The following is a 112,500-nucleotide window of genomic DNA, read 5'->3' as shown; positions in this document are numbered from 1 at the left end:
TTTAAGACTGTTTTTTTTGCTAAGAAACACCCAATGAATGAACACGATCTAGTGAATGATGAGGATTTACAACTTTCTACCTATTTGTTTTTTTTCTTTTTAAATAGTGACATTGACATTGCCATTCACAAAAATTGTGAAATAAAGTAGCCTCTTTGCCAAAAAATAAACGATTAGTTGAAGTTAAAAAATATGGGGGTAATACAGTCTCAGACAACCTATTTCCCCTCCCCTAGCGACCTGCACCTTTGGCTTCGTTTGGTCCGTTACCACGTTGGATCGCACCTGCCCCGTGAAAATCCTAGCTACGGGCCTGGCTTTTCTGCACTGCTAGTGGCAAAAGGACCATTCAACATGAATTTACTTTCATCTCCTCTTTTAGAGAGATTTGTATATTTATTGAATGTGGACCTTTCTTGGCAAGCAGGCTGACTTGCTCAGACATTCAATATCTTACAGCAAATTTTGTATAGCCATTCATCCGACTTTTTCTCGGCTTTTCGTTTATTGTCTTCTTTTCACTTCGTCTTGTCCCTTTGCTCGTCTGGGTCCCAACCTTGATAATAGGCTGATTTAGCAACAAAACGGGAACTACAGTTGACAACGGCGCGCTCAAATCAAACAACTGACTTGACCAATGGCAGAGCGCCAAATTGGGCACCGGAAGTCGTGTTTAGTCCTTTCCGCGCGCTTTGTCGTCGCCAACTGACGTTCCCGTCCTGTTGCTAAATTAGCCTAATACTAGGTATGATTGCACTGATCAACTTAGTCAAAACTGCCGCATGGTCCCGGTGTGCGATTCAGTTCCCAGTAATTTTTCCGATGAACCCGCCCCCTGTAGCCATGATACGTAACGAATGCAACATGATTATGCAGATTGAGAAGGTGTTTACAACCTCGTTCGGAAGAGAACCCTAGAAACATGATAATAGGCTGATTTAGCAACAGAACGGGAACTACAGTTGACAACGGCGCGCTCAAATCAAACAACTGACTTGACCAATGGCAGAGCGCCAAATTGGGCACCGGAAGTCGTGTTTAGTCCTTTCCGCGCGCTTTGTCGTCGCCAACTGACGTTCCCGTCCTGTTGCTAAATTAGCCTAATACTAGGTATGATTGCACTGATCAACTTAGTCAAAACTGCCGCATGGTCCCGGTGTGCGATTCAGTTCCCAGTAATTTTTCCGATGAACCCGCCCCCTGTAGCCATGATACGTAACGAATGCAACATGATTATGCAGATCGAGAGGGTGTTTACAACCTCGTTCGGAAGAGAACCCTAGAAACATGATTGGGGTGTTTATCGCCGAGGTTGTCGTCAGGGTCGGTGGATAACAACTTCGGAGCTGCATAAATCCCCATACCATACGAAAACCGAGTTCAATAATTGTTCATTCAAAATATTTCTTAATTCTTAAAGAGCTTACCTCCTCGTAGCCTTTCTTCAAAGCATTTGCCTGTTTTTCGGCACGGTTTCAGTGATATAAACAATTTTTTTTCTTGCAAATACTCGTAATATGTAGATGACATCCAAAGGGAAATATGTTTTGCTTATTCGTGCAATTCTTCCCTTCAGTTTTAGTCCCAAATTCGGCTGTTTCGTCTTTATTTAGCAGTGATAACTCTTTCAGGCCATTTCCTTGAGTTAAGGCTCATGCTAGAACAGCTAGGCGGCGGATCAAAGCCACTGCCTGAGCCACTGTTGATGCGATTTCACCCAAGATATCAGTATACGATTTCTCATAGAGCCGAATTTTTATGTTTCATCTTGTCTAGTAAAAAGAAACATTTAGGGAGACTGTACTCGCCTTATTAGCAAAATGGGCAGTAATGTACAAAACAGGTTGTTGTTAATTTATTCTTTTTTTTAATCAATATTTATCCAGGTGCATCCAATTTAGCGGAGCTAGTTTAAATGGAGCCCTGACATAACACAAAAACAAAGACATTAAAACATTAAAACTAGACAATTAATTAAGTTACGAAGGCAACATGTACCGCAGGCGTTACTGTTTAAAATGGAGCAAATTATGCAATGTCTTTTTATTTTACTCACAATTATCATGAGCTTCTCGTTGAAAGGCACTTGGCGCCTTCGTGCAAAATTATGACTTTAATCAGTGAAATTATCACCCTTTATCTTTGGCCAAGAGAGAATGATCTAGGCTTGTTCGTTTGACTGCGGTTTAATGAGGGTTTCAATGCGAGTATGAGGTATTTCGGTTGACGATTAATATTTTGGACTTTCTTCGGCTTACGGTTAAAAAATTCTGAGGTTTTCGTTGTATTTTAAAAAAATTCAAAATTTTTTTTGCCATTGCTGCACCGTCAACAAATTTTTAGGACTAAGGACCTTTTAGAGCCTTTAGAAGTCCTTTTAGATTTTTCCACTTACAATCAAATTTTTCACGATTTTGAAGCCTTGCGAATATAATTTACCCCGAGTCGCAATAAGTGTTACTGACTAAAATTTGGTATTGAGCAGTCTGTTCGATCTTACACAAATAAATATGGGTGCGCTGCCAGTGAATCTCCACTGAGTTTTAAAAAAACTTATGCGAGCGGTTCTTTTGAGGGAAAGCTTGACGTCGAGATTTTGTCTTAGGCGCAGTGGTATGAGAAGTTATAATTCTATTCTTCGTTGCGGCTCGAGTTGCTAAGTCAAAGACGTTTCAAGGGTTCTTTTAGCTCACTGGAAATGTGGGTGTAAAAAAGATATCGCTTGCAAATTACGCCCACTTCACGTCGCTTTCGAAAGCATTGGGGACGAAACGAACACACCTGGCAGAAACTCTTTTCAAAGATCGTACTGAAGACTTGTTAGACCGAGAATTTAATTTCGTTGTTAGACCAAGAATTTAAGTTTATTTTTTTTTAATTTTAATTGAATTGAATTTTAATTTTTTTATTCTAAATTTTCATATTAAATTTTCTTCAGACACTAGTGAGCATCCCAGGTACAGTTCCAGTGAACAGGTGGTAAACATTTTTACCTAGGAGAAAAGAAATCATACACCAGAAAGCTTCGAAAAATTTCCGTGCCCCAGTCGAAAATCGAACTCACGACCTACGAATTCTAGATCGGAAATGCTACTATACCAGCAGAGTGCACTACATCCGTTAGAACTCGGAGGTAGTTAGTTCGATTCTTGCCCGGGGCAAGAAAATTTTTCGTAGCTTTCTGGCCTATGGTTTCTCCTTCTTCCAAGTAAAAATGTTTACTGGTAGTGTACGTGTGCTGCTCACTAGTGTCTGATGAAAAAAGGACAATTTAAAAAATAATAATAAATTAAAATTTTACCAGTCGATAACGGTAAGTAGCAGCCATCTTTAAGTGGGCGTAAAAAAAATTGCCCGGGGGAGGGGCTGGGCGCAGGTGGAATTGACTAATGCATTACATGAAAGTAGTCCAAGAAAATTAGGAATATCATACACATAGGAAAACCTGTCCTTTTTAAAATGGACTCCATCAGTTTTGACACTTGAAGCGAAAACCGTCACTCAACATTGATCCTCAAAAGTCGACTGTAATAAATGGATCCTATACGTGCGTAGAAACTCGTTTTACTGATCTGATCATTGACAAGCATTATAGTTTCACCGTCTTGTTCACCGTCAGTAAAGGTGTATGTTTTTATACTCCCTCTTTAGCGCAGAAATTATAGCACTTTTTAAAAACCTGGTGGTGCCGCCTTAACATATTGCAAGCGATAACTGATTGATAAGGAATACAACGCCTTTTTCAGTCCAGTTTGAAAGAAAATAAAAAAAGGATAAAATTAATATATTTGTAAACAACTGCTCACCGTTTGGAAGGGTAGCTACTGCAAAAAAGCAAAGAAAATATTTCTTCATTGTGTTTTAACTTTAAGCCTGACTTCACGAAACGAGAGCCGTCTGGTTTTTAATCAAGCAAATTGTCAGAGTAATTTTTTATTACACATTTTTTAATGTCATTCATACTTCATTTGCATTATAGATATGGAACACAGCGGGGGGGGGGGGGGGGGAAGGTAACTCTACTGTTTTCCACCTAAGTTTCTTGGCCCACTTCGCGTACCAGTATGACGTCACATAGTAACGGGCAAGAACCTGGGGTTGCTTGTGCAAATAAGCAAGGGATACGACAGTTATTTGGACTAGTGAGGTCGAGGAAAAGCTAAGAAGCTAGCCAAATATATATCGCTTGTTTGATCGAATGTGTGTGAGCTTTGGTGTTGCTATAATAATTTTGTTAATTTGTTTTGCGGGCCGTGTTGCGGGATCGCCATCTATTTCACGGGACCGGCAAGGTCATCAAAACTTTTAAAATAAGCAAGGTCTAGTCTCCAGAATAGGAGGTTCTATTCACAGATCACACATGTTTATATTTAATCTATTCTTTTGTTAATTAACGGGCCTAACTTCATATCATTCCTTTGTCATCTCCTAATTCTCCGCCAAATCCAGTAAAGCTAGTTCAATCGATTATTTTACATTGAGTCGGCCCGTTGAACCAGAAATAATGCGAAATAGCTTTGAAATACGCGCTTAAGCTAATTTTCCCCTCAAATGTATATTTGAATTCATGATAAATACAGCTCCACCAGCTTCAAACAGCGTCTATGGTAGAGAAAAATTGTTTTGATATGACAAAATTAATTTCAAACCATGTGCGTCACTGTGGTGCAGTAGTCAAGTAGTTGCTTGAACGTGCAGATAAACCAGGTTCGGCTCCCGGCGTTTTTCTGTTTGGTCTCTTTTTTAAAAACTGTTTTTAATTTTGGCCTTTTTTTCTTTATTCTTACTGCTGACCCTGCTGGTCATGCACTTCGATCAATATATATTTTAAGCCTAAGTCCAGAGTTTTATTTTGGAAAAGGGATTTCAAAAGCTCTTGATCTGCATACTGGCCAAGCTTACGACCAGAAAAAACCATAAGATGTCAAGACGTGTCCCTCCTCTGAAACAGCTGAATTTTTTTCAATGTTAGTTGACATCATGATAAACAATACACAGTACACCACAAACTATACTAATTTACACCCAACATCCACCACTGACCCACTGGCGAAAGTTAAACAAGGGCCTTTGTACATCGTCTTTGGGTCAGTTGCCCCCAAAAAATAATAAAACGAAACCTTTTATTGGATTTCGGGATTTAATTACAGAATTACAGATGTATACTCAATGCAGAATTAAAGTGCGGTAAAGCAACAAGATTCAATGCTCACTGTCTCTCACAAATACCTGTCATTTAGCTTCCTCTTTTGAGCGGAATGATATGGGGTTCCACTAGCTCTGAAGAGCTGAAAATACGCACAATGTAAAGTATAATACATCCTTTGATGAACCTCCTATTGCTGTGTCTAGACTCCTCAATCTAGCCCTCAAATGTGTGACCGGTCAGTATAATTGCCCGTAAAATTTTCTCGACGATAGAAAGGAATCTATAAAATTCGTTACTCCACTGGACATTTCATGCCGAAAAGTACTTAAGTCTTCTTTTCTATGACAAAAAATCCAAAAAATCGGATTTCCTTGGAGACACCTCCCCCCCCCCCCCCCCCACCCCTTGATATGGAAGATTGTTTTAAATCGCGCGAACACAGTTCCAGTTAATAAAATTGTGGAGGAGGGAAAATAATAAAATTGAGGGAAAATATTAAAACCGTGGTGGAGGGAATAAAAAAATTGAGGAGGGAAACGTGGTAAAAAAAAAATAAAGCTTGCTTTCTTTGACTATTTTAATAGATTTCTTTCAAATCGCTGTGTATTTGACTCTTTTTGTTTTTAATAAAGTTTTTAAAACGGTATCTCTCTTGTGGTTTTATTGCTAGCAATTATTAGTCTCGTGTTTTAATTGATCCTTGTTAAGTTATTTGTTTATATAATAATACGTCAAGGTGCTTCCTTGGGGTTTTTCCTGTAGAGCTAATTTGTATGCAAAGGTGAGCATGCGAACTCGCATAATTAACTGATTAACGGTGCGTGAAACGCTGAGACCGTAATAGTTTTTCATTTCCTCGAGATAGATAGGAGAAAACGTCAGACAAACTTGAAATAGAGAGTTTTCAGCTCCCCTTTGTGTATATGTGTTTTGTTTTTATATATCCGAGTTTTAGAGCTAAATAAGAAGACATAAACTAAATTGAAATAAAGACTTTTCAACTCCACTTTCTGTATGTGTTTTGTTTATATGTCTGAGTTTTAGCGCTAAATAAGATATAGGAAGCCGTTTCGGGCGTTGCTAGGTGATTGCTTCTCTTATTCCTATATTTCTCTTTTAATAGACGGTCTGAAAACCGGGTTCAAATTACTTAACGGGCAAGCCCAGGCAAGCCAATTGTTCCTATTGTAGTAGAGTGACGCTCATTAGTAAACCTGTACCGAATAAGTATGCAGGAAGACCCTTATTAGTATGGAGGAAGGCACTTTTTTCCTAGGTTATAACAATGGGTGACGTCATGGACTCGACCGTTATACATATTAATTAAGGGAAGGCATACGGAAGGCAAGGGAAGGCACCAATGGGGCTTAATTTTCAACATAGTACACTACTCCACGCGATCAGCGCCTACCTCAACGACTCTAATTGACAACATAATCAGCAATGTGCTGAAGCCAATCACATCCTTGTCTCACCATCAGTGACCATGATGCCCATACATATGTATTAACATCAGGGTTAATCTATTTGAGCCCCGATTCAAACTTGTTCGAAAAGAAAAACGTTTTGACGAAAAAGCGGACTTTTCTACACTTCCATTTAGCCTGGACATCTTCAATTCGATGTTGAAGTTATGCATAGACACACATGCTCCACTATGCAGAACGAAGATCACCCGTCCCCCTGCCCCGTGGTTAAACACGGACGACATTGAGCAGCTCCAAAACGAAAGGAACGAGCTATCTTACCTTACCTAGCTACGAAATCTTGCTCGTAAGAGCAATTCAGTAAATTTCGAGAAGCGCGAAACAATTAAGGACAAAACTTAAACAAGTAAAGTAGAGCGGTTGTTTTATCGGAGAGCCTATTCATCGAGCCAATCCAAAGAGGCAGGTGGTCAATCGCATTCTTCATTCTAACCTTTCAGCCCCTGAAATCGGACCCTGATCTGTTGAACAGCCACTTCACTTCACACCTCACAACGCTTTCTAGGATCAACACCAAACTCTCTGCACGCTTTAAAAAAACATATCAATTCACTATCTAAAAGATCCACAAGCTCACGCGACCTTGGTCCTGTCACCTATTGTGAAGTGCTGAAACAGGTTAAAAACATGACATCTGATTTTTCTACTGGTGCTGACCAAAACCCGCCAAGTATCTACGGATGGCTGCCGACTACATTGCCTCTTGGCTGAAACAAATTATTAATATTTTTATTTTAAATAATACCCCGCCGCTTGGAAAATGGCAAGTGTCTCCAATACCTAAATTTAAAAGTCGATTCCCAAATCAATGCTGACCAGTATAGGCTCATTGCTATTCTTCTTGCGCTTTCTAAGGTCTATGAGCGACTTGTCCTGAATCAAATATTGGAGTTTATCGAACAAAATCACGTATTCACTGAAAGTATGACAGGATATCGCAAAGGACATTTTATTACTACTTTTCTGCAGCAAATAAGGGATGATATAATAAGAGCAATGAAAAAAGGTGAAGTCACTCTCATTACTTTTGCTGATTTCTCCAAAGCGTTTGACACTGTTGACTATTCAGAGGTTCTAAGGAAACTACATGCCATTGAATTTACCCATTATTCATACAATACTTGAATCATACTTTTCGAGGACCACAATCGATTTTCAAGGACTACCTACCAGGAATTTAAATCGCAGATTTGTACATAAATGCACATTCCTTCCCAGTCCAAGTTAACAGGACTTCAAAGCTTGAACTGTTTGTTCCACCAGTTTCCCTACATGTTTCAGGTTACTTGTCTTAAATTGATAGGTAATTTTGCATGAAACACAAAACACTTTATGTAAATCACCCATATCTTCTCTGGGCTATATGATTTATACTCTTGGACAACCAAAAAGCATTTTAAAAAACAGTTATCACGCCAGTTTATTCAAACTTGAAGAAATTTCAAAGACTATTCAAGGACTAGCACAGAAATTTAAGGACTTTTCAAGGAAAAATTGTTGGAGTTCAGTAGTATGGTACTTGGGTTTGCGAGACCCCCAAGTAATAGGTTTTCATAGTTTTCCTTAACTTAACTCAACTTAACTCAATCAGCAGCCCGTCAAAAGGTCCAAGATAAGCTCCAAAAAATGGATTTGCTGATTTGAGTTAAAGCCTATGAAAACCTATTACTTAGGGGTCTTTGAGCAAAAAAATTGGAAAAAATGTTCTCGTACCCCCAAGTACCATACTACTGAGTTCAAGCATTCCCCCTAAAATTTTAAAGACTTTGCAATCTCTTTCAAGCCTGCGCTAACCCTGAAAAATGTCATTGTTTAATTCATAACAGGCCCCTGCAGCAACATTTTGTCTGAAAACATTCCCTTCTCGATCTTGTAAACCTAACAAATGATTCTGGGCTTTCACGTACAGAGTACATCAACCTCAGCGGTTTTTTACGTGTATTTTCTTGGTTTCAGCTCGTTTACCCCTGAGAAAAAGTTTAAAATGCAACGAATAGCATTTCCTTTAATTCAAGTTTCACTCTCCATATTTAAGCTTACATCGGTGAATATTTTCCCAAACTTTCAAAGGCGCAACTGTTATGATACCTGCGAAAGGTTCAACATATTTACCGATAAGGAAAGTAGAAATGAAAGTTTCCCATCTAATGAAAGCTTCCAGTTCTCGAGGCAGGTTACTTTAGCTGCTTTGACATCACACTTGCAATGGATAAGGCTAAATCCCTTGGGTGACTAGTTTTTGTAAACTGATCGATCAAGGTTCCTCTGTAGGCTACAGCACTTTTACGTTTTGAATTAGAACACCGTGGTCAAATACAATTTATTATAATAGAAAGGTACTGACAAAGAGATGGCAAATAGCAATAATTAGGGTAAAAAAGATGTAAGGAACTGCATTTTAGAGGTTATACTTTAGTGCTTTACTTATGACGGTGTTATGATACAATAACAAAAGTTCAATTATATAATCAGAAACATGCCATGGTTACCTAAAACCTCACTCAGCTTTTGCCTTGAAAGGCAATGTCAACGCTATTTTTAACTTTATATGTGATAACATCGACTCCCTTCTAGTTAAATTTGGGTCGACGTCGTCTTAGACAATAATGATAAGAGCAAAAATCACTGCCAGATTCAGAAATGTAGTGATCAACTGAGCAGATGTAGCCTCAGACGACACGGAGGTTGGAGCAGACTGAGCAGTTTTGCCTATTGTCATATTCAGTGCGACGCTTGTTAAATGAATTTTACCAGGCTGAGGGTCAGGAGCGTTACACTTGTCTTTGGAACAACAGCTGTGGTCGCATTTATTCACAGTCATTCTCAGAGTTTTGAGTGCCGTTTTATCGCAGTAACGCTCTCCTTCAATGTCGCACTTGGCCTGCATATAATAGAAAAACATTGGTAAAGAAAATTAAGTTCAACACACAGTGGAAACTTGTCTTAAAAAAAGATTGAAAGATGAGCTCTTTTCTTTTCTTTTAGTACTATGCTCCTGATGCTTTCTAAGAACGCTTAATATAATGTCATATCTGTTCTGCAGGTTATTTTTCAAAGAAGCTGTTCGGACTGACAAAAATTTAGATTTATCGACTGGGTTGATAAAATAAATGGCTTCGACAATGAGATAGAAACGCTGACATTGGGGAAAATACCAGTACTGTTAAACTTCCATCCTCGGAGACCCAGCCGCAGTTAGTCTGCATGGTCGGCTCTTCGTTGGACTATTTCTACCGACCAAGCTAACTACCAATGCATCTCCAAGGACGGGTACTTCCAGCTTTCTTGTGAATCAGAACCAGAAAAGCAGAATTTCAATAGGAGAAGAGAAACAGGCGAAAATAAATTGTTCAAATCATTACCTTGTTTTCCAGTAAAAACTAAAACGGGTCTGTGACATAAGTCTCTGGCGGGTTAGCCTGTTCCAGGCTCTAACAACCATTTTTCAATGATGCCACTCTTTCTATGTCTTAAAATGTCAAAATTGAAAGCGTTTTTTCTAATTTCTAATTTCTTACGGGTTAAGAAAGACTTACAGGGAATACAGACACATGCTCAAGTTACATTTTCCACCGTGAAGCGTCCCTCGTCCGCTGGCTCGAGAACACTGTAGGTAGCAGACCTAAACTCGTACCAGATCTCACTCTGTCTTAAGATGAAAAGTGAGATCTCCCTTTCTCTTGGCCGTGGGAGATCTGGGTACGAGACTATAACAGACGGTCATAGGAGAAGAGCTTTGGGTTCGAGAATAATTCATGTGAAATATTAGAATACCTTAACTGTGCATGTCAGGTAGTACATGCCTGTCTTGTGACCGTCATGGTCAATTTCAAAAGTAGTTTTGGCACATGCGTCATACTTTGGCGTATCCGTGTCATTATTACAATCGATGACATTTTTCGCCGAAGGACACAAGTTGCAGTCGTAGCAGCGGATTGAAGTCACTAAAGAGAAATTGAATACGTTATTTTAATAAGTGATAGTTTCGTGTTTAACAAAACCGCTGGATGAAAACTGATGACGCATTTTCAATTGGTTGAAAAGGTATTACAGTCTCAATCTGAGGTAAATATATCATATACATCATAAGAAGTTCTTATTATGAAGTTCTTCCTTTGGTGATATGGTTAAATTCTTTAACATGAGAAGTATGGCTATTTCTTGGTCTGAAATGAGACTAACCGCATAAAAAATGAGTCGGTTTTGTTTGCTTTTAGCCATGGAAGAAAATGGCATGCCTGGATTTTTTTTTCCAAACTTATATTGTTCTATTAGTTTTTATTGTAAGTTATTAGCTTGATGAACTTGTGCCTTTTGGTTGAATTAAGGTAAGTATATAGTTAATTGATTTTTTGCCACAAAATTCAGTCATAAATTCAGAATCAGAATAGCCATTCCCTCGGTTTCCCCGCAAGGGTTTTTGGAGTTGGTAGCTCCTTTTAATTCACTGGAACGACCGTGACGTACTGTATTATTAAATTAAATCCGTTTAGTTTCTGTGTTCATCACTTATTTTCAGTTCACTTCACAAGGTTTCCACTGAGCTGACCCAGGTTCTATAGAACGTTCATGCACTCATTTTAGGCATTCTACTAATGAACAGGCATTGCATTCAGAAATTTGTACAGGCTGTTATTTGCAATCTGTTTCCGCCTAAGTAATCTTTTGAAAAGAAACTACAGTTTACTTACCGTATGGCAGAGTTAATATTGCACAAATGCAAACAAAACAGCACTTCATCGTGAAATAAGAGAAACAGTTTTAACTTTAATCGTTAACCAGCCCTGTCAATGCATGCGGAAAATCACCACATAAATATACAAGCAGCTTTTCAGTCATACATATTCATGCAGCCACACTGACAATAAGTGATTTTTCGATGATGTAGGTGAATATATCACCACTTTATTTTTGTTTTCTTTCTTTATTTTTCCAACCGTGGCTCCATTTGCCGTACGGATGAGTTTACTGTTTCAAGTTTAAAATTTGTTACTCAAGATTTTACTGATCCAGGTCTGTCTACTAAATATCCGGCGGATCCTCCGTCACTGGTTTGTCGACAGTTGTGGTTTTGTCTTAACAAGTGTTGGTAAATATACCAAAACGAAAGTTTCGGACCGAATTAATGCATTTCTCGCAATCTTCTGAAGAAAATGTTTGGATGGGAAGTTTTGGCAAGAACTGAAAAAAAAAATTGTTGTTGCTGTTGTTTATATATATATATATATTTTTTTTTTCTTTTTTTTTTTCTTGTCCTGTGGTTGTTGGTGGCAATCAAGACCGTGACCACCGCCGGTCTCCCGGCATAAGTGATCATTTCAAGGAGTCAAGGTTAGTTGAACCGGCACAGGTTCTCCATTATATATCTCCAGAAATGAGAATTTCAATTCTGCCTAGGACATGGCACTATACGATCGTTTATTCGGAGTTCGTCCGACCATAAACTCATCTAAAAGGAATGATCATTGGGCAGCTCAGTTCCAGATGACTTTCAATTATTAATGACGTACATACTCGTATTTATTCGTTTATAAATAAGAAAAAAAACCTGTTTGTGGGCATTTTTATGTAGAATTTGCTAGTTTAAATTACCTCTGAGTAAAAGTGCTTTTATGCTCCACTGAATGTCTTGAGGAACTTAAAAGGAGAAAGACTTAATACTGCCACGAATTCAGTACAGAAGATCAATTTTACCGCACAAAAAGAAAAAGAAATTCGTGTAGTGGTAATCATATCTAATCTTGGGAGTATTTCTCATTTTTACAATTTTATTGTTTCTTGGTTGACTGAGATTTTTATATTATTAGTAAGAAAAAGTTACTTGAAGCAGAGACTGGCTGTATTAAAGCAAACACAAAATCACGGACAGAAGCAAAAACGCTTATGTTAGAAGCTCCTTGATCATGCACAATCTTTCCTTTCTTTCTTTGTGGACAAGTGTCTATTATTAACACATTAAGTTCTTAGGTTATACGGAGGGCAGCGCCAAACTAATTTCATGCACCATTAGGTTACCTGAATAGGCAAAATATCTACATACCAATCTAAATACGACAATATCTTGCACAGGATGAATGAAATGAATAAAGTTGTAGCTCATTCCACCGCATGGTTTAAGCGCTAGTATACAACAAGACAGTCTTTTGCACGCCTAGTAACAAGCTTTTTGCGGCAGTTGTCCGTGCAGGGTTGTGAGTTGCTCTCACATCTTGTTATATCCTCAAAGGACATTACTTTATTAATAAAAAAATTTAACCAAAATTAGTCTTTCTAAGTTTAGCTCCCACAATTTTGTACATCATGTGGTTTTCCGCTCTCCCGTATCTTCCCTTTTCCGAATTTTCCCCCAACTCAGGCATGCCATCTTTATTTTTTGATATCTTTCATCGTCTTGTCCGTAACTACGAGATCTAGGCGTTCCCCTCCGATCACTCTGCTAGTGCGCTACAGTTGCTATGGAAAAATCAGACGTTACTTCATGTTACTTGTTTATTACCATAGGCCCTTACAAAATAAAAGAGCCTTTCAGTTTCAGAATGAAACCTTTTTCTGTCTTGGCTATGAGAAACTCATTTAAAACTTATTTTAGAGCGTCATTAGGCCAGTAGAGGTATCGCCTTTGTGCAGCTTTGGACACCCGGATAGAATACTGTGAATATAGATGTTCCACTGATTCGGGGAACTTGTGACATTTTTCGCAGGTCCTCTCCATAACATAATGTTCACAACACTCGTTACAGTCGCAAAACACGTCAGGTTCACAACACTCGTCAGGGTTACACACTCGAGTCCATCATTGTTCTGTGAGTTGCTGATATACATATTTCGTTCAGTGCGCAAAACGTGTAGGTTGGCGCCGATATCCATTTGCTGCTCCAATTCTGACTAAAAAAAAACCCGTTTAATCTTCGAGTCTGTGGAACACAATTTTGACGCTGTTAGGTCTTAGGCAATGTGACTTCGCCCTTCTGTTGTTTCAAATGAAAGTCAGTGTCCATGGCGCATTTAAAACCATCGTTATTCTATCTTTATCCTCCTTAGCTGGTTGGAATTGCTCTAACGGCCTGCAAAATTTTGGATCATTGGATGTGGTGATTCTCAAAGCCCTTAATCCGGCGGCCACCGACTGGATGGGATGCCACGGTAGAGTTGAGTTGTTAATGTGTTGGGGATATTTCGCCGCTCCCCTCTTAGCCAAGGGACATTTTATTTTCAGACCAGCTTCATTCTGATCTTCGTGAGAGAAGTAAAGCACTAGCATGAAAAACGTGAGCATGGGCAAGGTAAATGTGATGAATATTGGCGTTAACTTTGTTCTGGTCGCGTGAGACTACTTCTTTTTCTGCTTTCTTTACAAAGACTTTGTTTTCTTGCTGCTCAGCTTGTCCCACACCAAAGAACTTAAACTTTCTCTCTTCCTTTTTCCTTTCTTTCTTTATATTGTTCAAATATTGTCGCTGAATAACTTCACACAACGTTTGTAATGGTCACTTCTTCTAAAGTATAAACGGAAAAGCTAAAAGCCATACAAAGAAAGACTTTAGGCTTAATGAAAAGCGTTGTATAAATCACAGTAAGTTAACGAAATAACGCCGCCTGATGCCGGAGCCTTGAATTATAATAGCCCACAATTCTAACATAACTCCGAAGTTTTCCGGTCATTTTTCTATATTTGGTTTTGTTTTCTTTGTGCTCAAGTCTCTTCTGGGAATTGTGAGACAATGGAATCTTGAAAAATTTGCAATTTTGACCCTAAAACCTCGGAGTCATTTTAGAATTATAATAGTGAGTTTACGCAACAGGACAGCGTGAAGTAGAGGACGGCAAAACACTTGTGTGTGACATACGTGGCAGGGCTAGGCAGGGCTATTACTTGCGTGTTTTGTCGTGATCGTCACTTAACACCAATGTTTTCTGGTCCTTTACAAAAAGATCTGTTTAAAGGAAGGTGAAATTTGGCGAAAAGTTGTTTCAAACAAAATTATTGTCACGCTTGTCACACAAGGTTTGCCGTCTTCTTTCCTCTCCCGTCTTGTTGCGTTTTTTTTTTGAACGAGTGGGACGTTGTCGTTTTTGTTGTTGCGAAACACGTTCGCGTCGCACCGATCAAGAGCAATGACGGGAGGCTGTATTCACAGACTGCTGATAGTGAAGAAAATATGTTTGATCAGCTAACGAGGTCTAACGGCAAATTAAGTCGTTTGAATTTGTTTTTCATTTCTTCTTTTTTCTTTCTTTGAATTTTTCTCTTGACCGTGGTACACTGGGCGTCAGTTAAAGCTAATCACGTGACGAACAAAGGCAAAAACTGTTTTTTGTTTCCAGTTTCCACGTGCCATCGTACAAGTGACAAGTCTAATGATGGAGAAGTCTCTGGCAATTTGTTTTGTTGTGGTCCTTGTCAACTTTTCTGCCTTTGTCAGAGGCAAGTGTCCTTGTGAGGATAAGGCTCTTTGCGAGCCGATCGCAAGACCCCAGGGAAAAGAATTTCTGATGTTTTCAACGAAACCAAACGATTGGAAAAAGTACGATTGGACCAAGGTCACCACAATCGCTCTTTTCAGACCGTGGGATGACGAGTTAATGTGCGAAGCTCATAAAAGAGTGAGTGCCCTAGTGAACTCTTACCTAGTTGCTTTTTTTGCACCAGTGAGGAAACTTTTGCCCTTAAAATCGCGAAAAGAAATAGCATCTTTTCGAGCGTTAAACTTTGGTGCCAAAATCCTCTGACTTCATTTGCGTGGAATTCGTGCCAACCAAAACATTGTTGTCTTAAAGCTTAACAGAATTTTAGGCCCTACGAAAGTTTAGCAGTTTTCGCTTATTTTTTCAGTTTTTAAACTTTGTTCATTATAATTCAGTTATTTCTTCTCATGAGTAAGTATTAGTTTACTTAGCGATTTGCCGCGGTTTGGAATCATTTCAGACGTTGTGACCGATAGGTTTGTTCAATGTAGGTTTTCAATATTCTATTTGTTCTGGTTAGATGAACCGACTAATTATGGATTAAAAAATTATTCACCTCTTTGAATCGTTTGAAAAAAAATCTTCCCATTAATTGTCGTTAAGAGTATAATAACATTGTAGCTATGTAGTTTGGCCCATATCATGTTTGGCTGTAAGATGAGAAGAGCTGAGAAGACGTTTTCGCTTTATAAAACCCCGTAACGACGGGGCAGGTGACTGCAGGGAAAGGTTTTCAAACTCAAACTCCAAACCGTACATTAATAGTTATTGGTCTAGACATAATTTTGAAAGATATTTTAAAATGACCAACTCCCCTGAAATAAGCACACCCATGGCTTAAACCTCCTTAATTGAACACTTCCATGATAGAGGTGCTAAAGTTTCAGTTATGTGAGCCTTCAGTCCTAAATGTTAACAGTCAAACCAGTGCAGATCTGTGACAGATGTGACGGGATCTCACTGGTAAGTGTTACAGCTGTCACTATAGTTGTAGCACAGAGATGGCATTGATCTGTCACATTGTCATGTACATGTATAGACTTGAAATGCTAATCCAAAAGTAGAATTTGTGATATCTAGTTCCTATAAGTGATATTGATATAAACATTAACTTTCTTCGCTGGTATACATAGGAAAATCTTCATTGCATAGATACTCTGGAAAAATGTTCCAGATATGACAATAAATGGCTGAAAAATTAATACATAGTTATCTTGCAGTCGTTTTCATGTGTGTTTCTTTTTTATTTTTTTGAAATTGGTTCTTGTTGTTTTTAATTTACATAAAAATGAAAGAACATCATTTCCTTTGTACACCCCATTGTTTGATTGAAAATATTTGAATAATTGAATATATTTTAGAAGTATAATAAGTTTTAGATATCGTAATTTATTTTATACACTGTATTAATATTGTTTGAGTATACAGTGAAACCTCTATTTATAAGCAGACCCCCAATTAAGCAGACACCCTCTCTTAAGTGGACTTTAAGCTGGGTCCCAAAATTAACGTCTTCTATTTTCCCTTTATAACGAACCCCTATTCAGCGCCCACCTCTATTAACTGGACACAGACACCAAGCAGACACCAGACTGAACTGACAGTCGGCAGTATTGGATTACATCCTTGAAATATGTACTGTAGTCTATTAATAGCGATAAATCATTACATTAGCAATAGCTTTCAATAAACTGTAGATTAGACTGATATCCGGCCATATAATTGTCATTCGTGATCAAAGTTCACCTAAAAGTCCAGCACAAAGTACAGCACAGCTTCCTTAACAACATGGAACTTTATCACTGTACAGAGTAACCATTGATTGTTAAAGGTTAACAAACATTGCACAATTTTTACCAGCCTCTATAAGCACACACCCTCTATTAAGTGGAAAGTCCCAAAGGTGTCTGCTTAATAGAGGTATCACTGTATTTAAGTTTTTAATTTACACAGCTTCAATGGAAATCAGTGCTCAACTTTTTGAGTTCTTTGTTAAAATAAGTTTCTATTCTATTCTATTCTATTCTATACAGGGCTCGAAATAACGGCCGGTCAACGGACAATGTCCGGACTGATTGTGGATTTGACCGGTCAAACTTTCGTCTTGCCGGTCATGTTGACCGGTCAAAATTCAATCGTATTGAAAATGAAATAAATTTAAGGCTCCTGCTGTTCAGTTGTTTCAGTTGTTATTTTAATATCGAGTCGCTGTGTATTGCGGAACTTTGATATGTTTTCCTGGTGACATGCAACTAGAGCCGTTGTTCACAATTCGCGCATCGAAACAGACATCGGGATTCGCCCACTTCCGGTCATAAAATTACCAAATATTTCCACTTTTATTAGTAATTTTCAAGTTGTACATTTGTCCCTGCATATAAATTAATTCCTTTAAAAGCGGAATAAATATTATCAAAAGCAGTGTACTCCAAAGGGACTATAATTCATTGCAACGTTACAATAATTATTTCACTCTTCGCAAGTTTATCGATGTGTTAATCGGCCGCGTGCATAATGTAAACATGAAAGGTTGTACTACGTGCTGTGTACAGCGAAACATTGTCCTCTGAGATCGCGTAAACCTAAACTTTACGGAGATATGAAAAGCAGTTACTCTAAGATAACGGCAGCTATGGAAAAATTATTATATTTGAGTAGACATATCTGATAAACGGGCTACAAATTCAACAGGAATTAAACGCCCGAACTGAATAAATTGTCTGTTGAACATTTTAAAGGTTCTGCTCAACTTACACAATTTTCCCTTGCTGAACATAAACTGTACCGAGCCGTACCTTGGTCCGCTATATAGAAGCGACATCATCGTTCAAATTTTAAACTGTAAGATCCCTGAAAGAAGTCTCCTCAATGGAGCAGTATATAAAAGGTTTCAAAGGTTTCACGCCGGTGAAGATGTGCGGCCTGTCACCTCTTGCAAGTTTTTACTCTGGTTTATGGGCCCCTAAAAGAGTAATTCATCATATACATTTGACCGGCCAGAAACAATACGTGACCGAGCAAAAATGAATTTGGCTGGTCATCGTGACCGGAGACTATCCGAAAATTATTTCGAGCCCTGCTATAAGAAGACTTTATTTAAAATTCATACCAGTATACATGTAGGAAGCAAGTTACTTAGCAGTAACCTCTTCTTGACACACCCTAACCCTTAAATTGTCCGAACTGTGTTGTGTTTTTTTTTGGCAGGGGGTACGGGTTGTATTGGCAGCAAACTTTCCTACAGAAAAGCTTGGCAACAAAGAGTTGCGAACAAAATGGATTAAAAACCTGACCAAAGAAACCTTAGCAAGGCATGCAGACGGAGTGAATATCGACATTGAGTCACCAATACCCAAGAGATCAAGGGAGGTTACATTGTTAACTAAGCTGGTGAATGAGACAAGAACAGCATTTCGTCAAGTTATGAAACATTCACAGGTATCTTTCAAAAATAGTCTAGAGATCATTTAAGCTGGGAATTGTTATAAAGGAGTAAGAATATCCAAGTGGGTTTTGAAGCCTTCAGAATTCCCATACAACTGATTGTTGTATACCAACCAGGATAACAGATGTTCCAGTACAAAGTTTTCCTTTGTGCAAGTAACTTTTTTCTCAATATTCCTTTAATGGCAGCCCTGGGTGGATCCAGAAAATCCAGAAAGGGGCAGCTAGGACACCTGCAAACTATATAGATCCTATTTATTTTGCTGAGAATAATTCTTTAAAACTAATGTAGAATTTCACAGAAAAAGGTGTGGCCACAGTCCACTTAGCCAAACCCTAAATCTGCCCATGTATTGTATATTGCAACCAATTGAATGCAACCTAAGAATAAGTATTATTGATGTGTTTTGGTACCTACTGCTCTTCCATTGCTGTTATGACAGACACTGTCAGGTAGACATTTCTCACTGTTCACTCAGTACCAGTCCCAAGTCTTTGAGGACTTCTCTTTCTGTTATCAGAAATGGTGTAATATTAATGAATTGTAGCCTGAAGAACAGCAGACATTTTACAACACCACGATCGATTTTCCTTCAAAATGACTTTTGAGTAACGATTGCAGAAATTCCATAGTGAACTTACGCAACAGAATGAGAGATCAAAAAAAACAGCAAACCTTGTGTGACAAGCCTGACAATAATTTTGTTTGAAGAAATTTTGCCTCAAACTTCATCTTTCTTTAAACAGATCTTTTGTAAAAGAGCAGAATACATTAATGTTAAGTGAAGATCACGACAAAACACGCAAGTAATAGCCCTGTCAACACAAGCATTTTGCTGTCCTCTTCTTTCTGCCGTCCTGTTGCATAAATTCACTTATGATGACATTTCTCTACCCAGATCTGGGTAATGCTTCTTATTGGCTGAAAATTTCCTTCATTTAAAATTATCAGAAGCACTTCCCAGATCTGGGTAGTGGCACATTACCAGTACGGAATTTATTTACTTGTTACTCAGATGCTGTTTTACAGGGAAACCAGTGGTGCTGTCATGAAATGTCAGCTTTTTTCTCAGGTTACAAAGAATCGCTGCTCATTGCCAAGGTAAAAATAGAACTATTATCCTTTTGCCAATTTTCAGGTATCTTTTGATGTTGCATGGTCGCCAGATTGTATTGATGGACGGTGTTATGATGCAGAGGCTCTTTCAAAAGTTGTGGACTTTCTGGTCATAATGGCATATGATGAACAGAGTCAGATCAAAGGAGACTGCATAGCAAAGGCAAATTCACCTCTAAATCAAACAACACATGGTACATCCTTTTTATAAATTTAATATAATTTTTATTTCTAAATTATTATTTTTTTATTACTATTACTGCGCTTTTCACAAACATGAGAATTCTGAAGTTCAAAAGCCAACTGACGATTGCGTTTTTCGCTGCCGTCAATCATCTTAATGGACCTCTTAGGAAACAAAACTTTACTTTAACGGGTTCAAAAGGTCAAGGTTTGTGATTTGTGATTGGTGGATTTCGATCCATTTTGTGTGTTTCTGTGTTTCAAGGTTCGTTGCTTGTGATCGTAATTATGATTGACGGCAGCGAAAAACGCAATTGTGAAGGCGGCTTTTGAACTTTAGAGTTCGATGTTTGTGAAAAGTGCAGTAAGGCTGTACTCTGAAAATTATTGAAGGAAGCCCAGTACTTTGAAGCTACAATGTGTTAGTGTGAAATTCTTGCTGCCAAGGATATGATTTTTGTGAAAAGAAAATAAGATTTCTGAGTTGTCCAAAAGCAAAAGTAAGGTGCCTGCATGGGGCCTGTGACTGGGTACCAGTACTTCTAGAGCACAGACCTGATTATTATTTTCAAAAATTATTCATCTTCTCTTATTTTTAAGCTGACAAGTGAGTTACCTTAAAAAATTTGGTCTGACATGAAATCTCAGAAATTAAGTTGCGAAATGAAGATGCTAGTTAATTACAGGCCTGTTTCATCCTGCTGGATAAGACTATAATTTCATTCTTTTTCTTCTTTCTTTAGCTGTGGGAGAATACCTAGCATTAGGAATCAAACCAGAAAAGCTTGTCCTTGGATTGCCTTGGTATGGTTATGACTACCCCTGCATTGAACTCACAGATGATCGAATTTGCAGCATCAAACATGTTCCATTCCGGGGCGTGAATTGTAGTGATGCTGCTGGGAGACAGATAGAGTATGCAGAAATAGAGGATTTAGTGGTTAGCAGGGCAACAGTTGGTCCTCAGTGGGATGAAGATACTGCCTCATACTTTTTCAACTATGAAGACAGTGTTGGTGGAAAGCACCAAGTGTGGTATGACAACCCGGACAGCCTCAAAGCCAAGTACAAGTTTGCAGCTGAAAATGGTTTGAATGGTGTGGCCATCTGGAATGCTGATCTGTTGGATTACAGTGACATCCCTAGAGCTAGAGAGGAGACCAAGAACATGTGGGATGCTTTACAGCATTAGTTTGCTTGGCATGAATGTACTGTCTAATGAAACACCATCATTTTCATCTATGATCTCATCACCTACAAATGCCACTAAATATGTTAGTAATAATTTTATTAATCATCAAACAATGGGTATCAAGTGAAGAACAGCTCCTGCAAAATATCTGTCAGATGACAGACAGATGCTCAACACATAAAATCTTTTGGCCAATTACATATAACTGTTACCTGTAAGGTATGGTCTTATCTCGAGCCAGCTGACAACCATGCAGTGATAATAACATGCAAAAGGATCCAAGATTGTAGTATGATTTAATCCGACGAATTGTGGTGAGCCATTTTCCTGTGCTGGTGTGGCATTACTTGTCAGACAAGTTTGGCTAACCATATTACTTTTTTTCAAATAACTGAGAGTGGCTGACTGCAAGTAACTTTTTGCAACCTATTAGGTTAACTGTTGGCGATCAGTTTTGTGACAGATGTTTTGGGGAGCTGTTATTTTCTTCACCATTATACTAATCAGTACGTTTGCCTTCAAAACTTGGACGTTTCACAGGACATTATGTCATGTTTGGCACTGAAAGGATGTTTTTGTTACAAAGCTAGCTGACAGTCATGATTTTGTTGTGTGTGTGATTGATCAGGTCAAACTCAAGCAAAAATATAATAGTTTAATTGTGTTTAAAAATATAACATGTCGTTTAGAATGACTTTCCTTTTGCTGCTTCAACATTTCTAATAATTTTTTACTAGCGTCAAACAGCCCATGAACTTTCCTCGTTAATTTTTCTGATTGGAATCTAAATCTTTTATTTCTTCCTCTTGATGGCTTAAAACATAGTCAGTCTTTTTTTGCAGTCTCTTGAGGTTTGCAAGGGAATCATGACATGAGTTTTTAGAGCTAGTTTGTACTAAATCACTATAAAAATGACAGAAAGGTCTTGTGGCCTACAATGTTAAAAAAGTGCTTTGCAGACCAATAATGCAATTAAAATGCAAGGAAAAGGCTCAAAGCAACTTTACTATATTTGCAGTGTGCCACCTTCTGCTACCAAAGAATTTTACGTGTGAAAATTAAACTACGAACTCTAATAGTTACATTATTTTTGACATCCAACAAATTTATAAAATACAAATATTTTTAGATGTGTATATCAGATATCTGTAAGAACATCACTCCCATATAGTACTTAGTCTATTCAATACAGATCTTGCAGTATATTGAATAAATTTAATATATTTTTCTCATATTTTTACAGTGAAGTGGTTGTGAATCACAGCTGTGCGTAATAAAGAGGATTCATTTCCAAACAACGTTGTTTCCTTGTTATGACACTTAAGACTCTCTGTCTCCTCTCATCTAGCTTTTACTGCAAAACCCTGTGAAGAAGATTAAAAGCTCTTCAAGGGTTAATCTACCTCGCAGCCGTTTTTGTGTGTATGGTTTCCATAGAAACCATAACACTATGCAGTTATGTCATGTCCATAATGTCTGTTATGTCTTTAAGGAAGAAAAGTGATAATTTTGAAGGTCAGACACAAAGTACTGTATGATTCAGTTCGCAAACAGGGGAGTTTATTAATACTCTCTGGTTGTTGCTTGTCATTTTATCAATTTATTTTTTTCTAGTCAAAAGAAATTTTGCAAAAAAAGGGGTAATGGTGGTCATTGGTACCCAAGGGGTGGACTCCACATATGAAAGGGGTGAGGATGCTCGTCGGAAATTTTGAATTAAACCCCTAAAGGAGACTGATCTGGGTGTGGCCCATGCTTTTTTTGACCCCTAAAAGAGACCAAAAAATATACATATCAAATTTACCTGTGTATATTTTTATATTTTTGCGCGTGCAACCCTAAATGAGACCTTCATGGCTAAAAATGAAGGCGTTTTGCCCAAAACACCCTAAGCAAGACCAAAATCCGAAATTTTCACTCCTTAGGTGAGACGACAAGCATCCCCACCCCTTTCATATGTGGAGTCCCCCCCCCAACCCGTGCATCGGTGGAGTCTAAGCATGACCTGTTGCATTGAAAAAAATATTTATCTTCACAGTTGGTGCAAGAAGTCATGCTTTATTTTCTCTTTGATGCTAGTCATCGTCATGCCATGACATGAAGGTGAAGCATAAACTTAATGCATCAGATGAATAAGCGTCACCTTGTGTGCCGAAAATTTTTTCTTCTTTGCAAGAAATCATGCTATATTTTCCTCGACAAAATAGCTTACATTTCATGCTCATGTGACATGGTAAGTCGATAAAATGGCAAGTGCACAACACACATCAAAAACTATAACACGTCCTTTCTCTCTAGAAAGCTATTCTTGTTTTTTTAATTTGGTCAGACTCAATAGTTACTAATATTAAAACTGCATGCCTGATCCTGATGTCTGACTGTAGGTCTACTGGTTTTTGCCTAGACCCTATAGGGCCTAGGCCTCACTATTCAACATGGCCATTTCAGTCACACTTTGACCATTTTGTACTGGCCCTGTCACCGACTCAGAGATACATTAACTGAGTAGGCCATGCCATCTTTCTTTTGTCATTTTGGAATGGATTTGAAACAGGGTGATGGCACCTCCACTCAGTTTCAAAATACAGTAGATTCAGGCACATTGGAAACTGGAGCTGTAAGTTTAATTGCCATCAACTAGTGTATTAATAACGTTCTCCAGGAGTGAGTTTCGGGCTTCACTTTTCTCGTTTTTAACTCAACATTCAACTTAAACGACAACTCCTGTTTTTGATACACCTGAAGCGATCTTAATGTGATTTTGATTTTGAACAGGGAAACTGTCAGCCTGATTCTCAGACGTCCGAGGTCGTTCGCAGTCCCTTTCGCTTCCCTCCTTCTAGGGAAGCAAAAGGGACCGCGAACGACCTCGGACATCTGAGAATCAAGCTAGGAAACTGTCCTCTCTCTGATACACATCCATCAAGAGCTACTTGATTTAACTGCTTGAAATTGACAAGTTATAAATGGTTCCAGCTGGTGCCTCCACCTGTAAGCTAAGGTTTAGAATAATTCCATATCCTCCCCACACCCCAGGTCCCACAAAAGAAAAAAATATGACAAAACGAAGAAGGAAAACCCAAGTACAACAGGGAAAAGATCAACAACAACAAAAGCAAGATTATAAAGTTTTGATCTTTTTAATTTTGGTTGACAAAAATGTGTGATTCCAATACCTAACTTACAAAAGATACATCAATCAGTGGTAGTAAAAAACCCTGTGTAAAAAAAAATGGCAAAGAGGATACAGACAACAGGATAAATAGCTTCAGCCCGGGTGGGGGGGAGGATTCCGCATATGAAAGGGGTGGGAATGCTCGTCGGAAATTTTGAATTAAACCTCTAAAAGAGAACGATCTGGGCGTAGCCCAAGCTTTTTTTGACCCCTAAAAGAGACCATGTTAACACACAGACAATACACATATTTTCATATTTAGTCACGTGCAACCCTAAACGAGACCTTCACAGCTAAATATGATGGCATTTTACCCAGAACACCCTAAGCGAGACCAAAATCCGAAATTTACACCCCTAAGCGAGGCGACAAGCATCCCCACCCGTTTCATATGCAGAGTTCCCCCCCCCCCTCCCCGGACTTCCGCTTGTTGCAAGTTAAGCAAATAGATTATCAACATTATTTTGACAAGTATCATCGTTACAATATTTTTCTGTCCAAGGAAAATATTGGCAAACAGTTCTAAGCTACGGAAAATGTGGGTTGCAACTATACCTCCCTGTAACACAATAGTAGCTTGGTTGCAATAAATACTATATAAATATTATTATTCTGTTTTTAGTTACCCATGACATAAATAATTTTATTTATTATATAGTATCTGAGTGCATAAATAAAGGTAACCACAAAATTGAAAGATTTATCCCTAAAATTCTATTTACAGTAGAAATAATACTAACATTTTCATTACAATTTTGACCATAATTAAGAAAATCATTTTTTTTGCAAATTATTATCTTTGTCATCTTTTTTTGATGGGAAAACTGTGAATATCAGTTTAATACATGTAGTAATTCATTATTCTGAGCGAAATTTGACCTTTTAAAATAGTCTTGAATTCTAACTTTTCAAAGAAGATATTTTCACTATGTTTTAAATACCTGATCAGTTTTCTCCTTTGTACTAATTTGCAAAAATATCTGGAAAATGTGAATGTTGCTCTTAGCTAAAGGTTTTAAAACTGTTTGTTGCATTTTAAAGGAAATCAACCTCAACATTAATATGAAAGCTTACAGTTATTTGTTCTATGGTGCTCACTATTTAAGCTCTTATGGTAATAAAAATCAATTTAAGTTTGTTATTTTCTCAGGATTAAAATTGCACATGTATTACTGCGGCATATTCTCTCATTTGCCATTACTCACACATTGCTCTCTTTCAAGTTAACTAGTCCCTCTGTGATTTCGGCTAAAGATTTGTCACCACTCATACTAGGGTCTTCGGCAAGTGTCTTGGCAAGACATTTAGTAACAGCTTCCATTTGCTTCATTACAAGATGCATAGTGCGTTCAGTGGTGTCCAACCTCTTCTGCAGCTCTGTTAGATGTTTCTTAGCTGTCAAATAAGAAAGGCCAAAAATGATAAAGCATAGCTCAACATGTATGCACAAGAAATATATAACAAATAACTTTTTATCCTTTGGAGTTATATTAGGCCATCCTTTTTCTTTCCATTTAGCATATTGTCTGACTGACCCAAATTTTTGGCATTTTCAATATTTTTTTTATAAAAACAAAAAGTAAAGACGTAGTTAAACCATTTTTCACTTCAAATACTTCTTTTAATCTGAAAAATGAGCATAGTAACAGCATAGAGAAAAACAAGAACAAAAACAGGAACATTTTTTTACACTATATTGTGCATTTTGTTAATCCAAATATGTAGACATTAAGTTTTAACATCATCCTTTTCCGCCATATTGAATTTGGATTCACGTCTTGTTGTTTCCAGGCTCCACAGCAATATGATGCTGTGGTACCAGGCCTACTGTTCTGAGACTTCTTGTGTTTTTTTTTTAGTTTTTTTTTTTTTATCTGACCTACCAACCCAATATCAGGAAATGCATATTATTTCGAAAAAAAAAGGGGATGCCCTTGTGTACAAACAAATAGACAACTACTACAGTACAGTGACACAACACCAAATAAAACTATAATAAGACGATATTTATTTATAAATAACTTTGGATACTACAAACTGAGAAATTTTTTACGTTCACTGAAGATTTTTTGGAGGGGGTGCAGGGAATGGCATTGGAATTAGAACCAAAAACCTTCCTTGGGGAGATGTATCATTACTTTCTACAAGGACACAATCTTGATATACAGTCATTAGAAAGATTAAACAATCTCTGTTTTAATTGTTGTTGTTGTCATGTTGTGCTCATGATCCCAGTTTATCACCTGAATCATGCATGAAGCTACATGTAGGAACACAGGGCCGATTTTCCAAAAGGAAGCTACAGGTATATAACATAGCCCTGCCTTCACACAAGAATTAACAGGCTTATAAGCAACACAAGTGGTTGCAATATTAATGTCTACACTAAGGAACTTCTTTATACCACTCATTACCCTAAGTCTCATCCATAACCCTCAATATGTACCTACCTGGCTCAACTCCAGATGCTTTACTCTGGAGAGCGCGCAATTGTTTCAGTCGATACCCAACTCCTTCACAGACAGTAAGCAGGTCTTCCAGTTGGGTCTGAGTATTAACTGGCTTTTTTATTGCATCACATGCCATTACATAAGGGCAATCAGGGTAGTATTCCTTGTGGCCCTCCATTGGGTCATCGCCTGGTTTCCACATTTTAAGGGTTCCCTTGCATTGAAAGCATTTTACCACATCATCTATTCCGGTAAACACAAAGCCTGCTCTTGCCAGTTCAAACACATTTACAGAGCTTGTTGAAGGCCAATACATGAAAGTGCGCACTCGATTTCCTGGCATTGATATATCTGACAGGTTGGTGGGTGGGGCTGGAAGATCACCTTTTTCAGTATTTTCAACATGGTTTGTGGTATGCACATGTTTTTCTGAAAGGGGAATGTGGAATTTACTTTAATGGAGCTATTCAAGAAAGAAATCATTGTCCTGGTGTAAGGTTTTATCATCATAGACTAAGATGAATGACAGGAAAATAACTAGAAAGAAGTGTTGTCAAAACAGTGCAAAAAAAATTAAGCTTTGAATAGCACCTGACAACTTTCACTTCTACAGAAGAAAAAGGTTGTTGTAACAGAAAACGTGCAACCATTCATGAGTCTAACTTGTGCAACATCTCTAGTAGGTTAAATTAGTGTGGAATTAATGTGAAGCAACATTATTCCTAAGTGCGATTAGTGAAAAGCCATACATTCCCCCTATTACACAAATTTAAGTACTGTGAATTAGAACAAAGTAATAATGCATATTAAAGCCGACATTAACAGTTTTTCAACTACAGAAATGGAACTGTTTCAACACTTTAAATGAAAAATGATGCACATTAATTAGTGGAAAATGAATTAAAACATTTTAATCCAGAAATGCATACCACAAACCATCAAGAAATTCTGAATTGCAACAGTTGAAGGGGGAAGGGTTTTCTTTCACACCAAAAGCCAAAAATTATTATTTACATGTAGGCCCTGAGTTAAGAGGAAGACTTTGGCTACACTGGAACACATGTAATTTGGATCAGAGTTTCAGAAGATTTTTTATGAAAATGTCAAAATAAACCTTTTGGCCAACCCGAAGGATTCCTTAATCTAACGGGACGTATTTTCACTGTACAGGTTGTTCTTAAAACTTTAAAATTTCATACATTTCTTTTAATTCCTTTATAACATTCAGGGCCACATAAATGTAAACCTTTAACTTAGACATAGATTGATCTATCTCTTAGTGATGCTCTTCATTTAGAGGTTGTCACTCATGATCAGAACCCAACTGGAAAGACCTGCCAACTGCAAAGCCAAGGGTGATCAATAATACATTATGTTAGATATTTCAAAGTACTATTTATATCTGTATAATTATAGGGAGAATGTAGGCTGTGCAAATTCAAACAGATTGACTTGCAATGATTCCATAATATTCAATATATCAAATAATTCTGTACAGCTTCATTACCTTACTAGCAAGGCAATAAGGGGTATATCGATGCTGCTTCTTCTAATAATACGAATTTTGCAACTGTTGCTTAAGACATCACTTAATGCCCAAATTATACATGACAAGAATTAATGTCACGTCAATCGCAAATAGAATTAAAATATAAATACATGTATCAGGACATCACTGAAAAAACACCCCCCAAAACTGGCTTCATCTATTTCAATGTAACAACAAAGAAAATGTATAACAATGGTAGCAGCTGATCATACTAACTATAACATACCTTCTTCCTCTGTCATGAAGGTCTGGCCCTTCTTCTTTTGTTCTTCGGCCAATTTCTTTAGTCTACGGCGTCTCTGTTGTAAAAGTGTATACAGCGCTTTAATTTACAATTCCTCTATGACTTTCTTGATACGGACTTTACACGTATGTATCCCTCTAAATCATGTACCTCTGAGATATATATATTTAATATATTATTGGTCAGGGATAAAAAAAATGAAATATCACTTATTTTCTTTTTGTTAATTTTGGTCAGCTTTCAATAGAGTACCTTTTTAACTTTAGACTGTTCATGTCTTTTCTCTTGTACTATAAAAAAATTATGATATAGTCACTCATTATATGCTGCCAGTATTTGCTCATCACACAGTACAGAGTAATGTCAGAGCCAATGATTCAAACAATCAAAAACTAAACTGAGCGAGGAATAGCCTACTGTGCACGGCAACGTTTTTACTTGTGAAAGCACCATGTTGAAACTCTAAAAGTCAGAGAGGAGGAGCGGCTACGACAATACAAACATAAAGAAGCAGCTTTCGTCTGCCCAAAATATGCCTGCACTGCAGGCTAAGTCAGGAGTAAAATCAAAACACACTTTTCCACAAGTGTTTTCCTATGCATATGCCACATCCCAGCTCTTATGCAACTTGAGCTGACCAAGAATGTGGCTACTAGGTAGTGCGATACTGTTTAGCCCCTTATCTTAGATGCTGATGAAACAGGGCTGCTATTCTGCCTGTGATAGGAAGCTTTAAAGCTTGAAAACAGAGCTGGCTAAGAACCTCTGTTCATGAGGAAGCCAAATTCTCAACTCTGCAGCCTCTGACTAAAATTATACTTGATCTTTATTATCCTCTTCCATCTTGACAGTCTTACAAATGTGTTGATCCGGAGTGTTACCTTCTTTATATATCACATACAACTTATTGCAAAAACATTGTCGTAGAAAAATAAAAAAAGAATAAAGGCACATTCCCAAGGTTCTCACATTCTCATTTGCAGCCATTGCATTTCCTTGCTGGAATTTTTTTTTATTGTTTTTCGGCTTTAAAACAATAGCAAATTCCAACAGGCCGTTACGACGTCCATGTGTGGATGCTGTGAATGAATTCATTAGGCTTATTAGCCTAATTAATTCCTATTTGGCTTTTTCCTTTTTTCATTTTTCTAAGTATTGCAATTAGGTGTATAATACTTTAAAACGTTGTACCAAGTGAGCACTCTGTATACATTTATGTGCTCCTATGCAAAACGTTTTGATGTCAGAATACAAACACGAGTCAGTAGAAGCTGGGGGATACAAACATCCAGCATCCTACCTATAACTCATGAATTTAATTATCCTTCTGGGGTATAAATAATTTAATTACCCATCACAACAAAAAAAGGCATACAGTTTCACAACACTCTAAATTTTTTGCACAAGTTAAGACTTGGTCATTGGAAAGAACTCAGGAAGGATTATGAACAGACTTTGTACAACTTGGGAAAACATTAATGTCTAGGAGTAATAAGCCAGTTGGTCAATAAAATTTAGAGTAAGGAACTTAACTTTGTGCTTACTGGAAGTAAAATTATTCCAAAATCATGCTTAGCAGCACAATCAGGTACCTGTTGAAAACTGCAAACACTAGGTACCAAGGTGTGGTTAAAGCTGCTGACTGGTTTTCAATTATTCACAAACCAGTTTTTATCATTTGCAATTTACCAAATCAAACTATAGGACCTCAAATAATTCAAAACACATTTAATTCAAATGTCATTTTTCATGACATCTATTTAAGTTCTAACTTATCTTAAAATTGATAAACGAGACGTTATTTTAAAAAGGATTTTTTTACAGTTAATTACCCCACCCCAGATCTAACATGATCTAATTAGCATCAGTCTGTTAGCAAAACTTTGCAACAAAAGGGTTGATGGTATATATCAAAGGGAGAAAACATATCTTGTTTACTTGGACAGAAATTTTACATTATTTTATTTTTGTTAATAAAGAAAGGTTACAATTACTAAATTCTCTGCATACGAAACTATGTCCTCAAAGGAATTATTAAAAATAAATGCGACAACTTTAAAATAATTATTTTTGTCAAGTCTGGAAAATGCCATGTTAATGGACGTAAGAGGTGAGATTTCATTCGAAATGAAAAAGAAATTATTATAAATATATTTTTTAAACTCTGAGGGTGATAGCGCTAGAAGAAAAAAATTGTGATAAATTTTTATAGTGACAGTTCCTTAAGAAGGTTTTAACGTGACAGACAAGAGCACATCGCTTTCAGCTGGAAAGGTGAAAAAGAAATGAGATGATACTTACCCTAAATAGCTGAACAGCAAGAAACAGACCGAATCCTGGAAGAACATACTTCCATGGGACATGATAACCAAAAATGTGAAAATCTTTGATGACTCTTAAAATGTTGGCAGCGATGTCTGCATGGGGCTTAACATGTTTTCCATAAACCTTCTTTATCTTGGGATAAAATACAGCTAAAACGACACCTAGCACAGCTACAATCAGCAGCTTCGTTTTCAACTTAGCCATTACCGGTTAAGAGCAAGCTGCAACAAGACAGCTACTAGGAACACTTCATCAACTGCTGGAATGAAACTCCTCTGTCATGGCTGTTGTTTACATGTTACGGGCATGCGTACTTTGAAGTCATATGCACGTGCCTTGGGTGCCTCGTTTTTATGCGTCCAATGCGCATTCAGAATTCAGGCCACAATCCCCAAGATACCACAACCTGACGCGTTAAAACGCTTTAAAATTTATGAATTTCATGATTATTTAATGAAACTACGATATAATGCAAAACTACAAACAAGAAGTCCAAATGGAAAATTTCCAACCTGTCATTTCACCTTATCTTTATCTAAATCTTTCTTTACCTTTCGGAATGGTAAGAGGCTGTTTAGATAAACGTGAAAAAAAGAAATAGAAATATTTAATACACCTGTTAAAATCGCCAAAAAGTTTTCTCAGTGTCCCAAAATTTATGAAATCATAAATGTTTTAAGCAGCTTAATATATTTCCTAGGAAAGTCAGTGTTTAAACAAGCCATAATTATCAAATGTGCCCTTCAAAGACCGAAATTCAAAGTCAATCTGTTGAGCATGTGCCAAGAGCTTAGCACAAATACGTTATTTAAATTTTTAGATTAACAACACTCTAACCACATTGATGTGGTAAAGAAAGGCCAACATAACAAAGCTGCCCGCAAAAAGTAGGCTATCTGGGAAGTCAATGCAATACAGTAATTGGTCACGTGCCTAGTTGTTCAGAACTGTTGTTAGGTGGAAGGAGCCTACTTTTTTCACCTTTCTTGGACATGACTAAAAGGTGTAACCATTTGCAACTAAAACAAAGGCAAAACCTTCTCGCCTCTGTAATCCTGTAATATTTAAAATTTAACTTCGTCCCCAGGGGCTTCAAAATAGCGAAAAGCCTGGGCACGAGGGAAGTCGGGTTAGCGGAAGTAACCAGCATGCATACTTTAGTTTATTTGTTATGTAGGTCAATAAAATGGCATCTAATAGCTGATGTAGACCTACCAACGAAAGCATAGTTACAAAAACAAATAAGTAAAATATGTACAAGGCAATAACAGTATACAAGAAATAAAAGCACGATATGATGTAGCTAACTATATTGAATTTGTAAGTTAATTGTAAATAATGCATAGGAAAAATTGTGTTAAATTACAATCTTTACTTTAATATAAGCAATTTAAAATTTCCAAGATTTCCATTTCACTACCGCAAGAATTAAGAACATCAACATTGCGAGTGGAGTCTTTAATTTTAAAAATTAAAACGGCGGTTTTTCTGGTAACAAATCCAGGCTTCCTAGCCCTTTGAGCTCTTCAAATTCCATGACTTTCCATGACCTTTTCCAGTTTTCAATGACTTTAGTTTCAGCTGTCACTTTCAAAAATTTTCACAACTATTATTGTTTTTGGTGATATTTTCTACCTGCCTATTTAATTACGTATCTCTATCCATTCTCGACCCCAGTGCTTACGGGTTTGGGAATCCTCCACATGCGCAGAAGAGCTCTGGGTCGAGATTGATCTCTATCTTACCTTGTCCTTGCTTTGACATCCGCAGTAACTAATCTACCAAACATTACTTCAGTTTTCCATCACTCTCCATGGCTAACAATCAAATTCCATGACTTTCCAGGGTTTTCCATGACCTGTACGAACCCTGCAACTCACGTGCTCTTTTCAAGTAGCAAGAGAATGCGTCAGTGTGGATTAAAATGTGGCACATCACCACTCTTCCTAAAGTAGGTGGATTTTTAAGATTATTGTATCCTTAAAGAGAAGACTCGTTGACCTCTTTCATGAATCAACTTGATTATTACTTTTCGAAAGTCGTAAAAATTGCAAAGGACCACTCAACGCTGGGATCGTATTTTCTATCCGGGCGGATCTACTACAAGTGGAGATAAGTGTGTTAGGTAGTTCAAAGTCTTTAACAACAAATGAAAATAATGTTGTTCTTTAGTTTTATTCGTGGTAACAAGTTTACCTTTCTTTGTTTCAAACTCATCATTAGACAATAACGCACAAATTTAAAGCAAAAATAAATTGTTTGCCAGTCAAAATACCGCATTTTTAACAATTTTATTCGGCCATAGCTTATAACAATGAGATCTTACAACTTGCTCATCTTTCCCATCTTCTTTTCTTAAGGGAGTCGAAACGAAACAAAGAACAGACATTCGATCTATTAATATTTATTGACGAGCAATAGAAATTACTGATCGTGAGGGCAGCTTCCGAGAGCATAAATAAAGGGGAGAAGTGTAACGCCACGTTACCATGGTAGCAAATGGTCATTTGCATTGCTATATTTTCAGTACCACGGTTTGTTAAGATCCAGAAGATGATTTTTCTACCATGAAAACGTGACGTAACGACTTCTCCTCTCTATTGTTCAAGGCATTTCCCCCTTTCGCACAAGTAATATTATTTGTAAGCTATGTAATAAAGAATGGTTTATACCGGGGAGGGGGGGGGGGGGGGAGAAAGTATTACGAGCGGATAATTACGTATTTTTTAGGGTTACTACTTGTTAACTGAAGTCATCAAACATGCGTCCCAGAACAAATCGGCTTGTTGCTTGTTGTAATATGCATAAAACAACAATAACTTGTAAGCTACTGGAATAAACAATCAAGAATCTTCGGACAGAGGAACTTCCTGACATATTGTTGCCCGACAATGAATGGGCGTAACATTCGGGAGCGAAAAGCAATCACAAGCTTGCGCCATAGCTGAAGGAAGATGCATTGTTACACTTTTCTCGACTACAATGACATATTTTATTGCTAATTTTAAACAACTTTAAACTAAAAGAACCGAACATTCTTCAAATCAGCCTGAAAGCTTCACAAAACGTTTCCTGGATTCCTTGTGACCATTTTTAAAAAGCATAATCGTAATTGGTTTCCTGTGATACTCTAGTTAGGTGTGAAACTAGACAGCTGTTACGAAGCCTCTTTGCTGTAAAGAAACGCTATCAATGTTTTCTGTCTATCGTTACGCCTTTAAAGCGTTACTTAACTGGTGTAAAGTTCGCCATTAATCGTTTTGAATGACCAGAACAAAAGGACAATTGCTCAAGAGAATCTAAATATTCGTGGGCCCCATTTTAGCGAGATATTTTAGCGGTAGAATCTTGAGTTGGTCCGTTTGATCCATTTTAATAATTCCATCAGGATCGTCGATGTTGATAAGGGTCCCTGTGCGCTCGCGGTCGTCTCCTAAAATCACTTTGACCTGCAAAACAGAACGCAAGTGTCACTGTCTGAACTGGACTCAAGCTAAGAAAATGGAACCGCGATTACTAGGAAAAATTACGACGGAAAAGATGTTTTATTCCGCACGCCACGCGGAGTCCCTCAAAAGGAAACGAACCTATGGCTCAAGCCTAAAATACTATTTGGGGGCTGCGGTCACACCATGCGAGCACAGCATCCTTTTGTCTTCTTCTTGATTGAGGAGGAGAAAAGGAGGCTCTGCCTGAATCACGTCAAGCCTTTGACGTCGCCGCAGCCCGGAATTCTGGACTATTCAATCTTGTTTTCCCCCGTCAAACCAGCCTGTTGTACCAAAAGCATGGTTATTAGGCCTGGGTTCAAAACTGTCTCCTAGCAACATGCAGCGCATGCTCAACAAAGATCTTACTCGATTCATGCAGAGTCTTGCTCAAGTAAGCCAAATTTGAGGAAGCGAAAGAAAGGCTCTGCTATAAGGGTGGGGCTGTCACCACTGATTGACGGAGGAACTAATAACGTTAACTGGAGATAACTAGTCAAACAAGATGTACAGGTTACCTTATCCTGTTTAATTGGTTCACCAGGATCCACGTTGTGAATAGAACTAATAACGTTAACTGGAGATAACTAGTCAAACAAGATGTACAGGTTACCTTATCCTGTTTAATTGGTTCACCAGGATCCACGTTGTGAATAGAGACACTGACGTCACGCTTTTCGTCGTATAAATAGACTGTGCAGGTTCCTCCAGTGACAGTGCGCACTACACCTTTCTTGTCCATTAGCTTAGGATCCTGGAAACAAACCACGTGGAATACACGTGATCATTAAGATTAAACAAGTGATAGAATGAACTTCGAAAAACTTCTTTCGAGATTTTTGTAAGGCGGCAATAAGAAATAAATGAATTTATTATATTAGAGACACCGATGAAATACCAAGATTTTTCCAGTGACGAAAATTTGGTATCCAGTGAAGATACAAGTTTTATCCTTCACATGTGAAGATATCGCGGTTGTCATGGCTACTTCAGTCTCAGCCAATAGGAAAAGACCATCACAGCATCTCGCCCTCGGTGTCTATATAATGAACAGAATATTACATGCCTGCTTGTGGATACGAATTTTATCTTCTCGTGTTCAACTCTATATCTCACACGAGAAGATAAAATTCGTATCCACGCGCGGGCAGGTAATATCCTCTATAAATAAAATTCTGATCAACAGTGATTTAGTGAAACAGAAACAAATAAATAACAGCGTAAAAAATTCGACGCTTCGGCGTTATCGTAACGCCATTATCAAGACTATCCAAGTAACAAATTATGCAAGTGTATTCTAACGAGTTTCGAGTCTCAAATAATTAGCATACTAGAAAAAGGGGTCAAAAGGACATTCTTTACACAAACACATTAGGACAGGCAAAGTCAGTTTGCACGTTAAGGGATGTTTTAAACTTGCCAATAAAAAGTATCTGTTTAATGAGGCCGTCGAATTTTGTCAAGCACGTGGAACTGCTTCATAAGGCATGTTGGTGTTGTGGCATTGTGTTCATTAATTTTACAAAGTGTTTGTAAACGGCGGCAAATGATTTCTGCTTGTTACCATCAACAATGTGTTGTTTATATGTTTCAATGTAACCTGTGTGATGCACTATTTGTGGGATATACTCGGCGCCATCTGAATAAACGTAGCGTACCTCGTCTACTGACGTTCGTCAAATTATCAACATGCGCGAAACTGTGACTCAGACACAGGTGGCCCAGAGCCTGGGTTACCTGTGCTTATATTGTTAAAATAACTAAGCTTACCTCGTGATTTTCGTTGATTCGCACTTCTATGTCAGTGGTGACCCAGTCTCCTCCAGCGTGTGTCTCCTCCATACCTGTCCCTGGGGTAAGCGGGTTAAATGCCGGGGATACCGGGGCTATACTACCGGGGGTCATTGGGTTACCGTATCCAGCGGGAGATGGGGACTGAGTGTAAGGAGAATAACTTGGTTCTGAGCCGTACATGCCTCCCCCTGGGGTATTGGGAGTGTACGGTCCTCCGTATCCTCCGGGAGTGGCTGGGTTCGGTGTTCCATAAACCTAAAGAAGGAAGAGTAAAACGATTTCAAGTATAATTCAGCCAGTTGATTACGTAAAACTATTACTAATGGAGTTGGTCGCTAAAAACCGTTTACTGTTCATATAATATCAGCATAAGAGAGATAAGAGTCCTTGCGTCAACAGTCGGTAAAGACAAGTGCTTCTCACAAGGCACTGCCGCTTGCAATAACAAGGACAGGGAATTGAACGTATAAAATCTCCCGAGAACGATTATGGTTGTCCATAGCAACTTCCAACGCTGTCTTACCTCTCGAGTTCGAGGCTTGAATCAAGAACCTTTAGGCCAGTTAACACGTCGTGCTTCTGCAGTGCGGAACTTCAAAGCGTCACAAGCACGGCAAAAGCACGACGTCTGAATTGAAGTCGTGCGTCTGCCGACCCAAATTATAATTTGAGTGTAATATAGTTGAACCTTCATGTGCGACCACCTCTCGTAAGCGATCACTTATCCAAAACACTAACATTTTCCCCATCAAAGCCTTATGGTCGGAACCTTTCTTAAACGACATCCTCTCGAAAGCGACCGGTTTAAGAATTTTCCATTGTATTAATCCTCCTCTAAGCGACCACCTGATACAATGGTCTGATCCTTCTGTTCGCTGTATGTAGTAACAGAGAGTATGAACGTATGATTGTATCAGAACAACTTTTAGAAACAACAAGGATTTACATATATTGTAACCTAAAAATTGCATGTAATACATTCTCTCCAAAAACTAGATGTATCCGGACTTCTCCTCCTGCAGTTTGACTCTTAGTGGTAAGCGACCACCTCCCTTGAGCGAACGAACACTAACTCTTTGCATTTTGGGTGGTCGCTTACGCGAGGTTTAAGTGAATATGGATCGAAAGAATTGACGATCAACCATATAGTAGTGTGTATTTCCAAGCAAGTGTGTATTAACCTGCATCAGAAATAAAACTTACCCCTGGTGAGGGGGTGGACGTATCAAAGTTGTAATCAAAATCTTCATTGCGTGCTGGTGTATTTGGCTGAGTTGGATCCCAGGCTCCTCCGTGAAGTGGGGTGCGTGAAGGATCGTGGGACGGCGTCATTGAGCCATAATGAGGGGTACGACTTCCTGCAAAACAAGGAAACCGAGTTGAGTAAGTTCGCGAAGATAAGAATTTCTAGCTAAGGTTAGTATGAATAAGGAGTAGACGATTCCTTTGATTAACGTAACAGGAGCCAAATTAAAGCGTTCAAAATAAGGTCAGGGATCCTAGAAGGAGAACAATATTGCTAACCGCTAAATGCCAAAAGAACAAAGTTGATAAGGAAGATTTCACAAAGATATAAGTATATAATTCAAAGTGGCGTCTTACCATCGCCGTGAGTTGGCGTCTGGGAGCCATACATGGGCGTTCGTGAACCGTGCATAGGGGTCTGGGAGCCATACATGGGTGTCTGAGAACCATACATGGGAGTCTTGGTATAAACAGAACTGCCACGACTGGATGGACCCCTGAGGAATAAAACAGCAATGTAAGGATACAGTACAGTACTACTTAAACACAGTATGAGGCAAGACAGACGTCTATGACACACATGTTTAGGGGAAGGAGAGAAGAAACGAAAGCAACACGCTACAAGATCGGTTCCACCCAAAACAAAATTCAGAGTCGCTTCCACACAATTTTCCTCCCTTTCCCGTTTTAGATGCAGTTTTCAAGTATTTATTTCTTTCTCTGATTATTTTATGTAAGCCGGTGGTAATAAGCCGAAGTAACTGGTTTAGTTTTAAGAGAAAAGGATTCAATGTCGTTTAGAAAAAGCTATTATAAGAGTTTACCCAACAATAGCAAGCCTCATTCTGTCCACGGAGATTGTTTTACAGCTACTGTGAAGTTCAACACGAGCTGTAGTTTCTGTGGCATCTTTGACTATACCAACATATCCTGAAAGAAAGGAAGAACAGTATGTTGGTTAAGTTGGGTTTTCTGTCAAATGCAATGCAAACCAGCGAAACAAAGCCATAAAACAAAACATATAGGAGGCAGCGTGGCCGAGAGGTTAGAGCGCTGGATTTTTGATTCAGAGGCCCCGAGTTCAAATTCCGCTCTGGGCCGGGTTGTTCGAAGCTGGGTTAAGATAACCCAGGGTTAGTGCAAAATTTGAACTCAGATATGAGAGCTTAAAAAGCAAATTCAGTTTAATTCTCTTTGCCTACAATTTGATGACTGGATACTCTAAAAAAAATAGAGAAAAATTATCTGAGAGTGCTTTTGAAAAAAGATAAAGAATCCCGGGTTACCGCTAACAGCCGTTCGAACAACTGGGCCCTGACCGCTAGCTGAATTGGTTCACGGTAGTCCCAAGTTCAAATCCTCGGTCACGCTTGTGAATAGCCAACTGGGTGCCTCCTGCCAGTTGGGATTCTTAACTCTGTCATCTTTGATTTGAATTATTTGTTTCAGGCATTTGCTCGGTCCCACTAGCATTAGTGCTATAAATACTGCCTAGGCTAAACAGAGGAATTATGATTATTATTACTTTAGTTATTGTCATGAAATAATACATCCTAAGTGCATCACTTAAATCTAAGTTAAAGAATCAAAATAAAAAAGGAAAAACGTAACTAAGGAGGCATCTATTTCTGAAACTGCCTTTGTATAAGTTATGTTCAGTTCTTAGAAATGAATACGGGACTCAACAAAAGGAGGAGAACACTCGCGTAACTATCAAAGAAGTTATAACTTTCTCTTTCGGTAAGTAAATGTCTGGTACAAGTGGACGTTTTCTCTCATTAAAGCCAAAACTAGAGAACAATTACGTCTACTCATTGTACAAGATTGCAGATACTACATAATTTGCTACGGTTCGGAAAGACTAAAAAGTGTGACCGGGATTATAAACGCCACACGTTAGTCATATCCAGCTTTAAGAATAATGCGACTTGTCCCCGACGAGTCCTTTGTTCACTTCTTCGAATGAAGGTTACTCGACTAGGAATCAGTAATTTCACCTTCTATTCATGCAAAGTCTTTAAAAGGAAACATTGCATTAACAGCTCTTTCGACACAGCTGAATAAAATATCGGTGGGTGTAAAATGCATTTTGCGGCTTGGACGTCTTTCGGGCATGTTTGAGTAGTAAGTTACCTTTATAAGGTCCCTGTGAGATACGCACAGTCTGTGAAATCAGTGACATATCACGACCGCCACGGCCACGACCCCGTCCTCGACCCATTCCTCCTCTCGGAGCGCCTCGGCCACCACCGCCGCCACCAGCTGTTACAAAGAGGATTTGAGTAAGAGATGGCATTTTACTTAGGCTGATGGCAGGTTTTTGTTTTTGTTTTGTCTTACTGGTTTTCATATAGCGCACGAGGGGAACAGGCGAGGGGGAGGGCCTCCTCTCCCTTTTTCCTCCCCTCGTGCGCGCTTGTCCTCGAAATTTCTCCCTTGGTAAGTTACTATAAAGAGAAGAATCGCTTGAATAGTTACCATGATAACTAGCGGACGCCTTGTTTACCACCACTAATTAAGCCTGGAGTAACCTGCGTCCAAAGGGGTAGGGGAAGGGGATTAGGAGAAAGGGGTAAAAGAGAGCCCGCCCCCCTGCCACGTAGGCTAGCCTGGAGCAACAAGGCTCAATATTATATCTGAGGGAGCGGTTTGTTGAACCTCTTCCTCATGGACGTACACCTAGCCATGGTCCCGCGGACCACATAAAAATGCTACATTTTATCTCTCTTGGATGAAAAATCTTCTAGTATCATGGTCCCAAAGGCGTCCACCGATGGGAGCCGATATATAGCATGCAGGAAATCTAGCAAGATGTGTATTATATCTATTTAAAAACGTACTGATTCTGTATTGGATTAATGAATTAGAATAATGAGGGTTAAATTTTATCGGAGCTAACGGGAGATAACGGTTTGACACTTGACTGAAACTAGTAGTCTTCTGGGACAGAACGCCGTTCTTCGCCAACCAAAGCTCACCTCCTTCTCTGGCAGGACTTGTTATTCGTGGTGATGCTGGCGCAAACCCACTGATGCCTAAAGTATTTGATATCGCCTAAAAAAGAAACGACAAGGAGAAGAATATTAGGTGTCGTTTCGCAGCACGCATAACAAGCAAACTCTTTAAGCAAGTTATTAGCCTGCGTAGCAAGCGTTTCTGTGCGGTTCAGGAGCAAAGAATGAGGAACAGGAGTCAAAGACCGCGCGAAAAATGGCGGTCATAACCGAAAACCCCTTTCCACGGTCGTTTTTTCTCCGAAATCAAACGGAAACACGTGAAAAATGGCGATCATAACCGAAAATCTCTTTCCACGGTCTTTTTTTTCTCCGAAACCAAACGGAAACGCTTGCTACGAAGGCTAGCGAGTTATTTAAACAGAGTTTAGCCAGTGTTTAACAAAACTTCGTTCTCAGTCATTTTTAGTTTGCAGAACGCGTTCATGTGAACACCATTTATCGTGAACAGTATCATGAAAGAATATGGAGTAGACAAGAAAAGCATTTGTCTTCAGTCTTAAAATAACCACTAGAGCAGAGATCTGGAGGTCCAAAGATTTCCTAAACCGAGGTCTAAGTTAAACTTAGTTGAAATAACCGACCCTTTGTTGATTAAGGCAGCGTTCACACTTAAAGCTTGGGAAACGTGCCTGAGTGAGTAAGGTACTTACTAAGTACCTTCGAAAGAATTTGAACAAGGTGGCGGCGCCCAAATACAAGGTCAGCAAGGTCAGGACCTTGAACTCGGGCACAAAAGTAGGCACCGGGTCATTGGGTCCACACTTTGTCTGTTAGTTCCGAAGCCCAATCTACTGCTTTGCGTACCCAAAACTTCCTGCGACGCTCACGTATGAAAACGGCGTCCGTCAAGGCGAAGTAGAGTAAATATTTACACTGCAGTTAAATGTCGGGTACCCCAAGGTGTTAACACAACACCATTTGGGCTGGTACCTAACCAGTGGTACTCGAGCACCAAGTAGTACCTAAGATAAAACAGCTTAAAAGCGCATGCAACAGAAAGCTTGTTTTATTTGAACATGAATACGTGCCGCCAATAACGTATACATTTAAGGTCCACAAGAATTAATCGACTCATGGTTGTGATCTTTACGGTGAATATACCCTTGTATACTGCTGAAAAGAAAGCCTAAAGATTCAGGCGTGATTCTGACTGCGTTTCGAACACTTGCGTCCCAGCAGAATAATATTTTCCTGGAAATATCAAATAAAACGGAAACAAATTTGCTTTCATATTTACCTTGCCTCCCCCGGCCAGTACCAGCTGCTTTGTCTTACACACAAGCATTCCGCCGTTCTCTATCACCATCTTGGAAGATAAGAACGCAAAACTGCGATAAAGATGCTTGATTTCACCTTGCAAACCCTACAAGTAAAACACGCAAGACAAGTGTAAGAACGGGACAATGGAACAGCATCGTCATGTTTTAGGTAAGTATATAAGACCGGTACGAAAGCCCATAACCCTGCAATTCAAAAACCACAACTTTCCACAACTAGGGTTGTTTCAGGACTGTTGGCAAAATTCAAGGTCAGTTGAAGAACAGTAATGGTAACACGTCAGTATACTGTACATACAGCATGTGGTCCTTCTATGACTTTAACGATGTCCCTCACTTGCACAGAGTTCTAAAAGGAAAAAAAACGATGAATGATAAGCAAATCAAATTCTAAGTTCTGTAAAGTGAATGATTCAGAGGAAGCTACCAAACCCAGTAACCCGGGGGCGGGCCCAGTAATGAGATAAATGATTTAAACACATGATCCTTGGAAGCTAATGATACACAAGCGGTTGGTAAGGTCTTCTACACGTTCATTCGACACGGGTCCTACAAAGGCGCAGGGTTAAAAAAAAAGGGAAAGATGGTATTTTTGTCAGCTATTTCATTCCTAGCCTGCGAACCGCAGACGTATTTCCGGTCGTCGCTTGTCTCACTGGTGAAACTAAAGCCGAAAAAACCGGATGCTCTCGCAGGCTATTTTATTCCAAACCGCCAGCTCTATCGCTGTGGAAGTGTTAAAACAAAGATTTGTAACCTGCTCTGAATCCAACGCTACAGCATTTTTGTTCTCTCGCCTTCTTCCTACAGCTTGGTGTTTGACTTGAATGACCTAAAAAAGGACGCAATTTATTTGAGGGCCAATGTATTTAGCACGAAAGTACTAATTAATAATTAAGGGAATATTTTTTTTTGTCTCCTTCTAGTAGCCTGCGAGCATAGGTTTCTTATTTCCTTTGCTGCGCAAAGAAAATAGGAGACTTCTTTACGCTGGCTCACAAACGGAGACGAGACCGCCACTTGACGTGGTCATCAGAGCCACGCGAAGGTCCAGCCTTTTGCAAAGCAAAAGTAGTAACTTCATTTCTCAGTTATTTTCAAGACGCTGAGTACTGATCTAGCCCAAGAGAGAATGATCTAGTCTAGCCCCAGGGAATGAACCCACAACCTCCCGCTCTACAGTCAAGCGCTCGGCCGCCAGAGCTGATCCTGCAGAGTACAGCACTTGAGTTATTAACCACAGGAACAGTTAATATCCCTGAGTCTTTGGATGATGACTAGGATGACAAACGAATCTAAACAATAGTCTGATGCAGATCACATGTCTCAGAAGGTGATTCAAATTTTCACATTTTCAATGATGTAAGGAAGAATATGTGTATTAGGTAAAAGCCGTTCGCTTTTTAAACCACCATTCATCAAGCTACAGACGTACTTTGATTCAAAATTCCCTTGTATTTTCTAGCCCTAATTATTCAAAGGAGACAAAGGAAATTCTAGTTGAATGAGAAGAGATTTTACCTACAAACTATCTTCACTCAGACCATACTGACAAGACTTTAGGGTTGAGAGTGAAAAAGTACGGCCCTCTTGTTTGATCTCCCGGCAAGAACGTTAGCGAGGAGCCTTTTTACTTTAAGCTGTTAAGTTTTTGTTACTTTGCTAAACAAAATGAATTTGGTGATAGATAATGAGAAGATGTAGCCTGTGAACAGGTTCTGTTCTGGGAGATACGGCGAAGAGAAGTCAAGAAAGAAAATGAAAACAAGGACGGGGGCAGAAGGGGGAGAGTTCACGAGTGTCTCCCCTTCCCTCAGAACGAAGTTCCCTTAGAAGCCTGTTTGCAAGCTAGAAAAAGATGGAAGTTACATTCGTCATGTCTCTTTGAAAAGCCTGAGTCCAACCCATGATGGTTACTCAATGGCGGTTCTGTAGAGATCCGTGTTAAAAATTTTCATCCTCCTATTCAAATTCAGTTGATCGGCAACTTTCAGATCAGATTTTCGTAGTGGATTAATTGATCGTAAACAATAAGCTCGTGAGAGCAGAAGGCAGCAGCTTTCATGCTGAGAGTATTCTAGGGTACTTTTTTTGATGATATTGTACTTAGGCAGTATCAAGGTAATTCAGAACTTACCTTTCCATGTTGATTCAATACTGAAAACATGTCTCTGTCCAAACGAATGATAACTCCAACAGTCTGTGGACTGGAAATAACAAACAAGCAAAGACTTGATGCATTTCTCCAGTTATAGTCTCTTTATGGCTAGACCCGTAAATCTGTGAATTGCAAATGCTAAGAGACCCCGGCGAAATTATTACATGCAAAGTTTACAAGGAGCCCGGAACAGATAGGCATGAAATTCAACAACAAAAGAGTGGCAGTAGGTATTAGCTTACTCTAGCTGCACCATATCCCCCCACTGATGTTGTCCCATGGAATCCACTCCACTGCTCCTTTCTGTACATAACTGAAGATCTTTGGGCAAAACCTTGAGCTGCAACACAGTAAGGTAAAAGTTATTATCATGTTCTTCTATCAACTGTGCAGAGTCATCAGAAGAAATGATACACCTGGAATAACTGTCCAACTAAAACTGAAGTTGAAATACATGTACATGTAGGGCAGGAACTTTTACCATGTGCACATAACCGACATGAATAACTAACCCGGCATAATGGTTCCTAAATGGACATCATGGCTCCCAAGAAAGTTAACAGAACATTAAGGACGAAAATTTGAACAAAAAGCTTATTTCCTTTAGGGAACACAAAGAATGGCTCGATTTCTGCTGCTCACTTGGATCCAAAATTCCTTTGTAATGAGAGGTGGGCAATTGGTAGGTCATTTCATAAACAGTTGCTAATAACCAAGCCTTAAGGTGGCTGAACACAGTTTTGCGAGCGGTCAGCGGCAACTCGCGTGACGGCGAGTATTTTAAATTAGACAAACAAACATTTGCGGCGAAAAAGCAATGGTACACAGAAGACGATTTCACAAAATCTTCTCATTAAAATTTTGTGATATTTGGCAGAAGTTTTACTTTTATCGTATTTTAAATAATAAGAACTTTAAAATGGAAGTTGACAGAAGAATTTTGTGACGCATTTAATAATTACAGTACCATTATATTACTGATTATCTAAAAACCCGTCTGTTAAAATTTGGTCAAATAAGTTTCAAATGGTAATGATTACTTATAATAAGCTGTGTGTAAGTTTATAGGAAAATCTAATGAGCGAATTTTATGTAAACTGAGCAAAAGTGAAAATTTAAGGTTGTATTCAGTCGTTCATGTTGCCATTGAAACTGCGAAAACGTCACATTTAACCTGTCAATCAAAATTTTTCATCAGTATATTTTTCAATTGTCAAGTTTCAGCTCGTGATTTGCAACCATTTTCTTGGCACCGTGATTTGACAAATGACATATACTCACAAACTGCCTAAACTGTGTCCAGCCACCTTAAGCTAAGTCAAATTATCGTTAGTAAAACATGCCTGTCTTGAGCAACCAAAAAAAAAACAAATAATAAAACATTTGCTTGAACTATTTCCCTACCTCATGCATGGTTAAATCTGCAAACAGCACCACCATGTTATCTTCAACTCGCACAATCAGCCCTGTGTCACCTTCATAACGACCCCCAATAACCTTGACATGATCGCCCATCTTAAAATGCTTCTGCAGCTCATTTGCCATAAACTCTAAAGGATCCTGTAACAGAAAATAATGTCAAAACTCCAACTTAAGCTCCTTAAATGATAAGACAGAATGTATCATTTCAGTTTATTCATGTAAGTAGTCTACTCAGCCAAGGTCGCCTTCTTTGCACTGGTACGTTTTGTCAACTCTTGGTTTTACTAATTCCTGTCAACAACTACTCTGATGCACTTGCACTTTTTTTTTATTTGAGTGTCAATGTATTTAGCACGAAAGTGCCAATTGGGGACACTATTTTTACGTCTCCTAATGGAGACTGGACCGCCATTTTACGTGGTCATCCGAGCCACGCGAAGGTCTCGCCGCTTGCAGTGCAAAGGAAGTTCCTTCATTTCTCAGTCATTTTAAGACCCTGAGTAATGGTCCGGCCCCGGGAATCGAACCCGCGACCTCCCGCTCTGCAGTCAAACGCTCTACCGACTGAGCTTATCCTGTCACGGTTCTAAACCTCAGATACAAATTTAATTAATAAAAAATATACCCAGAAAAACACATTAATATAATAATTTACACAACAATTTACCAATGAATACTTAGCTAACCTTTAAGTCTTCATGTTTTGGCATGATGGTGATTTTGTTTCCGTCAATACTAAGCACCGTTCCTTTCAAATTTGCCAGATCTCCTTCTGCGACTTCTACAACATCTCCAGTTGCAAAATTGTGTCTTTCTTCATCTAGTCCCTCCTTCAAACTTTTTACTGGAACTAAAAAAACGATTTAGGTGGAAATTAAGCCAAGATGATTTAGGATCACTCTATCAAGCTATTTGCCTTGCTCTTGAATTTCCCGCCATCTTTTACTATTTTTAGTAACAAAATGGCTGAAAATTGAACTTTCAAAACGCTATTTCTTTTGTGTAGATAGACAAATTTCAAAAAAAATTTCACTTTTGACATCCTTGTGGTGAGTTCTTTCAGAAACCATCATTAGATATCCTATAATACTAAAAACAAAATTTGGCGGGAACTTTGTGACCTCATTTACCCGCCAAAAATGCCAAAATCTGAAAACCAAAAGAAACATACGATTTTAAGGAATGGTGTGTTCTATATTGCTGCAAATTTTCAAGTGAATTGCATTAAAACTAAAAAAAGGTGAATGAAGGTGTGCGTTTTTTATGTCACATATGCTCACGATGTAAGAGAGAAGAAGACATTCATACATTCTGGAATAATTTTAACTCAAGAAATCACTTCATTGGCACCCTTGGTTAACTTATAACTGTACAATTTTCAAGTTTAAATACCATTCCATGATGCTAAAAATTCCAGTGGTATAGATTAATGGCTACTTTCAGGGTTTTCTCATTTGGAATGCAATGACAAAAAACAACCTATGGTAATCAATACCTTCTAGTTCAACATCCTCGGGTGCTGTCTCAAATTTCTGAAGCTCCAGCAGAGTTGGCTTAATACCTTCAACAACCTGATACACAAATATGAAGTACACTTCACAATCGTAGAAAACTCTTAAGAGTCAAGTAAAAATGTGTTCCACACATCTACTGTAGCTATAACTCTCTTCTTTTTTTCTAAATAAAACATCGTTCTGTACACCTTAATTTTAACTCTTCATCATTCACTAAAGGCAGAAGCATATATGCTTCTGCTAAGGGCTAACGGGGAATACCTGCCGATTTCCAAATATTCAAACTCAAGGAAAACATTCAAATTAGCAGTAGTACAGAAACCTTCTAACCTTTTTCAATGAACTTTTTTTTTTTTTTTTGTTTTAAGAGCTATCTGATTGAGCTCATCTTTTCATAAGACAAGGTTTAGCTCTGAGACAAATCCTAGTGACTGCAAAAGCTCTACACCTGTGAATTTTCTATGCCCGACATAATGGTTTAGTGCAAAAGATGCCAAAAAGCAAGGGGAAGTCATCATAGTATCATGGGCTCCGTTAGAGATTAAGGGCAAACCAGTACAAAAGCTTACTATTGCAGACATGGCTAGTGTCTTGTACATGAAGCCACCTCGATAACGACTGCCTTCAAAGATCATGAAATCACCATCCTGTCCTATTTCTCCTCCAATTGCTCTGTGTATTAGAACAATAAATCATCGGTCAGAATGAGCGGTCACATACAAAAACAACTTCAAGCCTTAGAAGCTGCAGCTGCATTGGTGCTATGGAACATGCAGTTAAGAATTAAGTTAAGGATGTCCATGTGTTGAATGGACTGAATGCAGCAAGAGATCGAAATACGACAATGAGGCCCTCTTAGCAGGGTCGCATATGTCCCTAGTCTGAATTTAAAAACCTGTTGTTTTGTATATTGAGGAATCCTATGTAGCTGATTCAACCATATCTAACTTGTCAGAATTTTGCCCTAAAAAGGCCTCTAAAATGTCATGATGACACCATGGAACTCACTTAACAATGACTTTATTTCACTTCAAATTCACTAGCTAAAACAATGTGAAGGCAGAAAAAAAGATCTAGTACCTGATGGCATCAGCATCAAACAGTTTTTGGGGCGGCTTCCTTTTCCTTTTCCTCTTCTCCAGTGAATCCTACAAATTTACCAACCACAAATCACATTTCATCAATACTCTGTTCAGTGATATTACACCTGATAACACTGTAGAAACCTCATACGCATTCAAAACAGAAATAACAAACTACAACTTTATTGCTTGCTGAATCTGGTCCAGCCTATTCACAAACCATTTAAACCAACAATTTTGCAAGCTAATGTCAGCAACAGCCAGGAGCTAAAAGTATCCAGAACATTCAAAGGAATACAGTAAATGACTCTATAAGAAAGCGACTTCCATAAAATGGACACCTAGAGATGACCCATGCAGTTCTCTAGTCTTTTGATTGAGCTTGAGTTTGAGTCCCCAAGTCCATTTTAGAGAGAGTTTACTGTAGTCTTATTTAATGATTGACTCATTTTAAGATAAAAAAAAGCATTACATGTATGTACCTCAGCAGACTTAGCTAGGCCTCTACTTCTACTGTAATCAATCCTGGGAATCATCTTTAGTGTCACCTATATATTATAGTACAAGAATAATCATTATCCTAACTGAATTTTTTTTTTTCCATACTGAGCTCCATATCCACATAATTTTACGACTTAAACTACCCTTTTTTGCATTTAATACAAGCATCTGTACTTGTTAGCATGATTATCAAAATGTAAATGGCTTTGTCTCCTAGCCCTAATTATTCCAGCATCAGGGCTAGGAGACAAAGAAAATTGAGAATAAGCCGCTTCAGAGTTCCGAAAACCCTCACTTTCAACATGAGGCGAAGTGCACAACCTTTCTTGTAAAAATGAGGTTTATTTGCATGAGAATGAAAAATCATCTCCATATCAAAGGCTGAGCACTTAGCCTCGTTTTGATACAGAGGCTGCAGGGGAACTTGGAAATGGCCCATTAAGCTAGGTTAAAAAATTTTGACCTGAATATACCGTAAAATTCTGAAAAAAAGCCCCTCCAAATACAAGCCCCCCAAACTCGTAATGCAAAAAAACCCCATTACATTGCCCCTCCGAACATAAAACAAAGCCAAAATGGTACAGAAACATATAAATATTTGTATTTGCCAAAGAACTATTACGTGCGCAAATGATTGCGGCCAGAAAGGGTCATAGTTTATTGGTGTTTGCATAGTTCCTCTTCACTCTTGGCTTTGATTTTCTCTGTCCATATTGACAAAGTCCTTGCACAGCTGTGTTTTAGAAAGATCTACGTTCTCAAGGTGAGTTCCAGTAAAAACTTTCTGCAAATTACATACTGACATAAATTTCCTTCCAACTCTAAGCTAGCCCAATCGATTTTGAGATGCAGATTTCCCTCTAAGTACAAGCCTAGTTAATTTTGGAACGCAAACTTCCCTCCATATATAAGCCCTCCAAAAATAGGCCCCTCAAAAAGGGCCTTTGAAAAATATAAGCCCTGGCCTTATTTTCGGAATTTTACGGTAATTTCAACCTGTAACAGTATATGTACGTGCATGTATGAAACATTTTTTCATATAAAATTATATTATTAGTAAAATGAGTTGTCCAAAACTGTAAGAAACGTTTGCAGAAATTTTTGCTTTTCTTCAAGCAACATTACAGGATTAAAAACTTGATAAAAGAAACAGTACAATTATCTTCTTTCATAGAATTCTTCACCCCACAGTTCTCATATATGATTTTCATATATTCATAACTTCAGAAACAATACAGTATATCTTTAGGAAAGATGTGTTGGAAAGTGAGGTCAACCAAAAACTTCTGTTCACAAAGTAATGACATTTCTGCAGGAATATAAATATTTCTCTGGCTCACTTGATTTCTTGCAGTGTTGACAAAATCCACCTGTGGAGAGTTGTAACAGAGAAAACTGTAAGCTAAGCTGAGAAAATCATTAACAATACTATTTTATAACAGAGGAACCAGCTGGAACTACATGCCTTTTAGTAATATGAGGACTTTCCTATTCTGACAAGATTATCTATAGCACCAATACAGTTACGTAACTATCCTTAAGTGTACATTTACTTAGTGCAAGGGTAGAAAAAACTTGAATTCCAGCTTGTCCTTTGGGCAAGCAGCTCTCTCATTTTGCTTGCCCAGGACAAGTTCGTGCTCTTCTTAGTTGATGGTTTTGTTAGAGGATGACTTGCCTGAGCCCTTGCTCATGGGGCATGAAAGCCTCAAAAGCTTTGAAAGAATACTTGCCCAGCAAGAAAATCTATTTATCCTGGACTACCACACAGAACGTTTTTTGATCCCTGAAATGGTGACAAACATGGCATTACCTGTGCAAGGTCATCCTTGTAAATCCCACGTTTTAACCTGACCCACTGTCTAGGCTTAACAGACACCACCTCTTTTACAACTTTCATAACATCTGTCATTTCTCTGATTGGCACCATCATCTGTGACCATTTTCCAAGTCGCAAAGTACCAAAACCTTCAATGGCCTATTGAAACACAATAAATTGGGGCCATACAGTATATGAGTAAATCTCACGGCATACACATAAAAAGTGCTGGCACAGCTATATTCCAGAATTCCTAAGTTGTGACAGCTTACTTAAGAATACTAATAAAACAATGACCTTTTAGATCTAATCTTGAAACAACAGCATTGACAAACCCCAACGGCTGCAAGTTGGTGTGACCAAATGCAAATGAAAATGGAGGAATATCTGAAACTTCCCTCAGGATTTTATTAATGTTAAAATTAGGTAAGTTTTATAAGAAAAGAGGATTAGCATGCTTAAACATGCTCAAAACTACAAGAATTTCTTGCAATTTCAGAAAGTAAGTGATTCTGTCTCAGCGACAGTGACATAAATTGCACTTTCCAGTTAGGATAATATGTATAAACAATAAGCAATACTAATTCAATAAATTTACCACTGCATAATCATCACAAACAAGTTTCAAGAAACAAAGGTGTTTACATAACCGCTTGAAAATGTCATAACTGAAATTGATTTAAAAAATCAACGATCCATCAGTTTGTTTTTTGCATGGTACATGTACACAAAGACACTAAACTACAGTGAAATAACATTGTTATCATGCTGTCGGCACCTGTTTGACATGAGTTTGTTTGTATGCTTCAATGTAGATGTATCCTTTGAGGCCTTCTACAGCCACAGCGGACTTGATCTGTAAAGGCTGAAAACAATAATATAAATAAATAAAAGGCCACGGCTAAACATCAAACTTTTCATGAGATGAATTAAACTGGGTGGAGTAAGTTTATGAAAAGATTGACGTCTGTCTCAGTTAAGTTCACGTCAATGGGTTTGGATCAACCAACACATTTTATCTGTCTGTTTCAGGTGATGACCTCTGATTGGTTTGACACTTCATTAGTTTGACCTCTAACCTAACAGACGAACTTACCTAAATTTAGGTCAACCAAGATTACAATTTGGTCTATCTCATGAAAAGTTTGACATTTGGCCTTGGCCTTATTATTTATGATAATGATTATGATATATTAAGAAAGCACAGAGAACATGTGCATCATTAGAAGATTTTAAAAGGCAACATGAACCAACTTGAAAGATTAAATTTTGTAAACTTTTGAATCTGTGCAACTGCAAAGTATTTAGTATACTGCATTCCCAGTGAACCAATGAGTTTGAGTAGAATGACTGGAGAAGTGGCTTAAAGTATACTACAACTAGACTAACCAACAAGTCTAACTATAGATGCACATTGTGACTCTTGAATTCATCCTTTCATTCTTCTGCATTGCTTTATCATTTATTTTTTTTCTCTTGGATAGGTTCAGAAGACCAAATCTGACTTCACTTATCCAGTAATACAACATGTGTAATGTGATGATAATACATATACAAAGTCATGTACTTACTTCATCAGTAAACTGCTGGGCAATAGCTTTCCTCATCAGACCAATCACCGTAGCCTTTTCCTCTCCAATCTATACATTAATAGGAAAATGTACAGAACAGGAAAATGTGATTTCAAAAGTGATTACAGTTAAACCTCCACTAACAGCGGCCTCTCCACAACGGCCACCTTATTTTGTCCCTGAGGACAATCCATTCATTGACTCTTGTTAAAACCTCTCTACAACGGCAATGGTCATCAATATTATTAGCATGTCCCCATCTGCCAAAATAGCCTTTTGACAAAGGCAAGTTTTTTCAGTGACCGATGAAAAAATCAAGAATGGTCATGAAATTTGATCCATGTAGCATATTGATGATTAATCGTGGCATTCATGTTTTGATTGTGTTTCATCTATACATCTGCTGTAAGCATAAATCGTCTGCCATACTTATGGAAAATGTTGTGAAACTTGCTCGATTTGTCACATTAACATTTTGATTTCAAACATTATTCAAGTTTTTTTTGCGTTTTTTTATCTCTATATAATGAATTATTATATATGATTGGATTACTGCTATGAGATAAAGTAAGCATGAACTTAGCAAAATAAACATGTTGTACTCCCTAAAAGAATATTATTGTTATATTACCCCAATACCTCCCCATAACGGCCACCTTTCCAAAACGGCCACTTCCTTCTGTCCCTAAGGCGGCTGTTGTGGAGAGGTTCAACTGTATTCCAAATCTTTAATTCTTTACTAATGATTATGTATGTAATGTATCTTTAGTTTTTACCTTGCATTTCACTGTCCATAGGTTTGGATCTCTGTGGAGATAAAAAAGATGCAGGTACAGCCAAGTGCCACAGCATGCATGTAGATATTACATTAAGATGTGAGGACATTGACACTGTTGTTGAAATGAGGAGCTTACATGTACTACATGTAAAAAATATATATCTAAAGGAGCTTGACAATACTAAAATATTTCATAACTCAATAATACTCAATTGGACGAGTGCTGATACAAAGAAGTAAAAACAACAAAAATAAAAATGCTTACTTGACACCAGGTAAAAGACTCTGCTGCTGAATCTCTGGTCGAAGTTCATAGTCATCTCTATACCTGTTCAATGAAGCAATAACAGAGTCATAAAGTCAGCCAAAGAATCAAGAAAATAATGATAAATGTTAAAATAAGTGGTAACATTATTTGTCCTCTACAGATGTATCTAAGCGAGTGTGTGACTGAATTACAGATGATCAGAGAGGTGGGAAAAGGTGGCAGCAAATAAGGGAGCACTTTGTTCCCACTACAGTCCACGTATCATCCCTGCACCCATTTGCCCAAACTACCCACGGCACAATTCAGATAAAATACCGTCAAATACCTTTAATAACCACACGGAGGAGGGCATAGAGTGTCGGTATTAATAGGGTGTCCATAATAAGTGGTTTGAATTTAGAGAAGCTGTGAGGGCTTTCTTTCCCAGGGACAAAGCAAACTGTTGGTAATAATGAGGTGTTTGATTAGGCAGGATTTGACTATACTCGCTTGAAAGAAAATCACAACACAAAAGTCCCTGGCCTTCTTTCAGTGTTTGATGGTACATGTATTTTCCTGAAAGTTCACCAGTATCTATGGACACTCAAGGCATGTTCATGTACCACTGTAGTGCATTGATTACCAGTAGATAGAGTTAACTCTTTCAGCAGCAAATACACTGTATCATTTCTTGATGTTTACTTACAGTAATACAACTGTTAGTGTACACTACACCTTAACTTATTGTACTATACTGATCAGCCTTTCTTTGGCCAGGCAGTCCTGACATTTCAGAAGTGATCATTGCCCAGTATAGTAAAATTTCTGGATGTTTGCCACATGACAACAAAGGGAATAAGCTTAATCCACTAACCTTTCTGAAGACTCGGCAAACTTTTGCTTGTAGTAAGCCTCCAGTTCCTCAGCATTTTTATCTCTATAAACAACATATTTTTTAGTATCATTCATGTTTGTTAACATTATAAATGCTACTTGAATTAAGACACATTATGGCAAGTCCATCAACATAATTTGGAGAGTATAATATAAATGGTCTTGGCAATTCAAAGTGTACAGTTGTTTTTCATAGGACATAAAGAAATTTCAAAATATTCAAAAGGAAAAAACAAAAGAAATTAATGTTTACAGTCAAGGCAGGTCAAGCGTACCCCTCAAGAGTCTATTAATAAACTGATTATTTAAAAAATGAATCCGTTAGTCGTTCCCGTAACTGGTGTCAAATTCAAAGCGGCATTTCTGCATGCGTAATGAGCAGTGAATATTTTATGAGAACTTCTCTGTATTTGGTCAGGTTGAAAATCTTTGAATGGATTAAGTTTCTTAGAAGACATTTACATCGAATTCAGGAAAACGGAGCTAGTAGAAACTTCATAAATGCCTCGCGTGTGAATTCAGGGCTCATTACGCATGCAAGAATATAGAGATCAATCTGAAATCTACAACTACCGACGGAGTCAACTTTCAAATAATAAATTTATTAATGGATTATTGGGGGCTACGCTTGACCTGGTTTGACTGTAATGAGTGTCTTTATATCTTATAAAGACATGGCTAAACTTAACATCCAATTTTTTAGACAAAAATAACCCCAAATCTAAATATTAGTGCATGAATGAGTTGATCTGTATCAGAGATTTTTAAGCTGTTCAAAATACTCGCAACCTTGTATTATCAGGTGAAAAACTCAAGGCGAAGCCGAGAGTTTTTAAACCCGATAATATGTCACTCCTGCTCATTTTTTAAAGAGTACAAAAACAATCAGGTTTCCAATGAGCAGTACATACCCAATCATCTGCTGATAGCGTCTATTACCCTACAAAAAATAACATGCAAAAAAAGTCATTTCAGTCATTGACTCCTGGGGTGCTTTCCATTAAGGCAAAATTTCAGAAACATTCAGAGTCAAATGGAAAGACTTTCCAGTCATTAGCCTGCGAACGGCAGACGTTTCTCCTCGCTCATCGCCGCTGAGGGACGTTTTGCGAGTAGGAACGTCTGCAACTCAGTGACAGAAATTCCATACTGATGATGCAAAATCTGTCCAGAATCCGGTCAGAAGCGCTAATTGGTCGACGGAGTAGTTTCATTGTTTTGGCTATTGTTTACGAATGACAGACAAAAGACAAAAGGCAGCAAAGGTCAAATGTAAATGCGATGAATCTCTAACAAAACAGCCAATATTTGTGGAATATAGTCTTCTCTAGAAGAAGCATTTGAGTTTTGCTGGAGCTCATTCGCAGATGAACACAACACTTTACCAAAATCGCCCAGGGGAAACGTAAAATTGAACAAATTTGCACTTGAAACCCCATGACTACCGGATTTATTATGTAAACATTGATTTATGTCATCAGTATGGAATTTCTGTCTCTGAGTCGCAGATGTTCCTCCTTGCGAAAACTTCCCTCAGCGGCGATGAGCGAGGAGAAACATCTGCCGTTCACAGGCTATCCAGTCATAGGGTCTCATTTGCAATCTCATTGCTCTCTTGAACCAAAAATTCAACAAGATGTATGTTATAGCACTGCCGATACTTTGCGACAACTTCAACAAAGAAATTGAAACTTCATCCAAAAGCGAAATTAATTTTGCCTTCATGGCAATAGCAGCAGTTTTTTTAACAGAGTTCAAAACTATTTTGAGTCTACAGATGCTGATGCCATTTTGAATGATTCAATAAGAAATGAAAAGAAAAACAGCGCTGTTCAGGAAAGTTTCCAGTCGAACCAAACATTTCATTTGCATTTAAACTGGTCGAACAGGAAATTTTGCCTAAAAGAAAAGCGCCACTGATGACTGTCAATTACATGTAACCATATTGAACTTAATTGACTGGAAAAAAACAAACCAAGTAAAAAACAACACACTTAGGAGATGGAGTTTTATTATTAACCAATATTCAAACATGAACTCTACAAGATAATGTATACATGTCTTGTCTACAGCAGTGACACACTCAATGATACAAATAAAGCATTTTTCTTACCGATATGTCATCCCCAATTGGTTCATCATCTTTGTCCACTACAAACAAGAAAATGACATGGAGATTTGGTAGATGGCAAACTAAACATTTCATAAATGCTTCAATTTAATGTGCAACTTCTTAAAATTTAAATTGTTGAATGCTTACAATCTTACTGAGCATCTACAACATTTCCAATTTTTTTATGTACATAGTATTTCCGTTTCCCTTGCCATATTCCGAGAAGGGGCTTCATGCACCACACTTTCATTTTGATCCTTTTTTCCACCTACACTATAGTCCCTTTCTTGGAAACTAAAATCATCACCCATATAAATCTTACGGGTCAAATTTGATTTCAGGTTAAAATTTTTTAACCTAGGTAGACTCTTACATGTAATTTCCTTTGTCCGCTAGGGATTGGAGAGAAAGAGAATTGATAATCAACCTACTGGGTAGGTTAAATCAAAATTAACCTGTTCACAATCAAACTTGAACTGTAACATAAATTATTAAACAAACAGACAGATAATCTGTCTCTGATACAGTTGTACTATAATCAAATTCAGCTGTAATATGAGGAATAGGGTTTTACAAGTTGGCTAGTCCAATAGGTCAGAATTCCTATTTAGCATGCAGTTGACTCCCGATAACTCGAAACCTCGCAAACTCGAACCAAAGTCGGTTTCCCCTGGATTTCCTTCTTACATTTACTGTAATTTTACCCTCAGTAACTCGAATCCTCAATAACTCGAGCCTCCCGCTAACTTGAAGTAATTTTTGTTTCCCTTCAGATCATTTCTATACAATGTTACCCTCGATAACTTGAACCATGTTAAAAGTGCATGACAAGTCGGGAAAAAAGCCATGTACTGAAGTCCGAAACATTGAATTTATTTCAAAACAAGTGAGTCAATTCTTCGTCTTCACTATTTTGTCACTCCAGTTCAAATTCAGTGTCCATCCCTGTACACTTTGTTGCTTAATTGCATTCCCTCCCCATCCATTTGCTTATTTCCCTACTTCCGGTTATTTGCTTCAAACTCCTGATAACTTGAACTCCCAATAGCTGGAACTTTTTTCAGTTTCCCTTGAAGGTTGGAGTTATCAGGAGTCAACTGTATCTGTCTTTACTACACCTGAACCATATATATCTCCATATCCGTCTTCCTCTTGATCATCAGCATCTTCATAATCATCATCAACATCTTCAAACAAAAAAAAACGAACATTAGAAGAAAATCATTGATAATCCTCTAACTGCACTGGACAAGGGATCATCATAATTTTTCTTCACAAAGCAGATTATGTAATGTAAAGCAGCTTAAAAGCTGATCGTGGACCAGCTACAGCAATACAAACACATGTAGACACACAAAATCCAGTGAGATTGACCACACTATTGTGATCTACATCTCCTACTCTTTACCAACAGCAGTGTGGTGTCTCTGACATCCCAAAAGAATCAAAACAGTAAAAGAGCTTTGAGACTGGCAGGGATGTAGCTCAGGAAAAGCTACTGTAAGCAGGCTTTTTTATTAATCAAGCCAGCTTTTTCAATTAATTGCACCTTCCAAATTACCCCATAACTTTGTTTCCTACAACAATTTGAGCCAGTAGCAGGGTCTTTCTCAACTGGTGAAATTGGCTGGCAGCTGGCTCTTATTGACATCCATGGAGTTGGACTGGACCTACAGGTTTCTGTCCTTATCCAAAAGGACTAAAACTGAAAAACAAGGTCTAACACTTTGCAGATGTTTAAAAAAGGCAGCATACGCTATAATCTCCTGCCTCATTAAAGACCCTGAGTGTCCCTCCAGCTGGGGTTTGAACCCATGACCTCCCACTCAGCAGACCAGCCATCATCCAATTAAGCTAACTAGGCAGTGTTCACGAAGCATAGCATGAGGATCACAGAACACAGACCTGCTTCCTCTAAGATAAAACCAGTATGCCGCCTTCTCTTCTTTCTTTGCCTGTCATCCTCAAAATCATTATCCTCATCATAGTCATCGTCATCTTCTTCATCCTCTTCATCCTCATCATCTTCTTCTCTGGTGATATCCTCACCTTCCTAAATATGTAAATGTTGTGACGTGTATATGTTACAAGTCAAAATTTAATTCAGGTTAAAAAATTTTAACCTAGATTGATTCTCTATTTTCTCAATTTTCCTAGCCTTAATTCATGAATAATCAGGGCTAGGAGACAAAGGAAATGGAGAATCAACCTAGGTTTAAAAAAAAATAACCTGAATTTAATTTTGACCTGTAACATATACAGTATTAACTAAACTTATTTTAGCAAAAAAACATTTCTTTATGTAACTGAAATTTGTATCCTGGTAACACTATGACCTTAACTAAAAGGGGATGGATCTACATGTAATAAAATCCAAAGAAAAAGTTACACATATAGTGCTGCCATTAAAGTTCAGTGCTAATAGATGGCTTTCACAGTGACGTCATCAAATTGTAAAGTCAAAATAGCGAGGTCTTACGAATTCTTATTTACACTAGGTTAAAGATAAACAAAAAGTTAATCTTTGTACAAGTTTTCAGTCCCGTAGCATGTTTCATTTCGAAAATACAGCAATTTGAACTTCCGAGTTTTCAGAGTGTGTGACACCAAAAAAGGAATGCTGTCTCGTTGAAAAAAAAGTCTCTCCTCTTGATTTTCAGCAGTATAACCATTTCAAGTATTAGAAGATATGTTTATGTGCACGTAGGCTAGTTCTCGAGTGAAAAGAAGGAGCTTTTATAGAAAAAGTGAACTCCAGATGTTTTTGTTGATTTTCGGTGGCCATATTGGTGCACCAAAACTGTGCACCAATATGGCGTTTCCATACAAAGCTCTACAAAGATGCGTGAAACGTTTCGGCAAATAACTCAGAAACGGTGGGCCAAAAAGACCTGAGACTTGGACAAATTGTTTAAAAATTAGTCTTTTATAACATATCATTTTCTTGGCTTCTTTCACTGAACGGTTTCCAATTTATTGTTTTGTTGCGTGACAGTGAAAACGATCTATAGATAGGGTTCATCTTAAATGGGGGCCTGTACAACTTGAATCTATCACTATAAAATCATCTGTAATAATATCAGGGTTCGCAAATACGCCAAATTTGGCGTATTTTACACCAAATTGTTCAGATGACTCCACTGAAGTTACGAAGGGAGTCACTTCGACTCCAGAAATTTTCGGTAACAAACACAGTTTTGTCCTTACCTTTTTCGCAAGAAATACAATTTACGTTAATTGTAAACGTTGTAATCATCGAAATTAAAGAATTATACTGCACGACAAAACAGGATGAGGGTAAATTAAAAATCAAAGTTACTCGATGACTGCCATCATGGATTTGAGCTTTCCAGGTCAGCGGACCGCCACAGCTACTTCATGTACCCCTCACGATAGTGTATACACGCCAGGACCACATGCTGGAAAGTCTGAAAATGGCTTTTTTTGGTTGTGATACTTGACTCCAAATATTCTTAAATGACTCCAAAATTTGTGAAGCAGAAGTCACACTGACTCCACTCATCAATAAAATTTGCAAACCCTGAATATCCTAGGCTAGAGTGGGAAAAAGAAACATCAACCAACACCTACCAACTGCAGCAGGATGATTAAATATGAAGGAGGACTGGTTTGCAGGGCTGGCCCCAGTTGTTCAAAAGATGGATGGCGCTATCCATTGGATAAGTATTAGGGAAACCAAGAAAATTGCACTAGCCAGTAGATAGTGATTTAACCAGTGGATAGTGCTGTCCACCTTTTCAACAACTGGCACCAGGAGGTCAAAGGTTCAAGTTGTCGTTGATTCTTACTGGGATAAAACCAAGACTTTGGGTCTCAAATAACCAAGCTAGAAGTACGTCTTTTGCCCTGAAAATGATCTCAAGTGGCATGTAGCTAGCTAACCTAGCTAGTTTACAGGCACACCACTCAAATAATTTGAAACAAATAATGCAAACAGAAGGTAACAGGATTAAAAACCCCACCTGGCAGGAGATAACCAGTTGGCTATTTAAAAGTGTGGGTGGGGTGTTGAACAAATCCAGCAAGCAGCCAGATGGGACTCAAACCTAAGACTGCCAGATTAAGAGTCTGCCACACTGACCACTCGTTCTTTTCAACAGATTTACCTCAATTTGTCCTGAAGCTTTCACTATGAAGATGAGAGCTTTTCAATTTTAACTTTTTACATACTGAGATGGTGTCACAATCTTCTCCAGTCGCTCGAGTTGAGTGGCTTTGAAAATAAAGAGGATATAGCGGCTATCTGGGTCGAAGTTAAATTAAACGACTGACTATCGCGGACCACCGAGAATATTTCATTTCTCAAAATTGACCTTAAACTGTGCATTAAACGTGCCATGCGTTGCAGCAAGTTCAAACTGTTAGTAAAACAAGGCTATAAAACAAAACATAAATGATAATAATTGGTTTGCAAGCGCCGGCGAGCAAAACACAGCTGTTAAATACTATTTCAAATTGCCAAGCACTCGCAAAGAGATAAATCAAAACAGAAAACTGTTGAATAGATAGACCGTTACCTCATCAGAATATTGAGAATCGTCGCTGTCTGACATGATCTGTGACAGAAAAGAAGGCTAAAATCAAAGGCAGATTTGAGTTCTTCCGTCCAAGATGGCGATCACAAAGGTAATACGGGACTTCCAATGGAACAGGTGTCATGTATTGGAACATAAGGTGTCTTTCCAAATTCTACGCGACACTTCAAATATACATACATGACAAGACAAACGGGTGATTGTTTGATTGTCAGTGCCTTGTGGAAGGCGAGGGAAAATGCCTAAGAAGAAAAGAGATTACTCAAGTTGCGAGAGTAATTTTAGCAACTGTAAACCAGTTAAGTCCCGTCAGAAGGTAAGAGAAGAAAAATTTGACAAAGTGGGCAGTATGTTAGAGGTTTTCTTTTTCGCTGTTTCCAGACATGTTCGGCTGACATTGGAGTACTCTGCATGTGCCCGGCAGTGGAAATTTTCTCATTTTCTACTCTGCTTTGTTTTACTCTTGGCCCTGGCCTACATGTAACTTACCTAATCTACCGGACTGCGAAAAGAAAAGCTGATTTTGTCCGGCCGCAGCTGCCCTCCCGCGACTACTGAGGTTTTCCGTGACGCGTGATGGGTCCCATCCTCGGAGACCCAGGGGCAGTAAGTCGGGTTGGGAGAAAGGGCGGGACGAAAGTCTTCAAGTACGGGTGAAAGAGCCCCTGGGTACCGACTCTCAACAATCTAAGCGGATGCCGGGTCCTGATTGGGCACAAAAAATGTTTTGTATTATTGTGCCCAATTAATTGGCAAACAGTTTCTGCTGGGTTCTTTTCGTGAGTTCGTACACGACGGCTATTGTCTTGCCACACTTGCCCAGTTTGTTCACCAAGCTTGTGTGTGCAAGGAAAACTTTTATTTTCTACTTTCCTAACCAGAAACAAAGGAACTACTGTTTTGCCATCGAAAAAACGTTTGGGATGTTATCAACAGGAGCAATTCAATTTGCCCTGAGAACATTCTGTTTTTGACTCATCACAATATATCGTAAGTAATGGCAAGTTTAAGATGCGGCGGCGACGAGAAAGTCAAATAAGCAATAGCTTGGCAAGGCAAAAAAACACTGCATATGCATCACACTTTTTTGTACATTTCTTTCCCTTCAACTGCACGACTACCTGTGAAAAAGCCTAATCAGTCATGTTTTGTGAAGGACGTAAACAAGCAATGACAAAATACATTCTCTTCATGAACTTGGATATGGTTGATAAAAATTCAGCTCCAGAAGAGTTTGTTTGCACTTGACAAAGTAAGCCAGTTGGAATAATCACGATAGAAACTGAAGAAATGGGAATTCCCTCTTCCGTGCGACGTTTTTGTGGTTGGCGGTCGTCATGGTATCTTTTAAAAACTCCCTAATATTCATGCAAGACATGACAGATGCAAGCGTGAATACCTGTTGTAAGCTCAAGCTTGTATTTTTGGAAAAGGGTCTTTAGTTTTCGGGCAGACAGTGTTTTGAAATCAGATGGGGATTTTATATCAAACTGAAAGTTTCCTGACTGCGTGCATTTCTTTGGTGCATGAGAGACAAGCCGTGATTGAGACAATAGCCGTTGTGTACGAACTCATGAACTCAGGAGAAACTGTTCGCTGATTGGGCACAATAATACAAAGCATTTTTTGTGCCCAATCAGGAGCCGGCATCCGCTTGAATTTTTGAAAATAGCTCGGTGAGAGTCGGTACCCAGGGGCTCTTTCGCCCGTACTTGCAAACTTTCGTCCCGCCTTTTCTCCCCACCTGACTGACTGTCCCTGGGTCTCCGAGGATGAATGGGTCCCAAATTATCAGTGTGATGCGTGATTGGGTCCAAAATAGCTGCGTGATGCATGACTGGACATAGCAGTGTGATGTGTGATTCACTATTTTCATAATAAGTGACCCATGATTTTCTTTTCTGATTTCCGTGATTGCTGAATGTCATTTGAAACTAGAAGCGCAGACATTGAAATCAGGTAGTCATGACATCATTTTCTGGTCCCTTTTCTTATTCCTCAAGCTCAGCTGATCTCCTTTAAAAATCATATCTTGACTTACATGATGGCAAATTTATTTTCCCTCTGATGAGGGGTGTACTAAAAAAAGTCAGTGTGATGGGTGGTAGGTAACTCTCCTTTGCCACCCTGTAAGACCTTATCTTCTTTTTTGTAAGCTTACAAAAACTCACAAACAGTTTGCAAGAATAGACTCGTACGTGGTACAGTTGTGGGATGAGTACTGCACCCTAACCTTCCACCTTGGGTGCCACGCCGGTGGAAATCTTGTGCAGTCTTCGGTGTACTGGTGCTCGTAACCATTTAGACCAATAGTAAACCATATCATATCAAAAATATGGTGGAACCCTTTTGAAACGTCCACCTTTGGAAAACCTGTAATCCCATATAATGAGACTGCGGTCATCATTAGCAGAGCTGATAAACAAACTCTTAATAGTAAGAAATTTAATATTTTCACCTTCGCTATTTTTTATCAGTCAAACAGAGAAAACAGTGATATTGAATTGATCATATCGCTTGACAGAAGATGGATAAAAATAACACAACAATGCACATTGTGTAAATAAACACATTGTTAAGGTGCATTAATGCTCCCTTTGATACCTGACTCAGTAGTTCATGTATATCAGATAACCGAAAGAACATCCTTATACTTCTGCAGTGTCTATCCCTGCTGAAACCAAACTAATAATGCACTATACTTCACTGGCGATTACAACCTAAAAATAAAGGTTTGAATTTCTTACATAGCATTACCATTTTCAGATACCAAGAATTTCTTATGACCAGGAGCCCATCACCTCCTGCTATGACACAGTACAGCCACAAAATCCAGCCTCAAATAGTAAAGGAAAACAGAATCGTTCTTTCGTAAAGCAAATCAGGAAGAGGGTACGGATTTAAGCTATGTCTGTATTTGTAGCTGGTGTCTATGCTCTTTAAATTTTTTTTTAGAAGGCTTGCCAGATCTTTTATGGCATGCCATGTCTTTTAACCCATTCGCCCTTGGAGATTTTGCTGAAAAATGCATTTTGAAGCAAGTCAAGTGGTTTTCTGGTCACTGTCGCACTAGTAAGAGCTAAAACTTACCAAAAAGCCATTTACAGGTTGTACACTTTGTAGCCTTCTGATCCAGATGCAACATACTAGCTTGTGAAGATCGGGCATGTGCAGAAAGCAAAATTTCAAGCTAGTTTTTGGGTTAAAAAGTGACACAGCAGTCTTGACTTTTACTTTTCACTTTCTCTCCTCCCTTCTTTTTTCGTCTTTCTTACCGCATTTTTTTTATTTTGCTGGGCATTGTTTAGGCTTCATTTTGGTGGGAAAAGGTTTTGGGAAAGCTTTTAGGATCTTAGTGGAACATCTATCATCTATCATCTAAAAATTGCAAATTTCTAAGAATGATGACTTTTTACCATACATGTAGATGATACCAAAGACAATAATAATACTCTTTTTTTCTTTTCAGTTGGATAAGTGGTACTCAGCGACAAAAACTCCAGCATGTGTGATATACCTAAGAGGTGGTACTGTTCTCTGTGAAGGTAAAGTCTATTGTAGATTTTTAATCAGTTTACATGTCAACCACATCTTGGTAAATCTCGTACTTGGTATTGTTAAAAGCAGACAGAGCGCAAATTTTAAAATTTTTGTTGCATACTTGAACAAGGGACTTGTAGTAGATAACTTAAAGTGAACTGAGCAAAACATCACCAAAATTTTCAGACCAATAAAATAAGTATATTTTACTTTTAGAGTTTGAACAAGCCTGAGATAATCTTGCATCAAATTTAATTGCACGGTAGAAACTAAGTAAGGTAATAGACATTGATGCATGTAATAATTTGACTTTTACTGATGTACAGATGTACTTGTAACCACAGTTATGCCTTCTCTTGAAAGGATCACTGCTGATCACACCCCTTCAATTTAAATACAGCTTTTTGACAAGTTTATTTTGATATAAAGTTCACCTTGAATTAAGCTTATTTACAGTACATTTCCTATCTACACTCACTTGAATCATTATCATTATTTTTGCCAGGCCCTGAATTTCTGAAAGCCAGGTTTGGTAGAAATGTTGACATACAGAGGAAGTTCCTTCGTGCTGTCCTTAATCATGGTTAGTCACTGGGACAATAAATTGCAGTTATTCAGACTGTTCCATAAAAATGTAACTGCTTGCAGAAGTACATACAGTGAAATACACCATACAAGATGTTGTGGATCAATGATATCATGTATTCAATTACTTTTTGTTTGTTGTCCCATGAGTAATATTATAATAGTGAAACAATAAAGAGAAAAAATTTCCAGGGGCAAACTTAAATCACATCATAATTACAGATATGTTTTATGATAAATACTTTTACTTAATTCAGCTGATTTGAGTAACATAATGGTGATTAGTGAGTTATTGGTCATAAATAATATTTTTAAAACAGTGTTAACCAGGCTGGGCAGATCCAGAAAATTCAGAAAGAAAGGATCCAAGAAATTGAAGGGGTCACCTGTCCACTGAAAAATCTGGGCCATGGAGATACTTTTTATTAGCGCACAGAATGTAACTTCTGTTGGGATGTTAATTATACAATGTAGGCTTTGGAAGACAGATTCCCAGATAATTTTTGGGATATGCTAATCTCCTTGAGCAAGGCTTAGAGGCACCCATTATAATAATAATAATTATCATTATAAAATTTTTATGCAGAAGTTTACTTCTAGGTAACAACGTCCAGTCTGAAGAGGAGATTTCCTCCGAGAATGTGAATGGCGAAGCACATTTTCCTGTTTCCCTTCCACCAGAAGGAGGAAATTATAAAGTTGAAGATCTTCGAAAAATTGTCACATCTTGTGTGACCATTGGGAAAAGTGGTAATGGTATTAAATATTATCTAACTGCAAGCTATCCTGAATCCAGACTTTTAATTGAGTTGACAGTTCAACCTCATTCATCGTGGAAAGGGGGGGGGGAGTACTGTTGAAGCAAGTTGGGAAAGAAAAGACCCGCCTGGCCTCCCAGGTGAACTTTGCCTCCCCCATTCTCTGAATCTAAATTTCAGGCACTTTAGTCTGAAATAAGGTACATTTGTTCACATGCACAGTTGTGTAGAATTCACTAAGGATATGCTAGAGTTAGAAAAAGTTCAGTGAAGAGCCTCTCGGCTTGCTCTCAGGCAAAATGAAAATGCTATTTCTGTAGATTCTGTGTTTGTCCAGCATCAAGGCCACCTTATCATGTCGTGGTTGCAAACCAAGAATAAAAGCACTGTTCAGTGTTTGTTGCCTACTTTTCCTCTACAAACACATGACTAACAGTTAGCACACAGATGAATGTGTGTTGCACTGTTAATGAAATATCTCCTTAAGTTCATCGTTATTTGATTGTTTTGTTTCTGTATTATAAATTATAGGGTATTGTAATCCCTATTGGGGAAACGCAGAATATCGACCCTGCTGGTGGCCACAGGAAATTCCATTTGCCTCACCCTGCACAGGAAGTATGTCGTGGCTAAAATAGTAATACTCAGTTGTCATCTATTATGTAGATGTCATAGGTCAAAATTTAATCTAGGCTAACCTCTTTTCAATTTACGTTGATTTTCAGTCTGCTTTGTTCCCTACCCCCCCCCCCCTCCCCCTTACAGGGCTACTTCATAGTTATAGTGAGGGGGATGATTGAAAGGGGGCAAACCTCAAAACCCAAAAATGTCCCTAAACCAAAAATCTCAAGCAAAGTTTTCTTGCCTTAAAAATCCTCCATAAAAGACATAACAGAAAAAAATTTGATGTGTGTGGTTGTTCCTTCATACCATCTGCAGTTTGCATGAGCTATAGATTAAAGTACATGGTTTTCTATCTACCTCTTAAGTGAGTTTTATATAAAGTAAAAAGAACAAGATGAAAAATGCCTCCTGGCCAAAAATCAACCTGTCAGTCAAAATTGGTGGTGAGATATAAGCAGTGTTACTCTGATGTCTCAATTTAGATCCTTCAAGAAATAGGCCTTGTCGTAATCTCACTACCAATTTCCACTAACAGGCTTATTTTTGAAAACAGAACATTTTTAATAATCTTGTGATTTCTGGATTTGCCAAACAGTTCAAATTTTCATAATTATCGTCAAATTTTTGTGTTATCACCTGATTTTAGTCTATTTAGAAATCTGCTTGTTCCATCTTTCAACTCTTTACATGTTTCTTGTAATTTATCACAGTCTGTCTACCCTGGGTGCCAGAGACTTTTCTAGTGCAGTTTCCGGTTTCTGTCAAGTCTTTATAGGGACCTGTGGTGCCACTCAAGATTCCTCCTGCACGCAAGAAGAAAACCTCCTGTACCCGGGTACATCCTGTCACAAAAGACTGGGAGCTGGGGATTTCCCCCTAACTACTTTTATAGGATAATTAATACAAGAGGAAAACAGAGCCAATTGAAAAGAAATCCCTGGCTGTTCCTGTTTACTATTAACTGAATATAGCCAGTATCTCAAAATCTTATATCACATTTATGTGTATAATTATGGAAAATGTCAGATAGTTATACAATAATGTACTTGTAAAAGGTCAAAATGAAATTCAGGTTACCTGGGTTAGTTCCCAGTTTTGTTTGTCTCCTCACCTTAATCATTCATGCATAGGGGCAAGCAGACAAGGGAAATTGAGAATCAGTCTAGGATGAATCTGTATTTAATTTTAACTGTAACATACTTGTTCAATTAACATAATCATTGCTTTCAGAATCCAGATTATCCAAGATGCATCTTGTCAGGGTGATGGAATGCTATCGTTCATTTTATTCATCTAAAACCAGTTCAGGTCCACATATTGTACCAGCACAGCAGGTCAGTAGTGGTGATGAAGAAACCACAACCCAAGAAGATGGACAGGAACCTGGTGCGCATAAAATGATATTTATATTGTATTACCACAGCAGGACAGTAGTAGCAATGTAGAGGTCTACAATGACCCCAGAAGATGCAGGCCAGTGTCCTGTTTCATGCACATATTAGGGAGCTTAAGCATTGTAAGCATTTTTGAGCGACAGACTTCAGCCAGAAGTGGACTTTCTGTATCACTGGGCAGTGGTTTGGTTCAAACTCTCGCGTAAATCGTCTATAATTATACACTGTAAGAGAAAAGAAACTTAGCAATAGAAATTTGTTAGCATCAAGGCGTATAAAAAGATAGAAGGCCATACTTTGAGTTGACATGGGTGGCTAAAAAATGTCTTTCCTTAAGCTCCCTCTTGTACCACCATGGCTGTAACATTGGTGAACGTTGAAAATATTGGTCACAAATAATGTTTTGCCTCTTTAATTAAAGGCTTATTCCTAATACTTATATTTACCAGGCCAGGCAGATCTAGGAAATTAAGCGGTCAAAGAAGTGGTGGGGTTCACCTATCCACTGAAAAATCTAGAACTCTGTCTCCTCAAGCAAGGCTTAGAGCCACCCATTAGGATAATCATAATTATCATTATCATTATCTTTATGCAGTACATGTAGTTTTCTTCCAGATAGCAACGACCAGTCTTTAGAGGAGATTTCCTCCCAGAACATGAATGCCCAAGCACATTTTCCTGTTTCCCTTCCACCAGAAGGAGGAAATTGTAAAGTTGATGATCTTCGAAAAATCGTCACAAAATGTGTGACCATTGGGAAAAATGGAGGTGATGTTAAATATTATCTTACTGAGTTTTTCTAATTCTAGTTGAGCTCACAACCTCCTTCCTAGTGGGGGAAGGAGCAAGGAAGACCTTGGGAGCAAAATTGGGCAAGAATTTAAGACCCACCTTGCACCTGAAACTTTCCCTCTCCCATTCTCTGAGACTTCAGCTTCTCAAGGAGGCTTGTCCAATACACACAATTGAAGTCTGGTCGTCTAATTATTATCGAAGTTGAGCCATTGTTTTGGATGTCAGGATGTGGTTTCTAGGGAAAAGAGTAGTGTCCACTGTCTGTAATTGCCAGTTGAGTAGTTTCCTCTGTCATGTAGCCAGTTCGATAGGGTGGTCACATCCCGTCAAGGGAAATCTCATCACGAAAATGAAAATGCTAATTATGTGGAAAATTTTTTATTGTTTTGTCGTGCATCAATGCCACCATGTTATTCTTATTCTTGGTTTATTCTTAGTTTGCAACCAAGAGTAAAGCACCGTTTAGTGTTTTTTGCCTACTTGAACTCTACAAACACTTGTATAACTGCTCACAGATGAACTGTTAATAAAATATGAAATAAATAGGTGTTGCACTGTTAATAAATTGTTTTTTTCTGTATTATAAAGGGTACTGTTCTCCACATTGGGGAAAAGCAGAATATCGACCCTGCTGGTGGCCTCAGGAAATTCCATTTGTCTCACCCTATGCAGGAAGTATGTCTTGGCTAAAATATTTTGTAGTACTACTCAATTGTCATCTATTCTTTAGATGACATAGGTCAAAATTAAATTCAGGCTAAATTTCTTTCATCCTATGTTTGATTCTTCATCTGCTTTGTTTCCTTTTGGAGTGCTCTAAAGTTAAAGCTAAAAATGTCCCGGAACCAAAAATTAACTGCAAAAAAATCCCATACTGACTTTTCATACAGGATTAAATGATTTAAGTTTCAAAATAATTGAACATTGAATATTTGTGGTTGTTGCAAATTTTTTGAACAGCATCAAAATCTCTGTTATAGATCAACTCATTCTTGCACTAATATTTGGATTTGGGGTTATATATTTGGTCTAAAAAATATTTGGATGTAAAGTTTAGCCATATCTTTATCAGACATAAAGAAACTTGTTAAACATTTTCTTTTGACTCTTCTTGATGAATTATCAATGAGTTTTTGAAGAATACGCCAACAACAACCAATCCCACAATTTTGAGTTATGGTGACATCAAATTTCTATAGTCTTTAGAAATCTGCTTATGTTCCAACTTCCAACTGTGTATTTTCTAACTTGTCACAGGTCTGTCACAAAAGGCTGGGGGCCGGAGATTTTCCCCCAACTACTTTCATAGGAACCAAAACCCTGTTCTCATATCACATTCATCTATATAATTATTGTAAAATTAGAATAAGTTTATTTTAAATGGTTATACATTTATTTGTAAAAGGTCAAAATTAAATTCAGGTGTTCTCAATTTCTTTTGTCTCCTCGCCTTAATTTTTCCTGTATTGGATGAAGCAGACAATGGAAATTGAGAATCAACGTAGGTAACGTAATAAAATATTTCCTCAAATACGTAATCATTATTTGCAGGATCCAGATTATCCAAGACGCAACTTGTCAGGGTGATGGAATGCTATCGTTCATTTTATCCATCTAAAACCACTTCAAGCACACACAGTGTACCACCACAGCAGGTCAATAGTCGCAATGAAGAAACCATAACCCAAGAAGCTGGCCAGCAACCTGTTCCACATAACATTATCTATATTGTATTCCCACAAGTGAACAACAGCAGCAATGTACAAACAGTAACACCAGAAGATGCAGGCCAGCGTTCTGATGCAGATATTGTACCACCACTACAGGAAACTAATGACAAGCCAGAAATCTTAACACAAGAAGATGGCCAGTCAGAAGTTCTATATGCGCTACAAGGTGCTGTTGGTGCTACTACTTCTATTTTGACCGAGAAGGACTAGAGCGACAAAACTGTTTCCTTCAAAACGAATTGAAAGGCGGTGTCGTTTTATCACATGTTATCAGGAATGAAACCTGTCTTGAAATGGCTTAGGTTGTTGCAGAAAGAAGAGAGTACACTTGTAGTTAGACTGTTTGCAACAAAATATGTACAAAATTTGAACAAATGTCTTGCTTATGGCGTAATTCCCTTCCAGTCAGAAGTCGTTCTTCCCTGGTGAACACTTAAGTGCTCAGAGCAATGCAGTGTTGTAAGCTGGATGCCAGAAACTTTGGTTCTCTTGTCTTGTTTTGTTGAAGTCTACAGCCTTTGGCCAAAGATATGCCAGCCGCAGGCCCACACCGAATCAGCCTTCTGCACGCAAGAAAAAAGCTCTAGTACTCATGTTATTTGTCACTCGAATATTTTCTTAGTTCTCTCAAATTTCATCACAGATCAGGCCATCTCTGGAGAGAGTTACAATGACTGGGATATCCAGTCCCTCGCTCTAGTTCAGGGAGGGTTTTCTTTATGTAATGGCTTGTAATTGCGTTTCATTTGTAAAATCGAAAAATGCGAAGTATGTGATGTCGCCAACAACTTATTCCACATCAGTCCTTGCAGTTCATGTATTTATTGTTACCTAATCACCCTCCTTGGTAGTAGTATAGTGCACACCAAATGAACCTTGTTTTGAGGAGGAATCTCATTAACTTGAGGGGATATGCATGACGTTATAACCTTTAATTGTGAACATATAATGCAGTGAAAGATAGTATCACATGCAATTTTAAAATGTGTTGACGGGTTTGACAAGTTTACTGTTTTCTCTACACCACAACCACCAATATAATATTGGTTCACGGGTACACCGTTTTGGATAAATGGTAAGCAAAATTCGGGACTGGTAAATTTCGTTCCAGAGTCGTATTAACCATTTGTGCAAATCAGTTCCATGTACTGAAAAACAGCCGCGAAGGTCTGAAACTGTTATCTAAGATGGCGTTTTGTTTGGAACACAACGTCCGGTAAAACATGACTACCTTTACAGATGTCCTGTTGCTCACGGAAATGTTCTGCCGGAATGCCCCAAGAAGTCGAGTTCCATTTACTTTTCAAACAGATTTTCCGGAAACGTTTTGTGACTGGTAATAAGAAACAATCATTGTCTTCCCTTCATCTCTAACACCACCACAGTAATTTCTATTGTTTTCCTTTCACTACTACAATTCCATTGCTTTGAGATCCTCCTTCACTCCACCTCACATCGACCTTACTGTGATCCTCAATCGACCATCGATCGATCCTCTAGAAGTGAGAGGAAGTTAGGGAAAACAATAGAGTTGTAGTGGCGCAGGGGCGGATCCAGGATTTTTTTTAGGAGGGGGTGCACTCGTCTCTTGCTCTACTTCAACACCAATAAACCACATAGTTTTTTTTTTTGCAGAATACCAGTTGTATTAGAAAACCGCGGGTAATCTCAGGGGGGGGGGGGGGGTGCGCACCCCCTGCACCCTCCCCCTAGATCCGCCCCTGTGGCGGTGGTGGAGAGTGGTGGAGGAAAAACAGTAGGATTGTGGCGGTGGTGGAAGAAAACGATGGAAATTTGTTTTTTTGGTTGTTTTTGTTTTCACGCTCTGGGGGACACAAAACAAAAGAAACCTACCCCATTTGGCCGGGGTCCCCCACTCCATGTAAACAGAGTCTTAGAAAAATACCACAAAGCTCTTTGTTTTCCCTCAAACATTTTACATAAGCATTGTTTTCAATTTCTTTTGGGACTACTTGCAATCGTCCCAAGAGAATATTAAAGCACAATTTATGTAACTGAAAGTTTTGGAGGGAAAACAATAAGGCCATGACAGAATATTCTCTCTTGAACGAGGAGGCCCATTCATATGTAGGCGATGCTTAACTCACCTCTCAACCCCGCCCTCCCCTATTTTTCCCTTGGTAAGTCACCCGAAGGCATACCTTATTTGATCGGCAAGGTGACCGACCTTCTCACTCGTCTATTTCGAACGTACCACTGCTTTTATCCGTGTACCTTCCACTGTTCTGATCGATCCATTTGCACACCCTGTTGAATTTTGCTCGTGATGTTGGGAGTTGTTGCGCAAAGGCTGGTTGAAACCAGTCAAACTTTTAGCCACGTTCAAACAGACGGGTGCATCAACTCCCAGCGTTGTTGGGAGTTGTTGGCCAATAGTTGGGAGTCTTAGACTTACCCACAAGTCGAGCTCGAAATTTCTGTCGAGTGCAAAGCGCGAGCTAGAAAGTTTTTATGTTTTCGGTGGCAAAGTGGGTCAAGTGAGCGAGAGACTGGGATGGGGCCATGATGGGGCCTTTCACCGGAACCGGAAACGAGAAGCGAAGGACTTTGAGAAAGTCTAGCTGGAGACTGAGAACTAGAACTTTTGGTAGTTACTTCATGTATGAGCACTTGAAGTGCCGCGGAAGTAAACTGAATCAAGATGGCGGATCTGTTGTGGAGTTGCAGAGGTGATTTAGCTGTTGTGTGCGATACTGGGGTTAAAGTGTTGGGTGCAAGGTGAGAAGGAGACAAAACTATGTAATAAGAATTTTGCACAGCCCCAAAAATCTATTATTCATGCAGAATTTTCTTACCATTTCACACAAATAGTTATGGTCATAAAGTCGAAACGTGTAAGCTTATGCATGACAAAATATCAATGCATGAGGCTGTGCGGAAATCTTACCGACGACTGAAGTTTACGTTTAGAAATAGGTTTGCGATCATTTGTAGCACACTGCTTACAGAGTAAACTGCAAAATATCAGGTGGTGACTCAGACCCAGTTATGGCTTAAAGGCATGGAGTATGGCCTCGTGGTTTTGAGGCTATATACACAAAACAAAGTTCCTTGAAACAACAACAACTGCTATTTGAAGAATATCTGCTGGGCTAAACATCCATTTTTTCCTGAAATTGTGGAGGAAAAGACAATTTAAAAGTGCAAAGTTACAGTGATCAAGGTAACTGGTATGGTTTAAAGTTTGAAATTATTTTGAATGAATAATAATAAAACATTTATTTTTGGACTTGGCTTTTGTGCAATCTTAACAACCCCGCTCAATCTATGTAATTCTCGAGATCACACTTAGCCTCATATAACAATCAATTCACACCCATAATTCCTAGCTTAATATTGTCATGCCATGTCTGAAGTTAAAATTGCAAATATTTTTATACTGAAAATAGCCCCCCCCCCCCCTCTTGCTAAACCATGCAGCCATGCTACTGACTAGACAACCGGGGGGGGGGGGGGGTACTGCCATATATGGGCTATATAAGTATGTGCCGCTGTGAAGGGTATGGTTTTCAAGCACTTTACTCTAGGATAGGGTATATAAATCACAGAGTTTGGGTCTAGAATAGGGTATCATTTTTCAGGAAACTGATCAGTTGGTTGAAGATTTTATCTAGACTAGGGAAACAGCTACTCTAGGATAGGGGGAATTTGGGGAGTTTACTCTAGTATAGGGTAGCAAAATTCAGCTGAACTAGCTCTGGTATAGGTTAAGGGTTCTAGGGTCCCAGCGGCACATCCCCACCCAGAAATTCCCAAATTACCCCCCCCCCCCCCCGGACTAGACAAGTCCAGTATATCAATTACAGACCTTTTACCAAAGTCATTTGTGTTATCAGTCCCTAATTCTTTAGAGCATTATGGTACTAGTACTATGGTAATATGACTATGTTATTATCTCTTTTTATGTCAACTTTATTTCAGTGATGGCAGTTGCAAGTTTTCACATGCTGTTACCAATAAGCCACAGGAGATACAACCAGGACAAGAATTTGACACCAGTACACTGGGACATGGTGTTTTGTGCTGTTTTTCAAACTCTGGAAAATTGTTTGCTCTTTGTACTCCCCAAAAAGAGTTGTTAATATGGCACACAAATGACTGGAAATTATTGAGTAAAAGGTAATTTAAGCCATTGCCAGCTGCTGATTGCAGATGTTTTACCAACATTGACAGCAAAGAAAGGAAAGATGAATTTAAAAAGATAGCAGAAGAAATATTTAGCTTGCTGGGAAAATTTTTTTGTTGCTTTAGGAAGGTAGCTGAATATTATATAATTGGCAAATTCTCAATTTTGCAAGTGTTAGCTCAACTATATTTTCCATTTTACCCCGTGCTCTTCTGTGTCTTATTAACATCTCCCACATGACTTATTAACAAATCGACAACAATTTTCCATGGTCTGTCTCTTATTGAGCATAGAAATGACGTCAAAATGTTCAAAACTAGAGTGAAACCATTAGCCTGCAGCTCTTGGTATACTGCATATACTGCAAAGTTTTGACATTTTGATGTCATTTTTATGGTCAATAGGATTTACAGACCATGGAAAATTGTCGACTTGCTTTTTACATTACTAGATATTGACAGTTTTGACATCCATTTCTGTTGAAGTTTCTTGGAAAATTGTGTGCGTAAGAAAGAGAAAAACAAAATTAAGTCACCATCACTTCATTTCTATAGTGTGTACTCTTATTGAGTATGGTCGAAAAGGAAATAATAATAATAATAATAATAATAATAATAATGTGAATATTTATACAGGATAACCTATCAGTTCTAATAAAAAGGACTGTTATCAAAAGGGTCCTGTAATTATCTCATAAGTAGCTAAAAAATAAAGAAGAAAATTGAAAAAGGAAAATAAAATAAAATAACATTAAGAAATCTAAGATTTAAAAATCAAAATCTGTAAAAATCATCGACTTACAAGACTGAAAAGAGTTGTGAATTATGGAATACTGTTGAAAAAATTATTTTAAATTACTCTTAAAAAGAAACCTAGAATTTAAATTTCTTAAATGCCGAGGTAAAGTATTGTAAACTAGAGCCCCTTGAAAGGCAAAACTTTGCCGTCCAAATTCTAATTTGGCTTTGGGAAGTTTTAGTGAACACCCATTGTTTCTAGCGGAAAAGGAAACAATGTATGCAGGATTAATGTCTATAAACTGGTTGCTGTAAAGAACCATTTTGTTGCATGTGTGTAGATATTGTCACTTTGGTTCAATATGAAACATACACTGGCTCAAGAACATTGTAAATGAACAGTTAACCTTAGAAGGGACCATGAATTTTAATTTCCAAAAACACATCTTCTTATATGCCATAAAATTGTAATAATTAAGAATAGTTTTAGGATCTTTTAGAAAGGAAACCAATTTTTGACTGTACATGTAGTAATGTTTTGATTAATTAAGTTACAGTGTACATTTTTATCTCTTAAATTTATTTTGGGGCATTTGATGGTTTTGAATATTATTATGATGTATGTCTGGTTAATTTTACTTACTACCATATCTGATTCATCTGACTCCTGTGTACTTAGAAAAAACATTTTTGTTCAAACCATTTTCCATAAGAGTCTTTTTTTACCTCTTTTCAGAGAAGTTGTGAGACGTACCACTGTTATATTATTCACCAACGAAGAGGATTATATCATAGCTGGTAATAAAGGTGGTGAAGTTTACAGGTTTGTGGAATAATATATACACTTAATGTCAGATCCTGAGGGAAACAGTTAGGTTTGTTTTCCCAAGAATGTGCTTTGATCACGTGCTGTAATGTAGCCCGAGCAGGGTACATTGCTTAATGTATCATGATCAGGATACATTTGATTTTAATCAAGGCGATGTGACCAAGAATCAACCAATGGCAGTCCCTGTTTAGTTGAGTGAAAGTCTAGGGATATAACAAAGCAATTTATTTAATACAATAATAATTTTAACCAGTTTTGTTATACCTACAACAAGTACATATAATTACGGAAATTTAACAATAATTACTGGTCAACAAGGAGAGGTTCTGCCCACTACATGTAGATACATATTACATACATGTATTCATGAAAATCAGCCCACATAAACATGACAAACACGACAGTTTGGGCAAATATGTTTACTGAACATGACATGGACCAATTAAGAATTGAAACACACATGATAGAGTAGAACCCATGGAGGGAGGGAAGGAAGGGTGAGAGCTTATGTCTCCACTCTGCATCTTTGAACAAAGATGACACGTAAGAGTTAAGCACTCCCTTTATGGAACACTAATACCTATATCTAACTTAACTAGTTAATTAATTATCATTAATGATTGATGTCTCCCTCACTCGTGAATTTACAGAGAAGCATTTCTGCTGATTTCTTTGAGTAGGTTACATATATGTAACTCACACACTGACATCGCCTACATGTTGTATTAATATTTATTTTCCTACAAAGGTTTTCCATACTCAATAGTGAGCAAGACAAAGAGCTTCTCTTAGGTCATGTCTCCATGATTTTAGACATGGTATGAAATAATTTTTTAATTTTTTAGTGGCTTTAGTAATATGCATTGTGTAGTTCCAGAAAATACCCATTCTTGCCATAGAGGGGAATTCCACGATAGGGGGGTTCTATTATTTTACTGTTAACGGTCCTTTAAAATAAGAAAAAAATTTGTTTTCATTGATGATATTTTATTAATGGTCACCAGTTTTTTTTTTGATAAGCACTTCCCGGAATGGAAATTCAAGGGGGGTGGGGGGTCTATTAAAAGGAAAAAGGGCAAGTGCCCTCTATGGGGGGTGGATATTTTCTGGAACTACACATACTGTACTGTTTTGTAATCTAGCCTGCATGCCCTGACATCCCTTGTTTCCTTTGTCGCACGCTATAAAAGGGATATGCAACAAAGGAAATGAGACATCTGCATGCAGGCTATTTTTAAAAGAACAATTTCCATCTTTGAAACAGGTTATTACAAAAGATGACAAGTTTTTAATCACATCTGACAGAGATGAGAAGATACGTGTGAGCTGTTATCCGAACTCTTACAACATCCACTCATTTTGCCTTGGAAGTCTGGAGTAAGTACTTGTATGTAGATGGCTAAATGACAACTGAAGAGTAACTAAATAATATAAGTTTGTTATGGTAATAGGACTGAGTGGAGTCCATTTCGGTCTGTAATCATAGGAGTGATTAACAAATACCGGACGACTGTGTAGCCAGGTCTAATTTGTTTTATCACTTGTTTGATCACAGACCGAATTGGACAACACAAAGTTCTGTTACCGGTTAATCATAACTATAATAATATTTTGATATTTTGAGCTTTTCTAAGATTAAACACAGGATATTCCAAGAGTTTATTCATGTGCATGCGCGATGGTGTATACTGTCCAATTACATGGGCAAGATCCATACTGTCCTATTGCACTGTCCTATTACATGTAGTACTGAAATCAGGGCAGTTGATAGCCAATCAGATTTGAATTTGTTATAGTTAATGATTAACAGTATAATTGGATGCACTGTATAGGAATGCATTCAGTGCTGATCATTGTATTATTTTCTTATGTTATGGTTTGCTAGAGAGTATGCTTAAAGAGTAGGATTGCATAGTTATGTACAACTGATTTTGCTTTGCAGTTTTGTAAGCTGCTTAACTCTTCTACTGGCAGGAAATGAAGACATACTAATATCTGGGGGAGGGGTAAGTAAGTTAGTTAGTGATAATATCTAATTCCATTGCCTGTTACTGTCCAGGTTTGATTTTTGTTTTTCTAACAATTATGTGGCTCAGGATCAATCTTCCTCTCTTGGGGATTTAATGTTCTCTAAACTTTGCAATGGAAGTGTTTTTGTGAAAATCTCTTCGTGAGAAAAAAAAATTGAGAAGGGGAAAGGGTGTTGGCTGTACTTTTTTTGAGGTGGGGAGGGTACATTTGAGAAACAAATGTGTGTTAAAAATTGTGTTATTGCTAAGCTTTTAAACAAGTTGGTGAAGGAAACAGGGGCCAAAAGGCTGTGAGATTTAAAAAAACTCGTTCATCATTAGTTTTGTTCATCCAATATTTTCCTCATGAATTCTTGGTGATTTTTTTATGGATCTGAATGATTACAAGGATCAGTTTGTGAGGTTCTGGAACCCTAAATCAGGCGAGGAAATTACATCAATGATGACTGATGACAGAGTGGAGAATGACAAGGAAGTGGATCTGAAGGTATCTGAATAATTTACATACCAGCAATAATTATAATTATGCATTAAATTCTTGTACATGTATACTCTAACAACAAACAAAATATGCTTAAAAAGTGGAAACCGGGTAAGATAAGTGTAAGAAATCATTTTATTTCATCATCCTAAAAGTACCTATGACACAGGAAGTAACACTAACAAGTTTTTTTTCAGGAGAGTTTATTAAATTGCCCAGCTGTATCTTGTCTTGCTTGCTGTCACAAAAATTCTGTGGTGTGTGCTATTAGAGAAAGGTGAGTTTTCATCATCTGAAGTGATGTGTGCTTTGTTCAATATTATACCTGCCAAGTGTCACGCCTGCGGATCGAAAACTTGGATCTCACGCCTACTCACGCCTGTGTTGCCATTTGTCACGCCTGGTAGAAAAGTTTGAGCCATTACAACATTAACTAACACATTTTGAAACATATATTTATTATTTAAACAAACCAGAACGACAGAGATAAAAGAAAAGTGTATGTGGATGATCGACTTTCTCCATATTCTCTTTTTTTGTGTTCTTGTGTTCGTGTTAGACGGAACTCTGCGTAACATCTTCGGAAGTCTTCGGAATGCCTTCGGACATCTTTGGATATTATCGGACCCCTACGAAAAATCTTGGCACTCTTAAGATAAAAAAATGTCACGCCTATAAATGTAAATGCCTGCCTGTTAATGCCTGCCAACTGAAGTCCTGTTTATTCTTCATTGGGAGATCTGAAGTCTGGTATAAAAGCCAAAGAAAATGTTGAATCCCAGCTTAAATAAAATGGCCATAATTGCGTGGGGCGTAAAAAGGTGACCTTACAGGGGAAAGAATGAAACATTTTTATTTATTTTTTCTTATTTTATTGTTGTATAGGTGCCGAACTCTTTGTTTGTATCACACAAGTGTAAAGGAGGTAACTTCCCTTCCCTCCTTACAGACCAGTGTTCCCCCCTGGAGTGTAGCATTTGATCCTGAAGGAAGACTTTGGTGCCTTCAGCCCCACCCCGAGGAGCCTGTTTTGGTCTTTGAACCCAGAGGAGCTCTACCAAACCTAACGGTACGCAAAGTTAACTTGCAGTGTGGAATGAAGGAGCGTGCAGAGATAGTATTATCTGATAGCCTGGGGCTAGGAAATTCTGTTCTTAACTTGGGGCCACTAGGGCTAGTTCATCAGTTTTTACTGCCATGCGCTACCCTCATTAAACAAAGTTGTTACTTACTTACTTACTTACCTGCCCTATGGGCAAGTGAATTTTTTTTCTTTTTTGGGGGGCGGGGGGGGGGGGGAATTCAAATTACACTGAAATTATACAAGACCTGTAATTAATGCTTATCAAAATGCTTTGGGGTCTGGTGTAGGCTAGTCTACCTGCCATCTTTCAGGAAATAAGTTCACACGCATACCTCCCCCAAACAGTCTCTTATTGTGGAGGGCTGAGAGAGTAGCGGAAATCGAACCTACAGAATATATGCGGAACATCAAGTTCTATATTTTAATATCTCTGCTTATTCCTGTTTCATAGGTATCATTTTAAAAAAATCCTCTACTTTTGTTCATGATTTACAAATGATGAATCTGTTCCTTTTTTATTTGTCCAATGTACTGCATTGCTGGCCTGTTTTTATGAGGCCAACCTCATATAAACAGGTTACAGGTGGCGCTGTACAATGACCATAAGGATGTAATACTTTGGTATGCAACCGATTACCTGCAGGCTTTTTATTTCTATTGTTATTATTAGTATTATCCATTCAGCTCTGAGCTCTGGCTGTTCTCATGCCGACATACATCCCAAGGGAGCGAGTCAAAAGAAATAACCAAGGGTCCCCTGGGGACACTCTCCTGGTACTTAGAAGTCAAGCACCTTCCTTAAAATTCTGGCTGTTGCTATTAGCGTAGTTTTCCATAATTCCCAGTTTTTCAATCCATTTTTCAAGTTTCTTGGCAACACTTCCAAGGGCCCCTTAAACAACTGGTATTACATCCACGTTTTTTATACCCCACATTCTTCTAATCTCTCATTTCAAATCCTGATATTTTTCGATTTTTTCTAACTCCTTTTCATGTATCCTACTATTTCTAGGAATAGCTATCTCCACAATTATTCATTTGTTTTCCTTCTTGCTCACTACGATGATGTCAGGTCTTCTTGCTTCAACAATGTTATTACATTGGATGTTCATATCCCAAAGTAGCTTTACTTCACTGTTCTCCACAACACCTTCTGGTACATCTTCATACCACTTTTCCTTTCCTTCAAGTTGGTGTAACTCATACAGCTTCCAATGTATAATCCTCAATTCAATCTCTAAGTCCTTATACTTTGATAGCTTTTCTATCATTTTCACAGATGTATATTATTATTATTATTATTATTATTGTTATTACTGTATTATTATGTATTATTATCATCATTATTAATATTTTCACTGAACAAATACTTCGGGAGATAGGAAATTACAGTTTATATATTTATAATCTACACGTAGGCCGTGTTAGGAGCCAAGTGCGGGGCTTATTCGGGGTGGCGCTCTTTCGAGTAAATACAGTATGTGATAGCCGTTTTGTTTCGTTCTTGCAGTATATGAAACTTTCGTCCGATTTCTCCCCTGTTTTGTTGTCAGCTAGTGATTGGAACTTTTTGAAAGGTAAGTGCTGGCTGGTTTATATTTTCCAAACGTGAAATAGCGGACGGTCGACTATTTCCCAAAATAGGGTGATTAAGCAAGGGCGACGACGAAGGGGACGAAAACGTCTCTTAAAACACTATTTTAGACATTTCTGACGTAGTTGGAAACATTCGGCTGTTGGGTGCCTCTGTAATATCTAACAACCTGTAAAATACTTTTGAGATTTTCCGTAAGTTCGCTTCCCTTTTCAGAGTACGACACTGGATAGATGTAAATTTCCGTTCATCTTGGACCTTGATCTTTATCCTGCCTTTTCCCACAGGTTGTGTAGATAAGGAACGTAAATTAGACACCCTAAGAAAGAAAGAAGTGGACAATATCAGCGAGTACTTTGCGAGAAAAGAGGATCGCATTGGCAAGAAAAAAGGCAAGAGTGCGACTGAGGAAAATACACGCACGGAGTCACTACACACCGCTCACGAAGAAATTGCTGAGAGTTATGAAGCTAAAAGGCCAAGATTAGAAACTTAACGTAAATGGGTTAGCTCAGACGCTGGGTTAAAACCAATCGTTAAAAAAGAGTTGCAACTATAGAACTTGTTTTGCGGTTTGCTTTTGAGCTCAGTTTACATTTGTTTCGTCTTCCACCTCATGGATGAGATTTTTTATTCAGGGAAAAAATTTGGAATGTGTTCATAAATGTAGGCTTGATAAGACGTTCGTCTCTTTCTTTTTATGGCTACCATCGGCCTGGCGACAAAATTGTTGGATACACTAGACGTGTCATCAAATAGAGACCTCTCTGAAGAAATTACAAAGATACTGGACAATACCAACACAAAAACACAATATACTATCCATCAAAAGATTCTGCAACATCAAGAACCACACGAAGTAATATATAGAGTTAGCCCAGGCTAAAGGCGAGGCTCCTGTTAATGAAAAAACATTACAGTAAAGAAATCCAATTAGAGTTGAGCCTGTGATCAGTTGAAAACAAGAAACTTGTCAGCGGTACACTTAAAAAAATACGTATCCTACTGGTAAGCGGATACCCTGTTTTGACAGCTGTCGATTGACCAGAACATGAATGTGCAATATCAAATTGCAGGCTCCCACACTAGCTAAAATGTGGAACACTTCACATTAGTTTCCCTGTGGCGCAGTCGGGCGGGTGGACGTACGGTCACATGACCACCAAATTTTCTTTGATGGATAGGCTAGGTAACCAAATGTTCTTAAGTATGGAGCCCCGCTCGTGCGCGCTTCGCGCGCGTGGCGCTCCGCTATGACACCACAGATGCGCAACCTCGACCCCAAACCTTTTCCTTTAGAGAATGGGAAAAGTCCTGAGTACAAGGTTGCACAGATTTACTGGTGCTGCTAATCTAGCCTGCCAGCAGGCTCTTCGGGGTGTTCTGGCGGCGGGGCGAAAGACATGACTGCAATCTCTCCTCTGTTTACCGCCCCGCCACCAGAGTACCCCGGAGAACTTTTCAGTGCTGAGAGTTTGTATGAGAAATAAAACTTAGATCAACGGAATAAACTAAAAGCAGTAAAAGTTATCAATAAAGTGTAAGTATTGTTACCTGGTGTCGTTGTCTATCTATATTGGAGTCGTGGATGAAAGGAAAACGGACGCGCCCTCTTCACATTATATATTAAAACATGTTAACAGTAAGCTCGGACGTCAAGATACAAGGGTGACTGCCAGCCGCTATCAGTCCATTTATGAGTTTACTGTACCCACCCAACCCATGATGTGAAAGATGTTTGAAGGTTTATATGTTTACGGCTGCGAAGAGCTGATTTACAAATAAATGAGCTAAATGCTGCATAAACAACCTCAGAATGGAGTCTCTAAGCAGTTCAGGCAAAGATGACAAATGAATTATGGCTTCTCAAATGCAAAATTTAGCACTAAGTATTCTTGTTTGGCAATTGACTTTTTCTTCGCAGAAAATTCAGTGAGGCGATTCAGTCTTAATCGGTTTTCCCTAGGCTGCCATTCTTGCGGTTGTTGCAGAAAACCGAAAACTACTACCGAAACATACTCGAGGGATTAAATAATTTGTAAATTTTTTATGGACTCCTTTAAAACGTGGTTTATAATACATTATAAAGACCCAAAAGAAATTGAAAATAAAAACTAGGAAAAAATGAAACAGTCTTGCCAGTAGCGTAGTTGGTTTGTTTACGCAAACAAACCAACTTAGCGACTGACAAGCCACGCGAACGACTTTAGAAATGCTAAAATTAACGCAGGGCAAGACATGGACATAGACATAATTAACTTACCCTGGAAGAGCTATAGCTTAAAATTAAGATACCTAACTTGTTAAAACGCTCTCGTAAAATAAAAAAGAAAAAGGTCGAAAAAATTTAAAGGAAACATATCTACGTTAAAAGGGATAACTTGAAATATAATATCCCAATGCAAGAATAATTAACATAATTAATTTTTACGTTAGAAAGGACATGTGCAAAAATCATCAGAAAGGTTCAATTTACATAAATGTGTTTGAAAAGTCGCTAGATCCTCACGGCCTGATGAACTTCTGCTGGCTGCGCGATCAGATGCGACTGTATCCTGAATTATTATATGATTGAAAGAATGCTGCAGTCATGATATTGAAAGGCTTTCGTGCTGCCTCTTTGAAGCTAAGCCAGAGCCTTGGCGCATTTCCGTATCTCAAGAAAGCCTGTAGATAGTCGGGGGCATCTTTTAGACAACAAGACTAATGATACTGAGAACTCTGCGGTATTCTAGGGATTGTATACCATCATAACGGCTCGATTTAGGCAAATTAACTAACGTTTGATTTTATAGAAATTTGCGTCTTCCATTCGTTTCGAGTGTCCCTTCCCAATTCCTAAGAGAAGAGGCGCGCAGTACTGGAAAACAGGCAGGATCATGAATACATGTACCTTGCCGAGAGCCTTTTCATAAGTTCAAATGGGATAAAGCGACTTGATCTTTTCAGTGCGCCGCTGTCATTCTAGAGATTGCGTCTTGTCCGGTTTTATTGTAAGATAGTGTAGATTGAACCAGTCTGGCCCGTTAAGAAGCTTATGGTAACGTTGATTACACATTCTAATTAAAAAGACAACCGCAGAGCAGGCCGCAGAGGTATCAGCAGTATACATGGTGGTGTCATCTGGGTATAGTCTTAGCGAAGTGTTTGGGGCGATTTTGTTTAAATCATTAAAAAAGGGGCGAGGGGGGAAAGGGAGCCCTGAGGAACGCCAGTATTAACGTCTCTCCTGATTGAAAATGTTGTCTATCCTTGATGTAGGCGGTTACCAAGCCCAGAGCACTATCCGTACGCGTTATAAGCTTGGCCAAAAGCAAATCGGAGAGCCAGACAAATTCAGTGAGAAGTGTGATCGAATGTAGCCATGACTAGTAAACATAGATAACTTTCTCAGCCTTTCTCATAGCCATAAATGCAAATACGGAAACGGGCCTGTGGATTCTTCACTGATTGCATCATCGACAGAAGAGACAGTCAAGGCAGGCAAAAGAGTGATAACAATACCAAGTAAATGCACTGAAGCACACGTACCAACTCCACGGTATGGCCAGTACCTTACGCATCCACACAACCATATCACCCGGGCAGTGGCAGTCATGGACAGTTGTTTCACCCTTATTGGGGCTCATCAGCATGGCATAGCCGTCGGGCCAATGAAAGTGGAAAACCCGTGTATGAAAGACCCTTTACTGCTGAGGCGAGTGCAAAGCACTCCTTGTAGTAAACAAGTGGTAGCTGTTGGTACGTGTGCTTCAGTGCAGTTACTTGGTATTGTTTCAAAAGATTCATGATATATAGGGTCCGGTCGCGCTCGCCCTTTTGAAGAAAGCTGACTCAGCTCTGAGAGAAACAAAAATAGAACACCAACAGCGGTGATAAACATTGTGAACTTTTGCATTTTTATAGAAACTTGAGGTTTCGTATGTCGAGTCAAAATTCATTTTCAAAAGTGTCAAAAGTGACTGATTCAGGTGGTTCTAAAGTCCAGTCGCTCCTTGGAAAGCTAGTGTATGTGGTTTGTGATGCGTGGATCAGACTGTGAACGAGGTGACCAACCTGCTGAATCTTGGACCTTGTATTGGGATGGACAAGAATTTGGACATTGGCCATGGACGAATTAATTTTTGTAAAATCACAGACTCTCATAATTTTTTGTTGTTTGTTGCCATTAAAGATTTTTGACAAATTAACGTCCTAGAAATGAATAGTTAAGCCTTCCCCCCGGGGGGGGGGGGGGGAGTTACAAACCAGGGAGTTTTTGATTTTTCATGTAGTATTTCATATCGGTTGAAATACAAAATACAACTGCAATAGACTAATCCGCGTAAGGATCTGTTTGCCGTTTTATATTCTACACGTTATTATTACACTGATCCATGTCTACAACTGGGAGATCCGGCACCACTCAACGGTTTGTTATGGTCGCTGTGGACTTTTTTGGTAATCTCCCGCCCAACCTGGATAAAAAATTTTGGACAAATTTTAAAATTTTAATATCGCTTCGTCGCTTTGTCGTTGCGACAAGTGACCTTTTGAGGCGGGGTGTGCCTTGAAGGTCTTCTGGGTCCCGGTGGGTAATTGTCGAGGAGGAAGGAGGGGAAGGAGGAGACTTTCGCTCAGCCACCCCGGAGAGCTTGCTCGCTTGCTCGCAGTGTGCATGGCGTTCTTTTTTCCACCAGTCCAATCTTCGCTCTCCTGCAACTATATAATTTTTACTCAACACGTAAGATCTTGAGAAGCTTTTCTCGGGGGAAGCGGAAAGTTCTTCCATCAAAAAAAAATTAAAATTGATTCAAGGAAAAAGTTATAAGTGATGTCATCCTCTTGTCATCCTCACGTGCTAACCGCTCCTGAAACAGTCACTATGACAACATTATTTTGAGTGACAAATTTATCACGTGGCCAAACATGACGTTCTTGTTTTGAAGGACGAGAGTGAGGCGGAGTAGAGCGAGATGTCCTTGATCGAGTTCCTGCAAAGTAACATGAAAATTTCCGACTTTTTACAAACGTGATGCGTCTTTTTTAAGATGCGGAGACGCCACAAGCAAGGTAAATCTTGTCCCTTCAGTGTCTTCTTGCTTATCCTACAAGTGTTTGTTGTTTTGCTGTTTTATCACGCGATTTTGCTCGGTTGTGACTAATTGTGAGCTGTCATCGCGTGAACTCAAATTTCATCTTGTCACACGCTGTAGATTTCAGCCCGCGAGGTTTGCAGATAAATTTTCGTTAAAATTCTGCAAATTAGCGGCTATAGTTTTGTTCTTTTAATTTTCTAGGTGTTTTGTCGGCGCATGGAATGCGCTCGATGTGGGAATTTGTTTTTGTTTCCCAGTTCCTGCGGGTATTCCAGGGGAAGTTTGGATTCGTCAGCTTCACTGCCGAGGTGCGCGTTTTAATGTAAAAACGATAGTTGTAGCAATAAAATCATCCAGGTTTGGACGCCCGCTTAAGTTGTCATTTTGTTTTGCAGTTTTCCATGAACGAGAAATTTTAAACGAGATTTGTTTTTTATATTTGTTGATTAAACGTTCGCTCAATTATACAAGTTGACCGTTTGCTGTATTTTTGAACGGTCGGTTTGTAATCCTGCTGTTGAATTGTGTTGACGGGTCGTCTTACTTTAACAGGAATTAGAAAATGCCTTCTTGGACTCTGAGAGCTTGACCCTGTTTGGAATATTCACAGAATTGCTTCGAATCCTACTTCCAAAACAGGATGTAAAGTGGGTGAAGTATAAACTTGATATATTTGTGTGTTTTCCTTTAATGACGGAAGCGTGTTACTATTATGGCGTTATGAAAAACTCAGCTGATTGGACTTGTTCGTATTGTTCGTTTCTTGTTGAAGCAGTAAATCATTTTAATTATGCCACTCTTTTCTGCTTCGAAGGACAACGACGTGGCAAGAAGTCTTCAAAGAAGAACTCCAAAATAGATCGTCAGAACGGAGTCCCTTTGATGAAGGAAAAAGCTACGATGCATTTAGGCCCGAGGAGAGAGTGAGTGACTTACTAACTTCCATGTTGGGTTGTTGCGTCAACCAGCGATGTGGTTGTCTAGTTTGGTGGCCTTTGGAGGTTTTGATATTGATAAGCTAAATACTGTTAACAGATTTAAACCAATCATTTTCGTAAATTGTGCTACAAAATATCGCTGAGTACCAGTATTTTCTAAATTATTCCGCTTTTGAAGCGTTTCGCAAATGGCGTTCGTGTCAAGGATCCGAAACAGTTTACATCCGCTTCTGCTATCACTCTTAATTCTTTGAGATTATTTTCAGCTGTAATTCTAATTTAAGCTGGCAGTAGCTTTTGCACAAGTCAGAGCTGTCCCTTACGCTAAGGTCAAGTGGAATGGAGAAAGATAATCCATAAACTTCTTGCAATTGGATCCAAACGTGTGCGTATGAAATAAGCTCTAGCTTTGACTATAGGTGGCCTTGATGGCTAAACGATAGCCTTTTGCGCTTTTAATTTGTTATTAATTTCATCCCACTCGTTGTCTGTTATCCCACTCTGTCGTTGTGCCATTGTTAACGTATTGTCAGGACTGTTTTTAATCTCATTACAACTTTGGGACCATTGAAACAACTGTACTGTACAAAAATCTACTTGTTTGATTTATAGGGAGGAAATTGTAAATGAAAGGCGTTACCTCCGTGATATTTTTCTGTAACAGTTAAGCTTAATTGTTGTAATTGTGACTATAGATAGCATCTTCATGCACTCACATCCACTCGCTGTAAGTTACTAAGACTGGATTGTACAATTGATTTTATTGATAGTTGTGATCCGGTGACATCCCCTTTATACCAGGCTTATAACGTTTTCAACGTAGATGTAGCTAAATTGGCTTTAAAATTTAGTAATTGGCATAATAAGCGGACAGGGAACTCATTTTTTACATGCTGTTTCAGTTTCGTTATAAACTTATTACAAATTCATGTGGATGCCATCCATGTGAAATGTTTCTGAAGAAGTTGTGATCACAAATTTAGACTTTCCTCTGTCAGAAATTTCAGTTACAAAGAATGTGAAAGCACTGTAGTAGATATCTTAATCCTACAGAATCCAGGCTGGTATTTACGTAAGTTACAGTATGACGCTTTGCGTTTTTGTATTTCCCTATTTATAAAGTGCACTTCAATAACTGCCATCCCTTTAGCTTGGTAGCCTGGCTGTAAATTTTGATCAAATCATTAATTAAATGCAAATGATAGACCTAGGGCACTTCCATTCAACCAAAACGTCTGGTTTGAATTTTTGTCAACTTGAATGGAACAGTATTTTTTTAAAATTTCCAAAAAAGAAGACAACCCTTGCAAGGTATACCCAAATTTTCGAAAAAATTTTACCCCGAAGTTTTCTTTCCATTCAACTTTGCTCCTGGAATTTCTAGAATTTTCTTTGATGCTATTTCCAAAATTTTGAAAGTTTTGGTTGAATATATGGAAAGCACCACTGGAGTGCTTACCATTTGTATGGAAAAGCCAGTAATTCTGGGGAGAACTCAGATGGAATGGTTCATCCTGGCGGATGAAAAATTTCAGTACCATTTGTCTACAACTACCAGTGCCAGGCTAATTCCGGGAAGACTGCAATGTCCAAGATGGACAGTTCAGGTGATGAAACATTGCAGGTCCAAAACCATTATTTTATGATGTGACAGCTGTTCTATTCTTGTTGCCATTGTTAACAAACTTCTTGCAACTCATCTGTACATGTAGCCGTCTAGATGAGAAAGATATAAGGTTTTGGTCCTTGGTATTTGTGTTTCATTTTTTCATTCATGATTCCTGTTGTTGAGCTTAATGATGCAGGAAATCACCTGCATCTGAAACTTTTGATCAAATGATAACTTTGAATTTGTTCCATGTTTCTTGGTGAGAAAAAGGGCAGTTCCATTTGTCCAAAAATGTGCCATAAAGTCCATTCAAATGGTAGGCACTCCTCTTTGGCTTGTTGTTTTGTTTTCCCAATGTGTGATATTACGCTGGAGAATTGTTTCTCTGATTCTTTTTTCTCATTCAAGTGCACTGTTCCAAAAATTGTTGAAACGACAAAGGTGTCAAATTCACTGAGAACTTCACAAGACGTATATTATATTAGGAAAACAAAATAATATGCAACCTTAAAATAAGAGGTCTATTTTGTGCTGCAAATCACATAGGCATTCTCTGACAAATATAATCTTAACTAAACTGATTGTATTAATGGAAGAGAGTGAATAGGGGTATGCAAATCGGCTAATCCATTATGATTTATTAACCAAATCTCCCGTTAAAATTTCAGCCTTAATCTAAAATCTGGACAACAATATATATTAATGTTTTTATTACACGTAAAATCAAAAATCTAGGCCCAAAAAATGGATGAATCCACAATCTCTGCAGGATCCAGAAATCTGTGAAAATCTTGTTTTAAATCTGAAATCTAGGCAAAATATTTTCAAAATCCACCGATTCATTGGCCTATTCACCCCCTCCTAATGCAATGAATTTACCATAACAGACAGCAGCCAATATTGCATACATATATTATTGACAAATTATTTAAGACTAAGATAGCTGGATATTGGCCAAGCTCTTTATTGCATTTAATTTCTGTGGACCAAGACAAAGTGGAGTTTCATGACATGGCCAATATACAGCTGCCATCTTAAAAAAGATGGCAAGTTAAACCTGTTGAGGTAGCCAGTCAGAACACAGGATTTGCTTCTTCTTGCACCTTGCACATCGACCTAGTCACAGAATAAAAGAAGTAAAAAGAAAACACCCCACTTCTAATAATGTTGATTTTGCTCGTATTATGCAAATACTTGTAAAGGTCAACCACTTTGCTCAAATTTGTCATTTCTCGATGTACCCTATATTTCAATAACCGGCATGTAAGTTATTTCTTTCAGGAGCTAGAAAATAGACATAAAGAAGTAATCATTTATCTTTCTTTCCCCATATCATTTGTGCTAATCTTATAAAGAGCTGATTTTTTGCTCCAGTGATATTTTTTATGCACTGTTGCCCTTTATGCTGATAAGAGACCTATTTTGGTACTGCGTGCTCCTCACCTGTGGGTTGTCTGAAGACTTAATTGCAATCCATTTTGTATCATCTTAGTATTATTTATTGCTATGTTTTCCTCTCTGCAGAGGTTTCAGTAAGCACCAACAACTGACAAAATGTTTGGTTGCTTTATGCTTAGAGAAGTGGGCTACTTTCCTCCCTGAAAATTGAATCTTGGAATGAATTAAAAAAGAAGATTCTGTCAAAGCGTAAATTACAATTCAATTTGATGGATGGACATATTGAATGCACTTTTACCTTAATTTAAAGTATCCATTCTGATCAGAAATATGTTGTGGCTCATTGGATTGACTCAGTCTCACTCCTAAACTGCTCCACAGTTATTTTTGGATTTAGTCACATGGTAACTGTGAGAACAGGGTTGTTATTAAGAGCCGGGGGCCGGGGATTTCCTCCGGCTACTAAGAGAGTGGCCCCCGGCTACTTTCATTGGAAAATAGAAGAAAAAAGAACCAAAAGAAATCCCTAGCTGTTTGATTCCCCGCCTCCTTGTTGTATTTACCCGGCAACTTGAAATCTTAGTGACAACCCTGGAGAAAATGTCTGGTTGCAGAGAGCGTAAAAGATTGTCGCTCTTACTCATACTAGCTCATACTACTGAGTTTTGCATTCTACTAAACTTATATTCAGAGTATTTAACTTTGAGAGATTTAATATTCAAAATCCCAACCGTGAATTTTTGGGAAATCAAAATCTACCAAGATATTTGCAAAGAAATACATGCTATAGATATTTACCTATTGGAGGTGATTTTTTTGGTGTACTGACAAACAAAAATAAAGCAAGCAAAGGTTTAAGAAGGCTCTACAATGTAAGTGGTTTTGAATTGCAGACACTTGTGTCTTGTCTTTGATAGGATCATAATAAAACTTACTGACACCAGTAATAATGTAATAGATGCTTAAAAGGAAGCTTTATTAAGCAGCTCATAGAAAAACAGGTGATTTAATTGAAGTGTCATTATTTCCTTTCAACAGATTTTGCTTTTAAAGCAGTTGATTGATTATCTGGCCGAAGGAGAAGATAAGGAGTTGAAAGAGTTTGTTAAGGACTTCTTAAATCCTAATTCATCGGTAAGTTCAGCGACAAGAAAGGATTGTAGATATTAGAGTTTCTAGCTACACACGAGAAAAGGCAAGATGGTGCATCATTTTACTGGCTCAGAGATAGTAGTAGTAGCAGTAGTAGTAGTGAACTGTTATTATTAATGTGTCAAGAATCTCTAGCTCATAGCACTGATTGGTGACACAAGATTTTGGAAACTAGCTTAATAATTTGTACACTGTACACTTTCAAGTGTCATAATTGAACATTTCAGAAGCCATAAAACTTATAGTATACCACGGATGGCTTTTCAGAATTCCAAGGGCAAGGAGGGGGGTTGTGGGGGTTCTTTGTCTTGGAAATCTGAAGGCATGAGGGGATTCGCAATTGGAATTCTGCGGGCATGGGGGATTTTAGATCTGGAAATATTTCCACCTGGGACAGACAAGAGTGTATAATATTCCTTGAAAATGCTTATTTTGTGGGCTTAATCAGTTCAGATTTGTGTGTTTCAAGGTTTGTCGCTTTTGAACATCAGAGTTCGGGACACGTGTTTTTGAAAAGCGCAGTTAGTTTTACCTCATCTCTAAGTTTTTTATCTTTTTTACAATTATTGAAACATGGCAAGTGAAATTGTTCCTATAGAGCTTCCAAATCCAGAAGAAACACAGATATTGGAGGGTGGCTGTTCCCTCTGATATTTACTTTTGCAACTTCTGCTCGTTATTGCCGCCTTTATTTGACAAACACAGTGGATGCTATGGTAACGGTTTGATTGACATCCCAGCAAAACCCAAAATCCTGAAATGTTTTTGACTGTAATGACAACGCAGCTTCAGGGTTCACACAGTGTTGAAAAGTCCTTGAATTCCATTTTCCCTTGAAAAGTCCTTAAATTTATTTGCAAGTCCTTGAAAAGTGCTTGAATTTTCTTCAACTTCAAATGTAGTGGCGTGGAAAGTGTTTTTTGATGCTTCAGGTTGTCCAAGACAGAATATAAATCATAGGTCAGAGAATTTGAAGGTTATTGACATAAAATGCTCAATGTTTAATGCAATAATTAAAAAGGAAGAATTTAAGACAAGTAAAGTGAAAAATGTAGAGAAGGTGGTGAAGCAAACAGTTCAAGTGTTAAAGCCTTATTAGAATATACTGGGAATGTGCATTTTTGTACAATCTGTGAAATTAGGTGGTCCTTGAAAATCTAATGTGGTCCTTGAAAAGTCCTTGAAAAATGGTTGCAATTTTTGTATGAACCCTGAGGTTGTGTGTTATCCGAAACAGCTGTACATAACCTCTCTACAATTAAGTCCATAACTGCAGCCACTAAGTGGCATCCAAAGTCAAAGAAACTTCTCCACAATGACATACTAACTGTACTTACTTACCTTGTTTTCTCAACATTTTTGCTCTAGCTTTTCGTCTTCTCCTTTGTGGCACATTTTGGCTTTTTCATTTAGGTTAATTAACTATAAAAAGTTTTTAATTAATAAAAATGCTTTACCCTTTGTCCAAAAAATTGGGTTCACCCTGCTGGCCCTGCCTTCGGATAAGGGTTAGCTCTCTGTGTTTATCCCTTGTATCAGAGGTCCTTGACTCAGTCAAGGTCAGTCTTAAGACTTTCTTTTTCTTTCTTCAGAGAGTAAAACCTGTTGGTCGTGATGCCAGTAATAACATTTATTGGTATTTTAATGGTAAGTGGTGTCATTTTCTAAACAATTTAGGGCTTTGGTAAGTTTTTGGTACTCCCCCCTGTAAGACTTGATACCCAGGTTTAGGGACCTGTTATTGAAAGGTTAATGGTTTTTATTAAATATTATTGCTTTACTATTAATAGAACTGGTTATTGTACACAATGTATTTTGATGATATTATTGTATTGCATAAAATCTGCAAATTTGTAATAAACACTGTTATGATGTAATTACCCTATACCTGAGAAATTTACTGCATCTAAAAGCATGCAAAAGACAAGGGCAAATATACAGTTCAGTAACAATGTCATTATTTTTCAAGACTGTCATGCACTGCGAGAGTACCAACTGATTAACAGCATTTCAGTTGAATAGTCAATGAAACCAGTAGCAAGTTTTCCCTTAAGTACAGCAAACTTTTCTTAGTTTTAAAACACTGTAGATCTAATGTGAAACCTTTTTGTTTTGAATGTATGTAATTTGTTTACAAAATGATTTGTCTCTGCAAATTGCAACTATTTTGAATTGTAGAATTTAATCATCAAACATGAGTTCTCCTTATGTAGTATAAATATATTTTTTTCCTGGAGCTGAATTACTTTTTCCTCATACCTGTCAATTAGATTCTGAGAATAAATAAAGCTGTTTTTATTTGATTTTAATCTGTTTATTTTCTTTCTTATTAAAGTGGGATCATAGTTCACACAGAAGTTTTATAGAGTCTGAAATATTTTACAATCTTAAAATGAAGTGGAACATTTTGCATGCTTCATTTAGTTTGCTTGCAAAAATGGAGGGTCATATTTCTCTAAAAAATAGTGCACTCAGACACTGTGTTGGAGTGTTAAAATCCTGATTCAAATTACAAAAGCAGAACTATTGAGTCTTTTTGTTAGCAGTCAATCCTTCTTTTCTTGTTTTGTTATTTTTTTCTTCTTCTGCTTTTCTTGTTATTTGTTGAGAGATGTTTTTTAAGCCATTGTTTGCTCTTGCCAAACACTCTGTGAACTGGCTTTTGTCATGGAAATTTGTCATGCATTTGAGCAATCCAATTTGCATACAGTTGGGCCTTTGGGAGGCTTTGTTGATATTGTAGCTTCCAATGAAAGGAAGCGTATCCCTATAGCAGGTGACGGGCCAGTGAATGATCCAATCACTGAACTTGTTCCTCAAGAGTAGTCAGTGTTTACACACTATTTTTTGCTGTGTTCCAATAGTATCAAAGCAGCCACATTGTTCTTTGGGGTTGTTGACAAGATTCAAATTAAAAGTCCATTGTATGGGTACAAGGAGAATGCAATTAGGCTAAGTCACATGTCAGAACAAACAACAGAAAGGAATAAATGTTTCATGTGGCTTGCATGTTTTGCATATGTTTTAAAAAGTCGTTTTAAGGGAAGAATTGAAGCTCATGGCTTTTTCAGTTGGACTATTTCCAAAGTGGTTTATGGTTGCACTCTAAAATGTAGGTATTATTATCTTCTTCAAAAATGAAAGTTCTTTTACTATATGTATGGGTTAGATTTGATAGCTGATTCTTGTTAAGCTTGTATTTTGCTCTGCTGGCTTTGTAGTAGAATATATATTTTTAATTTAGCATAATCTAAACTTAACTTGATTTAGTATGTTTGAGGCTGAATTTTGAGGACTTTTAGGCTCTGTGACTTGGCTGTCAGAAGGGACATGCAAAATGTGCTTGTAACATGTGTGAATGAAGACTGACATGCTTTGTCTCAGCATCAAAGGTCTTTCAGAATTCATCCTGGAAGAAGTTTGAATATTTATAAAAGCCCCAGTAGTTTTGTGACCAGCCAAGCATGAATTGTTTACATTGCTAGAACTTGCTCACTGATGAAACTCTTTCTGAGGATTGTGTAGCAGAGAGTCATGGATGTTAAGTTGGAAATACCTTAAGTAGAAAATTTAGTCTTTTTTGTTTACTGTTAAACTTATTCTCTATGACATTTACAGGCATTCTGGTCTGACTGCCTTTGTAGTGGAATATCTCTTGTTAAAAGTGGATCATCTTGTAATTACTTAAATACTCAAAGCAGTGACAGCAGTTTTGTTCTGCAATATATAATAATCCTGTTTAATAGTTCAAGAGGGTATTTCCGGGACTTAGACATCACAGCTCGCAGATAAACACATCAGACCAGTTTAATATGAAGTTCATATCCATTTTTGTTAGTGTAGAGAAGTGAAGTTTCTCACCATCCTGGACCAGCATTATCATAATCATAAATATGCATAAAACTCACAAATTCTTAAGGATGTGTTCTGTTGTTCGAGTTCTTTTTAGTTTCTGCTTACATTATTTTATAAGGTCATTTAGAGTAGTCAAACTAAGACTATTTCTGGAATAATCTTACCACCATTGAAAGTGTTCTTGCATGATTACTCGCTTGTAAGAGTTAAAGTTAAATCCTAGTCATTAACTTAACAACAATAAACATATTAATTTATAAAGAGTTGTACAAAGTTTATAGCTGTATAGTGCAGTTATTGTAGATTAAAGTGTGACATTTCTCGGATTCTCATCACTGGCTATGTTTGGTACGATTTTGTAATTAATTTTTCTTGCCGAAAACCCTAATACCACTCAGGAGAAATCTCTGATATACTGGAAACACTGTGTCTCTAGTAGTCTCTGCATAACATTAACATACATGGATGTTATCGTGTAATATAGCGGGGGATGGAAGACATTATAATGTAACATTACCCAGCTCAATTGCACTAAACAATATTTTTATCAATCCTTACCCTGTAGTTAATAGTGGCCAATGAAAAGGAAAGTAATACAAATTCCAAATTTCTTTCTCTTGAATAATGGTGTGCAAAAGTTCACTGTCAAAGAGTTTTCATTTAAGCAGTAACAACATAGGATTGTCCATAGATTTAAAAGTAAGCTGATGAGGTGATTAATTCCATAAAAAATATATATTCAAAAGGGTCAAATTTTTTTAGAAAAAAAAAAAACAGACATTTGGGGTATATAACCCTTCTTCAGTGTTTTAAATGAAAACTGCTTCCTGACACTGAGGAAGGGTTATACCCCCGAAAAGTCTGTTCATCAGCTTACTAAGTACACTTCACGCTTCACCATCTACCATTCATTTAAAAGTAAGCGTGATGAATCGTGCAGCAATGAAGGGTTTAAACTGACCATTGAAGAAACCGTAATTTTGTTTAGCAAATGTTTATGGTCTTTTTGTTCATAAAGTACCTGTAAATCTTATTTTTCCAGATTTAAGACTTTACCGTGAAGTTTTAGGAAAGAAGGGACGCCGAACAGGGTGAGTATTTATCTTTGTAAAATATCAGTAAATCAATACATCAAGCTAGATCTGAATGAGTTGATCAATATAAATTATCCAAAATCAGCCTGATCTATCTGTCTTTGGTTAGGAGTGGTTTTCATGGGATGGCTGTAAAAGCCAAACCAATCAGTTGCAGAAAGCACTCACTTAATTTAAGTGCCAATGTATTAAGCACAACAGTACTTTATATTTTTGAGGACGTTATTTTAGCGTCTCTTACTGGAGATGTGGAGATGACCATCTTGTGTAGTCATCCAAGCCACATTAAGGACACTATTTTAGCATCTCTTACTGGAGACTTGTGGATGACCATCTTGTGTAGTCATCTGAGCCTGCACATGAGGTGTAGTCGTTTGCAGGGCAAAGGCAAAATCTTCATTTCTCAGTTTTTGTTTTTTGTCAGACCCTGAATATTGGTCCGGTCCCGGGGATCTTACCTGTGACCTCCTGCTGTCAAATGCTTTAAATCATTTCTGCAAAGCAAAGTGAAACTTTATCTAAACAAGTTGGCCCATTGATTCAATATTTTATTATGGTACCTATAAGGGCCCTGCATCTACAATTTACGTTTAAAGGATGAAATTACATTCTTTAAAAGCTCAAGATTACAATATGAAACCTAAAACTAATGAACTAATAATTATCAGTGTTTAAGTTCAAGAAGAGGGGCATCGAGAGTGCTTGGGGGGTGGGGGGAGGTGGGGGCAAACACTGTCCTATCCCAAAGAAAAATCAGGTAATACAGTACTGGAATAATGAAAGTATTGACCAAAGGGCAAAGATGCCACATTCTGCAATATCATGATTTGTGATTAAAATAACTGAAATCAAGCTTTAAATAATAATCTAACTTTACAGGGCTGCAAACGCTCCTAGATGCCCCTTGTTACTGTCATACACAAACAATCACTGTTGGGCAAAAACCTGGCAAAATGTTAAAATGGTCAGTGTAAAATGTAACTTGTAGCTCATTGCCACTGATCTTCCTCAGTGGTGATGAGCAAGGAGAAACCAGGGGTGGCACTTGGGTATTTTTTGGCTGGGTATGTGCCACCTGGGACTCCAAATTGGCACCCTGTTCTAAAAAAAATTCCCCTAAAATTGATACCCCGAGCTAGAAAATTATGGGCCAAATTATTTTTTATACCCCGTTCTAGAATTCGCCCGAAAACTGATACCCCGTTCTTGAAATGGGCCAATTTTTTATACTCCGTTCTAGAAAGTTTGTAAATTGAAATAGCCCTGTTTTTATAAAAAGATATTTCTTTATTTGTTCGACTTATACATCAAATAAATTCTTCTTCATAATCATCCGGAGTACGTTTCCTGTGCATGTGGATACAATGCGGTTAATTATGACACAAAATCTCTCACCATGCACAGAACCACGCTACTAAGTCAACGATTTCCCTTCTCCTCCCCCGGCCCTTTCTTTTGAGCCTGTCTCCATCTCCCTCAGGTACATTATGGACTCGTTTCAGACTTGTGTGGGCCTATTTATCTATGATGGTGGAGTCAGCGCTCGCGGCTTGCGCCAAAATACACCCGCCCTGCCTTTTAAAACACAGGGTGCAACAAGAGTACAAGGGTTTGCTTGTTAACACATTGAACCATATTTTTAAAAGCAATCTGTCCTTGAATAATTTCAAATGGCTGCTTACAAAACTGGAGCTTTTGTGCGTTTGAAATATTATACCCTGTTCTAGAAAACGCCTCTGAAATGGATACCCCGTTCTAAATCAGGAGCTTCAAAATCACAACCCTGTTGGGCGGCACATACCCATATAGATAATGTATGGGAGTACCCCCCTCCCCCCCCCCCCCCCCGGGGGAGAAATGTCTGGCATTTGCATTTGTAAAATGTATCTACCTCTGAGACAACCTTCTTTTACAAACATTTAGAGGAAAGATCTTGTTCTTATGCCTACTATCAAAGCGAAAACTAAACTGGTTTGTTCCTGGGGACTGGAGCAATACTCAGGTTCTCCAAATAACTGAGGAATGAAGGAGTATGCCTTTGACCCACAAATGGCTCGGACTTCCCATGGCTTGAATGAGCACATAGAATGGCCGCTCCATCTCCTGTAGGAGATGTAAATTGTCCACTATTAGTAACTGTGTGCTAAATTCTTTAACACTCAAATTAAGTGCGCTTTTTACTGAAAAGAATGTGAAATTTGATGAAGACAATGATTTGTGTAAAGGCTGCAAGTTATTTCAATACATTCAATTTATTTTGGACTACCTAAATCAGATTTTTGTATGGTAAACAAATATTACTTACTTTTCATGTAATTTTTGTCATGAAGGAAAAATATTTAAGTTTTTTGGGGTGAGTCAAGTCTTAAAACCTTTTGGTCAAACATTTTGTTCTCTTATTTGAAAATTCAAACTCCAGCTGCAGTTTCCAGATCAGCAATGTATACGATATTATTATCTACCCAAAGTCATAAATGGATAATTATTTATATTTGTCTAGCTGTGCATGATAATTGCAAACATGCTGTTTGAACAAATTAAAGGCAGTATAAATATACATTAGAATGTGAATTGTACATATCCACCATATTATTTTGATCTTTTAAAACTCTTATTCATTTAAGAAGCTACTGATGCTCATAAGCTTGTAGGACGGAAAAAACTATGATCTCGAAAACAATTGTGTTGTAAAGAAATACATATGGAATATTAGCAGTGAAGTAGTTACCTCTCCGAATTTTATTTTAACACTTTACTATGCAAACAAACAATGATGATGTTTATGTTTGATGGGAATAGCTGTACCATATATGGCAGGTTGTGTATTAAATTTCCATTATTGTGATTTGCCAAGAAAGAGAAATTAAATAAACCATGAAGCTGTTATGTTAATCAGCCTTTTCAACCAGCTGGTGGCTCCACAAATACTGAGTGTAGTGCTGCCATGTGAAGCATATTTAATGAAGGTGTATAACCTGAACACTGTTAAGTCCTCTCTTGTCTTTGGCACCTTTTGTTCAGAGGCTTAAATTCAATGATCAAGACACCTCACCAGCAACGGGTATCAAAAATGGTGCCTTCTTGAACTCGTAAAGTTTTGTTTTGGGTGAAATTTTTCAGATGAAAAGTGGTTGCTGGGAGTTCTGAGTAGCTGATGTGGTATTTTACATATGTTTTGTTTTTCAGCTGGGAGACTGTGTGTATAAATTGCACCGACTGGGAAAACCTTCTGAGGTAAGAAATTGTGAGGGTTTTTAAGGAGTTCTTGTTTAGCTGTTATTGAGAACTGGTGGGGTTGCAAAAGTTCAAGCGAAGATTATTTTAAAATGTATCAGTAAATGTAGTTAATTGTTCTGTGTGCAAGTCAGTTTATTCATAACTGCTCATGGTGTTCATTCTTTCACTCGCATGTGTAGAGTATGATCACCCTCAATGTGTGAATTTGTACTTTGAGTTGAAATTGGGATTTTTTTAAAGTCAAAAGTGTGATGCATCCAAGGCTGCATTAATGGTAGACTCTCTTCTCAAAGTATATCCCTGCCAATCATTTACATCTTTTTCGACATTATTCTGAAAAGTTTATTTTCACTGTGAAATGCTGACTTGTAAGAGGATTTATATTTGCTCTTAAATGAACAAATTTGTTTTGTTTGCAACGTGGTGAAAAAGGATGCTTTTTTGTAAGTGGTGGGTGCATGTAGTTTTCTTGCTGTTCTTTAAGTATGATAGGTTGTCAAAAGCTAATTTATTCACATCACAAGACCAAATGGGAATGTATTTTATAGCTGTCTTTAAGTACGATGGCTTCAAATAAGTTTTCTTTGGTTGAAAAATTTAGTAGCCAGATGAGTTTTTGTTTTCTTTCATGGTCCTGAGATTCATTATAATCCAAACTGGAGATAAAGGAAAACATAAATTTGCGCTCAACTATGTTGGACATTTTTAAGCTAAACAATGATTTAATTAACATTTTCACCTTCTTTGCACCTAATCTGCCTATAATATTGTCATGAATGTGTTTGCAAGCAGTTAACATTTAAACAAAATCTACTGGAATTTGTGACATTTTCAGATAACTTACTGTAATTGTGTACATGGTAATACAATAAAAGAAGGACATGGTATTTACTTTTTTTTAACTGCAGAAGGCATGACCTACTTTATTATTGCTGCTATTCAATGAGTCAGCATATTTTACAATACATGACACCTGATCCACTGTGATTGAATTGAAAAATGATCAACAAATACTCAACCCTCCCATTCATACTAATATTTTGTTATAAGACAAGGTATTTTCTCTGCAAATTTTTGAGGTTTTAGCAAAGCGGAAATTCAAGTGTGTTTGTTAAAGATTTTAAAAAGAGAAATTAATTGACCATGATGAAACATACGTCATTGATAATAAAAAAAGTTGAATTAGCAAATAAGTAATAACCAATTCTATGAATAGATGTGCTATTGAATTCTCTATGACTATCAATTTCAATTTTATTGTCATTAGATGTAATAATATATTGTTATAATGAAACTATTTACCAATATTAGAATTATTACAGGCAAACCTCCATTTCTACTACTTGTGTCAGGGAATATTTTAGTTTCTGATGAGTTGTAGCCCTGAAATTTCAGTTAATTTTAACGTCTAATTAATGCAGCAAGGTAAGGAAATAAGCATAATTTAACTGTGTTTCACAGGTATTTTATTGATGATTTATTCGTTTCAACAGTACCTTTCAGAAGAGTAGTAACAGTAATGAGAAAAAGTTGTACAAATACCTGAAGAATGAGCTCTACCCATCTGTGATGCCAACAGTTAAGGTCAGCTATAATAAGTTTGTTTAAACAGCCATTTTTTGTAGTTACGGGTTATGCCTCTTTAATCCAAAAGTAACTTCCCCGGCAGTTGCTGAAACAATGGATAGCGCTATCCACCGTATAAATCAATATCCAGTGGATAAGTATTAGGAAAACCAATTGCACTATCCAGTGGATAGAGATTTATACGGTGGATAGCATTACCCACCTTTTGAACAATTACTGGGGCCAGGTAAATCACTAATCCTGTGGTCGAAAAGTATAAGCCAAACCAATGGCGTTATCCACTGGAGAGAGATTTATCCAGTGGTAACACTATCTACCTTTTGAGCTGTTCCCGTATGGCAAACATACCTGAATTTCTGGTGTCTAAGATTGAGAGCATTCAAAAAGGAGCTATGCATATCATTTTTGCTATGTGTAGTTGTGATGAGGCATTATCTGGACTTTCTCTCACTACATTAAATGAGAGAAGAGTCCACTTGTGTCAGGTCTACATTGCAAGATTAAGAACGAAAACCACCCGTTACACTTTATTCTCCCTAAGCTTCTCCATGAGCCCCCACGCCAATGGAACCAGGCACCTGTCACACTGATTTATCAGTGTGACAGGTGCCTAGTTCCATTGGAAAAATGAAGCGGGGGAGGGATGGGGGTAAAAGAATGATCAAAAGGCTAAACAAAGAGAGTGCCCGCCAGGAAAACGTTGTACTAAGTACATTGAGGTAATGAAGCAAGGCCGACTGCACTTGAGCCAAACGATTGACTGCTGACTATGTCCTTGCTCCTCATTTTTAACTGTGTTAAATAAATTTAACTTCATTATAATTATTACAGTGGTATTACAGGAAATTAATGGCTTATCACTCTCATATGGCCTGAAAGTTCAATGTCTACTACTTGAAAAAATGTTGAGAAAATAAGCACCCTGCAGGATAGCCACCTCTTCATTTCCCTATAATTTTACTGCCATTTAGAAGTATAGCTGTTATCTGCTAGTTCTAAATGGGCTTTGTGAATACTTGAATTTTCAGGAAAATGAGAAAGAAAAGAAACTGGAGACTGTAACAAAGGAGAGCCCCTTAAAGGCTCATCACAAGGTATAGTTACAGGACTCAGCTAACTTGACTGCTATTTGATAGCTGCCTTATCATGTCCTTATTTAGTTAGGGACTTGTCAGAAATTAGCAGGGGGGGAGCGGGGGTAGGAATTTTAAATTTGGGTTCAGAAATGAGGTGACCCATCCCTGCAATGGAAGTAAAATTTGCTAACCCTCCCCTTGACCTTCAATGGCCTAAAATATCATGACCCTCCCCCTCTTTTATAAATGATAAAATCTAGTTCTTGCAATACACTAGGGTGAGTCAGTATTATGAAAGCTCAAAGTATATTTCTAATCTGTTCTTTGTAATGCCATGTACATACATTTTAGATGACAGAATTAAGAGTCCGACTTTGATTCTGACAGCTGATCACTCGACTCTCCTATTTCTCCCAATTTTTTTTTTACAAAATAAAGAACTTCTTTTTTCTCCTGTGGGTGAACCTCTAGATGATCACGGACACATATTTGCATGACCCTCCCCCTTTTAACGGTCCATTTTTCATGACCCCTCCCTTTTCTGCAGTCTCAAAAAGTTGTGACCCTCCCTCTGTTTCCACCCCCTCCCCTCCTGCTAATTTTTGACAAGTCCGTTATGCTATTGAAGTCTGGGCTTCAGGGTGCAAAGAAAATCATTTTTGCAGATTGCTATTCAGGCAAGCTGAAGCTAGCATTTACTAGCCCAAACATCATTTCAACGAGCCCCAAAAACTTTTTGATGAGCAGAATTGATTTCACAGTTCTTCTTCTATTTGAATTCCCTCAAAAACATCACTTGCCCATTGGGCAGGATAAGAACAGAATTCACTAGCCTGATGGCAAAATCCACTAGCCCTGGGCTATCTACTTTCTTTGCCTGTACTTATGATAGTAAATACCTTTCTCAGATAGATAGGTCTTGTAAGTGTGCAGTCAAATATGGCTATACTGCTAAGTTAACTCCTATAACTGATTAAATACCAGAAAGAGATTTGGAGTTATGGAAGAAGGTGACCATTGACAATCACTGTTTAAATGAATCATTCTTCTCCCCATGATGCTTATGCGGAATCTACGAGACAATGTCATGATTAAGTTTTGTCACTTATTAGGACTGAAAGGTTCAAGCGATGTTTTATCAAAAGATCTTTTTAATTTTATTTGATTTTTTATGTACAGGTTATATTTTAGTATTATATTATTATGCGATTATTGTTAACTCACATGTACGCTTGTGGGTGTTATTTTCAATATTATTTTCATCATCATTATTATATTGAACAGAAATACAGCTTATCTTCAGTTATTTAATTATAATTATTTAACATTATTCCTCATGCCCGAATGGGATCAGAGTCAATAGCCCATGAGGCCAAAGGCCGAATGGGCTATTGACTCAGAGGCCATGAGGGCGAGAGGAATAATTGTTTTAGTAAAATCCAACTAGCTGGTCAAAAATATCGAGACAAAACAACTTTAGCTGGTTAAAGCTAGACTTTAATCCCTTTTTTGCCACCAAAAAGCTGGCGCTTTCGCTACTAGAGGGCTACAACATATAGCCTTGTAGTAGCTCAACCAATCAATCTTATCTCAGACTTTTCAATAAACAACTTTAGGGAGCCAGGACGTTTTGAACCTGTGAAACCTAAGGTGTCTAAAATCTTAAGTTTTGTTACCTGTAAGTAATAGCATAGGCCACTGGATACTGCTAACATACAGTGCAGATAAACACGAGGAGGTTCAAACACATCCCTCCTCCAACCTGCTGGGCTTGATAGATATTTGTACTATTGACAAAGTCAGATGAAATTAATTTACGGTCTTTCCATAAGACCGAAGCTATCAGACAACACTTTTTTGGTGCCCTGTATTGGAACTAAATAATCTTATGTCTTATCCTGCTAGTGTACAGTTGTACCAAATCATGATCAACCTATTTTTGTATCCCTTTTCCAGATCTCTTCAGTTCTGTATATACCTGTAACTGCTGTATTTATTAGTGTGCATTTTTTTGTGTATTTAATACAGGTAGCTTCCAAACGTAAAACAGATAAAAATGCTGTTTTGAAAAAAGAGGAAGAGAAGGAGGAAACAAAGGTATATTCTGTAGCTGCAAAATACCAGTACATGTGCTCAAATTTATTTATTGAGGAAGCAGTGTGGGGACATGGCTAGGGCTATGGTTGTCCACATTTTGCCAGCATAATGTTGAGCATAATAGTGAGGCAAAAGAATTGAGCATTGTAATGGAATAAATTTGTAACTTGTCAAAACGTTGCCAAACAGTAAGATTTCCATGTGAGATACCAGCTTGAATAACAATTTTAAGACCAGGCCTGGTTAGAAATTTTTTAATAGCAAGTTCCAATTCTGCAACATTTGTCAGCGGACTCCTTAGATGAGTCATCTGACAATCGAGCAGGGAAAATCATGCAAAGAGCAGTTTTGCATTAATTATTATAATGGAGCATGAAAAGCAAAGACATTTTTTTGGTTTAGATTAAAGAATTAGCATTATTGTGTGAAACATTGAACATCATTTGGACAGCCCTACTTAAGGCTCTGTACATTCATACCAAAGATCCTAAGTTTAAATCAGGTCCTGATTAATGGCTAGCCTGTAGAGCAGACATATACTACTTTGGTAAAGCACTCAGTAGCTAATCTTCCCTCTCTCCCTCCCTCCCTGTGTGTGTGGTATCCATCTCTGATGTTGAAAGGAGTTGAAGGTTGAAGATAGAGTAGAAAGGGTGATTTGTAGTGGGGGGAGGGGGGTAGGGGATATGATGTTTCTATGTTTGACTTATCCCCTACTTAAAATAACCCCAGTAGGTGTGGTAATATATGAAAACTGAACCACGACAGTACTATTTTTTGTACAAAGTTTATGTTCAGTACAAAGGCTGGGGCGATTGTATGAGAGGGGGATGGCAGGGGGGATGTAGCTTCCAGCACCTTCCCTTACCTTCATCATTCATTAGAGTGCTGCCTTTTCTTCTCTTACACCCTTGTCACAGTTTCTTACATTGATGGTACAGGTTTTGAGAGACCTCTTTGTTATGTCAATTAAAGCTCTTTTCTGCTCTTTTCACTTACACAACAAGATTGCAACAACAGAAGATAAAAAAAGTGCACCGTCAGAACAAGACGAGGAGGACACGACAGAAGAAGACCAAGAGCAGGAGGAGGAGATCTCAGACGCTGACGAAGACTTTGACCCAGACGACGAGGAAGATAGCCCACCTCAAAGAAAGAAAAGAAAGCTTCCAGCAGCGGCTCTGCAGCCAGGGCAGCAGCAGCAGCAGCAGCAGCCAAGGAGGAGGGGCCGACCACCTGCGAGTAAAGGAGCAGTTACAGATTCCCAAAAAGTAGTGGAAAAAATTGAGAGAAGAAGGAAAAAAAGTGAGCAGGAACAGGAACAACTGGAAAAAGATATTCAGGTGGTTAAAACAAAAAACAAACTTAATGACATTTGTCATGTTAACTGTTGTATGCTTGTAAATCTCTTGGCAATGAAGATTAACCAGCACATTGCACTAGGCGAAACTAGGAGGTTGATGATTACATTGATGATTATAGAGTAGCTGTTCAAATGTATGTGTAAAAGACATAGTGCGGCAACGTGAAATTCAAAAATAACATGCAGTGCAGATATGGACTAGTACCTTTTAAGCATTAGCAGTACGAAAAATGACACAGCATGACCGGTTTTTAGTTAATTTAATATTTTTTCTTCAGTAAGAATGTTTCATAAACCAATCGAGAAAACTGGGCTAGAGGTTTGTTAATAGTATTACATGTTATTTGAGGTAGGTGTCTACTTGAACCGCTTTTGTTTTCTTTAGGAGAGAAAGCAACTGGAACAACGTGTGGAGGAAGAAATGCAGAAACAAGAATCAATAATAAGCGCAGTTGGTGGTGAATCAAGAGCGAAAAGGCGCTGTGTTATCAGGCGTGAACAAATGAGCAAGAAAAAAGAATGGTGGGAAGAAGAGGAGCTTGGGTTCGAGTCAGATGAAGACAATGAAAGAGAGATAGGTACAAATATCACATCTCAACAACTTGTTCCTTGCAACTGGGGCCCGTTTCTCGAAAGGCCCGGAAACTTTTCGGGCCCAAAGGCAAATTTTAAAATCAAAACCTGTTGAAGAGAAGCACAGTTTCTAGCTCACGAACCAGTCAATTTTGCTTCGTTAACTGATAGTTTTATTCTCTCATTTTCAATATTATTGAAACTTCGATCTTGAATGCAAACACGGCAAACATAAAACAGCTTTCCGGGCCCGAAAAGTTACCGGGACTTTCGAGAAACGGGTCCTTGCTCGTAAGGTGTCACCAAATATTTCCATTGCTTTAAGGGCTAGAGTAGCAAACCAATTGGCCTTTGAAATGGTAATTTCTTTGTTTGTGTTGTCCCGGTGTGTATCACGTGACTGATCAACAGCAAGAGGTTAATGACTATCGGCCAATGAGAATAGAGACAATGAAATCCCACTATTGTGTACATATGCACTATTGTACTATTGATATGTGTACATATTCAGATTTATGAATATCCTCATTTACCGCTCTGATCGACCCTGACAGTGTTTTTTTTATTTTTTAATTTTAAGATTCAGATAACTCAGATGGACCCAGACGTCGGAAGAAACTAAAATTTCCAAAGCCAGCTGAAATGCCTGAGCCACCCAATAGGATTTACGTGTTTTCAACGGGTCTTGCCAACCGAGCAGCGGAGGCTGTGCAAATGGGTAGAGTGGAAAGTATTTCTTCGTTTCACAGGGCGCAGCCATCCAGTTCGCCATTTCTTAAAGTTGAACAAACGAACGTTTTCGGCAAACAAAAGTCTTTCTACCCACAGCAGTACTCCATGAGGAGTTCTGTTGGTCATATGGGGGGACAAATGGCAAGTCTCTCAGCAGGGATGACAGGTGGTATGCAGTCGAATGCTGTCAGACCTGGTTACGGAACTTCTCAGTGGGATCAGATGCAGGCTCAACAGTCCATGTACAAAGACAGGCAGCGGCAGACACAGTCGCAAGCTATGGAAGACATTCACCAGCTCTTGTTTGGAAACTCGCACAGCAGCAACAGTCAGGCTACATCAGGAGTGAATGGAATGTACTCTAGAAGTGGTTATAACCAGCAGGGAGGGGTGGGAGTGGAACAGTCTGGTTCCTTCACTGGATATCCTCGAAGTGCGGCTCCCCAACAATCAGCACCTTATATGGAAAGACGCACGTCTGACATGCGCGGCCAGACTACACAGCAGTCGCATTTTCCCGCTTTCAGTCAACAGGCAAGTCAACAACAGCAAGGATACTTTCACAGACCGAGACATCTTGGAGGCCATCCGGCCCAAGGAAATTCAAATTCACCGTCTTCGGATCCCTTAGGGGCTGGAGTGCGCTCCCCACCGCCTCCCTACCCTGGCGCTCGACCACCCGACGCGAGACATACAAAGAACAGTCCAGTACCATCGCCAACAAATACAGGATCACCACACACTCCACAAACGCCACTAACACCACAAACACCACGATTCCCTGGCCCGTCACCCAGCGAACCTAGTAAACCAACATTCTCGCCTTCACATCCACAAGGAAGCATGGGTGGTCCGTCGATGGCCAACTACCCTGTGCAAGGAGCACAGGCTGGGCAGCCTGGGCTTAAAGCTGAAGAAAGACCTATTAACTCTCAACCTCGTCCCGGGTTTATAGACCTATCTAGCAAAACACTGTCACATGGGATACAAAATCCATATTCATCAGTGATGGGCAATTACAATCAAGCTCATTCGCCTTTAGATCGTAGACCAGAGGAAAACAAATCGCCTGCATTTGGAACACATAATAATCACGAAAGTCCGCTGCATTCGCCTACCGACCGTTCACCAGCTTCTCATTTCGCCGCCGCTTGTGGACCGCCCAACAAGAGTCCATTCATGCGCCCGCCAGGTGGTCAACCCAACCTTAATAACAGTACAGTATTTGCGACAACAGGTTCTACTATACAAGTACCAAAGTCGTTTTCGGTAGAGAGCTTGACCGCACCCAGCCAGCCACACTTGGACAGGAGTAGCATTCCACCTTCACAGTTATCTGAACAACCAATGCCTCAGTACAGCAGTCTTTATTTTCCTTCAAATAAATATCCTCCCGTGTTTGGACAGCCACAATACCAGTATCCTGCTCACATGCAACACCCTGGAGCGTTTTACAACTCTCAACTGACGCCCAATATGTACCTGGGAAGGGCTTCGCTCCCTGTGTACCCACCAACCAGGGACGCTGGTCTTTAGTCTAAGGCGTGGCTAAGTCAGCTAATTCTTCGCTGGTGAAACAGTGGTAATTATCATGATATAAAAAAGCTGCCCTTTGCGGGTTTCTAACGATAAGAGCAATCCAAGATAGAGATTGGATATTACAGCTTAACGTTGGAGAAAGTAATTGTTCGATAAACTGAGATATCCGCGAATAGTTTGGATTACCATTTTGACCAAGGCAGACAATACAGTAGAATACATTAATCTGACATTACAGAGCATATACAAGGATCGTTGACAATAAAATACGTGTCTCGCAAGGAAGGCAGTTATTGGTGATGAGCAAATTTTGAAGGTTTTCCTGTGCATCTTTGTTCCCATACGACTGACTTTGCAGAGTCTCCGCGGCATCACGACAGAGAAAACTGAGTAAGCCACTTCCTAGCACGTAAAACTGTCATGTAAACAACTTGTGCATGTTTATTAAGTTGTAACTCATGTTGTGTTACCATACAGTGAGTGTAGCAACCCATTAACAGCTTGTAGTAGTAAAGTGGTTGTCTACCACAGTTAACATAATCATCTTCATCAAACCCGGACCAGTAGCTCAGTATCTGTAAGGAGCAGCTATAACGTACCGCACCAGCATTCGGTCACTCCCTCTGTAAAGGGGGAATGCAAGTTAAGTTGTCTTTTTATAAAGCAGTAGTTAAAAGTATAGATTGAGTTATGAACTAAACTTACCAGGCTGCGACCTCTTCCTCATTTTTGACGTACACGAGCAAAAAAGGAAGAACAAGAGTAGCACTTTTATTCAACACTCCACGGGAAACTTCGAAAAAGGAAGAGATCGCAGTCTTTTGCCTAAATCAGTTTTATAAATTTTATTTCATTTTGTTGCGTTTTATAACTGATTCACAGTGCACTTTGTCAGTAGGAACGGTAAACCTTACATGTTTATAGTCATTTATTTTTAACGCCCATTTCAGCGAGTGTTATTATAAATTCGGTGAGCTGTAGATCATTCACAGAGGGGAAAGTAACTGCAAAAAGCATGCAGGCGTCTTTGTGTGATATTTTCTGAGTAACACCTTTGCTTTGCCATTCGCTCCCGAAATGTTTGTGGTGTGCTTGTCCCTTAAAGGAAAATTATAAAGTTGATTCCTTTAATCACTTTTCCAGATAAATTGCAGTGTAGTGAATTCAGTTGAGCGTATACAAAACCTCGTGCACTTTCTCCACCAATCAAAGGTAAAAGGAAAACTAGGCGTTGGCCGAGTGCGGCATTTTTTTTGATAGGCAAAAGGGCTGCAACACTCCGTGGAAAAGAACCGACATCTGATACCGCCCTGAGGTGAACTCCTCGTGCTGTGGTGTTTCCCCTTTTTTTATTTTTCTGTTAAAATAACGAAAGAGAAGAGTAAGGATCATTCATAAGTGTCTGCAGTTTAAATGTATGAAGATTTTGTAAACAATGTTGGAGGGTGTTTTCATGCTTCTCGATAAGCTATTTCTGTTTTGGCATGAAAATGAACTCCTTTTTAGGCCTTCTCCAGGACCTCCTACGGGTTCTGAACTATAGAATCTATTCAGACAGATTGTGTTAACGAAGGGGTTCTTTTAACACGCAAGTTCCTTTAGTAGATAACTCTGTTAGCTGAAAACGCTACTCCTGAGAATAATTTAAAAACGTCAAGTAACAAGCTTTCACTCTCGGAAACTTCAGAGGCAGAGTTGAGGCAGAGTTCAGAGTTGATTACTAAATCTTAGCAATTTCGTTTTACGCGTATTTTTCCGCGCATGTTGTAGCTTTGAAGTGTGCTAAGAAACGTTCTCCAGAACATCGGAAGCACTCAGACACCAACAGACATTTTACGATTTCCGTTGGTTTTCTCTTGTCTTTCAGGATTCCGACCGTGAGCGTCCTTGTTAACGGGATTAAAATATATGAATTATGATTAGATTAGTTTAAAGTGTTAAATGCTAGGCAGCCTCGTTTCCAGATTTTCCATATGATAGTTATGATCCTACACGACATCAGTATTTTGGCCGCGAGGGAAATACTCTGGAAACGAGGCTGCAACGGTAGGTTACGGTTGTTTACCATTTACACATAGTTCCAGAAAGTCCGATTGGAAAGTAAATTTAAGACGACTTTCTGGGTCGTTCCAGCAGAAAATTTCCAGAAACAACGGAAGATCAGAAAAGGTACTCCTGTTTTTCCAGACGGAATGTTCCAAACGTAACCGTCTTTGATACCAGTCTCAAGCCTTCGCGGCCATTTTACGATAACTGAAACTGATTTGTAGATATGGTAAACGTGATTCCCGGACGGAATTTTGCTTACCATTCGCCCAAATCGTGAACCGACCAGTTTGTCCATGTAAATGGTAAACAACCCGACTTTGACTGTTTGGTCAAATATTGTAGTGTTTTATCCTTGGCAAACGATGTTTGCAAACTAAGCAAATGAATGAAATAACCACGCATTCGATCCCTCGTTCTTACAATCCAGAATTTGACCTAGTTACCGCATTATTCTCTATTTCCATAAAATGTTACAAGATTTTATAACTTCAAAGTAATGATTGTTGTCCCACATGAATCACACTCGCATTAGAGTAACGGTCTTGGGTTTTATCATAACGGAGTAAAATTCCCAAAGTTTATAATGTGTCTCTTTATCAAAGTGTTTTTTCAAGTCAACCCACTGTGGTGTATATATTTTTAAACAAACTGTTTGATATTTTACGATAAATTTCACCGGCATCATTTTGTCGACTATGCAGTTAATAGCCTGGTGACCAGTCCGCATGATCTTGTATTATTTTCAAAGCAATGCTGCAAGTTGGTGTATAAGTACAGAGGAATAAAATGATAGTACCTAATAATCTATATGAATGCTGACAATCTTTTTCTCCCATTTCCGATAACAGGGGGGTAGCCAGCCCATAGACCTGTGAGGGCCTACAAACTTTTGGTTTGATCATTCTACAGTTTAATAAATTATGCGTTGTTTGGGTGAGGTTAGCGCGTACTAATCATGCGTGTATTTTCAGGATATGTGGAAATGAAAGTCAGCCAGGCCTACAACTAGTCGAAAAGCTGGCTACGCCCCTGGTTCATAACTTAAAGTAGACCAAAAAATACAACTTATGCCCAGTTTAGAAGGAGTAAACTTTTCCCGGGTGGAAGCGTCACTCATTTACTCGACTGATCAACCCTGGGCGAGCCAACTTTTCCTATATTTCCTTACAAAACGTGCGAACCGTGTACGTGATTGAGGAAAAAAAGTTGGCTCGGCTAAAAGCGGGTCACCCTTTTCCTATGGTAGGGCCAACCTCATCAGTAGCAGGGCCAACTTTTCTCCATATAAAAACTTTGACTCCCCCAGCCAGGCAAAATCGGCCAAGGCGAAACAATCAGAGCATGCGCGAGAGCTGTTGGCCAAGGCGTCAACTTTTTCGTCGTATATAGGCGCTGTAATATAAACGGGTCCTTAGACCCAGACGAAGTTTCAGAAAACATGTTTGGGGTTGAATATAAACACGTTCATTCAGTTGAGGACCGATTTTTATTGTGTAGTTGATTCTTCCTCCCATTACGTCCGCCAAATTCTTGCCTTTTTCCCGGCAACAGTGAAACAAAAGAGGACCACTCTGGCCAGCCGTTGATAGTCTACTTTTTAACGACTGAACAATCTGAGTGATTGTGTCATTTCTCAGGTCAGTAGCCACAAACTATTGTCAAGCATTTTACACTAAGTACATACAAACTTCCTGCCTTGTGTATGTTAGTTGGTGGTATTTATTTGCGATAGAAGTGATATGTTTTGTTTCTACATCTATCTACGTCTACATTTATTAATTGACAACGCTTTCGCATCAAGTCAATAACTTGTATGTAATCGGTTTGTTTGTTTGTTTAACAAATCGGCTTAGCGGTTTCGTTCTGACCACTGCTAACATGCCCAATACTTGACATATTCTTACATATTTCGTATCCTTCGCCGTGTACCTTGGAAGAAGGGGGTAAAAGGGGGATCCAACGCACGAATCACGGACATTAACAAGTAGAAATAACGCATCACGGGGATTAAAATTCCGTGTTCACGTTTCACGGAAATTTCCGAAGTAAAAGGACAGTGCATGGCTGGACCTGTTCAGGATGCCGCTGTCTGCAGAGTTACAACCTAATTGACGTGTAATAGTACAGTCTATTTTTTGCTTTTTGTGCCTCCCGCACAACTACTGCAGGGAAGTAACGGAAGTCAGGTAAACATACAATGAAATGTAGGTTAAGGTAAACTAATGATGACTAATGCTGACGGATATATAGTACCAGAAACCCAGAAGGGGTTCAGTTTCTAGCCTGCGAAAACATCCGTTTCTCCTCGCTCGTCGTCGCTGGGGACGTTTCGCGCGGAGGAACGTCTGCGACTCAGCGACAGAAATTCCATACTGATGACGCAAATCAATGTTTACATAATAAATCCAGTAGTCATGGGGTTCCAAATATAAATTTGTCTAATTTTGCGTGTCTTCTGGTCGATTTTGGTAAAGTGTTTTGTTGATCTGCCCACGAGCTCCAGCAAAATTCAAATGCTTCTTCTATAGAAGTCTATAT

At 38.3% G+C, this 112,500-nt stretch overlaps 6 protein-coding genes across 9 annotated transcripts; 4 read left to right on the top strand and 2 right to left on the bottom strand.

Moving 5' to 3' along the window:
- The first annotated feature begins 14,997 nt into the window (after positions 1 to 14,997).
- LOC140929096 (di-N-acetylchitobiase-like) lies at positions 14,998 to 22,336 on the top strand. The gene is made up of 4 exons (XM_073378952.1): positions 14,998 to 15,240; positions 18,310 to 18,540; positions 19,686 to 19,857; positions 20,590 to 22,336. The coding sequence occupies exons 1-4, from the start codon at positions 14,998 to 15,000 to the stop codon at positions 21,036 to 21,038; spliced, it is 1,095 nt and encodes a 364-aa protein (XP_073235053.1). The 3' UTR covers positions 21,039 to 22,336.
- A 2,287-nt stretch (positions 22,337 to 24,623) lies between these two features.
- Positions 24,624 to 31,091, bottom strand: LOC140927225 (uncharacterized). The gene is made up of 4 exons (XM_073376865.1): positions 30,758 to 31,091; positions 28,439 to 28,511; positions 26,664 to 27,092; positions 24,624 to 25,608 (listed from the first exon to the last, which is right to left on the bottom strand). Exons 1-4 carry the CDS (start codon positions 30,983 to 30,985, stop codon positions 25,415 to 25,417), a joined length of 924 nt encoding a protein of 307 aa, XP_073232966.1. The 5' UTR covers positions 30,986 to 31,091; the 3' UTR covers positions 24,624 to 25,414.
- A 2,658-nt stretch (positions 31,092 to 33,749) lies between these two features.
- On the bottom strand, positions 33,750 to 60,360 carry LOC140929098 (transcription elongation factor SPT5-like). 2 transcript variants are annotated; one of them, XM_073378953.1, is made up of 31 exons: positions 60,240 to 60,360; positions 57,607 to 57,754; positions 56,820 to 56,888; positions 55,702 to 55,739; positions 54,500 to 54,528; positions 53,569 to 53,631; positions 52,713 to 52,775; positions 52,446 to 52,476; positions 51,670 to 51,738; positions 50,877 to 50,963; positions 50,093 to 50,257; positions 49,620 to 49,649; positions 48,261 to 48,326; positions 47,777 to 47,844; positions 47,266 to 47,368; positions 46,678 to 46,753; positions 45,869 to 46,032; positions 45,165 to 45,320; positions 44,003 to 44,100; positions 43,740 to 43,809; positions 42,360 to 42,434; positions 41,901 to 41,951; positions 41,563 to 41,688; positions 40,287 to 40,362; positions 39,442 to 39,570; positions 38,133 to 38,238; positions 37,666 to 37,805; positions 37,267 to 37,421; positions 36,040 to 36,318; positions 34,883 to 35,023; positions 33,750 to 34,230 (listed from the first exon to the last, which is right to left on the bottom strand). In XM_073378953.1, the coding sequence occupies exons 1-31, from the start codon at positions 60,273 to 60,275 to the stop codon at positions 34,081 to 34,083; spliced, it is 3,057 nt and encodes a 1,018-aa protein (XP_073235054.1). In that variant the 5' UTR covers positions 60,276 to 60,360; the 3' UTR covers positions 33,750 to 34,080. The 2 variants fall into 2 exon arrangements, with proteins under 2 accessions (XP_073235054.1, XP_073235055.1); XM_073378954.1 differs by lacking the exons at positions 54,500 to 54,528; positions 57,607 to 57,754; positions 60,240 to 60,360 and having other exon boundaries at positions 56,820 to 56,838.
- Positions 60,361 to 60,466: 106 nt separating this feature from the next.
- On the top strand, positions 60,467 to 70,659 carry LOC140929095 (uncharacterized). The gene is made up of 10 exons (XM_073378951.1): positions 60,467 to 60,573; positions 63,024 to 63,149; positions 63,727 to 63,802; positions 64,303 to 64,380; positions 64,983 to 65,132; positions 65,672 to 65,758; positions 66,995 to 67,150; positions 67,774 to 67,926; positions 68,542 to 68,628; positions 69,505 to 70,659. The coding sequence occupies exons 1-10, from the start codon at positions 60,496 to 60,498 to the stop codon at positions 69,891 to 69,893; spliced, it is 1,380 nt and encodes a 459-aa protein (XP_073235052.1). The 5' UTR covers positions 60,467 to 60,495; the 3' UTR covers positions 69,894 to 70,659.
- Positions 70,660 to 72,321: 1,662 nt separating this feature from the next.
- LOC140929094 (tRNA (guanine-N(7)-)-methyltransferase non-catalytic subunit wdr4-like) lies at positions 72,322 to 82,044 on the top strand. The gene is made up of 11 exons (XM_073378950.1): positions 72,322 to 72,422; positions 73,626 to 73,823; positions 75,304 to 75,390; positions 76,145 to 76,214; positions 76,661 to 76,773; positions 77,339 to 77,402; positions 77,815 to 77,913; positions 78,105 to 78,184; positions 78,793 to 78,976; positions 80,502 to 80,568; positions 80,873 to 82,044. The coding sequence occupies exons 1-11, from the start codon at positions 72,346 to 72,348 to the stop codon at positions 81,079 to 81,081; spliced, it is 1,248 nt and encodes a 415-aa protein (XP_073235051.1). The 5' UTR covers positions 72,322 to 72,345; the 3' UTR covers positions 81,082 to 82,044.
- A 3,453-nt stretch (positions 82,045 to 85,497) lies between these two features.
- LOC140929093 (uncharacterized) lies at positions 85,498 to 110,769 on the top strand. 3 transcript variants are annotated; one of them, XM_073378947.1, is made up of 14 exons: positions 85,498 to 85,637; positions 85,865 to 85,971; positions 86,216 to 86,310; positions 86,478 to 86,586; positions 90,647 to 90,742; positions 92,353 to 92,407; positions 95,658 to 95,706; positions 98,896 to 98,943; positions 100,440 to 100,530; positions 101,562 to 101,627; positions 103,638 to 103,706; positions 104,714 to 105,049; positions 105,455 to 105,647; positions 106,223 to 110,769. In XM_073378947.1, exons 1-14 carry the CDS (start codon positions 85,616 to 85,618, stop codon positions 107,908 to 107,910), a joined length of 3,024 nt encoding a protein of 1,007 aa, XP_073235048.1. In that variant the 5' UTR covers positions 85,498 to 85,615; the 3' UTR covers positions 107,911 to 110,769. The 3 variants fall into 3 exon arrangements, with proteins under 3 accessions (XP_073235048.1, XP_073235050.1, XP_073235049.1); XM_073378949.1 differs by lacking the exon at positions 85,865 to 85,971 and having other exon boundaries at positions 85,597 to 85,637; XM_073378948.1 differs by lacking the exons at positions 85,498 to 85,637; positions 85,865 to 85,971; positions 86,216 to 86,310; ... (1 more) ...; positions 90,647 to 90,742; positions 92,353 to 92,407 and adding an exon at positions 93,606 to 93,872.
- Positions 110,770 to 112,500: the final 1,731 nt, after the last annotated feature.

Source organism: Porites lutea, chromosome 2 (genome assembly GCF_958299795.1).
Source record: "Porites lutea chromosome 2, jaPorLute2.1, whole genome shotgun sequence".
NCBI classification, from domain to species: Eukaryota; Metazoa; Cnidaria; class Anthozoa; order Scleractinia; family Poritidae; genus Porites; species Porites lutea.
Note: the sequence above shows the minus strand (reverse complement) of the source record. Positions and strands in the feature narration are given on the sequence as shown.

Excerpts from the sequence above, each read along its gene's own strand:
- LOC140929096 (XM_073378952.1), top strand. The coding sequence starts at position 14,998 with ATGGAGAAGTCTCTGGCAATTTGTTTTGTTGTGGTCCTTGTCAACTTT. Across the intron at positions 15,241-18,309 it reads TGTGCGAAGCTCATAAAAGA|GGGGTACGGGTTGTATTGGC; the intron begins GTGAGTGCCCTA and ends TTTTTTTGGCAG. Across the intron at positions 19,858-20,589 it reads TCTAAATCAAACAACACATG|CTGTGGGAGAATACCTAGCA; the intron begins GTACATCCTTTT and ends TTCTTTCTTTAG.
- LOC140927225 (XM_073376865.1), bottom strand. The coding sequence starts at position 30,985 with ATGGCTAAGTTGAAAACGAAGCTGCTGATTGTAGCTGTGCTAGGTGTC. Across the intron at positions 28,512-30,757 it reads TTGCTGTTCAGCTATTTAGG|AGACGCCGTAGACTAAAGAA; the intron begins GTAAGTATCATC and ends CTTTTACAACAG. Across the intron at positions 25,609-26,663 it reads AGCATCTGGAGTTGAGCCAG|CTAAGAAACATCTAACAGAG; the intron begins GTAGGTACATAT and ends CTTATTTGACAG.
- LOC140929098 (XM_073378953.1), bottom strand. The coding sequence starts at position 60,275 with ATGTCAGACAGCGACGATTCTCAATATTCTGATGAG. Across the intron at positions 53,632-54,499 it reads CGCTATCAGCAGATGATTGG|AGATAAAAATGCTGAGGAAC; the intron begins GTATGTACTGCT and ends TGTTGTTTATAG. Across the intron at positions 49,650-50,092 it reads ACAAGGATGACCTTGCACAG|GTGGATTTTGTCAACACTGC; the intron begins GTAATGCCATGT and ends AACTCTCCACAG.
- LOC140929095 (XM_073378951.1), top strand. The coding sequence starts at position 60,496 with ATGCCTAAGAAGAAAAGAGATTACTCAAGTTGCGAGAGTAATTTTAGC. Across the intron at positions 63,150-63,726 it reads TAAAGCAAATCAGGAAGAGG|TTGGATAAGTGGTACTCAGC; the intron begins GTACGGATTTAA and ends TTTTCTTTTCAG. Across the intron at positions 67,151-67,773 it reads AGAAGATGGACAGGAACCTG|ATAGCAACGACCAGTCTTTA; the intron begins GTGCGCATAAAA and ends GTTTTCTTCCAG.
- LOC140929094 (XM_073378950.1), top strand. The coding sequence starts at position 72,346 with ATGGCGGATCTGTTGTGGAGTTGCAGAGGTGATTTAGCTGTTGTGTGC. Across the intron at positions 76,215-76,660 it reads TCTCCATGATTTTAGACATG|GTTATTACAAAAGATGACAA; the intron begins GTATGAAATAAT and ends TCTTTGAAACAG. Across the intron at positions 77,403-77,814 it reads TACTAATATCTGGGGGAGGG|GATCAGTTTGTGAGGTTCTG; the intron begins GTAAGTAAGTTA and ends AATGATTACAAG.
- LOC140929093 (XM_073378947.1), top strand. The coding sequence starts at position 85,616 with ATGCGGAGACGCCACAAGCAAG. Across the intron at positions 98,944-100,439 it reads GACTGGGAAAACCTTCTGAG|TACCTTTCAGAAGAGTAGTA; the intron begins GTAAGAAATTGT and ends TCGTTTCAACAG. Across the intron at positions 105,050-105,454 it reads AACTGGAAAAAGATATTCAG|GAGAGAAAGCAACTGGAACA; the intron begins GTGGTTAAAACA and ends TGTTTTCTTTAG.